Below are 144,179 nucleotides of genomic sequence, written 5' to 3' on the forward strand. Positions count from 1 at the left end.
AGGCACATTTAGAAAAAAAAGCAGTCTGCTCACGTATGTGCCATTAGTAGAAAGACTGGCAAATAAATTATCTACTGTGAATTACGCACTAATACAAGTGCCTATGTGATGTGTGCCAGTGTGAATTCATTTACACATGTCGAGGCATATGTATGCATATGAACATAAGTGTATCTCCTTTCTCTTTACCTCTTTTTCATATTGGTACAGCAAGCATAACAACTGCCATGTTCCTTCTCAGACAGCAAGTCCCATCTTCAGTGGCAGGCCTGGGTATACTTGCTTTTTTCCTCTCTTTTTAATCATTCCAGTGAAGAGGCTATCTCCTTGATATCCACTTCCAAAACTCCCACTCACTGACTTCAGAACACACCCAGCCTTGCTTGTACATGTGCACATGTTGAACAAGCCCTCATAAAGTGCCTATCACATCATTATTTTGTTTAAACATTTTTATTTCTCCAGAGAATTTAAAATACACAAACATGTGATTCCATGAGGAAATGATCCAAAAGAGATTATAAATACAGCTATAAATGTCAAAGTTCTCAAAACATTTCACTGGCTCTATCTTCAGAAGAGACTGTTTGCAGAGAAAACCCACGTCAGTGTGTTTTATTATCGTTATTGTGTGTTAAATGTTACAAATGCAATCTGTTTGCCTTACATGTAAACCATGGTCTCCAAATATCTTTAAGGATCACTTCTAATAGTCGTACTCAGAGGCAAGACTATAATTTAGTAGGCTATTAAGCAATCGCTCCACTGCAGGAAAGGTTTTTGGGTTTCATACAACTCTCATCAGAGGCACATATCTTTCATGCCCCCAGAAATGAGTATTTTGCAGTGGATCATCACTCTGGGCTACGTGTTTGTGAGGCATTAGAACTCAGAAAGCTCAAAATACAAACATTTCAAAACTTCAGTTCTTGCAGACTTGGAACCAAGCCACTTTGGTTTATTAAGAAGAGCCATCAAAGACTCCTTTTTTTACCCCTCTATGTAATTTTAAATTTCTTGCTGCATCTGTCTTCAAAGTGATGTCTAAAAGACCCTTACTGCAAAAGGTTCACACTCCTTTCCTTTTTTGATGGAAGAGGTTATCTCCAAGAATGAATGAGTCTAACTTAAGAATGAAGCAAACAAGCACCAAATGTCTTGTAAAATACAATATGACTAAATTTGACAGCATAAGTTTAAAATCCACAGCATGTAATGAATTCTAATAGAGAGGACTGGAGTAGCACATATCTGAAATTTGTCACAGATAGTTAACTTGTTAGGAAAAATGTTAAGACTGAAAGATCTTTTTCTTTGGTCTACTTGAATGTTGATCACAGCTGTTTGCTGCAATTATGGAAAACAAAGTAATATTTAAATTTCAAAATTTCTTTTTAAAGGCTGCATAGGAATGTTGGACGTAATTTCCCCATAGTCACAGGAACCTCTGGGAGACATTTTGTCTGGCGAGTGGTCACAGAGCACCCATTTTGTGTTTCACAACCTGCAAACTCTTTCCCTATATTCTCTACACTTATTTAAAGACAGCATCCACAAAATTATAATGATCCACAAAGGGAGATCAGGAGAGGACAGAGATATCACCAGTACACTAGCCAGTTGTGAGTGCATTTCTTAAAAGATATACTTCTGGAAAAAGCTGTATCTTACTACCAGGAAAGCAAAATTCCTCCCAATTCTGCAACAATCTTACATAGGGAAAAAAAAAATCCTTCCTGACTGCAGAACAAATTCTAATTCTAAGTTATGTAAAGAGTAAATTATATAAATACAGCCTTCTATGTCCTTTGTCTTCTTAGTGTTATTGTCTTTCACCTTTCTTTTAACAAGAAGAAAGGATTTGAAGCACACGGTATTTCAAAATGCTTCATTCCAATAGTGTCTGGAATGAAACTGGTGCTACCCGACCCTTGAATTTCATCAATAACAAAGAGTGAAGTTTTGCTCTTAAGCATTCTTCCTGAGCATGCTCTAAACTGTCAGGAGCTCGGAGGTGAATAAACAGAATATGAGAACAATCTGACCACAGCCCCCTCTGGATCTGGGGCTCTACAGGAACAGTGCATGGAAAAGAAAAAAATCTGACAGCTCAATAGGGCCAAATAATTTGCCCTTTGTACTTAGTGGCAAAATTTATTTATTGGCTATGGCTCACTGGCTCTACAGTCCAGGATTAGAGGTTTATCTTCTGAAAGTGGAACGTTTAATTCTAGTTTTGATTTTACCCCAAAACAAAGTCTCTGTAATTCTGGTTTTATGATTTATTGGCTGCAGTTTTCCTGAGATGAAAGTAGGAGTTCAGCAATCTGTTCTTGGAAATCCAGCATTTTGCAAGGATTCTCTGTCAGCAAACATGTGATAAGCAAAGACATTTTCTTGAGTTTCAGGCCAGTGGCTTATTCACAAGATATTTTCCTCTTTGAAAACAGGTCTTCGCTCTTACTGTGTTGCTCTATTGATCAATCTGTTTTGAGAGAGAGTGAGAGCTCAGAAAAGGAAGTTTCTTTTTTACCACATTAAATCCAGTGAATTTGCCTGAGCCAGGCATGATTATGCTGCAAATGGAAAGGGTTTTACCCTAAGTATCTTGTAAGCTTTTCTGGATGCTCCTGCAACATACAGGGAAAGGAATCAGCTAAGCTACCAGAGACTAACAACTTTGCAGAACAACTCCCCGTGGCAGAGGGAATGAGCACATTGCCTCCTGACATTTCTTTACCCACATCAATGAATATTTTGTGTCTGTACTGGAAAGGGAAGTAGTGAAAATGATTGGATCTTGCCAAGCCTGAAGTGCAGAGTGTATGTGAAATACATAACCTTCAGAGCAATCCCAATGCTACTGCAGCCTGTGCTGCGTGCATACATAGGCACATTTATTGCCACGGCACTCAAGAAGAAGTGCTTACCCTTCACTGGGGCAAGAAGGAGCCTGGAAAATGTTGTCTTTCTCTATTTTTCCAAAGGAAATGACTTTGTGAAGGATGTCCAAGTCTTTGAGGCCATCCATGGAAAACTGATCTAAATACAGAATTTTTCTTTTGAAACATGAGACACGAGGGTGAAAGAACATGGATCTGTCCTCAGCTTCTTCTGGACTTCCACAAAGTGTCTTGCTTGTCCACACAGAATTAAAGCCACTAATTCATTTTCCATCCTGCTTGTGTTCATTGCTTCTCTGGAGCTGAGAACTTTCAATAAATCTTTTCTTCACTCTAGTTTAAAGAATTGTTTGATAGCTAGTCTGAGAGTGAAATCAAAAGAGTTGTATTTGGTAGCCTCTAACAGTGGTGCATGACATTCTGGTTAAAAAAACCCCCAAACATTCACAATGACATTGCAAACTAAATCTAGTTTCTCACTGTACTGTTTAGTAACTCTGAGGTTTAGTACTAGCAAAAATCTAGCTAGCAGTAGAGAAAAATCAAAAGATTTCAATGCTCACAAAAGCAAGAGGCACATTACCAAAACCTACTTGGTCTTCAAAATGGTAATAGAAGTTTATCAAGAATGGGATGCTTTTATGAGATGAACAGTTCTTTTTAACCTCTGGTCTGGAAACACTAAACCACTGTCCACATTGGACCACAACAGAAATTCCAGGGAACTGGTCAAAGAAAGGGGTGGAGGTATAATCTTTTTTTCCAATCACCATTCATAAACCCTGGAATAACTAAAACTAAAATTATTTTTTCTCCATCCAAAATTAGGTGTTCCATTTCCCCCCACATTTTATCAACCAAAGATTTTTAGAAAAAAAATTGTTTCTCCTAATGCTCAGAAGTAGGACACAATTAAATGCACTTGACTATGTGTTCTTCTGCTTCAGTTTGCAATCCTGAGCAGATTATTCTATTTGCTGTACTTCAACTTTCACTCTTGTGAAAATTGGAAAGAAGAGGTGTTTACAGCACTTATTTCTCTACCTTCCATTCAAGTCTAAAACAGTGACAAAAACATAATGGATCACTTTGCTCATTGAATAAACAACCCACAAATGCAACTTTATAAGGTACATTCCCAGGAAACAGATCTATAAACCTAGTAAATGCACCAAGACCCCATCAGGGATGTTTGAACTAAATCTTAATTTGTCATTCATGAACACTTCACATGCCCTTCTAAATGAGTTATGCACTGCATCATCGATGGGAAATATAACAGACTGTACATTGGAGATACCAAAAAGGGCTTGTGGGAGTGTTTTATTGAGCATTGCACAGGTGTTAAGAATAGAGTGAGTAACAGATCAAAGGACTGTGCAGAACCCACTTGGTAAATTATAAAGTGCTCTTCATCTGTCTTGTCTGGTAATAAATTGTGTGACCACTCTGGCTCCTCTGTCCACCCTGTGATGATACCTCAGTAGAATTGAGGTAAGTAGTAGTGAAATTGCTGCTAACTTGACGCTATAGTTCAGTCCCAGATGGTTTTTATGACAATTTAGAGCAAGTTTCAGGCTGACCTAAATTATGATGGTGGCAGGTCTGGCAAAAAAACTTGGAGTCTTCTCTAAATCAAATTCAATTTCTCACTTTTATCAGGCCTTCTGCACAGTGGAGGCGGCACAGTGCCAGGAGACAGCCCAAATGGACAACATCTCAGCATGATGATGAGACGGTATGCTCAAGTATCTGAAGGACTTCTCAGCAATGCAAACCAGCTCAGAGAGAGGAGTAAGGAGGAAGTCCCTTAGTTCAGCAGGATTGCTTCCAAGCCTCCAGAGAACATCCAGGAAAAAAGCTGGACAGCAGTACATTAGTTTTCAGATATGGGCATTTCTCTGTAACAGGTACTGAACTATGCAAGGATGGAGATTTGAGGTTACTGGGTGATTGACATGACACCATGGTGCCCTAACAGCTGTATGTCTACCTTCCCAATCTTCCCTCCCTCTTTTTCTGTCTGTGCTGGAGCTGTATTATCTATCCTGGTTATAAAATGAGCACATGAAAGACCAAAAGACTGGAGTCATAGCGTCTAACTCACTAAGTTTTGTTAGAACTCCAATTTAATCTGATCTGGATTTTTTGTTTGTTTTTGTTTTTTGTTTTGTTTTGGTTTGTTTTTCATTTTGCAGGTTCTCTCGCCCATTTTCTGTATGCTTGAGAGCATTGTTTCATATCAGTAGTCATGGTGGCAAGTGCTGGGCAGTGGGCTGAAACAATTTTATCTTATGTGCTAAATTGAAAGTGTACTACAAATGGCAGTGACTAGGTTTCAGTATTGGAACCCTTTCTGAAAAAAAAGGATGCAAAAAATGTCTGCCCACTGGGCCCAGAAGTTGTCACGGTACTGACTGTGCTACAGAGGCACTTGTATTTTTGAGACCCAAGAAACAGATGGAGGCAGAAACACTGATTTTCATGTCTACATTCTGTTAAACATCTTCTCAGCTTAAAGTTCGCTTCACATCCTTGAGCCTTCCAAATAGCACAGTAATGAATATGGAAGAAAAGTGCAAGGTTTTGACTCAGCATCAACAGAGTACAACTCAGTACTCTGTGAAAAGTAAGTACAGTGAGAGAGCCCTGCTCCTGAAGGTGGTTATTTCTGTCTGCACAGCAGAGTCACATAGCAGGTATGTCATCTAGCATGCCAGGCCTTGTGCTTACAAACATTAGGAGCAATTCTTACTCTGAAGACCTTACAAACAACTTGGAATTTTTTTTTTCTTGTTTAATAAATGAGCAATATAGGCAAGCAATGTTTTGGGGACTGCATGCCATTCCAGTGCCCAACCACAGGTATTGTCTCTTTCTCATAGCTCCCACTGGTAGGAAATACTATTTGATTGCTGACTTAAAGTATCTGAGCAGGAAACCAAGGTGCTTCAACCAGAAAAGTGCAACCTACTGACACACAGGGCTAGAAAATGAACACACTGCAGCCAGGCACTTGCATTTTGAAGTTTTGAAAGTAGATTTTTTTTCCAGTCTATTAATTTGTTCTTCCAATCAGCCAGTTCCACAAAGGCACAGCTCCCCAGGCACACACCCTGCTAGCAAACCTGCATCTGCAGAAGGTCCCTCCTTATGCTATATGCAAATCCTTCTGGAAGCTGGGAATCATTTGACTTATGAGGTTCCTGTCTCCTATACCCAAGCCATTCATCTAATTTACATGTATTCAGCTGCTTGTTTGTTTGCCTAGCATGCTAAGTATCAGTTTTTAGAGAGATTCACCATCTATATATGCTCTTTACAGGATGTGCTCATGTGTTACACAAAGGCTGTTTTGCTCTTTACCTCCTGGTGACTCCCTGGAGAGGAATGTGATGAGGTCTCCTATGCACCATGTGAAGACTTTGTTTCCATGATGTATAGAGCGTATGATATAGTGTGCTTCTTTTCTACCCTTGCTGTTGGGCTGACCCTCGTCTTGTATGGTTTTCTCTTACTTCTTTTCTTGGCAAAGAGATGCTGACATTGCTTTGCATCCTTTATGTTCACCAAAAAATACTCATTATGTACAGTACACGCACCATAAGGGTGAGGGGGTCAGAGCATTGTCTTTCACATTGCTAGGAGTCGCTGAAATAACAGTTTCGTAAATCCTTGCAGGGAAAACTGTCTGTACTACCACAGCTGTGGTGTAATCTTTGATGACATATAAGTTTAAAACTCAAGTTCAGTTAAACAGAAAGTTGACCTTAAAAAAAAGTGCCCGCCAACTAGGGGAAAATTAAAGAAAAGATAAATTCCACTTTTCTTCCCCCCTAAAGAATATATTATAAATTTTCAGACATGGTACTTGAAGAACATATATTTGTATTTGGTACCTTGAAAAAGGCAACTAGACTTTCAGAGATGATGACTCAACTTTCCACTGATGATAACAGGGTTTGGATCAGGCCCTCTGTTTGTACATGCCTTGTAGGTAAACAGAAACTTTAACATCTACTGCTTGTAATCCTCTCATACATGCCGAGAACAAAATTCACCATGTGAAGTAAAGAAGGAATAAAATAAACATACAGGTCATGCTTGCCAACAAAAGCAAACAGCAGGCCCTCCAAAGCAGCCTAAAAACCTGCCTGTGAACAGTTCTGGAGTCTCAGTGCACTCAGAGCACTGAGTCTCAGTGCTGTTTTAACATAACAAACCCCTTCTGGGACTACCATGGTAATTGCTGCAAGAAAAATAATTTTCATCTGGTAGCTAACTATGCTATATTTCAAACCAGTGCCTAGATTATCCTTAAATACCTTTGACCCCAGGGAAATTTAAATTTAACCTTTCGTAACATTGCATTTGCCAGTTCCAAATTACCATTGTCATTATTTTAAGTCATATGTTTTATAGACTATGTGACCTAGTGTAGATAAGATATAATTGAGACTGATCAAAAGCAGAGGATCGTTTCACAAGATGTTCTGGAAACTGATCAAGGTGCCAATGTCATATTTTGCAGAGCTGATTGACCAAATTAAAGAAAATGAAGAACAAGGAAAGTTTTCATCTGTCTGCTTTAGTAGGACACCATTCCAGCCTGTACTCCACACTTCTCCCTATTTACAGCTGCAGATAACACCTGGCTGACTAGAGAGGTACAAAAGTCTTTCTCTTGTAGAAAACTTACTCTACATATTGGACCATAGCACATTCAGAAAGAAACTATCCATTCACTCTCTCTTGAGATCCAGAAGACAGAAACGAATGGTTCATATGGGATCTCTCTAGCTACTGAGTAGCATCTCTGCTGTAATGTTGTCTACAGGGTAAATTATATTTTTCATGATAATAGTAAGGTATAAACACCAGACTAAGTTCAGTAGCACTCATATTGAAGGCAATGAGAACTGGGAGAAAAAGGCCTACAGCTTATGAAAGCTTGGAGAAAAAGGTAAGTGTTGCGTAAAAAGATGCTAGAATTAATAAGACTCTCCATCTGCCCTTCAGATGTCCTCCCTTTTCTATTAAAGCTTTGGGGGGAAAATGACAATAGTTCATCTATTTTCTTAACATATTTTCTTCCCAGGAGAATTAGATGGGTGCAGACAGCAAGGATAGAGAGGATTATTTTAGTCTAGTACCTAGGGTATTAATTATATACCTAGGGTATAATTAGGGTATAGCTTAGAATCCTGGCATAATTATAGGAAATGGAAAAACAAGGCTGAATTTTGAAAAAGTTCTTTCTGTCTGTACAAATCTGTAGAATTGTTGCCCAAGAGAAATGTTTATTGTTTTGCATATATAAAAAAGTGATGGACTATAAATTGGAAATATACTTTATAAATTTCTTAGCTTTCAAAACATGCTTCTCATTTTTAATTCCAGATGAACCACATCTGTTGGTATCCTCTGGTTTTCACTTGTGTCTTGTTTAAATCAGAAACATGAGATAATGGAATTGAGGTTTAAGAGTTGTTCTTGTGCCTGAAATCCAGAATCATTTGATTTTCCATACATCCTTTCTGCAATCATCCCTTAAAAATATTCAGGAGCTTGCAGGCTCTGATCTGCCCCTGAGTGCGAACAGGTGAAGCAGGGCAAGAACCATCATGTGAAAATATCCTTTCAATGGCCATGGGGCTTTGTTCTGTGCCACTAGTATTGACTAAGACTGGATAATTTATGTCCCTTTTCCTCTGGTGGTACGTGGTAGTGCACACCACTTCCTTTAACTGAGTTTCTTGAGGACAGGGAAAAAGGAAGATTGAAAATCACAGCTAGTATTATAAGAGTGTCCCTCTTTTACTCTCCTTCTTTGCAGGAAGATAATTGCTGTCATCTTTCTAGGAGAAAGTGCCCTTACAATTGAATCTCAGGAGTTTTATAACACATCTTAAAAATGGTTTGTTTATTATTTTGGCTTTTCCTGTTGTTCCTCCTCTCTCTCCACTGATTTGTTTTAGCGAAACTAAATGTGCTATACATACACAGCTAGAGCAAAAACGACTTGCTTTTTTTTTTATTCCGTATTTTTACATATGTTTTTAATGACTTTCAATCAGACACAATCTGTAGTTATAATAAAACAGTGGATGTTTATTATTATTGCTATGACATTATTATTATTATACTCTATTATTATTGAATTGTAAACCTGAACTCTGTGGTGCATTTTTACAATTTTCTGTGATTTGCCAGTGTTTGGGGGGTTCATTTACATAAAACAAAGAACTGATGGAGTTTTCATGCATCCTACAGTGAATTTTACTTTGTAGATTTCTTTTATAAGAGTAATGTTACTCATTCTTGATTACCTTAGTAATTTGCTTTGCCTCTAGTTGATCACAATTTTAATTTAAGGAAAGGATTCAGAGTCTCAGAGACACTGGCAGATCCTGCCAGTGAATCCCACTGCCTGTGGGAAGTGCTGATTGATATTCAGAGCTTTAACACTTCCCATTTTGCTGAAGGAGGAGCTTCATCACAGACATTCTAGCTCTTTGGGCCTTATTTTTCACTTTTTTACATCCCAACCACGTGTCTCATGCCGTGCCACAGCTACAGAGCACTGAATTCCTCATCAGAGAGCTCTCTGAAAGGAAGATAATACTTCCGCAGTCTCAGCAGTTACTGTGTCCTCCAGGACGCAAAAAAATAATCAGTTGGGGGGTTCAACAGGACCTGCATCCTCCTTGCTTTACACCGTTTAACTTGGAGTAACAATCCCCCCAACTTTTCTTGAAGAGGGAATTTGTTTAAGGTTCTACATCTTGCCACGCTCTGAGACAAACACTGGTTAGTGAATAGACAGCCTTCCTAACTGGCTGGGCATCTATGCAGGTTGCTGCATGAAGGACAGCAATGGTTTCTGCTGTGGTCCCAGGCCAGGGATGGCTTTGAAGAGTTTCCAGGCACACCCACATGTCTGTAGAGGACAGCAAGTCACAAGGCACATAGATATAACCCATAGCTGAGCAAAGGCAAAACTCTTCTATGTGTGAAGCTGATGGCCCTTGTTCTTTTACGGTGACAGATATGACAGTTTGGAGATAAGCATTCAGTCAAGGGGATGTTTGAATGGCTGAGATGGTTTGACCTGTGATTTTGCCCCCCTCTTGATGAAGGTTGCCATTCCTAATTTGTCCCCCCTTCTTTTAACTACCACCTCTTTCTCTCCATGTCCTTTTTAGCTGGGTGAAGTTTATATACTTTAATCATATTCAATCAAGCAGTCATTGCTTGCCCTAAAACCTTGCTGCTGAACTGAGCAACAAGCCCAGAAAGCAGTGCACAGACTCTGCTTTTCCCTCCAGTGCCACAGAGAGAGACATTAGAATTGTCTCCTTCATGCTCAGGTTTTCAGCAACTTCTTCCAGCCAAAGCCTTAACCTCATGTCTCCTTCTGAATATGGCTGACATGAGCCATGGTGAATTTCTGATAATCTCTTTGCTTTATCCCCCTCAAGAAAGAAACTGATGCGTGTTTTATCTGCTTTTGGCAAAAAAAAAAGCAAGCAAGCAAACAAACAAACAGCTACAATGGAAAGGTGGGGCCCAAGGCCACAGCACAGCAGCAGTTTCTGGCAAAGAGCTTCAGAAAAAGACACGAGGCCCCATGGGTGGGAGAGCTCTTTCACTGTTTCTTGGAGACTTGAAAAGGAAAGGAAAATGGGTTTAATCTCCAGACAGGTTATTTCTATTAAAGCTCACAGCAGAGGCAAAGGGGGACTCTATGAAAAGCTTGGACACCTTCACTCCCCCTGAGACTCCTAGAGGAGTCCCATCACCACATGTTGAAAGCCCTGGGGAGCAGGGAAGAAAAGGAAGCCCTGAAGTCCAGCTAGAGGGAGATAAAGCAGCGTTGTGAAGAATCATCTCATGACAAACAGGATTTTCAGGGACTTGTGTGGCAGACCTGGCAGTGAGAGTAACAAGTAACAAGGGAAGGTGAGCAGCAGTAGTGGAGGGCAGCACTGAGACCGGGAGTAGTGGTGCTAGACCTTGGCTAAGGTGGTGCAGCCTGACACCCAGAGAGGCAATAGCTGCAGAAATGCTGCACCTCCATGAGGGTAATGGCTGGAGGAGGAAAGCAGCAGCAACTTGTCACCAGTGTTGTCACTCATCCTTGCCCAGGAAAGGCTGGGGCTTTGGTCAGCATGCTCTGGAGCCTGGTAGTTAGACACTGGTAATATGTTAGTAATTTTTCTTTATTTTTTCTTTATTTTTTTTCTTTATTTTTTCCTTTCTTTTTCTTTCTTTTTCTTTCTTTCTTTCTTTTTTTTTTTTTAATAGATACTGTGCCATTGAAATTCATGCACTCAGCTCATGGCATGTGCGTGGGGTAATAAAGAGTGCTCCACATGCACGCAAAGCCATGGGTTTTCTGAGATTTCTGAGCTTGGAGTTTATGTCAGGGTTTAAACATTTCAGGAAGAATTCCCTAGAGGCCCCTCATGGCTGCTGAAAAGCATCCTGGCAGATGAGATGCAACTCCATGACTTGATGCAAGGAGTGGGAGAAGAAGCCTACACAGCATGTCATGGCCCCAGCTCTCACACTGCCCTGCAGCAGCAGCCTCTGTGCTGCTGGCTCACCCTACCCGGCAAGGGAAGCGCACCCAGAGAAACTCTCCTGGCATGTGGCTATTGATCTCACCAAGTGCTGCTGTAAACCATCACTTACAGCATGGTCTGTAAGCAGGATGAAGCTGAGATTTATTGAAGTTCCCCTCCTCAAGAGCCAGGGGTATTTATCTGAATTCAGTGAGTCCCCATTTGCCATGAGACAGGACTGTGCAGGTGCTCAATCACTGCCTTTCTTATTTTTGCAGCAGCAGACACTTTTCTTCTTGAAGACTAGAAGGGTAAAGCCCATTGAAACAAAAACCTATGTCAGAGGTTAAAATAGCCCAAAACACTAATTAAAATAAATAACTAGGGACACAGTGAGACTGTCTGCCCACAAGGCAGGTTCTTGCAAGCTGTATTTTCAACATTCCAGAAAATAACCACTGAAAATGTTGCTTTTTTTTCTTGATTTTTTGCAAGCGTCTACTTGCAAAGTCCTTTCAGCAGTATGGTAGTTTCCCTTAAACATTTAACACGCCGCTGTTTGCAAAAAAGGCAGTGAATATTTTCTTAGCATGTTTTAAATTATTTGAAGCTTTTTGCTAAAATAACAAATTAATGCTCACCTTAGCCAAACCCACAAATATTTGTACAAGTAAACAGCAGGCTTTGTAGTCAGAGTAAGAAAAGCATTCCCTCGTATTTTGTGGCGCCAAACAGATTTTTTTTTGTCCCACTAGATTAAGTTAGATTAACCAATGAGATAAAATGAGCAACACCAAAATGTATTAAACAATAAATTAAAGCCTACTTTTTAAAGAATGTGTAATTCATTAGTTTTGACACTTGGAGAGACCAAAATGCTGTGATGGGCATAAGGTCTTATCTGGGAATTATACCTATGGGGTTTAGAGGATTACAGAGGGCAACCCTAATATGCAGGTGGGTCAAAACCAAGTGAGCAGAAAGCAAACAAGGTGGCATGCTAACTTCAACTATGTCTGGGAGAAATGTCTCTTTTTTAGGTATTATGTATATTATTGTTATGTAAGTGACCTGCAGTCAGCCTTCCTGCCTCCTGTCCGTTGTAGGCAGCTGGGAAGAAGGTAGAGGTGAGAATAAAACAGTGTGAAAAATGAAAGGGGTAAGATGAACTATTTCCTTGAACCAGAGCAGACTCTAGAAGAGCTCCAAAGTTGAGGGCGCTCTGCCACCAGAAAGATTTCAGGAGAAAATCGACTTGCTAAGAAGTGCCTAGTTGGGAGACAGTTTTCTGTGTGAGGAAGAGTCCTGTGTGAGGAGTGTCTGCTGCAGGTACAGGGCAGGGTGTGTGTAGATCCTGCCTAGCCAGGCCTGCGAGACACCCCTTTGGCAAAGACTCTTCTGGCTGGAGCAGGACACTGGTGGGATTTAGGTTGTGTGTCAGTGCCCATGTAATTTACTCTTTCCTGTGGTGACAGAGAGGTAGTAAAGGAGGTCATTGACTATCAGAAATGAATGTGCTATTTTATGTAGGAACACATCATCTTTTTATTGATAGGTATAACTGGTTCAATCTCTCTGTAATTCACTAGGGACAAGTGAAGGCCAAATATTTCAAAAGTCATTTTAAAGTGATGCACATATCTGATAGGAAGGGCATAACCCCTCCCCTCCAACACCATTCCCCCCTTAAAAGAAACACTTCTATTTTGTGGAAAGTGTTGACGTACTAGAAACTATTCCATTGCTTTAATATAGCATTTCAGCCTTTCTGTTTCCAGGGATATTTCCATAAAGACATGGTCTTTATTGCTTGAGAGATCATCTGCTCCTGCTGCTTATTCATCACTTGCAGCCATATAACACACAGTCCTCTGTGACATCATAATCATCTCCAGAGCAACTAATTATGATGCCACAATCACAGGAGTGACTTCAAGTGAGGAATAAGCAGCAGGAGCAAATGAACTTGCTAAGTAACAAATAGTCTGTTTTCAGGCAAATATCCCTGGTAATAAAATAGGAGGAGGGGGGAAACCTACAGAAAACATGACACATGGCCAGAAATGTTCATAAATAGACCATTTAACAAAGTTTTTCACAAACGCCTCTTTGATGTCACATGCTGTAACTAGCTTCTCTGGGCCAAAATCAGAAAAACTGGAATAACTCCAAGGATTTGAGTCACTTGTACTGGTAAAGAAACAAAACGCACCAGATTACTTCAGATTTGCCCCGGTGCAACTGAACCTACTGTGGAAATGGAATTAAAGTGACATGGCAAGAGGCTTTTACGTTCAGATCAAACAAAAGGAATTGATAATTCTCAAATAACAGAGATATTAAACTGATTTAGTTGGAATTTGATTTTGTAGAGTCCATGATTGTGCATACACAAGTATGAAAGGGGAATCATCCTTTTACTAGTGCTACAAAGCTACCATAGTCTTGAATGATGGCCCTGCAACTCTAGCAAGAAAATAGTATAGCAAACCTCAGCTTTTCTCATGAAACTACTTGTTTTCAAATAAAGCAGAAAAAAAAGATACTGAAGAGTGGGTGAAGAAGCAGTGCAGTTGTTGCTGCTTGTTGGGTGTTGTTTTTTTTATTGTTGTTGTTTTTTTTTTTTTAATTTACAGAAAGTATACTCTATATTGAACAACAACAGATGTCCTAGGAGTGAATGCAGGGTCATAATTCATCCTCAAGGCTCTGTGGCTGTTCATAAACTGCTCAGGCACTGTCTGACATCAGCAGAGTCCTGCAAGTGAATTACGGTTCCCTATCCACACTGGGGCTGTACATTACTGGATGCAACGGGCAGCCAAGACACAGTTGGCTCATGTCACCAACTGGTTTGCAGGCTGATGGGTAGTGAAGGAAAATATTTTATTAATCAGAAATATTTTTCCTAAACACTATTTGTTGGGACATGTTCTGAAACAAAGTATGGGATTGTAGCACCAGCTGCATTAACCTGACGATTTGCTGCTAGAGTAGAAGGATCTTTGAGGTCCATGTGAAACCTCCAGGAGAACACGATGTCTGAATTTCATTTATTTCTGCCTGTGCAACACCATGAGAATAGGAAAAGGCATTAGTGCCCACAAAATGGTCTGGGGAACAGGTGTTACAGCCGATGGCAGGTTAAAATAGACCTGGAGGCTCCAAGAAATAGCCATTTCCCAACTACTAGAGAACAGCCCAGATGGTAGATACTCCGATATCAGTGAATCTTTAATACTATCTCATAAAGATTTAAAATGCAGTTCAATTTCAGCACAGTTATAAACCCACATCTTACAGTCATACCAAAAGCTCCCTTAATACAATATGGCGGCTTGCACTAAAAAAAAATTAAGCTAAGGATCAATAGTTAATAATTTGTTTTATGCTCAGTTCCACTGAAAAAGTCTTTCCCAGATGCAGACACTTCATTCTCAGCATTTTTCCTTTGGGATTTAAGTAACCCACAATCCCTTGTCATCTTACTATATACCGAAAATGCTACATAATGAAAGAAAATTTGGCCAGAATTCTTCACTTAAAAGGAATATTCCAGTTATTTTAGAATCCTTAATAACTAGAGAAAACCTCCTCCACCACCCAAAAAAAGCTTTTACTACCCATCCTGTCCCTAAGTCCCATTGCCACATCTCCCATAATTACCAACCCCCAGAGGCTGATTTTGAAGCCATCTATGTGTAACAGACACAGCTGAAAAGAGTGGGAGGAGAACAGTGACTCAGCGCTACAGACTTTAGTTCAATTTGCTTTCTTTTTATTTCCACTTCACCATTAAGAATTTAGCCAGGAAGGTTAAAATGAGGAACATGGCATGAATCAGGAGAAAGGGAAGACTATAAAGAAATGTAATGATTTTTTTTTGTTTGTTTCTTCATTTTGTTGGAGGTTTTGTTTTGATAATCATTGAGAAACAACTGGGCTAGAAAAGACTAGTTTTTAGGTGAATCTATTAATATAGGCCAGGTAGTTGCTGGGAATAAATTAGGGAAATCCTGTGACAGCTTTTATCAACACATTGGAGAGTTATATTTTAACTACTTCTTTGTTTTCAACACAAAGGAGCTGGTTGTTAGGCATCAAATTTGGAAGAGGAAAGAAATAGTTATGCTAATGTAATTCATGGTCAGATGATACAAAGTCAAAAGAAGTTGCAAATCTGAGTGAAGATAGAAAAATTACAATGGACTATAGAGAGGCTAGAATCATCGGCAAAAACAGCATAAAGGGATTCAGTGTGGGGAAAAACAGTAGCTCAGATAGAACAATAGAGGCAAGTGATCCAGAACACTGAAATTCAATGCAAAGCCAAAATATGGAAAGCAATTGCTCTGTAAAAAAGGAAATGTTGTTACTGGGCAGTAATTAGATATGGGTTTGAATTGCAAATACATCAGCCAAACAAATAAACAAATGAAAAAAGGACAAGGGCAAGATCAGGCTGTATATGTCAAAGTGAAACATGAGCAGTTACAATGCTTCTTAAAAACTTATATTGACTCTGAATGTCGCACCAGCAAATTAAAAAACAACAACAACAAAAAAAAAGCAAAGAAACAAACAAAAAAACCCCCAGCAAACCTAGCAAGTCATTAACTTCTTTCATTCTTATGTGAGGAACTTCAGATTTTTTTATCTGTTGTCTTCCAATGCCTTGTAATCAATGAGGGACTATTCACTCTGATTTGAAAAGTGCTCTTGGCCGAATTAAGTCAAATAGAGCCCAATTCACCGGACCAACCCAAGGCCTGGCTGTCCCTATCCTTGTGCAAGAGTTGAGTATACTTCCAGGTATCTATTAAATATGTTATTAAATAGTCCTTTTGCTGATATCCCCTTATCAAACCATTACTGAGGGTGTTTTTCTGACTTGAAGAAATACACTAGTCTCAAACCAGTCATCTGCATGTTAAGCTGTATTTAGAACAAATCATTTTAAAGCAAAACAACAACAGAAACAACAAAAGAGCTGTGCTGATTTTTTTCTAGATTTTTAACAAAATGTTTGATGTTGTAGAGATTTCCAAACAATTAATGTGAAATTGGGGATTGTTGTTCCCATGATTTATTTACCATCTATAGAGAACTCAGCTGTGGTGCTGCTGCTATTGCTACTTTTCCCTCTGCATTTAGGGTTGAAAACTGGTAAGCTCTTTGTTGGGGCACATTTCCATGAATTAAAGTGTGCTGGAACTGCAAGGTTCAAGCTGCAGCAGTGTGAAATGGTTGTTTGAACAAACACATGCAGCAGAGGTTGGCTCGGGGGCTTTTTTATTCTTTCTTTCACTAATACATTGTGGAGCCTTGGGAGGGCCCGAAGAGTCATGTTTTTAACTGTGATTTGCTTTTGTGGCAAGGAAGGTAGTGCTTCATCACATCAGGAACAGGCAGATCACCTGTATCCAAGGGCTGTTGCTTGTGGCCACTGCTCTCCCTGCCTGCTCAACACTTCCCCATTTGCAGTTAAACAGCTCATCTTCAAAACTTGTTACCTCTTGTAAGGCTTCAAGCTCTGCTCCAGAAAATTGAAGCAGTGAACTTGTGACATGCTCCATTTGTGTCTAAAAAGTGCAAAATGAGCAAAGCAAAGCAAGTAGCCAGTTTTTATTGGAGCACTATGGGCTTGCTCTCAAAAAGGTGCTTTTCCAACAGAAGAAAAAAATGGTCAGGTTGCAACAGATGCAAGGAATATCTTGCAGGATGCCCTGAATTCTGTATAGCTTAATTGAAAGAGAGTTGTGCCAGGAATTATTTAAATGATTTAAAATGAGATTTAGTAGTGGGGAATATTTTCACGTCACATCTTTGCTGAACTACTATAATTTTGCTCCAGTATCCCTGTCTCAGTGATGGAGGGAGGAAGGAAGGGAGGGAGAGAGGGATGAAGGAAGGAAGAAAGGAAGGGAGGGAGGGAGGGTGGTTATAGGTCCATGGCAGACCACTGCTGACTCTTCAACCTCACCTCCAGCAGATCCTCTTGGTCCATTTAAGGCAGTAAATCTTTGTCCTGGCTTAAGAGACCTCTTTGGTTACCGGTTTCCTTGCAATTGCTGATCCATATGGAGCTGCAAATGTTGAGCTGTTTTCACTGGGCTTTCCTTTGGAAAAGGCAAATCTCAGCTGGGCACCAGCTGCTTTGTGCTTGCTCCAGCCAGAGTCAGGTCTTCCCCAGCCATGTGCTTCATCAGCACCTAAATTACCAGATTTAGTCCACCATACACTTCACTGGTCCCCCAAGGGGAACTAGTTGATTGCCTGGTTTCTATCTCAATAATAGAGGGAAGCAATGCAGAGATTTTGGCAGAAGTCAGGGAGAAGGAGGATATTTTGTTTATCTGTGATTTCCTCAGCTAGAAAACCATTTTAATTTTTTTTCAACCATTGCTTCTAAGAATCCTATTTCCCTCAACTCTTGTTTTAATACCGTAGGGCTGCTTTTAATGGTGACAATGTAGCCAGAATTAAATCTAATAACAGTGTTTGTATAGAGACTCCTAGATGCAGCATCACATAAATAAACTAGACTGGGTATTCCACAAAATTGTAAAAATGAAATAAGGAAGGTGTGAAGTTAGGGGGTGATTTATATGTGGATGACTAGTGCCAAGAATATTGTTATGGGCCTGGCTCCTAAAGGCAAGATTTGTTAGCAGAATCTGTCTCTAAATATTTATGTTCAGTTAAATAATTGGTAAATAATTCCAGTTCTCAGCTGGAAATTCAGGATCAGGCCTAGCTCGGATGGGTGGCTGAGTAGGATGGTATATTGGTGTTTTATACAGCAGTCCTCTTACTCTGTGACACTTGTAACTTTCAGGATATAATTAATCTTTTATAAAGTGCTCTTCATGGCTTGTCATTAGAACACTTCTTTTAGAACTATTTCTTTAAAATAAATGAAGCACTTAAAAGCAATATATTTGGTATTATTTATTTGGGAATTAGTGAAAAAAGTTGTCCTTTTCTGCTCTGCTTGTGTACCCTGCTTTGCATGAACTCTATTTTTGTCAGTTAACAACTTTGTGTGTGAGAGTGAGATTATGCTATTACTGTCATTATTTAGGCTTCCACAGCTTAGGGACAAGAATTTTTTTAATGTTCTTTTTACCATGTTGGCTAATACTTACTGTGCTCAAGATTAATGGTGGGCTCCCTGTAAAGAGTTTTTTATGGAGAGACTCTAGAAGAAATTACCTCTTATGAACATACAGGGAAGAGAGAGCCTCATCACTCAATGCAGCTGGGAGACAGACATCTACAGTACAATATTCTTCTATTTTTCTCATCTCAGAGCTGTGTTATAGTGATGTGGCAAAGGGGACTATTTTGAGTTTATGATCATGAAACAAAGAAACATTTTAAAGGGACCTTGTCAAGATTGGGAATTTTGATATTGGTACAGACCCTCCAGTGGACTGGTTTTTGGTTACCTCTGTCCTCTCTCCTAGACCATCCCTTCATGTCCACAAGACCATTTGGTGAATCTGTTGAAGTAATTCAATGTTGGGATTTATAAAAATCCCTGATTTTAGCAAAAGGAAGAAGAATTACTTCTGGGCTGTTAGCATGGGGCTGCCAGGACCTGGGCAGGAGCAGTGGACATTGCAGGCTCTACTAAACTTCTGTTGTGTGATCTGAGAGCTGGGAATACCAAATGGGGTGCTCTTGATATCCATGGGTCAATGCCTTAGTGCTTTGAAAAACTGAGCCCTTGTCCTCTGAGGTGAAATTGTATTGTTGTCTCTTGGAAATCAGATACTAGGAAGAAGATATAGTTTTCCAAATAACAGCTGGGGGATTTGTCCAGGCTTTCACTTGCTTTGATCTGTAATTCACTGACACCACTAGACTCCTCGACAAACCTAGCATGGGCTGTCACAGAAGAACCAAAATTTTTCCTTGTCTTCTTATCTCTAAAATCCCTTTTCTAAAGTTCTGGAACTCTCTCCCCACAAGGAGGGAGAAAGAATTCTGTGATATGAACAAATGTCTGGGGGGAAATGCACCCTAAAAACGTAAGACTCTTAATCTTCTGGACTCTAAGACATTATTGGATTTATGGAAGATAGATATCTTGTATTACTTGCATGTACAAAGCATCACCTGTCTCCTGAACCAGATATATTTTGAATATTTATGCAGAAACGGCTCCTTTATGCATTTTCAAATACTCCTGATCTAGTTTAATCAATTAAAACAACATTAAATGCATTTGAATATCTCAGCTCTTTCTCTTATCAATATAATTCTCAAATGTTTTCTTTTCAGAGCCCAAGGTGATGAAAAATAAATTCATTTACTCTATTACTTCTTATAATTGTGGCTCCAAGAATTTTTTCCCCTAATTTTGAAGCCACAAGAAGACTTTATGTAGCTCTAAAACTGCTGTTGGTTTTCATACCACAATACTCAAGGGCATATCTCTCCTTCAGGCTGCTATTGTTTGCAATCTGGAGATAAAGGCACACTTGATAAAACTCTTTTAATGATGTTAATATTAATACTTTGGTGGAATACTTTATCCTCTAGTAATAGCTTTAAAGAGTTTGTTGAGATTTTGTCATCTCATACATTTTAATAGAAAATTAGGTTTGTGATTAACAAGAAAAATATATCTACCTGTTACTTTATTTTACTTACAGTGTCATATAACTGCTGCCAGTGGAATAATGTATACCTTGCACCATATGTAGCTCGGCACTCGTGGTGAATACTTGATGCTTCAGACAGAAAGCAAGGGGCAAACTAGCTATGAGCATTACCATAGGCCATGTTACTCAGTGTCTGTCCCTTGGGAATCTCTGCATGGACGGAAGGGCAGCCTGTGAAGCTCCTTTTTCTGAAGGAGGGAAAGTTCCCAGTCTCATAGGGAACACAGCTGCCCCCATTCTCCCTTTGCAGAAGGAAGGTTATTCTGTGATCTGTAAGCCAGCAGCTCCAATAGGCTCTGGAGCTAAGCCAGGGACTTGTAGTTTGTCCCTCTCTGCTCCTTTGGGAGGCTTTTAATGCTTGAGGATGTAGGAACAGTGGCTTGAGAGCACTTAATTGCTGGGCTGTGGTGAGGAGGAAAGAGGAGTCCCCATCCATAGAGGGCTTTGTCAGCTGGAAATACGACCAGGAGCTGTGTGTATTTGCTGTTGCTGAAGTTGTGCAGTGCCACCCTGGGAAGAAAACTCAGGTTAGTTCCAGGGTAGGGAGATCTTGGACTGGCTTCATCTCCTGAAGACCTTAGAATGCAGTGCATGGGGTACCTGGATCATGGCAGTGAGCATGTCTCTCATAAAACCCAGGATAAAGAAACAGTTTGGGACTGCTCAGCACTTAGGGACAGGCCCTTACTGCTGCACACTCCTTACTAAGAGTCACAAGGTGCAGTTTCCTGGCTCTTTGGGCTCCTATTTCTGGCCCAATTTTGCTGTATTTGTCAAGCGTCTCCTAAGTCTCAGCCAAATGAGCCATCCTCTGGGCTTTAGGTTCAGGTGGTCACAGTCACATTTCACCACACTGCTGGCTTTAGAGGTAGGAATACTGATCCCATTGCCTATTGAATCTGCATCCAGTTCTCCAGCAAGTATACAAGCAGACTAAAGTGAAGGCTTCATTAAAGGCACCTAAGTCCCTACCTGAGAAGTCCTCCTATGGGTTATAGCAGTGGTCACTAATGGGGTTCTCAAAAAAAGATGGAAGCAGTCCTGCTAAAGGGCAGTCTTTTCCGATCAATGCTATCCAGTGTTACTGCTGCCTAACTGGAGGCAGGCAACATTTGCTGAATAGGCCAGATTTACTCATGTCCAGGAAAGTAGGGGATCCACCCCTAGTCCCCTTGGCAGAGGGCAGTGCTGCTCTGCCCAGCTTGGGACTGCAGCAAAGCCACGTGAGAGAGATCACTATCCTTGCACAGGTCAATTGCTTTGCATGCTATTGCGTTCCCAGCTTCATAATTTACTGTGCCTGCCACGTGAGGGATAGTGAAGACAGCCAGAATGAAGTGCCTGTGCCAGTAACAGCCTTGGTAAATTAAGTAGTGATGGGGCTGAGCAGTAAGATTTTGATATGGATCTGAATTTTGAACAGCTCGAGTTCAAGGGAGCTGGGATCCTGATTTTGGGCTCTGTCCCATTTAGAATTACAGTAAATGAACCCATCAACATTTTGAACCCAATGTTTCACACTGTGATAGTGGCTGTGGGAACACTTGATCAGCTGCTGTCAGTCAGGGCAATAAATTGGCCAGCTTTGTGTCAGCCGATGAAAATGCTACAGAAAAAAGTGCAGGCTTTAAATGCTCTTTGGTCTTTTTTTTTTTCTTTTTTTTCCTCAGGCCAAAAAACAAAAGATATTTGCAATAATATAAATAAGAATGAATTCCCCAGATTCCCTTCTCTTTCAAGCTGGTAAAACAATCATCTTCTCTTCTTGCAATGCTCATCAGAGCTCAATTCTTTGTGTCACAGCCAAGTGTAGCAAAGCCACTGCAAATCAGGGAAAACAAACATTCTCTTCTTGCTTGTCATTGGAAGTTATCTTAACCTGATTTCAGCTGAATGACACTTTGCAGGGCCTCATTACATGGCTCAACTATTTCTTCACCTGAAGGAACTTGCTTACTCCAGAAAAAACTTCTCAAAAAGGAAAAAAATTCATCCCTCAGATATGGAAGGATTTAATCATGATACTAGACAGCATGCAGGATTCATGCTTCATAATGAGCTTCCACTGTGAATCAGGATGAGACTTTAAACCTGTTAGGGGTGGTGTAATGTGGTGATGGAAGATAATCTTGCTTGGAATTCCCTAGAAATCTTAATGACTGTTGGGCAAACCAAGAGGATTGACTGGGCTGAAAGTTCATCCAGCTCAGCCTGCAGCAGTCTGTGTCTGGGCTGCTTTGAACGTATCTGTTTATCTTCCAGGTACATTGTCCAGTGTGTAACTTTTGTGCAATGCTTAAGTGGTGTGTTTAGCTTAGGAATAAAACACCAATGCAAAATTCAGTGTATGTTAATTACCTTGCAAGAGCTGCAGAGAAACTCTGTCAGGGAATGCAACGTGACAGGAACTCCTCAACTTGCATTAAGAAAATTCAATATAGGCCACATGGTAGCCTTCTTCTATTTACTGAGAAGCTGGACTATTATTTGCACTAAGCTTGACAATCTCAAATATTAACAATGCCCTTGACCTGTGTTAGAAGTCTTGCAGTTATGTACATGAGTAGTACTAATACAGAGCCAGAAAAAAGAGTGATTTATTGCTGAATGCCCAGCATTCATGACAGTAACTGTCTCCTTCTGCTGCCATGGGACTAATTAACAGTATTTTCTAGACATCTAGGGAAACTATGTATCAATTCATTTATTGTTTGATTTTGCTATTTTAGATGTAATTGTTATTCCCAGGGTTTCACCCTTCTTTTCAAATCTTTTCTTTCGTTTCAATTTTCTTCCATCATCATTTCTCTTTCAGATAGTTCACATTGCCCAGTGTAACCTTGCTATCAAAGATAATAGACTTTTTGAAAGACTCCTTAAGTCCCTTTATCTATGAGTAATCCTAATTGCCCAAACAGCCCATATGGCTTCAATGAGATTACTTATTTAACTAATAGTTTCTCTCTCTTGCCTTACTGTCTCTTTCAATCCATCTGGTAATCCAAGGTTATAACTGGTCACAAATTCTAGGGTAATTTGCTTTTTCAATTAAAAAAGAATAAACAAACATTGCATAAATATCTTTTCCTTGCACATCTTGTAATTCTTTGACTTCAAAAAGTCTAATGAAAATTCTAATTCTAATGACTAGTTCTAGCAAAATTGTGAAATATTTTCATCTTCTTGGCTCTTCTGACTAGTATCTTTAAACTCCAATTTTCCTATTACAAACCTACTGGATTTACCTCATGCATATGCATGATGGTAAGTCTGACAGCATCAGGCTACAAATATGATTTAGTAAACATTGTTATTCTGAGGAGGGCATTTCTTTTTTGACAATACTGTCATGTATTGTGGTCCTTCACTGTCCTACAATGCCTTTTAGGCAGTCCCCATTTTCTAGTCTCAGGAGAACTTTTTGAGTGTGACGAGGTGATAATCTGTAATAGGATTTCTGCCTACAGAGTACTCACAGGGTTTTGAAGCTAAGAACTTTAACTAAAGATATTAAGCATTCTTGAAGGAAGCATGCCCAAAGAAAGAGTAATCTCAATTCCAATGCACAATAGATCACCAACTTAAAGGCTAACTGATGAGTGCAGATGTTCAGAGATCATGGCTAATTACATCACAAGCTGGCAACCACTGGATTCTAAGTACCATATGTTATTTCTCAAAAATAAGTGATGCTTCTCCTATCCAAGAGGCTGCCACCACTGTCAAGAACCTAATAAAAGTTTGGAGTCTCAGTGGACCTGCATTGGAGCCAATGATGTAACTTTGAAGATGCCATTTTGCAGATGCAGTCCAATGCTTGTATGTCCGAGACCTAAACAGTGCTCCAGGCACAAGCGTGAGAGCTGTTGTCTGTTCCTCTTGAAAACAATCTTGTTCTTGTTAGTACTAGATGGGAAATTTGGTGCCTACGGTAATGATAAAATGCTGAAACTTTATTACAGGTGTTCTGCAAATAGTTTACCACTCTGCTGTTTGTTCTGAGAATCACATCAAACCTTGGAAGAGTTGTATCTCTTTGTTCCCTTATACACAAATGTTTATATATGAGACTTCCTCGCTCAGCAGCACAGAATAGATCACCTCTGCTGAGCTCCGTCCTCTGAGCTGTGCCTGTCAGCAGGCAGGAGTTCTTCTCTGTGTGGTCTAAAAGACCTGTCCCACTGCATGACCATGGCTCATGTGGCAGCTGAACCCAATATTCTGTCCTCTCCAGGGGTGGGGTTTCCCCAGGTACAAGGGTGGACTGTCTCGACCACAGATTTAGGCAGGCTGAGCTGCTGGAGAGTCTGAGCTGGAGCACTGAGCTGGCAGGACAGGGTAGGTATGTCCATGTTTACCGAGTTTTCCTTCAGGGAATCTTGGAATGAACTCCTGGAGACCTGTGCAAACAGAGGCTTGTGGGTATTAGCTGTGAAGGAAAGAAAACATTCCACAGTAGTTTTACATTAAATTTTTCAAGTAGCCCAGTTGCAATGATCTGTATTCTGAGAGAATATTTATGCAAGAAAAACTGCACATTTAGTAAAAAACAGTGATGATTTTTACTGTTGGTTGGATGTTCTGCTTATTCATACTCACCTTTTCTGCCTCTTATATGGAAAAGCTGATTACAGAAATTTAACACCTAGGAACTGTAGTGAAAAATACATCAGGAAAAAGAAGGAGTGAATGCTGAGTGCTCTGAAGTTTCAGTTCCTAAATACAAGACCTCATCTTCTGTTTCATTACAGTAAATGGCACCTTGACCAGCAACTTGGGGAATACAGCCATTATGAAAGGCAGTGCTGAACATCCATTTCTAAAAAGTCCATTCTGTGTAGGTTTTATGATACATTATTTTCTCTGGATTTCAAATGTGTCATCTGTCCTATAAAGAAAACACTTTCTTTGAAATAGACCTACATGGAGAATAAAAAGAATAAGGGTTTGGCCAAGACCAGATATTGTAGAAGTAATTATAATTAAGGTAGGAGAAGCTCTAAAAGGGCAACAAAAAAAATTCCATAATAAACACAGTGATGAAACAACATGGAATCTAGTACTTAAAAAGACAACCCTTTATTTGTTATAACTTAGGAGAGTGGTTTCTAGCACATAGCACCTCACATAGTGATTGATATCAAAAAGATCTTCATATGGAGTGAGAGATGGCTCATCAGGTGTGCTGGAGCACTTTCTACACTTGCACCTTTCTGAAACTGCCTATAACCATGACACTTACTATCCTGCTGTTTACTCACATTTAAGATTAAGAAATTATTCATTGTTTAATACAGCATGTAATGCCTCCCCTAGAAAACACCTCCTCTGTGCAAACATACCATGTATTTATTATGAATGAAACTCATTAATAAGTAGTGCAATCAATATTTGAGCTCCTGCAAATATCAAATGCTGTTGCCTTTTGGCTGCTATTCATCTTAATGTCAGGATTTGGAGAACAGGTTGTACTTCAGCAGAGGTATCAATTTCCATAAGTCAGAATCAGAAGTCGTGTCACCTGTTTTGCCATTTATCTACTAAATCATTCATCTGTCTCTAACGCATGTGAACACCCGCTGCAGTCACTACTTATGGCTGCAATACTTACCTACTTTTTCAGCTTTCCCCACCATGCCAAAGGGGTGTCTACGCCAGAGGCAGGAAGATCTTTTTCATCTTAGTTCCCATTCAACCACTTTCTACTCAAAATTTTTACCTCATTCTTAACCAGGCTGTCCTTTCCTACCATTCTTTGTCACATGGGAGGCACTTCAGTCTAGTCCAACTCTGAAAACCTTAGAGAATGTTGAAAATGTAAGTAGAATTGATTGAGATTTTCAGCATAAACCTCTGTGTGTTCTTCTGTTGGCCGTTTTTCTTGCTTTACTTTTCTATTATGAACTCAGAGCATGGGTTTTGCATATCCACATAAATTCAGACCTGGTGAAAAGCAGGGCTGTAATGTGAAAGATGGGTGAAATGAATATGACTAAATGACTAAATCTGTAGGAACTGAGAAATGATCCCACCAGCTCATCTATCTGCAAGGTGTAAGATTTAGCAGAACTAGAGAAGGATTGCCTTTAGACTAGCTCAAGCCATCTCTGCGTGTGGCCCGAGGTCTCATAGAGAAGCAGCTCTTGGGGTCTTCAGACCACACCTGGTCTTTGAAGGTCACTGCAGAGATTTTGGTGCTGGACAGATGACCTGGACTGTAGGACAAGAGACTCCTTTGTGGGAAACCCCCTACTTTCCCCATCCTCTATCTCTGCCTCACCCCAGCAGAAAGGCTCACTGCCCTGCTCTGACACTGCCCCCTTGAAGAGCTCACTCCAATAGAATCACCACAAAGACATCAAGTGCACCTTGCAAGGGCTTTTGCTGCACCCTTTTTTCCCAGTGTAGCCTTTCATGAAGAAATACTTGTCTAAATAAATAAGTTGTACACTTTGCAAAATGTTTCCCAAGCATAGTTCTCTTTATAATGGTCAGGACAAAAATGACTGAATTCATTGCAAAATTAATTCAGCTGTTCTTCTTGCATTTCTCCTGACAGGCCTTTGGATTTTGAGTGATGTCCTTTTGGGACACTAGAAGATTCCTTTTTGTAATGCCTTCTTAATTTTTTTAAGCTCAGCTTTCTTTTCTTGAGCATAAAATTACACATAGTCATTCCTTTTTTGTTCCTTACTCTTACACAAATTCTTTTAAAATGCCTATTCTACATGTCTTATCTATGTCTTTTTTTTTTTTCCCCTGAGTCAAGAAAACCCACTGCAGTGACTTTATTCTGAATAAATCTGGGCTGGAATCATCCTAGTATTTGTTAGGGCTGATCTGTTCAGTATATTTATTTTATTCATTTTATGAGCAATATAATACCTGACCTATTCACATACAGACATCCAGGCTTAGGCTTCATAGCCTCACTACAAGTAAATATATAATACAGTAAAAACTGAGAATGTACCAAAATCAAGAATGTAAGCTGAGTTCATAATGTCCAGCTGAACTCACTGGTCCTGTAAAGACAGATATGCCAAACCATCCCAGCAGTATAGATGCATGCAATTTAATTCTGTTACACAAACTTTTTAAAGTGTCATTGTGTGATACCTTCTAAATTGAAACTTTACTGTTATTAGGGGGCTGTTGAGCAGTAAAATACCTGTTCATATAGCAAACATAGGTACAGATTTCCTGGTTCATTTTCTGATGTAGATTTAAAAAACTTCCTCCCCCCCACCCCCCCCCCCCGCCCCCCATATATTTCCATTTTTTTTCCTGACTTTAGGTATGTAAGAAGCACATTTGCACAGCAGTCCAATACAGCCAGTGTAAATCAGTGTCATTCCCTCCAAACAAGCAGAGCTACACTGATTTACACCACCTGAGACACCAGCTGAAGATGGTCGTAAATTTTATGGTGGTTTTTGACTTCGGACTTCCTCCTTTTTCAAGGATATGTGTGATAACTGCTACTCCTTTTCAGAAGCTGTGTGGGTTTGTGTTATGTGTTACTCCTAAAGGTGTTTTTAACTGTCCTTGATTGTTCTTCTACTAAGTCAGCAGTTAAGCATAGCTCTGAAGAGACAGTTTTCTTACTCTGACTCTAGTTTTCTACACTTCCCTTTCTCTGACTACTGAAAAAAGGAATGCATGAAATGTTAATCAAATAAATACTACTGCAAGCGGTACATAGCTGAACTTAATTTTTAAGGAACAATATTCTCTTCTCTTAAACATCACTGAAAGCTTATACACAGGAAAAAAAACACAGTTATCTGCTGAACTGTATCAGCGTCCTCTGATATAGCCATCTTTAAAGCACTCCTTTGGGTAATAGTACTAATTAAATCCTGCAATGCTTATTCAGTCTTCTGTCCATAAAAACTCCCACTGATGGGATCTGAGAGTCCTCTGAAAAGCAGGCCTAACTTTATTTACGTGTATAGATATGGATTCAAATGCCTAACATTGTACAGTCTGTTGGAAAATGTTGGCCTCCATGCTCAAGGAACACAGGATAAGAGACTTTAGAGACAGATTGGCAATTAAATAGAGTTTTTCTCAGCCTCCCACCAATATAAAGATGCATAATAAGCTACAGTGGATTTCTTTCTTCCAAGTAAAAAAAAGGAATCATTGAAAAGATTGAAAAGAAATACACTGGTTGCACAGAGTCTGTGGGACATGAGTTCAAGGTAATGTGGTTACAAGAATGAACTATTTGAACTATTCATACATACTCGTTTGTTATAAAACATTTGTAACTGTTCTAGGCATAAAGCTTTACACAAAGCCATCAATATCAAAGAGCAGTTTGTTGAAAAAATGTTTTGATTAAAAAAAAAACCACGGAAAAAATTAACTACACATTAACGTGAGCTGGTCCTATAATTCCTTATCATTTTGTCATGTTTGAATGGCATATGACATAATGATGACTCTTCTGTTAGCTGCAGTTTGAGGTCTGGTGTCCTGTCTAGATTTCTGTGGTGTAAGCAGTAGAGATCTTTCCCTTACTGACTTAGATCTTATTGGGAAGGGTTCTGTGATCTACCTGGATCTTACCAGATTTTTGGGGTGAGTCCTATGTTCTACATTGCTGTCCACATGGTAGGCCATTGTGAATGTAAATATCTTCAAAATGTCTTGGCAGTTACACTTGCCCTTGCCAGACCCATGAAAGTGTAATGGAAAATCAGTGGTGCTATTTCCTAAGACAGATTTTCAAAGACGCCTGTTTGCATTTTGACAATTTGGGTTTCTAAGTCCTGAATGTTAAGCATCTAAATCCTTTTGGTTTAGCAAAGCCAAGAGGACTGAAGAGAAATGGGGATGGTGTCTGTATAGCCCTTGAAAGAATATCAGGTAGTTTATTTTTGCCTGTTCATCCAGTTGCTCAGCCATTTCCCATCCTAATAAGTCTAAGTAGGCAACCCTCTGTTTCCCTAAGGAGTCTAGATTGCCTGTAGCTATGCGGGTTGGTCTCTAATAGATAAAATATCTTATATGTACAGGAGGTCATGCTGGTTCATTGACATTTGCTTGGGAAGGGAAATTTGCCATTGCTGTCTATCTTCTCAGCTGTTTTGCATACCATTTCTTTCCTTCTGCAAAGTCTGTGAATCCTGTGCACAAGACCCCCACCACTCACAGTGGTAAGTCTCTACTCTCTGTGGGTGTGTTGACACTGTCCTGCTCTGGGATGCAGGAACTCCGCACCCAGGCATGGGATTGGGGTCATGCAGCTCAGGCATTGCCCTGGAAAGCTGCTTGGCATGCAATGTGCCTGCTCTGCTTGGCAGCCTGGTGTTTCATGGCTAATCAGCATGTGCTGGAACACAGGCAGCACAGTTTAGAGTGGAATTGACCCCCAAATGTCCCCTTCTGGAAAAAAACACGAGTCAGATTTAAGTGAAGCTCATGAATAAGGTAGCTCTCTATTCTTCCTCCTGGCTCCAGGTGACCCCTAGCATGGCAAAGGCCAGCTGCCCAAAAGGAAGGGCAAGACCAGATGTGGATGCCCCTGTCATCCATCCCCCATGGCCATGTCACCCCTGCACACAGCTCCTCTGGGATAGCCAGTGACAAGCCCATGGGATCAACCACACTCACCCCTTGGTCTGCCACAGCTCCCTCTGTGGGGACAGACAGTGATTATCTGATGCCAGCTGTATCAGTTGGATGTTAATATTTCCAGCAATTGATGCTTTTACAAATCAGTCATGAAGTACAATTTTAAACTGATTTTAACAACCAGAGCACACTGCCACTAGGAAATGACAGCAAGTTTTTTTGACAGCAATACTTAAATGAATAGGAAAGAGAAAGAGAATGTACCTGCTGCTGAGTATTGTGTTTTAAAGAAAATGAGAGGGATTTTGCATTTTCTCTTTTCCATTGTTTTTCCTTAGAGGTAGAAGATCAATTTTTCTGTCAGGACTCAACACAGGTGAGAAACTCTCAGGCCTGTAATTTCCTTGAACAGGCAGTGATCTTGCAAAGCAATTATGGGCTTCTGTGGATTAGGATAAATAACCTCTCTGAACTACAGTGTTGTTACATACAGACCCAAAGTATATCATACCCCAATATCTGCTGTGCTTCAGTCTAGCCTGAACCTGCAAAGTCTAACTCAATATATGACTTTCTCATCAGCTTAGCAACAAGCAGACATATTTACAAAATTTCCAAACAACTAAAGCACTTCTTGCTCTTCCTCACTCCTAAGGCACAAGGAAGCTCAGTGGTGGTGTTTTTTTCCTGAAAGGGGATGGTCCAAGGAGATGCTGTTTTAATACGATGTTATGCTCTGCTAAGCACGCAGAAGGAAATGGACTTGTGTGTCTGGGAATGTTGGGAGACCAGCCATAGCAAAGCGAGAGCATGTGAAAGAATTCCTTTTCCCTGTGAGGTTTTGAGGGAATTTTAGGATAACAAAAACCTCTCAGTATTCCTGGGAAGATGGCATTATTATATGTGATTGACTAAAGGTCTGCTTGGATCTTGGTGATGGGTGGGTCCCCAGATTCTTTACCTGTGTATCTATCATGACATTGCTTTTATTCCTGACACAAAAATAGGTGTGTTATTATCCTCTTTCAGGCTTTTGGAGGATCTCAGTGGTAGAAGTAAGAGAAAGGAAAAGTTCCTGTGTTTCAGTAGTCTTCAAGGGCTCCTGGCTCCCAGAGACTAAGAAAAAGGAAAAAGGAGTGTTAAAGAAAGTAGAAATAGGGTACAACAGAGTTCTCCTATATAAGCAGCTTTTTTCCCAGGATAAGTCTCCAGCTGGTGCTGCTGGGATGTTTGGGAATCCCGCTGCGCACCAGGGTGCTTCATCTGAGCCCTTATCCACTTACCATCACTAAAGAAACCACAATCTTTTAAAGGAGACATGACTTTGCCATTACTTTCTGGTTTTGTTCCAAATGAGCAATCATATTTCACACAGGTTGCACGCTCTTCAGGGAGGGTTTCTGATCTATACTTAGGATACTCACTATTAATAATGCGGACCTTTGCTGAGATAGGTGACAGCTCATTAACATTCTTCCCAGGATCTTCCATGCTTAGATGTTATGTTGATAATGCTGTCTTCTGCTACAAGTGCTCAGAAATAAAACTCTAACATAATCAGCAAATTAGCTGCAGAATAATAAGCTTCATTACAGCTAGCCAGCTACTCCAGCCTTCTGCTTTTATCAATGAATTAAAAGCTCTTCATCTGCAGTTATTACTGTAACATGACACGGCAGCAATGCTGAACACTGAGAAGGCGATTTTGCTGCGATAAGCATGGTCCCCCACAGACTGTGGTTCTGTAGCTTGCTTCCCTAGCCATGGGTTTGTTCTCCATAATCAAAGATTTCATTTAAAAATAAGAGTGCATTACATCCAGCATGCCTGTAAAGGCAGCTTTTAGAATAGTCCTCCAGTGTAGGACAGCGTCAGGATGTCAGTCTGAGTCTGCAGACAGATAGGAAATTATTAAGCCTAATTCAGCCAGAGCAATTGTCCATGTATTTTGTGCAGGGAAAGATAAGAAAGTAATCAGGTCCCAACACAAAGAATAACCATAGTGAGTAATGTTTAGAAAATCCTTAGCTTATCTCTGAACTTCTGGATTTCCCAGTTGCTCTTCATGGAATGTGGGGTCTTCACTGTTGCTGGTATCCTTTTCTGAGTTATGTGTATTTGTTCTAGGTAAGGATTGTAAGTTTCAATCCTTCTCCTTTCTGAGATTTAGAGATTTTAGTGTCAAAACTTTCTGGGATACTTTTGCCATGGTGTTTGCTAGAATCATAAACCTTGAAAAGGTTTTCTTTAAAAAATAACTTTAAAATAGCTGTCAGCTCCAATTTTGATTAGAAATCCCTTCTGATTTAATTGTAAGCTACCTCAGACTTACATCTGCAAGGTATCTAACTACTACTTTGCTAATTTTGAAAGGAATCTTCTTAGTCCCCAGGTTTTGCAATAGCCAAACCCTGTATTTTCTGGGTTGGAAGTCCTTTTAATGGTGGTCACCAGACACAAAGACATGAGGAAGTACTGGCAGAGTAGAAGTCTTTGATGGTTGATGCCAAGCCTAAGAGACCCTATTTGAAGCAAGAAGTCTGCAGGAACTTCTACTACATGTCTCCTATAGGATGTCTCCTGGCATTTCTCCTGCTAATGCAATGGAAGGAATGATAAGATATTTTGCTGGCTCTTAAGGCTGGAAATTGCTTTGGGAAATGGGAAGAGAAGGTAAGCCCAAAAGAAGACAGGAGAGATGTTCTGTACAGGCTGGACTACAGTCACCCTCTTCCCACTGAAATATTTCTCAAGTGTAAAAAAAATTGCTAAGCAGTGTAACAGCACATTAAGGAAGTGGACATAGAGCATCTTTTTCTGAGGTGGAATTTCACTTACAAACCTCATTCTCCCATACTATCTCCAATAAATCTAATAACATTTTTTTCTGTTAGTTTTCTCCCCTTTCTCCCTTAAACATTTCTGAAAGTGTTCTTGCATGGAACAGTAGCTGGGAACCTGAAAGCAGCCTGCATTAGTTGAGTACAGCTTAATACTCCCTGCTGGCATAAATGAAGGGTTAACACAAAGGTGCAAATGAATGCAGATGCTCTTTAGGCTGTGTTGCAGTTCCAGGTCCAGAAAAGTTATATGTACTCATACATCATGAATTTAAAACTGTGAAAAAGCCATCCCTCCAATATCTAGAAAGTCCTCCTTCCTTTTGGGAAGTTTCTAGCCCTTAAGCTTCTTTCTGTAAGGATAATCATATGCATTGACACCCTATGGAGTCAAGAACTTGGAACATTTTTTTGCAAAGACCTTAAATCTATTTTAAAGTGAAAAACCTAGAAAAAAATCTCAGCCTGAATATCAGTGGCTTTTGAATGCTCTAGACATGACTACATAGTTCAGTGTCTGGAAAATGATAGCTGCTTTTAAAATTTTTTAACTGAAAATTGTATTTCTAAAAGAAATGTTTTTGCTGAATTTTATTTTGTGTGCATGAGAAAAGCATCATCTTCCAATTAAAATGTTCAGGTGCTGCTCAAGAATGCTCAAAGAAAAGAAACCTTTTGAGTTAGTATAACAGTTTTTGTGCATGTATTTTGAAATAGGAGTACAAAATAAAATTAATTTTTAAATTTCTCCCATACTTGCCATGAGAAAGCAGATTTTCTAATAAAGCAATCATTTTTCCACTGGCTTTGTATTTGTTTGCTTTTTTTTTTCCCCAGAAGAAAACATATGGGGGTTTTGTGTGGTTTGTTTTGCTTTAATCAGATTTAATAATGATTAATACTTGACATTACTCTTACTGGGTTTTTATTGGCTCATGCCACAGTTAGCACATATATTACATACTGGCTCCAGAAATAACCCATCCAATCCAGGTAATATTAACCTTTGCAGGTGTTGATGGAAGATCAGACAGGAAACACTTTGCTCCTCAGACAGCTCAGCTGCTCATTGCCAAGGAGCTGTTGCAGAGGGGGTCTGGCACTGCCAAGTAGCCAAACTTCTCCTCAGCTGAATCAGTAAGGCTGCAGAAATGCCAGCATTTGTGAGCTCCCAGGTTTTTGGTGGCCTTCCTGGTCACTGATACCCATGGTGGGTGAAAGCCAGCTATTTTCATCTGAGGCAGGGCAATAGTTTTCCAAGGGTTGGTCCATCCAAGAGGCAGTTAATGTCTACTGTATTAACTCCTTCAAGAAATTTTTATTCAACTCCATAGGACTTGAATAAATCCTATTCTGATTTCTGCTACATGTTTGTCTCTGTGTAAAGATGAGGCAGGACTATTTCTGCGCCAAGGAGAGGCCCATCATTGCAGGAGACAAGAGAACAAACATTCTCACAGTATAATCAATCTTATAGAGCAGATGGATACAGTAATTAGAGCAAAAACAATTTTGCCAAGAATATTAACATTTCAACAGTTTATCAGAAAGGGGGTGTTGACACCGGTCAATAATTTTCTGATTATTGCAAAAACATCTTAAGTTGTTGACTATTTTGTGCAAAATAGGACAGACTAATTTTGGCCTCCTGACCTTGTTTACAGCGATGGGAGGTAGCATTGCCACCAAAATATTTTTTCAAAACAAACAAACAAATAAACATGTGTTTTCCCATGATTTGAAGGTATTGTAGGCCATAAAGATGTATGGGGTTTCCAAAGACCATATTTATTTATATTTTACTCAGTCTCATGATACTTGGGTGCATGTTGCAAAAAAATTAAACAACTGTTGTCAACAGTTAGCACAAGTCAAGCCTACCCATTCCTCCCCCTCTTCCCATACGTGGATGACATAAACATCATGTGTATGGACCCAAAAGAAAGAATAATAATAAAAAAGAACTTAGAATAATCCAAGTCCATCAAAGTTAAAAACACTCCCTTCACTGGGGAAGAAATAGCTTGTATTTGTTTGTTTTTTTTTTCTGTCAGAGTGTAAAACTAGCAAGTCTATGCAAGACATGGGAGGAAATACTGGAATGACATTAGTATAGATAAGGTGTATATTTATCAGTATACATTTATTTATGTTGTCTGTTTGTCTTTTATTTCTTTATTTTGCCCTCCCATTTCTATTGTTTCTTCCACTTTTTCAGTATAATGGAAATCCTTCCCATTGACATGTTTTCTCCCCTGTGCTGTTTCAGTGCTGGGCCATGGACATGCTGTTACACAGACCCAGCAGACTCATTGGTCTGTGCTGAAGGACCCTCTCATCTGCCTGCTGGAAGGGATGTCCCTGCAGGGCATCAAGGTGCCTTGATGGAACAGCTGATTACACAGCCAGATAGACCATTTGAAAAAAATCAGCACAAATCCACTGAAACAACTTCCTGACCCTACAGCCAGCCCTGTAACTCACTTTGAGGTACTATGAAAGGACTCAGCAAGTGGACATGAATACACTTTGTGTCTTTCTTTCCCTTAATGAATCACATGAACCAGGTTCTGGAAGAACCCAGGAAGGAGAAATCAGCAGAAGGAAGGAATTTCCTTAAAGTCATGAATGCCCTCCTGCCTACCCGGCCAGACGCCAGTGTTGAAGGAGTGGATAAAAGACCACACGTCCAGGCAGAAAACTGCAGTTATAGCTGCTTGACTTGCATGTGGCACATAACTTCTGACTATCAGCAGTAACACTTTGCAGCTACAGCTTTATATCCCTCAACTCTAACAGTACAGATGGTTTGATACTGATGACCAGTGCTTACAGCAAAACCAAGAAGGTGTGGGGTAATATGGCCTTAAATTAAATATTTTTGTCCCTAGTCTTAGTGCTCTGTGACTATAAGGCCAGGAAAAGCTTTCCTGTTGTGTCTCGTGCCTCCCATGCATTTGCTGGCTGGGTACAAGGTAGAAAGAACTACTCCAGATACCCTAACCTGCAGCATGACAATGTCGGGTGGGAGCTGACCACGGCATTTTACCTCATTTATTCCAGCAGCAGTGAACTATGTTGTTACACTGCGATGCCTAGAAAACAAAGTAGTTTTCCCCTTGCCCTAGCAAGGTAGCCAGAGACCATCAGGAGAGCAGCTCAGCAGCTGCAGTAGAAAAGGGGCAGCTGCTACTCAGAGCTCTTGCAGCTGCTCCGTGTTAGACCCTGTGGGTTAAAAGTCTGGACTTGAAAGTCCTTGTGAGAATAATTGTCCCATCTACTGGCTGGCTGGCAGAGGTTGTGATCAACAGCTGACATATTGATTAAAGAGGAGACACAACGGGTAAGCAGATAGACTTTTATTTCCAAAAAAAATAGAGAGTGAAATTGAAGCTAAATCACTGGAAAATGCCCCATTGAATCTTTAAAGGTCAGGAGTGTGGATCAAAGATCAAGTAATCGAGGAAGTGGGAGAGTAATAAATGCCCTGAAGGGCTTGAAACAGCCTGAGTTTTGGCCTGCAAAGTTCGTGCAAAGCATCTCCCAAAAGGAAGTGGAAAGGAGGAGGGCAATCTGAAGCCAAGCCCTAGGGCAGATGGTGGCAGATGCTGCACACTGGAGCAGTGCTCCATGGGACATGATGCCAGCCCAAGGGTCTGCCTGCACTGAAATGATACATTGGATTAGGCAATTCACTCTGGCTTCAGGAATGAGCTGCATCAAATGTGAAATGCAATCACATTGCTTTGATCTGCTTTCCCACGGCGCTCTCTTTGTCCAACAGCGTTTGCAAGCGGTGTCAGGCTCATGAACTGCTTGGTGCCCTGGGGAGGTACCCCCAGCACTGACCATCCCATCACCCAGAGTGTGCTCAGAAAACCCAATAAGAACTGGAGCAGACCTGGACTCAAACCAGTACATTCCTGTGGTCTCTTGGCCATCCTGGAGTGTATCCTTATAAAGCTTGGGAGAGATGGCTTATGAGGTGATGACGTAAATAAATACATTTTTCTTTTTCTTCTTCTTTTTTTTTTTTAATCCTGTGTGAACCTTTCCTCAGGACTTTTGAAGAACAGAAAGGAACAGGTCAGCTAAACCTGAATAGAAGTGGGATGTGCATAGGGAAAGCTGAAAAAATGATGGCAACAACAGAAAAAAAATGGCCCAGTTTTGTAGGCAAATGGGGTCAAAGAAGCCCTACTTTACTCTTGTTACAGTTGGAACACAGTTGTGAACAGCAACTCTACTGGTACCATGGCAATGACCAAAATGATCAGGGTATAAATTTTCATGATGGCATGCGTGGGAGGGAATGTTTTGTAAATAAAAGTTGACCTACTCCTCAATGAAATTATTCAAATCAGTTTTTTAAAAATCTGGTTATGAAGAATATAATGAATAAAGTGCACAAACTGCATTTAGCATACCTGACTAAGAAGACAGCAAATTTCAGCCCACTTGAATTTGTCACATTTGTGACTATGGAGGACTCTAAGTGACTGTCTGGATGCTGGACACTGTCCATATGGATGCCATTACTGGATTGCCAGCTGTCTAGTAAAAGAGTGGAAAATAGTTCTTGGCCTCTTCAAAAGAATATCAACCCTTTTGTCCCCACAATTTCTTTGCACTTTTTTAAAAGCCATTTGTGTTTTTGGTGTGAAGGGGTGTGTATAGCAGTGAGCTCAGCAGTTGGAAGTGCAGAAAAATGCTCCCTTTTATTGATTTTTAATCCTGATAGTTGATAATTTCAAACATTTCTTCTGGTTGTGTTACAAGATGTTTTGAATTTTCTTTTTGTATTCACCTTCCATGCATCACTTATGGCTGTGGAGCAAGCTGAGCTGCCTTTTTACAAGCCTTTTCTACTTAATCATTCCTCTGAAACAACACTGTTGCTGTGTTCACTCTTTTCCCATTTTCAGAGGACGTCCAGTATGTGAACCACAGACTGGTCCTCACTTAATTTTTCTTTGTTGCTAGCTCAGATTTCCTTTAATTTAAACTAGTCTTGTAGTTCTCTAGGCATGACTCCCCCAGTAATATTTTATTTAGCTATTTCTTCTCACGCTCTTTTCCTCCTTTTTCCGTCTTCTTTACTCTTCTTCCAGCTGGTATTAAATAGTTGTTAGGTCAGGGATATAGTATTTTTCCTACTAAGGCAAGCCAACAACAACGCATCTACTTATTTCACAGTGCAAGCTGCCATGCTGTTAATGATAAAGAATCCCTTTTCCTTCCCTTTTGAAAAGACAGCCTAGTTTACCTTTCCCTGCTCTGGTTTGCTTTGAGTTAAGTTGTTTTCTAAATTGCTTTTCCCAGGTGAAAATGTTGACTGCAGATGAAAGGCCATGGTTGATGATGGGAGGGTGAAGAAGACTGAAGCTGTTTTGGGGCATGGCACATTCAGGGGAGCCCCCTGGAGATGGGGCACATACAAGAGACAAATAGCTGAGGCAGTGTTGCTTGTTACCAGGACAGGATCCTGCTTGAGTGTAAATGGGGAAGTGCAACAGGGTTTGTACTGCAAAGAATGTTTATTTTGTAATGCAAATAGCTAAACAGAGCACCCTCTGTTTCAAATACTGTTCTGGCAGAAGGTCCTCTGCAACTACAGTAGGATTGTACATGAACTTTTCTTTGGGATGACTAGAGCAGTATGAAATATCTCTCTGAAGCCTCTTGGGGCAGATTATTTGCTCCGAAACTTCTGAACTGTGTGTGTTTTATATATTCTTGCACCCACAAAAGTAATGTTTTTTCTGTTCTCTTGCACTATGATAAACATCTGAGCTATACAACGTATTTGCTGGGGCACATCTGGTCCAAGGAGAAGGAGACCGCTCTGAAAAGCAGGATTGAGGCTGCAAGCACACTGCTAGTGTTTGGATGTGATCCTGGAAGAAAATGAGAGGGTTTACAGCCTGAATACTACTTTAGCACATTGTATGGTAAGCAAGTAACCTAGAAAGAGAGTACCAGCTGCTTCTGCCATGGTAACATGTCAGCAGTGGGCAAAAAGATCCTGTATAGCTTATGCACAGGGACAGTACCAGAGACAAACTGATAGGGGACCTCTTCAGCCATGGACTGCTGAGGAGGTTTTTGTATTAAACTAGATATTGCCTGACAGTGCAAATCCCACAACTGGAGACAATTGTGTATTTTCCATGGAGTCTTGGCAGTACTCTGTAGTATTTTCAGTATCGCCACAGCGTACCTTGCAAAACAGCTTGATCCCCCATGCAAGGGTAAACTATTGTTACCTTCCTAATTATTTCATCTTTCTCTGGGACCTTTCTTCTTTCTCCCCTCTGGAATGCATATTTCCTTGTCCCCTCTACTCCATCAGTTCAGAAGCAACCTGTCTCCTGTGGGTTTACTCCAGGTGCCACTCCTTCCAATGCAAGTGGCTTATTCAAGCAATTCTGCAAGGGGTCACAGCATGAATGGCAGTGACAAAGGGTGGGTGACATGAGACACACACAGTTCTTGCTGCCTCATATTCACCTGTAGCACATATACCTGAGTAATGGCGTATAACCAGCAGAGATGACATTTGGCCAAGATGACCTGGAGCAGGAAGAGTGCCTGGGTCAGGCCAAAATGAAACAATACAGTGTGAGATAGTGGGAGGGCTGCCAGCAGCAGAACAGGCAGGAAGGCTCCTGTATGAACCTGAAAGCAAACAAACTCACTGCCAAGTAGCACTACTCCTGCTCCAAGGAGGATCACTTATTGCAGTTTGAATTATTAGCTCATTTGTTGTAGTAAAAGAGTGTGTGGATGCAAGGCACTGTGAGGAGACCAACCTAAATTACCTCTGTGTGCAAAAAAAGGCCTGGGAGTATATTTATATCCCTGCTTTGCTATGGGACTGTTATTCAAAGCATAATATAAATCATTATGTAAAAATAAAAATACCTTTGGTCTCTGCAATGTACCTGACTTCAAAGCACAAGTTCAATAAGTTAAGCAGAATTGGTAATACCTGATGTTCTAGTAGAGCCTCTATAATATTGAATTTATACTGCTCTTAACATATGGAGCATTTGCTTTGGCAAATTAACTTAGTAATATTTGGTGCTTTCGCAGCACGCAATCAAAGCACTGACTTTGTAAATCATTGCAGCAAAATCACTGGTTTGGAGGAACCTTCTCCTTTCTCCATTTGCTGTACCTTCCCAGCTTAAAAAAAAAAAAAAAAGTGTAATAATTTACTTTTAAAAACATGGACAGTTTTTGCTGGGTCATCTTATCAATTTAAGTAGTTATACAAAACACAGATCTAAACCCCTGCATCGTAGGGTGGGGAATCTTTTATAATTATAAGCAACTTGCAGATGTGTCTGGGGCTTGAGACCATCCCCAGGCCTCAGAACTCTTGGAATATGGGGCCTATTTGGGTTTCTTTCTGGGTGGAAAAACACACACTGGGGATTCTAGCATATAAACGTAAATCTTGTCAGTTAAATACAGAATAATTGGAATCATCAGGGAGTAAAAATACTCTGCTTTTTATTGTAAACACTATAAAACATGATAAATACTTAAGTTTTATAGTAAAACCTAAGTCCTGCCATCCCCTCCCAGCACACATTTGGCTCTTTTTTTAGGCATTTGGCTTTCTTTGCAGCTTAAATTCTATTCCTAGTAATACTCCTTCCCCATTCTTCCCTAAGTATATATGAAATACTCATTTAATACACTCAGAGAAGCCCTACTCAGTGAGTTACTAACAACTTCCCAATTAATAGCGGTTTTATGTCTCAACTTTTGTGCTTCATTACAGAATTCCAGTCTGATTTCTTAATCTTTGCTGAAGTGGAAATGTGTGTTTGTTTGTTTGTTTGTTTGTATTTTTGGGGGGTTTTTTTGGTAGGTTTCCACCAGATGGTGAGAAAAGGAACTTTAGGAACAGAAAAGGACATAAGGTAATTTTCTAGGTAGTATAACTGGTCATGAGTCAAGGTGGCATATGCTTGTTGTAGCTGAACTCCTAACAGTACAAATCTCTTGCATTCTCAGGAAGCTGGATTCCTTAATACCCGTATCACCTTTGAAAACACTGCCAAAGATTTAACAAAAATGCTTTTGGTCACATAGGCCAAGTGAAAAGAATGTGCTTGCAGCCCACCCACTGGGAGACAAAAAGGCAGTGATTCGAACTCCTGTGCAGGTAATGTGTGACTACAGAGGCCAAACCATTTGGAAGATAACCTCAGCTACAGTAAGAGAAAGAACAACGAAGATAATGGAAAAGAAACAGCTATAATAACCATCTGCAAGCACACATGGCCTCTACTTCAGCACCCATAAAACATAAAATGATAAAAGAAAAGGAAATTGCTTGCGAAATAGCAAAGACTACTTTATAAACATTTCTTCTTATGCTCTTGTAGGGTTGCCCTCTTTCTGGTATTTGGATTGCTGTGTGTATTAGCGTTTAGTGTGGAGAGAAGTATATTCCAGGAAAGTCTTTCCTTCACTTCCCCTTCTGCCTTGTGTATGCAGTGTGTACCATTGTTAGAGTGTACCCAAGGGTGCCAGCAGTATTGTCCTGCCCACCAAAACAGTTTGTATTGCCTGGGCTACATACCCTGCCCCTTGGCTGTGTACTGGGGTCAGCCCTAGCTCAGTCTGCATGGCTGTACAAAGCAACAATGCCATTTGAAATAAGGGAAGAAATCCAACCATGATCACAGTGACTTCCCTTGACTAGGCTCAATTTTCCTTTTAGTGACAAGCATAGCTGTGGGCTATCAATAGTTTTACAGCTACTACAAGTCCCTTAAGCGAGAACATAGTTTTACGACCTTTTTATTGGAATGCAATGCCAAATTACATATATGTGTCCCTCCTAAGGCTTATTTCCCTCCCAGAGTGGTACTAAGGCTTTTCTTCAAACTGGACTGGATCCCAAGCCCAAACCATGGTACAGTCCCAGCGCAGTCCTGGGAGAAGCCAAGAGGTGCTGTAGCTAAGAGCTGCTCAATGGACTCACAAGGACATTGAGACAAAGCACAACCTGAAGCAGTTTTAAATTTCCTTATGAACTTAATGGAACTAAACCAATACATGTGCTGAGTCATTTTTGCCTTTGAAATTCATGTTGTGTTTTGCAAACTTTTAGTTATTTCGGGAAGAACTGAGCTGAATCCCCATCCCGAGCCATACTGCATGTGAGCTATTTCTCTCCTAGAACAGTGAGTACTCCATAACTTTTAGCTTCAGACTGCTCTTAAGCCTAGACACGAGCCTTGCATAAATTCAGAGGTCACCAATTGATATGGTTTTATCAAGAACCTTATTAGTGATCATTAAAAATAATCTTGCTTAGAAGGAGACTGCTATGGGCAAAGCCCATCTTTCCTATTTATTTTATGACTATTAATGTTTTTTTTTAATGTTTATACATTAGTGCAAGGAACAGTGTTAGCATAATTCTAGTGTAAAATAAAACCAGCTGTATCCATTATAAGTGCATTACTGCCAGGAACTGTAAATATGTTTATGCCTGATAGCCTTCTGACTCAATAATATCCTGCTATCTCTGTTGGGCAGGCAAGTTTTTAAACCAAGAAAAGACAGGTTATGATTTTCATAACCAAACTGTGTTTCTTTTTGAAGTATGTTATCTAAATTCAAATTTTAAGAAGGTCATTAAAAAAATCTGCCTGTGATTTTAAAGGAGAACAAAGTGGTGGCAAGAAGGTATGATGTGCACTAAGAACAAGTTATTCCTCCCAGATATACACATACGCAGACAAACCCTGCCATATCATACCATACAAACAATTTTAATTGTGTAGTTACAGTCAATAACCACTCCTAGTCAGAACATTTCTGCATAAAGAAAATTGTGATACACTTATAAAAACAGCCAGCTGTAACAAAATAACTGGTGTTTTCATAGCAATAAACTCATAAAAAAGAAATACACCTTTATACAGAAAATTTATACAGCTGTAGCTTTAAAATTGATTGTAAACCAAAGGAAGACACATTGCAAACATCAATTATTTTCACATTAATTGCATAAGTTTCTAAGGTGATCTATTAGTTTTATTTACCTAAGCTTATTTGCATGATAGTAAAAATTGCATACAACAATAAGAGTGAAGCTTATAGTATGAATTGCTTGGATAACATAGAGCACTTTTTATAGGCAACTGTGTAAAGCACATTTTCTCTATTTAAAACTTTTAAGACACTTTGTTTTACTGCCCATCAAAATACATTTATAAATAGAAAAAAAATCAGTATGGTAACAAGAGAAGCAATATTACATTTAACGGAAACTTCCAAAAAAATTAATTACAACATGATGCTGCAGGATCTACAAATAAATAATGAGGACTAAATTGTGTTTCACATTTTCTTTTTCATTTTCTCTAAAACCATGTAACAATGAGAATGGAAAAAAAAATACAGTGACCTTTATTTCCAAAAGAAAACAAATCTGAATTACGGCAGTGCCATATAATACAAGGCATTTGTTGGCATATGTTATCTTTAAACTGCATTCCACAGTCTATAGTTCTTTTGTAACATACAATAGAACAAGAGTAACAAACTCTTTTTATTTTATTTTTTTAAATAAATGTGATTTTCAAAGATCAAGTGTGGAGTGCTACAGTAATAATTAAAATCAAGAACAAAACAGAAACAAAAAAACAGTAAATCACAAAAGTTGTAATGCTTGTCTGAAGGCTCCAGAATCAAAATCACTGGTATCATGCTTATTGGGTACACTCACAGTGTATCCAGTGAACACAAATTAATATCAAACAATCCTCAACGCTTCATCTGTTGCTGCGAAGCAGTTTGTAAAACAGAGTAAAACATCTAGTGCAGTCTGCATTATCCTTTTTTTCAACTTTTGTGCAAGTTTTGGAAGATTCATTGGCCAAACAATGAATAATAAGGGTTTTTGACACAATGCAATATGGAATTTTCATTTCATTAGTAAATACCAGTGGCACTGTTGAAAGAAAATAATACTTTTAGATCAGTCTTTCAATTCAGCATTAATCTCTGTGTTCCCTTCTACTGATAACTCTTCTTCTAGTTTAACTGAAAAAAGCGTGTTTGCATTTTTGTCTTGGATGCTGTCTTCTAAATCCTTGAGCAGCTCTTCTTCCTTGTATTCTGCAACATCCACCTCCAAACCAGAATTGTCCTTCAGCTTCCCGTGGTGCTTGAGATAATACCGCTGGTTCTGAAAGAACTTGATAATGGTGTACTTGGGCAGGTCAAGCTGAGCGGAGAGAGTCTGGATTGCTTCTTCATCTGGATACAGGCCTACATCTTGTATGAAACTCTGTAGGATCCCTAGGGCCTCAACAGAAATCTTTGTTCGCGGTCGGGGTTTCTGACGATTTTCATCCTCAGATTCAGCTGGTGATGCTACTGTTGGTTGCCTTGGGGGTAGTCTGGGACCTGGTTGTTGTTGCTGTTGCTGTTGCTGTTGTTGCTGTTGCTGCTGCTGCTGCTGCAAGACAAAGAACAGCATTTTTTTGTACATGTATTCTTACTCATATTTTGTTACTGAGAAAATCCTGGGGAGGGAGCAGGGGAAGAAATTGCAGAGCTACAAATAAAGGCCTAGAAATTTTAAAGGACAAAAAAGAAAGAAAGAAAAAAAAGAAATAACAAAAAGAGCACCGTAGGTTTGCCGGACCAAAACACTGAGGACACAACATCGGTGTGGTTTAGCTGACAAATTTTAATGAACATGCTCCATGAGTCAAGTGCAGACAAGACAAAATGCTAAGGAGATGACATAGTATAGGATTAACTTCACCATCTTAGCCAGAACTGTAGCAAGGACAAAGTGAGAAAAGTGCCAGATGAGGGCAAATGTTCCGGAGCTCTGCCAGCAACGGCAGCTGCTGCCCAAAAACAAGGGCTGCAAATCTCTAGCAATAGCTAGACGAAGGGACTGGGGAGTCAGGGGGAAGGAGAGCATTTTAGTTTTGTAAGTACGGACATATATATCTCACTGCTGATCTGACCTCAGCATGCACTGAAGTCTCATCAAACTTGCAAACATTACGACAGAATGTGCTGGCTGGAAGCACCTAACGTGATTCTGTCAAACCCAGCCTCGGCAAGGACAAAAGGATCTGGAGGGAAGAAATATGTATTCCCCCTTCTGGATCTGACCTCTCTTGCCTGTGGTTTCTGAGCAGGCCTGTGCTGCCTGTATCCCAACAAATGAGCAGGGAACAGACTTATTTACCTGCCTCTGTGTTTGTGCTAGGGATTATTTAGTTAATATTTATAAAGCACTAAGATGCAAAGCTCTAAATAAGTTGAACTATTATTATTAGAAGGGAACATGCTGCATTCCAAAAATTCAGGCAATAAAAATGAGCCAATATGCACATCAGAAGAATAAGATAAAGCAAATCATGATGTAAATAATTAACAAGAGCTTAAAATGAAGTTTTGCAAGCATGGATTCAGTAACATTCTTAAAAGGTGAGGCACTGAGCCCAAGGGACAGAAATGGTTTTCTCATCTACCACCAGAGTACAGTACACTATAAGACCATGTTTAAAATAAAAAGTAAATTTATCAGCTACTGTTTGTGTTGACAATTCTTCTGCTGCATAGCACAGGAAGCACTGGTTAGTAAGATATTTTGGATCAGCAAATTTCTTGTCATATGGTACAAACCACCAGTTATTATTAAAAAACAACCACAGCAAAACAAGCAGTTGCTATCACTGCATTTTATTTCCCTTTGAGAGTCTCCCTTCAATAATTTTCTGTGTTTTGGTAGAGGTTTCCAGGCTTCTAGTAGCAGTTCTTTGAGACCCTAAGAAGCACAAAATGCTGTACAAATGGTATAAATACTGGAGGAATTACAATTGTGTCCACTTCACAGGGACTCCTGCAGTTGTAGAGACTTAGCACAGAGCTACACAACTGGTTTAGAAGCACTGCTTTAAGTGATCTTCATATTTTAAAATCTGACACAAATGCCCTGGAATTAGGGCTCCCTCCTCATCCCTATTCAGGTCTTTTCATGTTTTATGGTCTGTGAGCAGTCCCATTCAAGGTTCCAGTCCTGAAGAGATTCAAGACTACTCCCAGCACGTTAAATTCTTATAAGACTGGAGGCTTTGTATAGGCAGTTTGAAAACTTGTGTCTGAGCTACATATTTATGCATCTACAACAATTACCATGTAGAAGAGCGGAGACAAAACTCAGGCCCAATCTCCCAATCCTTACTCATACAAGTACTATTAAGAGATTACAATGCAACTGCTTATGTGAATAATATTTATGAGATCAAACACACAACTTTTATCAACAAGGCAAGAAAATCTAAGTAAGTGGCATAGTGGTTGAATGTTTATACTGTGCATAAGCTTCTCCTTTTATCCCCTTAAGAAGCGATTTTATTAAAAACAATGTACATTTTCAAACAAGTGCTGTTTTATTACTTAATATAGATCTTTCTCTCTCTTTTTGCTAAATCAAACAGCAAGTTTCCAGGCTTTCACAATTATTTTAGTACTTGATATCCTAAGGGATTGTCTTATTCAGTTTGCTTTATCTTTAATATACACTCGTGTTGTTTCTGGCTGCAAGATAACTCTATCCTTCCTAGCTTTGTAAATGTTTTTCTGTATAGGTAATACAAGTGATACACAGGGTTTCAGCTGAGGTTGGGAAAGCATGGGGTAATATCTGCCCTTTAAGAAGGAGCAGTTACAAGGCTGACCTCAGGCCTTTTGTGAGAAGAGATTAAAGAGTCACCAGCTCAGAGAGACAGCAGTCCCCACTGACAACCTGGGCTACACAGCTTAGCACAACAGCCAGCTCCACTCCCGGCCGGCAGTGCCTGTGCCAGCCAAAAGGGTGCCTGCAGCTCCTGGAGGAGCCTGCTGGGGCTGCCCTGAAGCAGAGGGCAGCTTTTCCAAGCCTCATGGTGTGGGTCTTGTGGGTCTCGAGTCCCCTCTTCTCTCTCCCTGACATGGTGCCCTTGTGCCGGCTCACCTGCGGAGCAGCACCCAGCCAAGGTCCAGCGGTCAGCAGGCCTGGTAGGAAAGCGCCTCTATGCTCTCCTTTCCCAAGGGTGGTGGGAGAGGGGCTCTGAAGGAAAAACAAACAAATGTTGACTCTCCCCAGTCTCAGCTGGGGTTAAAATGGGATGAGGAATCCCCTTCCCTTCACTCCTGCCCAGGATGAGCCGCCACTGCTGAGGGTTCTCGCTTAGCTTTTGAACAGCAGCAGCACGAGGTTCTCCTGCTCTGTTGGGAAGACCTTTGACACCGGTGCCACACGGCCCTGCCTTTAGGTCCTGCTGCATGTCCAGCCAGGCACAGCCAGCCCGGGGCTCGCCCTGCCTGGCACACAGCTGCCTCCGTGTTACCACCACTCGGTTTACAAACAACCAGCGAACCGAAACGAGAACTGTGGGTGGTCGCACAGGCTCCTTTGAGCTGCGGTGCTGTTATCTTGCACTGGGAGACCTGCATTTAACCTGACCGGGAGGGAAGAAACACTAATTTCCTTTGCTCCGTTTAAAGCTTTATTTACTTAGCGCTCTGCGGGATTGGCCAAGGTAAACTAACCTGAATCTGTTCTGCTGGCACATGGATAATGTGGGAAGGCCTGTCACCATGGTGATGAACTGCATTGCTTTCTTGTTCATAAATGGCATCGCGTTCAGGCTGAGGAAGACTGAGGAACCTTCGGATCATGGAGAGATTCTCCCAGAGGGTCCTGTTCTCTGGTGATGGATCTTCTTTCCAACGTAACAGCTCACAGAGCCACCCCTTGAAGATAAAACCAGCAAAACGTTAGGTTTTCTTTGGTCACACTGCAAGGGGCAAAATGAGGGTGAAAAGTATACTTCAGAGGTGCTGCATTCTCTCATGCTCTCACCTGATCGAAAGGGCTTTCACTGCACAGGCTAGGCTTAAAGCAAACACCAGTACATGGAGAGGCTGCCCAGCAATTTCACAGACCCTTACCAAGCACAGGTGTTTTGGAAAGCACCTTCCCCCTTGGTCTCACACACAGCACTGCTGCTTGTTTGCTTGGCTGTAGGGCTGCCTAACGTAAAACACAGCAGTAGAGAAAACTCCCTACTATCCTTTCAAAACACAGGAATCCTATGACTAGATGCAGTCAAGCGATAACATCCTAATTTCTACTATAAGAAGAGGTTTCTCTGCAGGTAAACTTATTTCAAGTGATACATAACTATTTCCAGATTGTCCTCATAGACCCAGAAAAAAAACCAAAAACAAAACAGTCTCTTAGTTTTACATACAGACAGGATTATTGGGGGCTGGGGGAAAGGAAGATGTCCTCTAGCTTCTGATACATCCTTTATACATTTCCACAACAAGGACAGCAAGGTGCCTAAGAGTCTTTGGGATACATAATATGAAGCCAGCTACAGAATCCTCTGCAAGAACTGAAGCAGTTGCTAATTTGCTTCCGAAAGAGACATATGAGTTAATCACAAAAATTTAATGTTTCCTTACATCTTCTTAAAATTTAATTGAGGATTTTTTTTCTTAACTGTGCACTGGTAGTTCTAAAAGAGGAATGCAAACCCTCTAGCTAGGATAGTGTGCATCAGCAGAAATTTTCTAATATATTAAAATTTAGGAACAAAATATTACATGTATGAAATATGCATATTTCCTTTATTTTAGCTTCAAGGATTTGTTTTCAAGAATAGGTCCATGCAGTTTTATTTCTTAATGCTGTAGGAAAGATAATGTGACATTTTATTGAATCAACAAATAATATAAATGTACAGAAGCTTTTAGATCCTTTTTATATGTACCAGTAGTAGTGGATTAATGGTTTATCCAGACTGGTTTACCAACAGATACAATAGACATATAGATTCGATATAGATATGTATTTTCTTGAAGATACTTATAGCTAATAGTTAATAAATGCAGTGTAAAAATATTGCCACAACAGGAAGAGTAGAAGTAAACAAATAATGTTAATACATTCATATTGTATATGAAAATATTTAGTGAGGTTTGTATTAAAAATTGAAGTATATTTGCTTGGATGTAAGTGAAAAACTGGACGAATGACATAGAAGAAAATGCCCCCAAGAAACTATCAAAATGACAAATGTTATAGAGAAGGTGGAAGCAGAACTGAAAAAGCAAAAATTTAAATGGGGCCAAAATCTGCCAGGTGTTCATGAGGTGTGCTAGGGACAGGGTGGAGACAGGGGAGAGCAGGGGCAGCAGAAGAGCTCCCCTACACCCTAGGGATGGAGCACACCCCATTCCTTGACCTTGCACTAAGTGGGGATGCTGTGTATGGCCCCAGGGTTTAGGCAGGTGACTTGGAAACACGGCCAAATGCCTTCACACAGAGCACACAACACTCAGCCTGTCCTGGCTGGAATTGTATGGCATGTTTTCAAAACAGTAGCTAGGGTCTCTGGAATCTCACTGGAATGTATTAGCAGGGCAAGCTCTCCCTGCCCCTAACAAAACCAACATGTTGCTCGTAGCTCTCTGCTCACTGTGCATCCACAGGGATACTGAGTGCTGGATTACACTCAACAGCAGCGTTTGTTTATTGCAGTAAGTTAAAAGTGGTGCAGTCAGAAAGCAAAGATAGCTTGTTGGGAATGGAGGAGAGAAGATGATGAAGAGAAACCAATCTAGATATTTTAACTCAAAGGCAGTTACAAAATTCTTAATTAAAGAACCCCAAAGCCACAAACCATCCCATGCCAAAGGGTAAAAATTGTCCTTTGGTTGTGTGGAATCTGCACTGCTTCACACTGAAATTGTTGGCTCTCTTTCTAACAGTGGTGAAACAAAGAGCAGAGCTGCCTATCATGACAGTTTGATGGAAGAAAAAAAAAAGACAAGACAACTTGTCTCCACCCATGACACTTCTCCAAGGCATATACACAGGCTGGGAAAGAAGTTGCACCATGCATTTAGAAGCTGCACATATTTTGTCTGCTGACCACAGGAATCACAGGGTTTGTTTTTCTCTTAAAAATGCAGTAGAAACTCTTTATAATTAAAAAATAGCCAGTAGAAAAAAATAATTCCTAGATAATAACATTTTCTGTTGATTAAACATATTTCACAACCATTTTTGTTAACTAAGAAATACCTTCTGCCCTTACTGTCTTTTCTGTTTCTGTATTTACTAGGTTGGACCTTATTTTTATTAACTGCTGATAGCTAACATTGTATTTCCAATAATTTTCTTTCAATATTTGCACTGAAATAATACTTCTAATTCCTTATCTAAAATCATTTGATAAATTGTAACCTGAAACACGTCTCTGCTAGCCTTTCAGGGATTTTGAGATAATGAAGACAGATACTTCTGACAGGGTACACAGAAAAGATTACTGTTCGACCAAAATGTCTCTATTCCACTTGGCATATTTTTAAAGAAGTAGACACAGACTGATGAAACATTTGGTGGAAAACATGGAAACAAACAACTGAATTCTTTTACAATTACAAGGATAGAAACAATTTTTTGGTCTTCACGGTTTATTTCCGTACATATTTATCAAAGTTGATCTCACCAGTGTTCTCAGAAGAGATAGTGGATGGACAGCAAGAGAGACTGTAGGGGCTTACTTTGCTAAGGGAGTAAGAACTTTATACCAATATGCTTTTTTTTGGTTCTAGATAAACAAATAAAAATAGAAGTATTTCATTTAGTTTCTGGTTCAGAATTCTGTGCATGAAATAACGCTCATTCATAAAAGTCACGTACATGAGAAAGTATGAAATGTTTTTACAAAATTTAGGAAAAGTAATAATCTGGACTTTTCTAATGGTTAATTTAAGTTCTGTAACATTTATAAGTTTTGTTTCCATTTGATCTAAAATAATATGAAATGCTGCAGATAATGCAGTTGAATTTACAAGTGAATGTAATGGGGCTGATTTTTCTCCTTTCATGGTTTTTTAAGTCTAGAGCAATTTCTGCCCAGTTTCCTTTTTTTCTTGTTTTTATAGTTTTACAGGAAGTGGAAATGACCACAAAATAATAAGGAAATATTTATAAAACAGATTAGATCATGACCGTTTTATACAGCATATAGAGTACATTGTTAAGAAAACAGCATTAAAATAATGAAGTTGATACATTTAGGCAGAAACACAAACCCCCCAAAATCTCTGCAATGACATTGGGACCAACCTTGATTTTAAAACAGAGTAAATTTGCCAGGCAACATTGCGCTGAATATAAAGAGAGTACAAAGCAAAATATAAACATTAGCCACATGTAATATGTTTGGAGAACTTTCAGGATGTTACTACTTTTCAAACTGACAAAGTTTAATTTGACACCTTCTGTTCTAAAACCTTTGTTTCTATTCAAAATCACGCCTTTAGCTGCTATCAATCACTATGCTCTCCCTATTACTTAAAATACTGGCATGGGCCCTGGATAAGCTGAAAATGCCATGCAGATGAATTCTGAGATAATATGTTCAAACCTGTTATATACAACACAAATCCTGTAAAGTTATGTATTGTAAACCTACATTTATTGGGAACTAAAAGTCTTAAATCCATCTGCTACAAAGAAAATACTGTTATGCACTTTCAAGTAACCAAGTACCATCTGCAAAGGTCTTGCTACAGTAAGCAAGAAAATGGTGAAAAAAAAAAAGATGCTAAACCTAAGATATTTAAAATAAATAAGAGTCTTCTGTCTGTTTTTCTGATAGGGATTTAGTAAAGAAACCAAGACATTAGAGGAAAAAAACCTGTGAAAGCTGAACTGCCAAACTACCGCAGGAAAAGCGCAAAGAGGATAACTGCCAAAACTTAGGCTCTGCAATACCCATGAGCATGCTTATTTTAAAGAAAGCATCTATGCATTTTATCTATACATTCAAATTCTGTTCTTTTCAGTTAGACTTCTGCTGTGCTTAAATAAAACAGTACCCTTTCACATAGAGTTTCTAATCAAATATTCTTCCATTCTTTATTATAACAAGGAAAAAAAAATACACCTAAGGTATAAATACCTACCCTTATTACATCAAAGAGGGTAAGATTACAATCATGAAAAATGCTCTCTGGTCAAAGCTTTCCAAATCAGAAACAAACACATCTAGTCTGAGAAGGGAAGGCTACAAGGTGAAGCAACTGAACTTTTTTGGTCATTTTGTTACAGTGATAATAATTTGCCAAATGATTAATATTTCTTACAGAATAACAATGATTTCAGCATTTTTTTAGAAAGGCTATAGCTTAAATCTAACAGTGGTAAACATTTAGAGTATCAATGCTAAGACATATTCATTTTTTTTTGGTTATAGTATATTTAAGATTATTTTGTATCATTCTCTGGGGTGCATAGTATAATAAAAATATATGGTGTTAAAAGAAATCAATCTAAATAGGGAGGTATTTGATACAAACATTTTAGCAGAAAGTGTGAATTGCATTTCAGCATCTACCGTGAACAAAGACTAAGTACATAATCCATTAAACAGTACTTCTAACTAAAAAAAATTGAGTATTGTAGACTAAACTGAAGTAGGCATTTTGAATGAGAACATTTTCAGCAACTAACTAGAAAGCTAGCAATTTATCATTCAACAAATAATTTTCTACTTTTAAAAGAATCTGTAAGTGTTACTTATGCTAATGAAGACTGTTTTTAATCTGCCCACAAATATGCTAATAGAGGGCAATTTTTTTTTATTTACAATGTTGAAGGCACTCCAGTTTATAGAACGCAGATATGAAATTACACTTGGTAAAATGGGCTCTTAATTGTCTGAGCAATCCAAATCCTTCACCTTTACCAGGAAAGCTTATAGACAAGACAAAAGAAAAGAACTCATGGACTAAACTTTAAATATTGACTTTTTCCCCTTCAAAAGCCATCCAAATTGCTTTACAATCTCATTATTGTTCCAAACAGCTGCACTCAGATACTTTTAGTTCTTTACACAACAGATTCCACATATACAAGGGAAGAAAAAGGGCCAGCACAACCAATGCCATATATACATATAGTATTAGTCTTTAGCACTAAACTTGTAAGCTGCACATTGCACAGAGAGGTTGCTTTTGGAAAAGTCATAATACTTTGAGCGAGATACATAATGGTAGCAAAGGAGTACTGAAAGCATTTTAAATTATTTACTAGGTTAAAAGGGTGAAATGGTACTTTAAATACATCAAATTTCATCATCTGGGCCATTTTTTGGTGGCAAAGTGGTATTGATCTTTCCAAATGCTTAAAATTAACTATTTCCAGAAGGTCATTATTTGATTAAAGGCATTAAAGTTGAGGGCAAGAAATGATGCACTTTGTCTTCTTTCCCATTCAAATAATCGTGTAATTTAATCAGAACTATCCCTTCATGTCCTGTAATAAAAATGTTTGTCTTAAGATATTGTTCTTTACCTAACATATTAACCTTTAAATGTTATGAAGTTCTTAAGAATAATCTCTGCTTAGAGAAGATTCTTCCATAATGCAATGAAAGGATCTCCAGCATTTAAATTGATAAGGCCAAATTTCCCCTACACATTGATTGGAAAATGCATTAAACCCTTCAACTGAGATTTCTCACAGTGTTCAACAGGATCAGAAATTCAGGGAGTTCTGAATCAGTACACTCATGCATATGGCATTGAGAAACAAAAATAAGCAAATGTCACTTCAACACAAACAAATATGACCAATAAGTAACAATGGACATTGCTTTAATTTCTCTGGCAAATGTTGTTTATGTTACATTTACATTATCTGAAAAAATAAAACAGTGAAAACAGGGAACACCCACTGCAGGGTAAGAACAGAGCATTTAATTAAAAATTAATTTTCATGCTAAGATCCCTGAATCTGTCTTCTTTCTGTGTAAAATACCTGTGGCTTAGATGTGGGAACAAGCCTAGATGACAAGAGCAGTCCTTTTTACCCTTAGATGTTATTCTGGAATTTTCTGCTGCAGGAAAATTTATTCTGACAGCAGGTTTATCTTTCCTAAAGTACATAAAGTGTCCTGGCTAGGTCCTATGCAAAGCTGAATAGACCCAAGTGCTTCACAGAAGAACTGACGTCTATTGAAAGAAAGGCCACTGGGTACTTTTATAAAAATCTGGGAAAACTAATAATGTACCAGACTCAGTAATTTTTGATATTAACCAAAACATTGTTTAGAATTAATTTTAGCTTATTTTTACAGGAAATTTAAAGCACTGACTTCCTTCTGTGAGGTATATAGTTTTGACTAATTTTAACAACTGCATTGAATATTCAATATTTCGGGATTTCCCGTTTTTCTAAGAAAATTGTGCATCCTGAACTTAGGAAGCAAAAGCTCATTTTCAGCTGGTTCCAGAAGATGAGTAAAGATACCAGAATATAAATTATCTTCTTGATACGTGGCCTAAAGTGATAATAAATGTCCCCAGAACAATGGTTGCATTAGTGTTTTATTTATTCTAATCAGCCTTAAGTTTCAGCCTTTGCATTTGAGCATTGAGGAAGTTTGAAACCTGAATTTGTCCTTTATCTCCAGATATTCCTGGTTCATCTATTTTACTGGCTTTCATTACTAGAATATTGAAAAGGGAAGCCAGATGTGGATTTTAAGTAAATCTGCATCCACCATCATCTTAGAGGAGATTTGAAACTGAAAACTGTACAGCCTCATAGGGCTTTTCAGAAGAAAGGCAAACTTCACGGGCAGAAAAAAAACTTTCTCTTGAGAGCACTGAGAAAGATTAAGCCATTCCTCAACTTTCTTGTCCAACCTATTATTCAGCTACACCATCTGTCTGCATGGTACCTCCACATTTTATCTGTGTGGAGAAAAACAAATTACCAAATACCTAGCAGTGGTACACAAATTTTCGGTGATATTTTAGGGGAAAAAGATTCCTAATGTCTCTTCATCCCTCTGACTTTTCCTCTTCCTACTGCAGCATTTCAAAGTTAAATACATATTTCTATTCTTGTAAACATCCAAACAAATAAAAAGGAAAAGAAACTTGCTAAAGCAACCTCTAAAATTCAATGACAAGCATCCAACAAGTACAGAAGCAAAGTGATGTGGATAGCTGCTGTGCTGCTCCCACAGCCTTGTCTGTCACACCACACCTCTGTTTCTACACGGAGCCATGGTGAGTGGCCAAAAGTCAGTGCTTGCAAAAAACTAGCTAGATTAAGGTCTGAGGCTGTGTCAAAACTGGTCTGTGTGTCCCCTGTGTATGAGCACTGCAGACACGACCAGCTCATGGACAGAAAAAACCTAACCTGTAACTCTAAACCTGACTGAAAATATAAGTATCACTACATTTTAGTGGAGTACAGAGAAAATTCAATAATATAAATGAAGGGCTTCTCCTAAGCTTGGTTTCTCTGCTCTCAGCTTCCTTCACCTTTTCTTTCTCCTGCTCAAATGTACCTTTTTTACAGCATTGCCTTCAATTACCTAGCAATGATAGATACCCACGAGCCCTTATCAAAACCACAGTGTATATACCTTTGAAAATCTTATTTAAAATATTGAATCCTATATAAAATGCAACTACATTCATATGCAAAAAGAGAAAAAAGTAATAGGAGCACAAAATAATGGGTGAAGCTTTACTGTGCCTTTCTCTCCTCCAGATCCTTCCTCTTTATCACACACTTTATTCAATTGCCATTGTAACCATGAGAGAACATCTGACAAAAATGGACTTAACAATAATAATAATAATAAAAAAACACCAAAAAGAAAGGAAAACCACCTACTAATTATTGAATAAGCCAGTCTTAGTCTGGTACATTACTTTTTATAGTACAGTCATATAAAATGGGTCAGTGGGTTTCACAGAGGGTGACTGATAATATATAACTCTTTATCTTTTATTTAAGCAGAAAGAAGTACTGATTTCACTGCAATATCAATGTGTCCCTTGAAAGTAAATACAACCCTAAATTCAACCATGAACCTTAACAGCCCACTTTTATTTATTCTTAAACATGCAATCAATTTTGTATGGCAGCTATATCTGTAGTTTAGATAGAGAAGAATCTTTAATAGAAAGAGTCCAACAATTTTAAAAATCTTTTTTACTACTATCAATTTAGAATGAACAGCAACTGTTTACTCTTACAGTGCTTAAAGAGATTTAACCTTTGCTTTGGGGGAAAAGACTTTCAGTAAAAGAGCCATTGGGCCAAGGTGTCACTTTTGTAATTACTTATATGTTTACCCATCATTGTTGCTGTATATTTTTAAAAAATATTATAAATTCCCAGATGGAACGATTTAATTTAATGGATTCTTTTCATATGTTTTTTTTTTCTTTCCAGAATTCATTTTGGATCAGGGGAAGATCTACCACACATTGAGGTTTCACAGGCTCACAGATATTTGGACTTCATTGTAAATGCAGTTCAGCTGACAAGATATTCCAAAAGTGACATCATTCCAAAACATACACAACTCAAATCCATTCTCAGACATCCCTTCAGATTTTCACAGCCTAACTAAAAGCTTTTGTACAGATTTGAATTAAACATTCAAATATTCTGAGAAAATGTCTTGTCTCTTGCAGTTAAGCTGGATTCTGTGGCTCTCAGTTTCACAGTGAAGAACATTTAATGTCCTGATCAAGACAAGGGTGAGGGAAGTCTTAAGGAAATTGAAAAGAAACTTTTCTCTGACTTTCCTCCAGATTTTGTTAACCATGGTAACAGTCAGAAAATAAATAATGTAATAATGTTCATTATCTCAAAGCAGTTTAAAAAAAAATCTTTAAAATTCACACCTGTGAGAGTTCGATGCCCCCCAGCAAATGCTAAGGGTGCAGCCAGAAGCATGTATCTCACCCATGGAAAAAGAAAGGCAGTGAAATCCTCAGAAAGCTAAAACACCCGTCCTTGGAGCACAATTACTTGTGGCAGAAACTTAAAACAATAAGAAAGCTGGATCAAAAGGGAAGCTGGAGAGATCAGGTTTCTCTCTCCTGGGTGGGAACACAAGAGTGCTTCCAGGTAGTTTGCCATGAGGATGAGGTCAAGAACAGCCACAAGGGAGAAGTTCCTAGAGAGAGCAGTTCTTAGTGTTACAGTTTTCCTCACTGGCCAAGAAGAGTGCCAGCCCAGCTGAGTCCCAGTCCCAGCTTATTTCTAGACAGGAGTTTCAGCAGTACCTTCTGCCCTTAAGTCAGGGACTGCATGGAGCAGCACATGTCTTCCTGCTCTGATCCCTCCCATCCTGTTCCTCAGTGAAAAAGATCAATCCTTTTAGACTCTCTCTCTATACAAAATAGGAGTAGCAAATGATTTATTGGAAGTGAAGCGAACTGCCTCCCTTAAAGCAAAAATACAAACAAACAAACAAACAAACAAACAAACAAACAAAATAACAAACACCCCCCCCCCCCCAAATTTAAACCCTTCACAGCTTTTTATTTCTTTTTTTTTAATAACTGGTCTTACATAAAGAATGGAAAGTTCCTGTATCAGTAGAGCTTTCTCTTGCACATGCTATAGGTACTAAAGATGCTAAGCACCAGGCTCAGCAAAATAACCAGAAACCTGAGTAAACCCACAGATGTTAACTGATATGTGTGCAAATCTTGCTAAGCTGGAATCCAAAACTTCAGGGAGGTCTGCTAAGGACTTCTCAGTCCAAACATCTTTGCTTTACAAAGATTTGGAAAACTACATTTATATGCTTCTAAAATTCCATCCTGAAGTAAGGAAACATAACACTGCACAGGAATAAAAATGAGATGCCCCCCGAATAACAATGTGCTTTCAGATAGAATCTACCAGATTTGAAATTAGATAAATATTTGCAAAGAGGAATTTTCCCCACTTAGCTAGCTGCATGCCTGCTCTAGCCTATTCAATAGATGCCAACAGTTCGGGCTAATGCATAACCAAAAATCTGAAGTTTGAGTTAGAGGTTAAATTTGAAGAAAAAAAAAAAAGATGCAAAGAGGAATTATTAGTAACAGCAAAATAAGAAGTTATCTGGAACAAAATATCGCCTGGTTTCTCATTTTGCACCTAGAAATCCTGCAATATTCTTTCAGGTGTAATGTGTTTTGAATTACACAGTTTAACATTAAGGGAGAAAACATACATCTGTTATTTCTTACTCCTGACTTTGCCCAGCAGCCCTTCACCTGATCTGTAATTGGTCACTCCTTTAACAAATTACTTTTTGGACTGTTACTGTATATTTGTGTTTGCACAAGATGCCTTTACTCTTTGCAGTTACATATTTAGCAGCTCTCAGTTTTCAGCAGGAATACTACCCTGTCATTTCCTGTTTAGTTACGGGTTGAGCTCGCTTTTGTTTTCTGTGCTGTTTACTTGGTACCCTGCTTCCCCCACAGCCAGGAACCACAGGCTGCTTGCTATCTCCGCAGCCTCCTCCTCGCCTCTGCAACCACAGCTTTGTTTTCTTTTATGCCCCTAGTTAACTCTCAAACAGCTTACTCAAATTTTTCCCCTTTTTATTAATAGTTAAAACACTGATATACTCAATCTTCAAAAGCCTCCTGAATCAGTGATCTGCTCACAGAAGGCACAAGCAACCTGAGAAATCAAGAGTATGGCTCTTTTCCTGGCTAAATCCGTGTCACCACGCAGAGAAAGGAATGATGCTTCACCCTCAAAGCCAGTAGTGCTGGTGACTAGTCCAGCAAAGGCCAAGGGCATGGAGTGTTCACACTGTGCCCTACGAACAAAGGAATATGAGTACAAAATTGTGGCGTGTGGGGTGGGATTCCAGCAGGCAGGGAACAAGGGTAGGACAGGATAAAGAGGCAGATGGAGCAAGAGTAGGTGGTGAGGGTGTTTAAGGGACAGGAAGGGGTGGGAAGAGTCCAAGGAGAACTAAGAGCCATACTGAGAGGAATAAGAGAAGGTGGTGAGATAAAAACAAAACAGAAGGTGAGAGTATAGAAAGTAGGAAGAGAGATTAAGAAAATCCATCCTGCCAGAAACGGCACCTCTTGTCAGGCAGACAGCAGGTGCTGCCTGGGGAAGAGCTGATTCACACATCTGGAGTGTAGGAACCAGAACACCTCTACCTAGGAAAGAAAGACTAAAAATAAAAGATTCAGTGGAAGTGGGAGAGGGTGCCATACTTTATTCTTCTGGCAATTCAGTGCTTCCCAACTGCATGACATTTTTTGAATAGCTTTCTGGAGAAATGAGTGCTGTATTTCCAGATCTTTGCAAGAATCTTGATGGTTCATTTCATCATTGCCTTGTCCAATATGAGCCCTTCCTGTCCTCCTCTTCAACTTACTTCGAAATTTCTGTGACATCTGCAGCCACAGCACTCCCATGGCTTTGGCTGCACCTCCAGAATAGGATTTCCACTCTTTTTGGGGCCTGCACAGATCCTGGGGGAGTCACTAATGGAGATGGCACTGCCATGCAGTGAGGGACATTGATGGCACACCTGCACTGACCATCTCAGCTCTGGGGAACTAGTAATGCAGTCAGCAATGCAGTCAGTAGCTGCTGGTTAACTGGTATGAGCATGGGTCTTTAACCTTGTCTGCAGCAGCCCGGGGGGCCATCTACATAGCCAAATTTCCTGCCACAAACTGCACCTTCAGTGGCTTTCAAAATCTGTCCTGTTCACCTTCATGCGACTGACTTCGAACACTGAGTCTTAGCTCCCTGGCTCTTGCACTTTCAATATTGCCATTGCATCACAAATCACTGCCAATGAAAAAACAACCTCTTACTAAAGCTACTTGGTTTTTTTTTTAAACCTCTACTGGAAGCCTTATTACAGATTAGATTTGATTAATTTCTACCCAATGCACTGCACCACTTCTCCTGCCTGACAATACCTGGAACAGCTTTCGGAGAATCTGCTCAGTTTCATTCTGCACACTTACATTTTTTTCCTTGCTGCAAAAACTGTTTTAGAGTCTTATAATTAAAACTTTCTATCAAAACAGCATAATTTTTTTCTCTGTGCAGGAAAACTAGCCAACTGTGATCTACTAAAGAATAGATAGTTTAAAAAAAAACACCTTACTGATGGCTGTTTAATTAGGGAAAGCTGAAAAATTTACCTGAAAAAATAAATTTATGAAAAAAAGGCAAAATAATTTACAGAAATTTCTAGTTTCCTAAAAAGTGTTTTCATAAGAAAATATTTAATTTTTCATGAGAAATTTTTCAAAATAAATATGGGAATATTTTAATAATAAATATTTTAATTATCCAGTTGCCAAAATTTCTAAACACTTTGAGGATTCTTTTTCAAAAAGAATCTTCTCCCCAAAAGAAGAAGTACAGTGAAGGGTTAGCAAGGAGACAAAATCCATGGTGAAAAACTTTGGCAGAAAATTTTATTTCTGCTAAATTTGGGTAGCAGTGAGGACTATATTTTTTGGTTAGAAGCTCTTCTTAAAGCGAGGTGTTTGCTGGCTTGTTATTTTGAAAACCGGCACAGTAGGATGACTTCTTTAAAAAATGGGCATAAACCCCAAAGATTAGAAAGTCTGAGTGAGTGAAACCCCTGTGCAGTATATGATTTCTTTGCCAAAACAGGGAAGGTTTTACTAATGGTCAGGGAGAAATAATCTCCAAAGACAGAATTGTCTCTTCCCCCTGTATGTTTACTCTTTTATTTCACCCCTTTACAGCTAAGGGCAGACCTTAAAACACACACACACACACACACACACACACACAAAAGGAAACAACAACCCAAAGAGGAGGGGAAAAAAAAAAAAGCTTGAAATTTTAGTTACACCACATGTGGTTTTCATTTGTGAAAAATGAACAAGCTGTTTGTGGTTAAACTGTCTAATCTGCTGTTATCAATCTAGCACTGCATTCAAGATTTACAGGATACATCAGCTTCTGTGCCACATTAGCTGTAAAAGGGAGAGGGGGTGGGAGGAAAAAGGAGGAGGAGAGAGTTTATCCTGAGGAATAATATTTCCAATGCAGCCACACTCACACTACATCTGGTTGTGCTGGTAGCGGCAGTTAAATTGAAATATTTCACAGCGTGTGTCAGAAACATGCAGAATGGTAATTATGACAGATCTGATTAAGCCTGAGTGCCACTAGCTCCCTGGCCAGCTCCGGTTGTGCAGGTGTGACCTTGTGCGTGCCTGCGTGTGTAAATAAAATTAATTACAAGCGAGAGGGCGAAGGCTTCGGTGACATCACAAAGCGGAGAAACTCCCAAGGGGGAGACCTAATGGAATATTTTCCCTCAGTCTAATAATACAGTTCATATTGACTTGAGGTAATTAGTGGGATCATTAAAGCAGTTTTCCCGGCGTATTTGGCTGCCTGATCAGATTAGTGAAAATGTTCTTCAGAACAAGCCCTGTGTGGTCTGCCAGAGAAGGAGGAAATAAAAAGCAACAAAGCATATTTTGGAATGATAAGCAGCGCTGGACTTTTTGCACGGCATTTTGCAGGGCCAGTCCCGGGAGCCTGGGTGCCAGTCTCTCCTGACCTTTTCAATCTTTCATCCCAGGTGCACATGCTCCTGCTGCACTGAGGAGTCACCCGAGACTTTTTAATTTTTGTTCCTCTATACTTCAAAACTCAGCCATCCCTACCCCTCAATGCTTAAAAAAATCAGATAAAAGGCTTGTGGGAATGCAAGCCCTAGAAGAGATACATTAAGATAACTGGGGGAAGGAAGAAGAATAAATACATGATCAGCTCCTTCCCACCTCTCCCCAAAAGCCTAACAGAAGACTGAAGGACTGGTTTGAGAATCAGTAATGTTTTCATTTCCTAACAAGCTTACCCCAGCAGAAGAAAAAGGGGGTAAAAAAAGCAAAAAGTTTAACTATGATATAAAGTCTTCCACAGTAACAGAACACAGAGCCCTAATCAAGAAATGGACCATTTGTTTAAAAACAGTCTATTGAGCATGCTCTACCTTGCAAATGGAATATGCCAAGCTCTGTCACAGATGGCAAGCTTTGACAGTTCCCATCCGTAGCGTCGATACTCGACAGTTCAGCACAAGATCAGTGACATTCTGTCTCATTAGAGCCACGCTAATTATCACAGCTAGTTTCAGGGGAAACCATGTGTTGCAATGGTCAATTTGAAGGAGTCTGTGCATCAACAAACTGGTAATAAGGATCAGACACCTTATTATATGACAGCATGCTGCCTATGATCTGATTTACTGAATCAGAGGTACTGAGGCAACACTGAAGCCTGATGGGTTATGGAATTGCATGTACACAATGTGTAGCTGAAATATGCTTTAAAAATAAAAGGGAGGTATATAGAAATAATACAAATGAAAGATTTAAAATTGTGAAGTTATAATACGGAGTTTTTTCATTTGACATTAAGACATGCAGAGATGTTAGAGATCTTGTCAGCCAGTTTTATCTTTAATCAAATCATATAAAATAAATAATTCAAAATGAAAACTGTAAAATTATGGATTATGCTAAATTATAATTCATTCTATACTCTGATTTTTCAGTTTCAATAACATGTACCAAACATTCCTTATGTTGTGCCGTCTTGCTGCTTTAACATAATTTTATATTTTGTAAAGAGCTTTCTCTTCTTGGCTCTCTTTTCTCATTTGTACATTTAATAACTTAAACTTGTACTTCTCCTAGCTTCTCTCATTCATTTATGCTCTTTCCACCAGACAGAAACCATCCAACCAAAACCCCCCACTCTGCTGCTTCTGGACACCTGCGGGCCGCATCCTGCCAGGCACTCAGCGGTCCCAGCACCTCCCAGGGATGCGCCACAGGCTGCGGCCGTGAGAGCATTAAGCATTAACTCTCCCAACCAGATCAGGGCAGGTGTGCACCGTATCCCCCCAGGGAGGCTCTCCTCAGGGCTCAAATACACTTTGTCTCCTGAAGCTCCTACCAGTCCTTCAAACGGCAGCATTTGAACAGCTCCTGCTGCCACCCACCTGGCTAGGAACCTCCAGCCTCAGCAGATTTGACCCCATGTGTAAAGCATGCTCAGGAAGCACACTTTTTCATCGGTGTGTCAACAAATCTAGCCTCTGCCTTATGTGTTGAAAGGGCTACCTGGCTCCAAGGAGCTGTTTGAAGAGGTCATTATAATCCTCTTGCCAATTAAGTATCTTCCATTCTGTGCCTATTTCCTTTTTCTTATTTCAGGTTTCAATGTCTTTTTCTCCCTCCTCTACGTAGATTTACGTGGGCAATTTCATGCTGATGTGAACCACCTTGAGGATTTTAAGGTTGTTTCTCTTCAATGCATCTTTGTTGATTCATGAAGTTGCTGTCTACCCTTTATTAGGGGGAACCCAAGGCTCGCTGAAGCCAAGCCACTCCACCAAAGCCATATTAATAACGTGGGATATAGTCAGGATCAATGTCAGCCCTTTCTTAGGTCTACCATGATCAAGAGATAAAATAGTCAACTAAACTCAATTTTTCTACCCTCTTTCTGAGAAGTAATTTTTTTAAAAAAAAGTTAAGGAAATTTTCTGAAATTTCCTTATTTCTGAGAGGAGATGCTGTAAAAGAGACTAGGACATGGGTCAGAGGAAGGACATGGAACATTAATTTTTTCCCCCACCAGAAACATTTTTCCTCCGACCTGGGCAAGACAGAACATACTATGACTGTGTAACTCGGTATTTTGTGAAAGAAACAAATCAGCTCTATCTGCCAAGTTTCACAGTTTCACTGAATGACACGCCGCTTTATGGGGCAATTCTTGATCACATGCAAAAGCCCATCTTGCTTTCTCAGTTCACACTCTTCCTCTTGCATCCCTGCTGACACCCGATCCCACCCCGACTCCTGCTGCTCATGGCACCTCTTCAACTGCCAGAGCAATCGCCCCCAGGCAATGAGGGGGGAGGAAAATAACATTAAAAAATAATAAAAAATAGATGCCATTGTGTGTTTTGCAGCTAATGTTTTCTAACTGCTACCTTTGCACCAGGGTGAGGGGTTTATTTCCAGGTGGACCTGTGAAACAGCAGACCTCAGAGTACATTGTGCTTCCACCTCGCGTCTCCCTGAACAGCATCCCTCTCTGCTCCACAGAGAATCCATTGTACACTGAGGTTTGGGGAGGGGCGGGGGGGGGGGGGGGGGGGAGAAAAGAAGGTTTTTAAGCCAAGATTTAAACCCAGGAAGTGACTCAGCTGCTCTGAGGGAGACAAAGGCAGGAGAGAACTTGATGGAGAACAGGGTGATGGGCGAAGGACCGAGCCCCCTCCTGCCCTGCAGGTTGCACCCGTCTGGGCAGCCTGAGGGGCAGTGCCCTGAGGAAACAGCTTTGGAAATAAATTTCAAGATCCCCTCCTAAAGCCACATTGTTACCAGAGGGTTACTCCTGGTGATAAAAAGGTTTCTTTTCCTCCAGCTGGAAAATAGTTGAATAGATTGTTCTATATCTGCGGTAATGGCATGTTACATCTCTGTGCCAGATCCACAATACCGTGCTTGTTCAGTGTGGGAAGCTGTTTAAAAATTACTTTCCTATTAGAGTATATAGCTTAGTCTCTAGATGGAAAAAGCCAGATCAAAGATATAGCATTTATAAAACTGCTGGTTAAAAAGATAAAAGTGAGATAACAGACATCAATTTTTCACTGTAAATCTCTAGGTTTACTACAACATTAAAATTTCCAGTAAAAGCAGGGTTTTATATACCTGAACTCTAATGGCCTATTCTGAAAATATTTATGTCAGGAAAAGCATGGTATTTGCATGCCAAAAGCATTTTTAGTGCCAATGTTTAGCATTCCCTTCCCATTTAACTCTTTCCCATCTATTCATGAGTGCTAGATGCTCTGCCTAGTGCCTACCCATCAGATCTCCTCACACAGGTTCCTGGAGGAGAACACTCCGGAACTGTAAAATGGCAAAAAGTCAAACGCTTCTAATTAAATAGCACTGCATAAAATACTTGCCTGATGGCTCAGGATGGAGTCTCTAACACGGTCTGAAACCCATGATTTTGCTTCCACACTTTGTACATGAAACTACTGCTAACCAAAGCGATGGTAGGACAGGAAACTGGGCAACACAACACAACAGCTCAGAAGTAACAGGTCAGAACTCTACGTCATTAGATGAGGTTTCTGCATGCATGAGTAACACTCCATTAGATCTATATTAAAATCAAAGCATGATTCTGCGAGAACCAAGTGTCTCACCTTCCTCATACAGACATTTTCACCGGGTGAGAAAGGAGGGCATTTGGCATCTATGGGGCCATAAAAAGCTATCAGCAGGATCCACGCTGCAGAAGAGTATTGATTTCACCTGTTTATTTTACTACAAATTGAACTTCTTTAAGCAAATAATGCAGGCTAGCAGCCTTAAACTGTAGTGCATGGGACTCTCAGAGGTACAGAGCTTGATATTACTTCAGTTTTTGCAAACTGTAATTTCCTCAATTTAAGAAAGCTTTAGCAATTTAACCTGATTTTCAGTGAAGTATTGCTTTCTTCCCTGCTTCATACTAGCATGTGCTAGCCACAGCTTTTCAGGATAAGCCATAACATAAATCTAACTTTTCAAAACATAACAAACATACAGAAACACTACAAGTCTCTACCTGCCTTATCTCTCAGGGCTCTTAAGTCTGGGGGTTTTGTTTTGCTTGTTTATCTGTTTTTATGGAATAAAATTAGTTTTCAGCATCTGTCACCATCAAGAAAACTCATCCCTGGCTCCCACATGAGAACACTGTAACCACTGCACAGTTACTGAACCATGATACCTCAATGATCATTACACAAATCAACTTTTTTTCTTCTTTTTTTTTTTTTAATAACGAAATTAAGAATGTGCTTTCATAATTACTCGAATCAGACTTTCAGGTTATAAATTTGGTAAAAATTCAATATGACAAAATTGAAAAAGTAAAGTATGCCACACAATTTTATGTGTGGATTCTTTTAACTTAGAATTATTCAGGTGTGCTGATTAAATTTTAGCAAATAATACTGTTGGCATTGCCACTCTATCATTAAGAACCAACAACCTGCGAGAAGAGACAAAACACTTCGTAAATCCTTCTGTCTTTCTTTTGTGTGCCCTTTTGCAAAGTTCTCTTTTCAACATAATCTAACAAAAAACCCATGAAGGACAGACAATCTACAATAAAACCACAAGATTTTAAACATGGACATTAGGTGCTTTGCCAATTAAAGTCCTAGAACTCCCCAAAGATATGATGTGTTTCAGGAATTTGAATTATATTATCTTCCTTAGCTCCTCAGTATAATCATATTAACTTCTAAAGTTTATATTTTGAATTTAACAGATTTTCGATGCATTCTGTAGATAGTATATCAATCTTTAAAAACACAGAAACTTAAAATGTATAAGGAAGGTATGCATTCCTGCATGGGAAAAGAATTCAGCATTTGAAGGAATGCCCTAGCTGTGTCCCCAAACACATTCACACCCATGTACCAGATAGGCCCTTTCCTTTGGGAAAGGCAACAAGCTGCCAGCGAAGTGCACTGTGAAACTTCAAGAAGACAAATCATCCCTCACCTGAGTCAGCACATGATCTCTCTAACAGCCCTGCAACCTCTGCCTGATTCCACGACCTCTGCCCCACCAGGCTCCAGAACTCAGCTGCTTTCTTGAGCATCAGGTCCACACGCGGTTGGTCCTTCACCACTCAGGAGGATTTTAAAATAAAACTGTTAATCAACACGTTATTTTCTAATGTGTTTCCTCCGGACTTTTTCACTGCAATGAAAGTATTATCCCAGGATTCCCAGTTCCACTTTTGCCAAAGGCAATAATACAGCACAAGGGAAGATGCTCATTTTTTACCTTGGTGTTACCCAAATAGAAACTCCTGTAGCCCATCATTTAATAGCAATTCTGTAAAAAGTGCTCTACTCAGCAGAACATTATCTGCAGTCTCCTGGCTCAGGCAAGCCCAGCCACCTTGCAGATGCTGACTGCATAGACATCCAATCTAATGTAGCCCCAAAACAGTTTATTGAGGAAAAAAAACATGGCAAGGCCTTCCAGCAAGCAACTACCTTTGTACCCTCGCAGAGCTGGTTTAGGTCGTAGACGGTTTTATGCCACAGCTCCAGACTGCACTCAGAAATTAATCAAGTTTTAATACCCCAAATAATATAAAACCAGCAATGTTCCATTTTAACGATTTAAAAAACGAAACTGTTAATCAACACATCATTTTCTAATATGTGTCCTTCAGACTTTTCACTATAACTTGGGTTATCTCAGGATTTCCAGTTCTGAGTATGGAACCATGAGTATGAAATTAAGAAAATATTAGTAAGATATCTCTCTCAAGAGAGGTTCTCTTAGAGAGTATGTTTGAACAAGCCTCTTTTTTGTGCAAGGGAGACTTTTTTGCCCCAAGAAATATTTACTCGAACCACTGAAGAGCTTCAATGAAGAATCTTTTACAATACATGTAAAAGACTGGAAATATATAATCTTTATATCATTATAACCACCATCATAATCTTTAATATATATGGCAATGCTACATATTTGAAGATTATTAATTGGATTACTAGCAGTCAGCTATCTTGAGAAGACCCAACACATCCTAGTCTACCTTGGAAGTTACTTCTGCAAAGCAGCTTTCTGGTACACTTTATCTAACTACAGACCTGAAAGCTTGCTAGACAAATAAATTAATATTGCATTGCTGAAACTGGGGAGAAAAATAACCCCTGAGAACACAGGTATGATCATCAGAGTAAAATGGAAGAGAACTATGTGTTTGGTGTTGTTTTCTGTACTTAGTAGCAGTTTGTACCAGAATCTAAATTTTATATGAATGTTCAAATAAACCTGCACGGTATCCTCTGGAAGCTTTCAGGCTTCATAGATTGCCTGTCTTTTTAAAAGTCAGCACTGGAAGAGCTGACCCACCTAGAAATTTTAAGGCTTTGAAATTAAATAAATATACTATTGCACAAATCAGATCAGAACAAAATTATGTGGACTGATAGACTGGCTTCATACCTTAGCTTTACAGAAGACTGCAGTGGAAAGGGGAAGGTGCAGAAAATGGACAGTTCTCTAATCTCAAGTTTTGACATGTAAATAAAGACATCTGAGGAGCACACAGGTTGGGAGCTGCTGTAACATTCTATCATAATTAGAAACATTTCAAGAGCTCTGTAATTTCCAATCAAAATTACAGTAATTTCCGATATACAAGCCATGATTCATGACAGAATTTTTACATTCCATGGGAGATTATAGTGGCCTGATGTATGACACACTGAGTACAGCACTAACATAAACAATTCAGTTTAATGTTTAAACAGCACTTGGTGTTTAGAATCCCACAATAAAAGAAACATATTATTGTTGAAATTATCACTTTGACAGTGATTGAAGGGTAGGCAGGCATGTGGCCTATAAAGCTATAATTTTTACAGTCCACAGCTTGAGTTTAATCATTTTGATACAACATTTCCAAAATATCCCTTTAAATGCTCCTTACACCATATAACTTAAGAGACAACATTCTTTCTGTACAATGAAGTGAACTCCAAAATGTGAACAGCACAGACATCAAAAGTTAATGCCTTGTTAAAAAGAAAACCAGCACTAAAATGCTGATAGCCCAAGAAACATCAGTCTAACTGAGCTTCACCAGCTTCCCTTGGAAGGTGCTGAATTTTTCCATGAAGTAATTTTAGAAAAGCAAAGAAGTAGTGATTAAGTGGATTTAACACTTGATCTAATATGAAAATTCAACATTGCAACCATTGGTGCCTTTGGATTTGTTTCAAGCATTTATATAATCATAGTCTTTCTCATTTTTCTATATGTTTTTCCTTTACTTCTTGAGTACATACTCACTTAAATCAATGCTTTCGCATACTCCAGTGATCTTTCTCAGAAGACATGTCATTTATGATAATCACACCCAATAAGTGCCTGCTGATTTCCCTCTTGCCACTAAACTTGACAGAAAATCTTCAGTTAAAGAAAACAGAATAGGAAACCACAAAACAAAGGCTTAAAACGGAATATGCAACACATATGTATGCACACAAGCAGATAACCAAACAGACATTGTGTTCCACAAAAGTATGCATTTTTTCTCAGCTATAATTTGAACAACTGTAATTTTTGTGGGTATTTTCTTTTATTTTTGTCTTTTTTTTTTTTTGACAGTCCACCTCATGCACAGTCTCACCAGTGGGTCTGACTAAATATTTTTATGCAAAAAACCAGCACCCCATCATTCCTCATTGCAGCACATGTGATTGCAAAACACCAAAGCCTCGAGATTAATTTGGCAGCAATACCCAGATCTGGACCACAGCTCTTGCCACATCCACACCAGCTAAGAACTGATGAACCTGATCCCTTCTGGGACATGCCAAGACCCATGGGCACACAGGGAAGGTGTCTGGCTGGTGGGGAAAAGGGAGAGAGAGATCTCAGGAAGCTGCTTCTCTACCCTGCCTGGTCCAGGGCAACCAAAGGCTGCCTCCAGACTCGGCAAGAAGCTCTGAGTTGTTGTACTGGGCTGGTACACTGACCCAGCTACCCATGTTAATGCACATGGAAACTGATCTGGGGGAATAATTGCACAGGACATAGAGCTCTTTGAGCCCTGGGGGTTTTACCTGGCTTTTGGTTGCCGCAACCTTCGCAAACAGTGCTTGGGACACCTTAGCTCTCTTCATTTCCTGCTGAATCTCATCATAAATGGAAGCATTAATGTTCATGGAATTGTTTTCCGGTTTTCCATTCCTCTCTGTAGCAATAGTAGCAGTTTTGACCTAGAAAATATGAGACATTTTTCATTAGGAAAATGTTATTTTTCTCTCTTTTGCCCTCCCTAAGTAGCTCCCCTTTGCATTTTATTCCTTTGCCCAATCTTTCTCTGATATTCCTTCAGCATTTTGCAGAATAAACATTCTAAGTTATCAATGGTTCAAGCAACTGGGAAATGGGAAAATTCAGTGCATTGTAAAAGGTGAATGCATCTGAAATAGGAGTTACCATTAACAGACCACTGACAATTTCAATGTCATAAATTAGATGGAAACCTGTCAAGCAGTTTTGTGGAGACTTGTGAATCCTTGCATGATTTCTTTGCCCCACACAAATTAACTAAAAATTGTAACTGCAAGATAAAATAATCTCTAATGAAATAGAAATCTGACAGATATATCTTGATTCATGGCTTAGACCCAGTACACTCAAATGCATGATAATGTTGAAAAGTTGTGGCTTTAGATTGAATTTTTAAAAACTTATTTTATCAGTTTAGTTCTTAAGATGTTTATAAGAGAAAGTTTAGAATAATGCATACTTTGACCACTCCTTCATGAAACCAAGACAGGACTTTCTTAAAGCTACTGATTCTAGTTGTATTTCACTTACATACATCAAATATTTATTCTTCTTGCAGTCCAGATTAAATAAACACCAAACATGTAAACAAGATAGAATGATTACAGTACCACCTTTATGCTGCATCTGCAGCATTAAGGAAAACAACAAAAAAAACATCAGTAGTGTCATGATGTGCAGGAGACTATCCTTTCCTTCATCCTCTGGAAATGATGGAAGTGATGTTTCAACACCAAGCATCATCCCACCAAGGTTAGACTGCAGTTTCTGCAATATCAGTTGAGAGGTACAAAAAATCAGCAGGTACTCAGCTTATCCTTCAATATTCTCAGTACTTAAGGATAATGTCTGTCTTTAGCAGTTACTCTTGCAAGGCTTGCTCAAGATTAGTGGACCTAATGGGCCACTAATCCTAAAGTGGATGAGAGGAAAGGAAAACTGAATTTCTGCCAAGAACCCACAAGGTGATGAGGCAAACAAAATCAAACCTTAAGATTTCAATTCAAACCTACTGATTCATACTGAGGTTATTGAGAGCTGAATTAATTTAGTTATTCTGAAGTTACACAGCTAGTTTAAGACAGTCATTCAGCCTAATACTAAATCTAAAGCACAAAGCCTGGCACATCCAGAAGGTGATTCAGCCTACTCTTAAGTACGTGTCTAAACCCACACTTTCACTATCAGTTTGATCCAGTGCAAGTCAGCATCTTCCTGTGCTCTAAAGTCCCTTGAGGTTCAAAAGGAAATCATGACAACATGATAATTGATTTTTTTAATCTCACTCTCTACAAGCTTCATGTCACAGAATCACAGGATATGGGAGTCCAAGGCTTTGGATCAGAGATGTGCTTAGGAAAATCAGCAGCCCATTTTTTTCCTATAAATGCCATGCTCAGTTTGTGTTAGCTATCATCCATAGTGCTTTTAATATAAAATAATCTAGCCCAGAAACTGGGAGTACATGCCACTTTTGCTGAGCCTGATTTGTCCATCAGGCTTTTCAGGAACTGTGCTAACACATGCCCATTAACTACAAGGGGCAAAACTCCAACAAGAATAAGGTGTCCAACAAGCACTTCCCTTCTGGCAGGCATTAGCACTATCTGGTGTCTGAAAACAAGGGTCATGAGTAAAAACAGAAATGAAGAAAAATCCAAGAATGTGGCATCCAGTTAATAATGTGATTTTTTTTTCATCTGAAAACAATTAGTACTTTGCAGTCATGCCCTTTTCTGCAGCGTGACATTTTACCAGTGACATTGCAGCAGAGGACGGCCAAGCCTGGACCAAAGATTGCTCAGAAACATTTGAGACACCTGGCAGCAGGCAGTGAGGAGCAGCACCATGAAAGTCTCTCCTTCCCACTGCAGAGCAGGAAAAGGTATGCCTCACACCAGACAAATCAGTACAGGGCTGCAAAAGCAGGTGCATTTCCTGAACATCATACAGTGAAATAATTTAAAAATACAAAACTAGTGGCAATTTTAGAACCTTTAAATATGAAGGACTTTCCAGAAGATAACCGACAAGCGATGGGTATGTCAGGCGTACAACTGAAGACAGACTTATCTGTGTGCACGTAAAAATCAGCCTAAGCTAAATTAGAGAATGAAAAAGTGATGGCTTTGTCAACATGCCTTCTTGAACCTTGGGTTTAAATTTTGGGAAACAAATTTCAGTCCTTCCCCCCAAAAATAATTTTAACTTGTAACTAATCTTTGGAGGACCCAAGGAGAAGATGAGAAGATGAAGGTATTCAGCTAGCATACACGAGTCTTTTGGGAAGGAAATACTTTGCTCTTGTGATCTTGATCAAAATGTGTCTCTTCTGTAAGCACACTGCCTTTTTGATTGCTACTGTGCTTCAAAAGACAGCTTCATGTTGTAGCAGTACTTCATAGATCACTTAACAGAGCAGTGAACACCCAAATCATCAAAAACCATCACACACCATGCTGCAGACATATTTTAAACTATGCTACTCAGTCACATTTTTTAATGTCCAATTTAATAAGGATATGCATTTAACCCAAGGGAATTACTGAAAATCCTCATTCTGGTTTGCAAATCACATCTATCTTTATACAGGTACAATAAATTCAACAGCATCTAATATGTCACCAAAGTTAAAACAAACAAACAAACTCCTATTGCCTTCTGTTGATATTTAATTAAGGAACACTAATTGAATTCTGAAAACACTAATATCTGCATCAAAAAGAAGTATTAGCCCAAAGATCTTCTGGGTAATAAAGTCTTAAATTTAAAACATGATGGGTTTGGGGATTACCAGGAGTTGTGGTTCTCAGTCATACCCTTTCCCTCTCCAATTCACTCCATTGGCCAAGTATAAAAATTCTTCTCCTGTCTCTTAATAATTTCTCTTCAAAGATCAGGTGTAGACTCTGGCTGGTCTAGATGGGACTATTGGTCTACTCTGGTCTGATGAATCTCATGCAATAATGTCAGTTAACCTCTTGGACAATATCCATACATAAAACTGTTTCATAATTTATACATAAGCAAGCATCTAGGCTGTCATGTTGAATTTAGAACTGAGTTCAAGACAGAGGCTGTTTGAAGCTGGGCTGAAAAAACACCTTCCTCCTCAAAAAAAAACAACAGAAAACAAAAAAGCTCTCAACAGTGCAACTTCAGGACTTGGGTGAGGAGGTGGAAAAAGTATTCACTTGGGAGCGAAAAACAAAACAAAACATAATCTCTCATCTCATCCACACTTAAGCACAACCTCCCACCCCACCCACAGCTACAGCCACATTTTCTGTTTAGGAAAGAAATGATAGATCAGCTGTTTTTTTTGGTTTTTTTTTTTTTGACAGTAACCAAATTTTGCAAATACCAACTGAAGAGGGAAGCATTATTTTACAAATGTAACACACTGAGAATCAGGAATTCATTTGGCTATATTCCTATCACCAATCAATCTAGTCTTCTAAGAATACTTGAAAAAAAAATAACACATCCATCTCCTCCTGGCCTACCCAGATATATCTTCTCATCAAATAAGACTGATTGCAGCAGCAAGAAGTTCTGGATTAATTCAATTTTCCTAAAAAAAGGGTAAGTTGTCGTAAAAGGAATAACCAGTATGAAGAGGTTTTCACAAACATGGAAGCTCATTCCTTCCCCATTGAAACTGAAACAAAAAAATCTTATATAACACATTCTCATAAGTACTGTTTTAGCTTGGGAACAAAAATCTTCTTTAATCCTGGTTTAGCTTTTAATATTACATTGTACATTAAAATTCATAAAGTAGTTCATTCCAGGCAAAACAAACTACTTTTCAGTTCTGCTCTGCAAATAGCAGAGGAGGTACAATAAATGCTGTTGCTTTCAGAACAGCTTTTATCAGGACAAGGTTTACTACTCCATTATTACAGTGGCGCCTGGAAGTGCAGCTATAGTTAAGTGTCAGGGTTTCCATTAACTCTCCTCCATGGTGGTTTTTGTGGGGGTGGGAGGAGAGGATTGCATTTATTATTTTGTTCATTTTACTTTCATTAAAGTGCAACTTGGCACAAAGATTATCAACCTAAATCTCAAATTTTGCCAACTTTAAAATTTTGCTGGTGGTGACATATGGCACATGAGTATGAGGCTAGAACTCCACCATAAAGTTTCATGGAAGCTGGTGTTACCCAGAACTCCCTGCAATGGAGATTCACCAGTCCTCAAACACCATCAAAGCAGTGCTCTCCTAGATGCCAGTCTTTCAAGAGTAACATCCTATCTCTGAGACCCAACTCACGATTATTTTAACATGAAGGAACTGTAATTTATCTGCAGTCAGAGGGAGGCCAGGATTGTATTTATGAGATGAAGGTTTTGGTCAATGAGTACCTAGAACCATGACTCATGCAAGATTTGTAGCTACTTCTTAAAACATTGCCTTGTAAAATAAAATAATATTCTGCTCTTGATGTTACACGTAATCTATTTTTACAGAGGATGATGATGGACCCATGGGTTAACACAAATTTTCTTTGGGGAATATGAATGGCAAGAAAGATTTCTTCCTTGGTTCTGCTGAAATGGAGACTTCTTGTCCTGAGAAAGAAGTGTTTATAACTGCAGTATAGCTAAAAACCTTTAAGCAGAATATTTTGGAAAAGAAAATCTGTGACTTGGCCACCTGTCTCCATCCTCCCCCACAAACTGTACAGAGGAGGGGGGAATCATCTTCCCTCCACATCCCAAACTGCCCTGATGAGACATAAAGACCACCCCTAGCACCTCAGCATCCTCTAAAGTATCCCCAGATTCTCTCATTTCCACATAGTATGCAATAGACTCATTCTCTCAACTTGATCTAGGAATACCTCAAAAGGGCATCTGTGGAGTGATCTGCAAGACTAAGGTGTTGGAAGAGTGGCAGGGGGAATTATTACAAGAAATAGAACATGAAATGAACTTTTCCCTTCCTTCTAGATTGCAGAGGTTAAATGATGTCTCCATGCAGTACCTACCTGATGGAGATGCTAACACTTATAAACTCCAGTGCCCCAGGAAATAGCCTGACAGACAGGCTTCTGCCCAGGGGTGGCAACTCGAACAATGTCCAAGGGAAAAATCCTTGTGTACGCCGTCTCCTTGTGCTCAGTCCACCAGTGTGGAAGATAGTAGCAGACTTTTACAACTTGACCAGCTTAGAGGGCTATACACACATCCCAAAAGCTCATGCATTAGAGGCTAATGATTTCAATTAAAAAAAAAAAAAGAGTAAGATTTTGCATTTTGTTTAAGTCAGAGAGAAAGGGAGAACTAAGGGGGACAAAGAACTTCTTAAAGGATTTCAAAAAAGAATTGGAAACAATCCAGATACATTAGTTGAAGTAGCAACTAGTAAGAATGCTGTAAAAATGAGATAAATTCAATACTGTTCCTTCTAACTCAGGCACCAGGGTTTATGCTGAGTGAATTCCTACTATCCAATCAGACCTCCAAGGTCACACTTTTTGTTTTTGCATACAACAATACAAAATTTACACAGAACAAGCTCAGCTGCTAAATGGTTAAGTCTGCTCTACTGTCTGGCCACCAGTTGGCAACACAAAAATGCAAAATAGATCCTTTTCAGGATGTTTATTTTCACATCCTTCCGAAACTGATAACTTGCAATTGCAAAATAAACCTTCATGTGTGGCATATTAGCTCCCATTTTTCATGGTTTCATAGTTTAATTGTTTCAAATGTTACACTGGTCTAAAAATTTAATATTAAATATGTTGGCTCTTGCGTAAATTCTGTTGTCAGGATAAACGGTCTGTTTTCTCTTTCAACGGTTATCCGAGAAGCTCATAGCCAAGCTGGAAAAATATTATGCTATATTCCTGCAAAGTAATCCTTAAATAATTGCTTATAATAAATTTAGTAGTAAGGATGATCATAGTTTTATTTCCTTAGTATCAAATATTCAATAAACTGTGGACATTTTGGGGGAGGTACCACAGTAGCAGTTTGCATTAAAAATTTTGCAGTATCCTGACTGTAATTTATTTCTACTGTGATTTGCAAAGTTATACTTGCCAGTGTTACAACTACAATTTCACTATTATTTCAAGCATCAAGTATTGTAGTTATCTTACCAATACAGATATTTCAATTTTCAAACTTAGGACTCTGAACACTTAGCAGCAGGTGAAAAGTGCTTCTGATGTTTATAGTGGGGAATTCTGGAAACATGTAAGAAGGTCACAAAGAATCACAACTCAGAGGTTTCTACATTCTCAATTCATTCACAAGGGAAAAGGTGTGTGTTTTGCTGAATGACAGAGAACAGCACAACAACAGAAAAAATAAGTGCTTTGCTCTGTAGACCTCAAGTACTAGTCTACAAGGTTTCCTTGTAAACTTGTTTCCCTTTTGAAAAGGATTAAAACAAACGTATGCTGTTTCTACTTTGAACTGTCGCAATTAGGTTAACTATACTCCTGACTCACGCTAAAAAAAATGAAATGTAATTATGAACAAGAGCACAGTAGAGACAGATAGATTCAGTCTCCCCTTTCCCACTGAATTTGGACTTACAGTATGTTTTGTCAGTTTAGAAAACCCCTAAGTCTCACTTTCTTTCTGGCTGCAAGGGATTTATACAGTTTAAAGTGTGAATTAAAACCAGCACAAGGACTACCTCTGACTTGACACCCTTCAGGAAGGTCCTCTAATTAACTCTGTTCTTTAGCTGTGAAATTGCCCAAGACCACTTGAGACAGAATGAGACATTACCTTGGCAGAAAGGGATAAGTTAAGAAGGAGGGTTAGCCTTGGCTCTGAATTACCTGGGCTGTGGGAGCAGGTATAGATATTAAAACAAACTCAAATGTTATTTTAAACACAGTTATCTCTATTTAACTATATCCCACTAAAGCAATACTATGTAAATAGATTCTTGTCCTTTATCATGAAGAATATCTATAGTGGATTTTACAGACTAAACTCAAGTTAATGATAATGAAACTACACCATTAGTACAACCTGCTTTTTTCTGCTAAAAATTTCTTCTCTTGTGAAAAGTACTGCAACAGGCGATCTTCTGTCCTCCCTCCTACAATTTCGTTATTCGTTACTTTAGTGTGGTCCTTAGTATCCATTAACTGAAGGAAAATTAGGAAAATAACCTCGAGAGGAATTTATAGCATTCTGAACGGGTATAGAACATAGTCACAGTCACAAGCCTATGACTGGTTAAAAAAATCCTGCTGTTTTTGTCAAAAACTCACCCGACGCAAAATTCCCACAATCCCAAATCCTTGCTTCGTTTAGCAAAACTGGACTATACATGTATACAGCATGATTCCCACATATCTGCAGATCAGTTTGGTTTTTCCCTGCATAGGTACAACCTTGAGCCACAGCAATGCAGAGTATTTCTGAAAATATACAGGTTTTGGAGTGAACCATGTTTCTTTGTGGAAATCCTGTGCATTCCTACGGCTCACATGTATTTCTCCTGCACCTTAAAACAAGCATCAGAGTTTTCTTGATTGACACAAGGACTGCACCATTGAATCTCTCAGTCCCACTCTATCAAACTTTGCAATTTTTGAAGAATTGAATAAATCTTAGAGAAATCAATAGGAGTTTCATTTTAACAAATACTACATGAAGCTTTAACAAACATATCCAAGTCATTCAGAGCAATGGATATAGCAAGCCTGTTAATTTTACACAGTTGTCAGTAGCTCAAGCTGGTGAAAGCATGCCCAGCATTTTGGGATGGGATCTTCTTCCCCCCATCACTTTAGTTTTTCCTGTTTGCTTTCTGGAAGAATAATTTTTAAGGCACTACACAAGGTACTCACACTTCTGCTTTCACTCCTTCTCAGTTTAATGGTTCATAGTCTCCAAAATCCCTATCTGAAGCTATAACATTAAGAACCTAAGAATTGTAAGAAAAGATGACAGCTAAAAGCCATCATCTTCCATGCCCAGTAAAGGTTGTACCTCAATAAAATGAGCAAAAAATTCTGTAGGAAGCATAATGGATAGAATTAATCTTAAAATTAGAAAATAGGTAGTAATAAACTGCTACTATCATCCATTATATTTCTTAAATTTAATTTGTGATATGCACTGCAAGTAATGACTCTACGAGTGTTTAAAAAGTGCGACAGCACAAGATTTCTTCTTTTTCAGAAAGGTCTCACCCAGTGGGACAGTGAGAGAACACAACAAGCAAATAAATCCCAAGGCAGAGAGAGGGGTTTACTTGTGGAGGCCGGCTGGGCGGTGTGCTTATGAGAGGCGCCGGGCCCATCGCAGAGGCGGCGTTCAAGCTCCTTTCCCTTTCGTCCTGGTAAATTCGATCTCGTTCTGCTTCTGGCAGCTGCAAGAAGTTCTGCATAGCCCGAAGGTTTACCAGCAAGGACTGCGAGGCAGTCTTGGGATCCTCTTCTTTTCGGAGGATTTCTGAAAGCAAGCCCTGTAGGGAAGGAAGAAAAAAATAGGTTGGAGAGTTAGCCTATGTGAGTGTCTGTAAAACCCTGCTCTGCAAAGCCACTGCTCATCAGTCCTCATACTTCTTCCCACTGGGCTGGGAATGAGAACAGCAAATGCACTATTTGCTCCACATAGGATTATGTTAATGGCATTTTAGGTAGCAGAGAAGAGAGCCTCAACTGTACCCTTAATTTTATTAAGCACCTGTTTTAAATACAACATGAACGGAATCTTCCTAATAGGTCTTCCTCCTTTTCCTGGCTTAACTTGCCATGATATCTTTCACAGTCAACAGACAATCATGAGACATTAAGGATAAGTGAGATACACTGGGGGGTTCTCAGGCTTCACAGGCAAAATGCATACCCAACCTTATAAAAAAGGTTTTCCACATTTCTAGCAACTTAAATAGATCTTTGAAAGTAAGTTGTACTTCACAACTAATCTGAGACTATAAACTTGCAACGTTCCTAAAGTACTGCTTCACTGACTCAGGGCCATACTTTTTATAAGTCAATATTTCTTTCTAAGGGTTGCATACTGGAGTTTAACAACAAGTTAGGAAACTCTTTGGATGCCCTCATGTTCTTCCTTCTTACACCTTCCTCTCTCGTCATCAGGAGAACCCCAATCCTCAAACAGTCCATGGCCTGGGATATTTATATTTAATGTCAACAGGCTCTTGACATCTCCTCTCCACACTAGATTCTCCTTTTAAATATGTCAGGCATTCAAAATGCTCTACTGTCTTGGAGTAACAAGATGGTGATAAGAAAGGTAACTTGCAAAAGCAGATGTCAACTACTACTTAGAATAAATGCTGTTGCTGTACTGGGAAAGAGAGGATTGGTATGGGAGGCTCTTATAGTGTAACAAGGGAACGCAGATGTGAATTTCAATAAATAACATAACCCAATGTTTCTTTTCCTATATAACTGTTGTAAGTTATTCAGGATAACGGAGGGGCAAATAGAGAGGGAAGCAGACAATAAACAAGCCAAAACCAAGATAGGTAATGCTGAATATATCAATTCCTAAGGGGGTACAGGAGAATGATATGGCCAAGGGAATCTTTTGGGCAGATCTGATGCTCACAGAACCTGTGGAGTTGTCACCTGTCTCAAAGGTCTTATTCTACTAGGCAAAAGACCCTTAGGGAGGTGTTCTGGGCAAATCTGGAAGGAAAAAATCATTTCCTTGGGTTATCTTTAGTGCCAAACCAGCACAGGAGGTGCTGCTGAAAAGCCATTGCTCTCAAGCAGCTGTGCTTAGGTAGGACCAGGGCGCACCCAGTGTGGGTGTGAGCTCTGCACTTCGCCTTTTGGGCGATGAGGACAGAGGTATCAACCACTACACCCCAGCCAGTGTGGTCCTCATGGCCCTGTCTGTGCTTGCATGCATAACAGGGAAATGGGATGGAAAAGACCAATCTTTCCAGCATTAAGCAGGAAAAATATTTCAGAGGAGAATAAAAAAAAAATCTTGGGGGATACTTTCTTACCACTTTTCTTGTTCCCTCCTGTTTTCTGGTATCCAGGCAGAAATTACTCAGAAGGTAAATAAACAAGTTACTGAAAAAAGTAGCATTTTGGCAATGTTTTAATTTTTTTTTCTTAAAGGTTAGTCTAATAATAAATTTACTTATTAGCAAACATGGAAAATAAATTTGTGTCTATAATTTTTTCTACTTTTAAGTAACAAACCCACAGTTACCAATGTTTGTTAGTGGTAGGGTTACACAGTCTACCTCAAGAGGAGGTACAAAATGATTTTGTTCTACTGGAGACAGTCATCTGTCTGCAGTGCACAGGATTCAGAGAACAGAAGAGAAAGATTTAGTTTGGAAGGGACCTTTACGATCATTGCATCCATCCATTAACCGTGCACTGCCAAGTCCACCACTAAATCCTGTCCCCAAGTGTCACATGTGTTTTAAATACTTCCAGGGATTCCACCACTTCTCTGTCTGCCTGTTCCAGTGCTGAATAACATTTTTGAGGAAGAAATTTCTCCTAATATCCAATCTAAATATCCCCTGACATAACCTGAGAACATTCTCTCTCACCCTGTTACTTGTTACTTGGCAGAAGAGACCAAAGCCCACATTGTTCATCTCCTTATAGGTAGTTGTAAACATGTGTCATTTCTGACTGTTTCTGTGATGGAGACACCTCTCCAAGAAAAAATGAGCAAGAAAAACTAAACTCAAGTGGACTGATCATTGTCAGGAGGGAAGGCTCCTAACAAACAGCCACCCCACTGTCAGCCACAGGAAAGGTCCTTAAAAAATAAATACTTTAGCCCATAATAGAAAATATTTGCTGGTAAAAGCCTTAGCCACATAGTGGACAGCTAAAAAAGGTAGAAAAAGCTGTTTCTCATGTATTACTTTTCCCTCTTCAGTGAAATAAGTAAATAAAGAAAATGCTGCTGGTTTCTTTGTTCGTTTTTTTTTTTTTTTTTTTTGTGTTTGTTTTTTTTTTGTTTGTTTGTTTGTTGGTTTTTTTTTGGTTTTTTTTTTAACTTCTGCCTGCATTTCCACTGCTGTGGGACACCTCTTGGTGATTAGAAATGCCACTGAGTATTCATTCTCCTCTCTTACCCAGTCACTGCCATGACTCTTTGAGTTGGGAGCAGAGGAGAGGACAGGGATGCAGAGAGAGGAGGGGAGATGACAGAGCATGGAGAAGACAACGAGGAGTTTGTTTCTAGGCTCTAAACCTAAAGGTCATAATATGTGAGGAAAAATCATGAAAATGAAGAGGTAATACCAAGAGAAGGCAGTCCCAGGTTCACATATTACTTAATTTGTACTCCTTCAATTTTTGAGCACAAAACTTCAGCTAAAAGTTGTTAGACAGGATGTACAATGGGAAAAATCCTAGAAAGAAAATACTGGCTCTCACATTCTGGCCTGTGCTTATGTGCACAGATTAAGTGTACATTTTACCAGGCTTGATATCAGTCTTGGTACGATCTCCTGATATTGTACCTCAAGCTGCATAAAAACTGAGCATGTTTTGCAAAGAGATTATAAGCACTGTTAGGCTCAGAGCCCTCTGCACTGTTCCTCCTTTGTATTCTTTTTGCACTGCAAATGTATTTTTTTTAAATATTCCCAGGTTTCATAGGTTAAAAAAAAAAAAATTTACATGTCATCACAAGTATAATTCATTACTAATGGCACAAAAATGTTCAGTAAATATTATCAAGGCTTTCAAAAGCTCATTACAAATTCTTTAAAAATGGAGATAAAGTGTCTGCCAATATGAACAAAAACACTGCCTGTCTGGCCCCCAGTTTGTCTCCTCTTTGAACGTAATCACTGATTCAAATTGATTTTTATCAGTGTGATAGAACTTCAAAGCTTACAGAAGAAACATGCAATTCGCCCAAACCTTCCCAAAGCATGCAGAACATCCCTGAACACTATCCCTCTTGGTTGCAGGGTGCTCCTATCCCATGTCCAGGTGGAAGATTATTCCCAAACTCCACCCCCAAGCCTGGATCCTAGCCAAGTAAGTTATAAGCAGACACATTTATCTATGTCGCTTAGTAGCAAGAGGAGAGCTGTCATGATAGTGTAATAGCACCTTTTTACCTTTTATTCAATAGTGATATGGATAGTGTACTTTTTCTTAAATTACACTATGAAGAATTATATGAATACAGTGGCAATTTCTGTTATACTTAAGCAGGCAAATTTCTCTCTACCACATAATTTACAGAACTCAAATTCAATAAAACATTACATGATGGTCCATTACTGTTATCAATTTTAAATAATCCATCTTCATTTTTCATTTTACTGGAAAATAAAGTGTGCCAAAGACAAAGTGGAAGGAAAAAAAAAAGTAGTGTCTGAGAAGGTGGTTTGTGTAAACTAAGATTTTGTTTTACAATTACACAGAGCCGTTTAGTGCATCCAAGCATTCTCCTTCGAAATAGCAATTGCCCAGAATTAGCATGATCAGAGTCCTAAATACACAGAGGTTTTCACATATGAGAAAAGGCATTATACATGAATGAAAGGCAGTACGTCCTGGCAGCTAATATTTTAAACAAGCATGGGGCTCAAGCAGAAATGAGGGAGAGAGAAAAGTAGGAAACACTGAGAAATATTTGAAAAACTTCAGATCAAATGTTGTCACTTATGGGGAAAAGTATCAAGATTCAGACATGGAAAAGGAGCAAAAAGCACTCTTCCTTCTTTCCTGGAGACAGAGCCATAAGGTCACTATAACAGCACCTGAGTCCCTGCAGCAAACCTTACAGCTTAAAGTGTACACAAATGGAGGCAGGCAGCCCCCAGTTCCAGTTCCAACCACAACCATGACTAACACAATTCCCGGCTCGCACAGCGCGGGCTCGTCACCCCGCCATGCACCAGGCCAAGCTACACCTTCGAGTCAAATGTCAGACTGGCTGTGGGAACCCAAGCCTTTCACTTCCTGACTCATGCTAACATTTAAAAACATGCAACAGAAACAGGAGAGGAGCTTATTTATTTGTTTAGGGCTCTGAGGGTACTTCAACCCAACAAATGTTGATGCTGCATTTCAGCTCTAAGAACAAAACAGAGTAGAGGAACTCCCAGTTTAACTTAACATTTGAAACAGCAGGCAGAGTCTCTCTGCTGATGGGGGGTGGTGGCACCACACCTTGGGGTCTACCCCAGTGTATCATCACTATCACCCCTATGGTTGCTTGGGGCTACCCAGGAGAGCAAACTGTCACGGATCACAAATACCATTTTCTATCCTGCAAAGCACAAGAAAATACTGAACTTGCTCTTTCAAGACATTAGAGGTATCTGCACAATGCACTGAAAAAACAAAATATTATGTTTATTAATTTGATGAACTGGCAACTGAAACATAAGCATCTCAATTTACCAAAATTATCCTGGCAGACTGGTAGTCACCTTTGGACATCTTGCTTGAGGTGAAACTCAGATCTGCCAGCACAAGTACTAACTCAACAAAGTTTTCCACAGTGCACTGAAAGGAGGTGCTAACAGGATTCAACCTGTTTCTCTGCATCTAGTGAGCTGGAATCACAACTGCTGAAGGACAAGCAAAACTTCAGATCCCACTGTACTTTGAAGACTTCCTAGAAGGACCATAGAGAAATTCCTCCTACCAAAACTGCTTCTCCCTGCAACAGTTGTCCTGTTGTGCCTGTATAGATGTGAAGCTTCATTCAAGTTACAGGTATCTGGATTTTGATTAAAGTTTACAAGGCACATTCTTGAGGATTCAGTTTTGAAATTACCATTTAGAACTTAAGGGTAGGGGGGAAATAAGTCAAGAACACATCAAAGTCACAATTTTTCTTAAGAACTAACTTCTAAGGTATAGCTAAGGGTTGTTTTTTTTTTTTTCCTGCTTTATAGATAATTAGGAATAGTAAAAAAAGACATCTAGTTTTCAGAAGTATTTTTGTTAAATCCTTGGATCATGGAAAGATAGAAATATTTGTAGTTGACATTTTTGCAGCCAAATTAAAAAATCTTGAAAATTAGGATCAAGTGTTGAATTATGACACTACACTGGTAGAAACTTCCCACCCAAAAACCATCACCAAATTCTGTATTGATATTGTGGAGCATAAGTCTGAAAAAAAAAGCATCCTCAGCCAATTTCAAAGTCCATTTTATTGCCTAAACATTAAGCTAAATCTCTCTTAATTTATAGATCGCTTCCTTCCTTAACTTCTACACTGAAAGCAAATCTCTCCCCTCATCTGAGACTGTATCTTGACACCAGGGTTTTCTTGCACAGAACTCCTAACTGATTTCAGTGAGTTCTTATGCCTTTTGAAACTGATGGCACGATATGGTCCCTGGAGACGGCTCAAATATGCTTATGACAGTTTCAAAAATGTCAGTGGTAAGCCTGAGTTAGCTTTCTATCTCAGAAAGCAGAACATGAATTTAAAGAAGTGTTTTCACTTTTCTAGCCAAAAAAAACAACCAAAAAACAAAAAACAAAACCAGAAAGACAACTTAGGATATTACATCACTATTAGAAAATAACTCCTCAACAGCATCAGTTATTAAAGCACTATCCTAATTTTAGCTCAATGTGATGTATCCTTGAATAAGCCATGAAGAATTCAGAAATACAGCAAGCAGAACAAATTTTAAAAGTTTTCATGTAAGAATTGTTGTTACCTGCATTTACCCTTGGATATAAGCTGTCACTGTGGGTAAAATTAACAATTTCCAGATTTGCAAAGGTAAAATGCACCTTCAAAAAAACTCCTCTGTATTTCAGTGGGGTTTTGCTTAATATGAAAAGTCTGCTGAGATATTTATTGGTCAAACTGAGACTGACACTCTCTAGGCTCCTAATATTTTTCCTTTTTTCTCCTTATATTTGCCACAAAACATAACATATACTGCAAAACCTTAGCTAGTTAACTGCAAATACTAACTTAATTAGAAAAAACAATTTGTAGGATGTAGGGATACTACTTTGTGTTCTTTTAAATAGATGCATTTGAAAATTGCAAAAATATATAGGTGTATTTCATATCTCTTTGGGGCATTGTTTTCAGTGTTCCAGAACTGGAGTTTCCCCCCAGTTCTGGGTCATTCTCACACATTTTACCAAGCTGGTTAACCAGAAAGTGTGGGGGAAAATTGAACTTTAAACAAATATTTAATAACATTTGTAGTAAGAAAAATACATAGCAATACATATTTTAATATATATTTAGTGTAATAATACTAATATTAAAGTAAAGAATCAGTATTTGCACTAGAAATCTTGTTCTACAGTTGCATTCATCACATCAAAAAATCATTTTCTCCTATTGTGTCATATAAATTCAGTGTCCAGTCAGAACCAATTAACCTTGTATTTCAGGTAACAAATGCTGCTTATGCACAAAGGACATAGCAAAAGCTGTATGCAAAACTAGCTGACAAAAACTGAACACTTCAGAGGGAAGAAAGTTTAGCTAAAACAATGTGCTTTTAGGCAAACCTGAGAAAGAACTAAATATAAAATAAACTTTATTTTCTGAATTACTTGCTTGGCTTTTTGTCCTGGTAAGATGGCAGCTGCAAACCACTGCAACATGAAGCTACTACTATTGCTTTAATACTTTAGTGTATTAATAATTAAATGTTTAAACACTGTATTAAGCAAGACTCATTTATTTGCAAATATAACAACTCACACTGCCTAGACCTAACTTAATGTAAATAGTCCCTGCATGAGTTCATGTAATCCATGAAATTTGGTATGAAAGGCCCAGATCTTGAAAACCTCCTCTGCTCTAAAGAGGAAAGACACATTTACACACAGAGACCTACAGAGAATTCACACAATGACTCTACTTTCTTTTAGCTAAAGGAGGATGTAAAATATTGTAAGGCAATAGTAATTCAGAACAATTATAAATGACATGTTGATTCAAACGTACTACCAGAGCATTTGAAGCAGAATTTTTTATTCTCCAACAAAAATGTTTCAAGAGAAGCTCAAATTATGATCTTTTTTGTTGTACTATAATCTATAATGGGCAAATTGCTCCCTAAGTATGTGTTTTCATTTAAAAATGTGGAACTCAAAGCAAATTTACCTATGTCTTTTTAAAACATTACTAATTTTTGAAAAGTCCTATTAAAAATATTTTATTTTGTGATATACTTCTAAAATCTTGAGATCTTTTTATTTGTATCCAGTATACTGACATTTCTTCCATAATTTCAGCTTGATTAAATTCCATGCAACATGGCATTAAGTTAAATTCATAGAGCAGAATAAATTATAACAGGGTTAGCTTCTAAAACAGGTGTAAAAAATAACACATTTTAGTGTTACTTATCAGCTTTGCTAGGGCTGGCTTTTTCTGCATTGAAGAGCTGAAGTATATGTTCTGATGTGGACACCGGCAAGTTCAACAGCTACTGTTATTGCAACAAACTGCAAAAATACATGAAGATAGTAGATGATCTAGAGATAAAGCTTTTAATTTTTAATCTTTTCAGAAGCCTTAAAAGATGATATTAGGACTTTCACTGGAAAATAATAAAAATAAATGCAAGTATGGCTAAAAGACCATCTCCAGTAAACCTGTGAAAGAAGATAGTTTGTTCAGTGCGTGCAGGTGGTCGGAGCAGGCACAACTCTACAACACAAAAGGCAACCTGTTGGGTGACTTGGTGAATGGTTCTGCATTGAGCTAGTCATTTCCTTTCCTGGGAAATTCAGCTATTCATAAGCCATCACAACTGGAGAGGAACCATGCTTCCTGTAAGAACAGCAGATATTTCCATCAGTAATGTATCAACATGGACAGAGATCCTGCAAGGAAGCATGGTTCCTTCAGAGGAGCTAAGTGACGAGGTAGAAATGTGAAGACAGACTTAGAAGATGGTGATTACTAATTAGCGAGAGAAAGAAGGGACTCAGACTTCACAAAGAAATAAGAAAGAAGAGGACTGACCTGAGTTCGGTTAAAAGCCACACGTGCAAATACTGCCTGTGAGATTCCTGCTCGTTTCAATTCATCACGGACCCACTGGTAGATTTCGGAAGACACCTCTGTGTTCGTTGAGACCTGCTGCTCCAACGGCTTGTTCATGGATCTACTGACAGGAGGAGGGTGGTTCAAGTACTGTTGGTTTAAGGACTGCTGGGCTAGAAGTCTGTTCACTGCATACTGCTGGTTCAACAACTGGGCCATTACCAGCTGCTGATTTACCAGCTGAGGGCTAATGGGAGTAGATACAAGTCCAGGGTGCAGGTTTGGAAGTGGGGTCCGAACTGATGGTTGACTACCATGAGAAAGCTGAACAGGAGATGGAGGCTGTTCGGCTGTGTTCCCTGGGACTGGCTGCTGACCGAAGTTGACATGGTTGGCACCTTGCTGGGATAGTTCAGAAAGGCTATCCATCTCAACTACAGCAGAAAAGAAACATTGAAAAGGCCAACATCAGACTGAAAATCACAAACTTGACTGTCCTCACAAGAAATGCTAATAAAAATAAACAAATGTAAAATGGCGCAATGCAACCTAACCATGAGAGGGTCACTGCATCCCACAGTGACAGACACAGGGGACTTCAGACAAAGCAGTAACCAACTAGAGATGGGGCAAAAACAAGAGACAAAAACCCACTCTGTGCTGCAGATGATGCAGGTGAAACAGCAAGTGCATCTGTGCAAAGGGTAAGGAGGGCTGTTGTGGGAAAACATGTCCCAGCCAGAGAGAGAGAAGCCCCCAGTGACTGGTTTTGCTCCTCCCATGAGGTCCCTGCCGTGACATCTGCAGTTCACAGCCACTGGAAATCTGTAACAAGCAGGGTGAGGTACAGATCTCCCCATGCTCTGCTAATTTCTAGATGCTGCATCAATTGTATGGGACTGCTAGGAACTAGTATAATTTATGTAAATTACACAGATGGGCTGCTTTATCTTGCAACCATGTATGCATGGTTTTTTTCAGTGACTTGCAACATGGTTGAATTTTTTTCTTATATTAACTCATCTGTCTTTGACACACCCTCCTTTTTAAATAACAGCACAGTTTTTTCAACTACAAGAGTTCTTCCAGTTCCCCTCTTGTACAAGATTAAACAATATAAAATAACTCTAGGTTGATATAAAGGAGTCTCTTTTTTATCAGCATTTGTAACTTTTTTTTTATTCTAAAGCTCTGGTCTGGAAATAGGCTTAAGAAAATAAGATTTGTTTAAAACCAAAAGTCCAGTATTTTCACAAAAGTCTTGTAGCAATTTTTTTCCTTATATTAGTATGGCTTTTTTTTTTTTTAAATTTTTTAAGGCAGTGTCTGAGCTTGTCATACTAATTATGATCTTCACTAACAGTTAGTTATCAGTGCAAGGCAACCCTTTCCTCCACAAGGATCGAAGCTGGATAGAGAAATCAGAAGATACATCCCTATCTTCCTGCCCTCTCTTATCACCAGCAGAAATTTGATAAATAAAAAACAAGCCAGTTGTTCTGCAGAGAGTTCTGGTGTCCATAGCCTGGATCAATACCCAAGCAGAGGGCCTGCTATTCCTCACACAGGTGGCTTTGGGGGCAATGCTGCCTCTTCTGCCAGCATTAGTTTACACAAGAATACACAAACACACATTTTCTATTCGCTGGCTTCACTGACTCTAAGTGAATGGAAGATGAACCTGTCTTGGCAGACCGTATAAGTAAAATTTTTCATGACTTGCCCCATGCAGGAGCACTGCTGCAAAGGACGTGGGGGAGGCTGCTGTGGAAAGGTCACTCTCCCCATATGGCCACTCTGCTGCCTCACACGTGGACCACCTGAAACCAAATGAAGTCTTACCACTAAATTTGGAGGTTTCAGAAGAAGGGCTCCATGTTGCACAGAAGGTACAAAGTAGATTAAGGAAAGAAGCTGCCTTTTTTCACTCAGGGAAAGTAGAGATCAACCCAAGTGGGCCATTCACTCGGAACAGTAATTCAAGCAATTATCACAAAAGTGATGCATTGTCTTCATTACAGCCTTAAGCTATAAAAGGCAAGGAACCCGTTTTGGTAGATGAATGGTTTTGATTCAAATACTGAAAGCTAAGTCAAGCTCAAAATTCAATCCAAATTGAGGTTCTATTTCTCCATTCTGTTGAAATCTGTGTAGAAATTTTCTGACATAAAGTGTTCAAAATTATGTGAACAGGTTAAGAAAAATAAAAGCTATCACAGAATTGATAGATTTTTTTTTCTCCAATAATTTACTTGTGCTTACTACAGGAAGCAAACAATTGTCACAACAACTATTTGTTAAAATTAATTGAAATTAGGGTCTCAAGGTTAGATAAAGTTATGCATTTATGAAATTACTGAATTCCTACTGGAAGGTAGTGATAGCTATAGAAGATTGTTTCTTTAAATATACATTAGCCAGAGCGAGAAAAATACATACATTAAAAAATCAGTTCATCACAGTTCCAGGAACAGGTTTTCTAAACAATTATTCTGGGTGGTAGAAGATCTCTAGATTTACAGAATGACAGCTTTACATCTCTGGCAACCCAAGTCAGCTTGGCTGTTTCAATAGCAAATATTTATTTAAATGAATTCTTTCACTATATATGTACTTTCTACATCGACTCATCAAAAGCATCCTAAACTTATCATGAAGGGAACTGGCTTCTTATATGACTGTGACAGACCTCAATGTGACACATAATGGTATGTAACCACCATCAAGGCAATTTTTTTTTTTTGCTTACCCATCATATCTTTTGCCTTCTTGAAATGTTTATACCACCTTCCAAATTCCTGACATTTTGCTGCTGAGACATTTGCATAGTAAGTGCTGTTCACAATGGAAGAAATCATACTCTGTGTGAAAAGGGGAGAAGAAAAAAAAATCTGTAATAGAGAGTAGTACGAGTCAAAGCAGAAATTATTTCAGTTGTTGAACCATTATATTTTTAAAGTTTGAGAAACATATTGCATTTAAAATCCTATCATCCAAAGCCCTTTAAAAAACTCATTAACTGAGCATGAAAACAAACCAAGGTATATTGTAAATGGGAGCAAAAATAGCAGATATACTAAGGGAAGAACAAAGTTATTGACCAAGAAACATCATGCAATGGGATGGGCTCTGGACAGAAGATGCTAATCTTGAAAGTGAATTTTGCTCATCCTATTTCTGCTTTTAAATTTTTTTGATTGACCCTTCACATACCCACACAGGCATACAATTCCTACACTGCCTTTACAAATGCAAGCAGTGACCCATGTTACCCACGTCCAGTTCCTCTGTGCCACCTATCACAGAGTAGACCCCAAAAAATCATAGGATAAAACTTCATCTGAATGACCTATGAACAGGATAAAATATGGGGTTTATGGTAGAATAAAATATGTGTCTAATAACCCAAAATGAACCCAGCCTTGTTTTTCCTAAACAGGGTATTTTAAGTGATATGCAAAAACAGGCTTATGAAAAGCTTATTGTCATGTCTAATTCTGTAACTGAATATTAGCTGTAAAATAGACCAAAGGAAAATCAAGATGATTTTTTTCTCAAAGGTTCTCGAGATATCAGATAGCTACAGTGAGAAATTTACCTTCTGCTCAGTTATGACCAATTTTAAAATAGTAGAATTTACAGTGCATAAAACTTTCAGTTCCAGTACATTCTTTTACAAATCAATTAAAACTAAGCCTTGCAAAATGAGATAATGCTCCAATTTGAAAATTACACTCAGTGTATGATGTATAAACAACAAAATTAGCAAATATAATTTCAACAGACTGAACTTTGCCACTCTTTAAATTTCTATGTGGAAAGAAGTTACTTTTGGCTTAACTACAAGAATTGTCCACTGTATCAAAACAGCAATGGCAGTCAAGAAGACAAAGCCTTGATTACTACATTTCTTCACTATTCAGCATGTAACATTTAGATACATTTGTGCTGTCTTAAGAATCATTTAGAGCATCAACCCTTTGTTACATCAACTGCAACAGCCACAGGAAGGAAGAGTCTGGAGTAAAAATACAATAAATGTTACTCTAAGTCTTCTTTTAAAAGCCTAGTTCAGTTTCTGACTACATGTACCTTCATTATTGATCTTACTGAAGTTCATTATAACCATTTTCAAAGGTATTACTCAGTAGCAAGCTGTTTGTGGAAGCTCACAACTGCTAGAGTGAGGCAGCATTATTTATTCCAAATGTGGATATCCCCTACTCACCAAGCAGGTATTTTAATGTTTCTCCAAATCACCAAAATTCTTGCAATTTCTGAAACTAGCTAGAAGCCTTTTGTCAGTGGTTTAAAAGGAGAGCTAAATTTTTTTATGGACTACCACAAATCTAGCCTGAATGACCAGAAACAAGCTCAGCCGAACCCAGTTTCAACTTCCAGTATAAAAGCAGTATACTTAATGTCTAATATGTACAAAATTATCTTTTGAGACCTTTTACAGGTTAAACCATTTTGAACATGGGCACACGGTACCTAAGACATAATTTTAAAAGTCCTATGGATCTGAACTAGCAAATTATATGACTGCACAGACTACTTGCAGAAACTGCAGAACTGTATGTGCAAAATGGGGAACTGCACCTGTCAGAGGCCATCATCCCCCACTCATGTGTATTTTGCAGATGTCATTTAGGCTTCAAGGTGGGTTTCTCTTACTTTGCCCCTTTCAGATGTGTTCTTCTGCCCAACTAACTTACAGTATGAAAACATGCATATTAATTTTAGTAAATTACCTATTATTGAAGATGTTTGTTCAAGATTTTCTAGTGCTCCCTTCCATCTCATTTTACAAAAAACAATACACAAATGACATGGCAGTTTGCAACACATCCCCTGCTTCTTCAGGAATAAATTTAATGCAGTTACTTTACAACCAAATAGGGGACTGGTCTGTTTAAGAAACACTGCTGGGAATTTTAGCTTCTATGACACAATGTGAATTTTGAGCTTTGATGGCTAACACTGTGATGCTACTCCTGCTCTTCAAAGTAGGTTTAAAAAAAAACAAAAAACACAGACATTATAAACACATTTAAAAATGAAAATTATCCTGCATTTTCTTTGAGAACACTTCATGCAAACATTCAAGTGATATTACCTACGCTAAGAATCCTCATCAGGAGGAATCAATGATTTATTTACTAATTCACTGAAGGCAAAATTTTACAAGCCAGATAAAATATTATTACCTTGTTAACTCAGAAAATATCTTGACAACACTGAATTTCATTGTTTCTATGTGTTATTTATTATCATCAAACATGCAGTCACATCAGTGCAGAGAGATACACTTGGCTATAGAAATTTCCTATTGCTACAGAATTCCTGTACATTTTAATGCCAATCTACATATATAAATGTCTGGTACGCTTATGGCCTAAAACTTAAGATTAACCCAATGAGTCGGTGGTCTTCAGAGATTCACTAGCTAGATTTAAGGCATACTGAAGCTTTTCATATTACCTGGGTCATTACACTTGAGGAGTTCCCCATGTCTTGAATTATCAATAAAAATTATTGTATTTGAAGCACATCATATCCTGGTACTACTGCACATATCCTCTTTATCTGTGAGGCACAGAGGCAGACGCCTTCCACACGCAAGGATGAATATAAATACATCATACAAATACTCAAGTGCATCACATGCACCACTCATAATCAGATTTCTTTTTCACATGTTGCAAAGAAAATTGAGAGAATTCAAAAACTGGTCACAGATACAGAATCTTATCTCCCTGTAGTTTACCCATTAAAGCAAGTTGTGAGCCTTCAAGATCTCAAATTTCCCTCTTTCCCCTCTCCCATGTTTCCCTCCCCCCAACCACATCACTTACAGTCACGTTCTGAGAATCGAGAGATCTCATCTGAAATGGTGCCACCTTCACAGAAATCCCACTATTCTGGAATGATACCATCTGCTGCAGCCCAAGTGCTCTTTTTTTAGCCAAATAAGTTAATTATAATTAGGCATCCAACAACTGTGTGAAGGTAGGGGTAGAATTTGTTCTGAGGTTCAGCTGAGGTTCACCCAGCATAGATTGAACCAAATCCCATTTTCTCTGGAAGATTAAATACCAGAGATTAAATACCAGACACCATCTTTTTCTCAAAGAAGTTGGGGAACTCCCTGGGGAAATATCATAGATCTCAAGCAGGAATCGTTTCATATGCCCATCAAACAAAACCCAATAAAATGGTAGCATCAGACACCTTTTGTTTTGTGCCAGAATCTAACGCAAGGTGCATCCTGCAAGATACGGGAAGGACCCGAGCCTTTCATGCCGGCTCGTTGCTGCAGCCACCGCTGCAGGTGCTTCAAGGGAGGCATTTCTGAGTCATTGCCTCTAACACTGCTCTTCAACCAGGTGAAGTGTTGCTCGATCATCGCTAAAAGTATACTGTTGTCCTTTTTGCAAAACAACAAAAACAATGTTAATCAGGTTAATTCAATCATCTAAACCAAAACTGTTCATGCTTTTCTGCCAAATCAACCAACCACAGCAAAATCTGTTATCAGTGATTGCTCAGCTTCCAGTCAAAAAAGCTTTTAACCCCCACAGTCCCAAAACTTCCCCTAAAAAAACCTTAAAATTATTTTTATATGGGCAGAATAAGGTTGTTTTCATGCCTCATGAAGGGGTACTTGGGCAGCAGTATTTACACAGAGCAAATAGATGCTAACAGACTTAGCAGAGAGTAACAGACACAGCAGCTTCCTAGAACAACTCGGCTGAATTAGATATCAGGGATTCCTTTGCAAATTAAACATTTTTCTCAAAAGAAGCACTGTAACCAAAACTTATTTAGGCCTTCCAGGTTGTTTAACAAGGAAAAAAAAAAATCTGAGCTTTTTTGCAACTCATTCATTGGTGTTTAAAGCTTCAAGCCTGCTCAGTGGAAGGGGCAAGGGCTGCAACAACTTATTTACACAATTATCTAAATACGATTAAACAGCTGATGGACAAATATTAAACTGGAAAATGTATAGTCATTTCAGCTTAATGTAATCCCCTTTCTGTAAACACCCAAGACGATTTTTTTTCAACCAGAACAGTCCTGACATCTCATAAGCCTAAGGGTGAATAGCAAGAGATTGTTTTTGATAGTTATAAATATTCAAAAGACATGCAGACCATCTGCTTTCATAATACAGGTAAAGCAAGACTGAAATGGTGACTGCTGTATAAAAATGGTTCTTTTAACAAAGTCTTCCTCTCCTCGAAAACTATAAAGACAGATGTCAAAAACTGTTTACACAGGGTAATCAGGAGCGTGCAAAATGTAATATTCCTTTTACACACAGTGCTTGCTAAAGAGATTTTTTTTCTTTTTCTTCCCATCTGTGTGTTGCAACACATTTCTACAAGTTAAAAACATTTTTTCAAACAGAGATCTCATGAATACCCAAAAACATGCTATCTGGTTTCTGAATGCTAATTAATTTCAACTAAGGAATCAGATTTTTTTTTTCTGTGGAAAGGAATGCATGCTTTTGAAATGGAGTACTTCAACAATGACAGACACTGAAAACAGAACACCCCACAAGTTTAATTTTGCACTAGTTTGACACTGGCTATTTTCACAACTGTTTTACATTCAAACCCGCATCTGCTAAATCTGGCTATAAGACAGGCAGCAACTGTCCTCTCACTTTTCAAATGAGATTTTATTTACGTTTTACTATTTATCAAGTTTTTCAGAATAAAGCCTTGTAACAACATAATGGTTTTGTGAAGTGATAAGTAGAAGACACCTCATCATACAAGCAGAGTATGAACAGTGCTGCCCATAAACCCTACAGTCAATTTTCAGAGCTGAAACACTAATCTTGACAGTACCCTTTTAATGTATTATATTAATGGTACAGAGGCGTTAAGCACCTTTTTTATAATTCTCAATAAAATGAACATTTACTGAACAATCTGTCAAACCACTGGCTTCATTTTTTAAAGCCAAACTTTTAAGGCTTTATTCTATTTTGTCTCCCATAAATCCTCTGCTTTACATCCCTAGACACCAGCAGGGAAGCATGTTCCAATGCTGCAAACTTAACATGGCTTTTTAAAAAAAAATAAAAGAGAAAAGCCATGAGCCTTTGTCTCTAGACCTAGTTTGAATAGTGATAAAGTTGCAGAGCAGAACTTAAAGATTTGGGGGCAGCTGGGGGGGGGATCTTTTCATAAAGGACAGAGGAACTTTGTTTCCCCTACTCCAGCCACTATCAGGGGCTTTTGTTTGCGTGGAAATAGCATGCATCAGTTCTAACAGAAGCCGAACTCTTATGAGTGCTTATTTCTCAGGAGGCTCCACGTTAACATTTTTCAAAAAAGAATGGAACATTCAAGCCCCAACCAGATAACACAAGATTATCCCCAAATCAAAAGATTTTAGCCTGCCTGAGCCTATGCCAGCCCATGTACCGCAAAAACCCAACCAGGGCAAAATGTCGTTCCTAGTGTTCTAGCATGGCAGAGAAATATCATCTGCCATTCTGAATAAAAGCAGACCAAATATATCCAGCCATTAGCTGCTTTTTGGGCAAGACACGGACAGTTTAACTGCATATAAAGAATTATGTTAAATTCCTTGGTCCATTAGCTTGAACTATAGCAAATAATGCAATGGAATTTGTTGTCATATGCCCTATAACATGTGGGATAAGGGAAAAACCCACAGATGGGCAGAGAAGAAAAAAACTTTTGTTTGTGCCTTTGGCATTGCACTTGGATGGCTATCTGACCTCCATACTGCTGCCAGGGTCAGGAGAATAAGGATCAGCATAGCAAATGCTGGTCATATAAGTTAGAACCGAGTAAAAGGCAGATTTACAGTGATGGCGCAGGCTTTTCTTCCAATACATTAGTATGCCTTTCATTCTTCCTCCTATCTTTGAAAAACTGAAATTATCTCCTCCTCATTTTCGGTCTTATGTTGTCTTTAAGTATTATAAATATATGTATTAATGTAAACATAGAACTACATTGGTATAATGAGGAGAGATGTAAAACTAAAAGAACCCAAATTATATATACATACATACACATATATTTATATATGGATAGAAATATACCCACACATGGGAAGATTTCGAAAATCAGAAATGAGGATTCAGCATCTGAAGGAACGGATCCTTGCACTATTTTTACCATTCTGTAATGTAAATTCCCAGTTGATGCATGACAGAGCAGCATTCTCCCAATGTTTTCTGAGCATCTCCCACTGATAGATATATATAAAGCTCAAATAAAAGCTGCTTCCCAAGATACTACTCTTATATCTACAAAGGTTAAAAGCTTAAAAGAGAGAAGGATAGGTAGGTGGGAAATGTTAATTCAGATTTGAAGAACTTCATAACTGCGTTACAAGCTTCATGGCACAGTGCCTTAGACTTTAAAAAAAAAAGAAAGCAAATGAAGTCACAACCCCAACCTATAAAAGATAAGGAGACATAACACATTTTTGTCTTTATTGTCAGATATCCAACACAAATCTTTTTAAGAATCCTGATTTTACCGCACATGATTTGTAAATGGCAGATACTTAGTAGTAAAAGTCCTGGATAAACCCTTCCTAAAAACAACTTGGATAAAATATAGAATACAAAATAACTGGTATTTAATAAGTTAATTCTTGGTTTATGTCACAGAATGAAAATGAAATTGAGGGGTGAGTTATTACATCCTAAGATTTTGATTATGCAAGTCCCTTGGCCAGCATAGCTCTGAAATGTGAGAGTTCCATGGGTAAGAAATGTGCTATCCATTTCAGCCAGGAATCCATTTGAAAGAGCTGTTATGAAATGAATAGATTGCTTTAAATTTCTCTTTCAGCTTGAGCTGGATGTTTTCAGGAGCTCTCCACACTGGCACCCACCACAATACCATCTTGGGGTGTACAAGGCAGAATTTCTGGTGGATGAAGATAAACCCAGAAGCCGTGTTCCAACCCAGGCTTCTGGGTCCCCAGAATCAGAATTAAGCTACTCCAGGGTAAAATCCATCCTTCCTTACCAGTTCCGTATGATGACAGCCTCAGCCTGTCTCCAGAAGGCTCCTGTTCCTACACTAGGATATTCACTACATGAACCCTGTGCAGCTGCAATCACCTCTTCTTGGGATGCAACGAATGGGACTAGGGGAAACTAGAAATCAAGAGGACAATTCAAAGAATCCAAGATACAACCAGCCTTTCTTGTATGGGAATAAATAGGTAGGTGGGTTCTTGCAGATCTCACAGACTGGTTTGGTGAAAAGATGAGACACCCTCAGCATTCCTTTCTTGTGGATTGCTTTTCTTTCCAATCACTCAGTTCCGGACAGGTCAGAGTGCTTCTGCCTTGTTTCCTATCTGAGATGCTTGTCCTTAATGAAAGTGCTTTCTAATACTAGCCTAATGCAAATGCTTTGTGTGATACAAGACATTTTAGACCTATTAATGCATTAAAGTCGGCTTTGTGTATGCTAAAATTTTCTACAAAACTGCAGTATATACATTCTCCTGATAGAGATGTTGATAATTACTCTATCTTTACCCAGCCACAATGTTCATTTTCATTTCAGTTTTTTCTTAATATTACCCACCACGTTAAGGAAGATTTCCTAGCTGGGAAATAGGACATGATTTTCAGCAAGTCTCTTCTCGGATTCCACTGTTCTGCTAAGCAAAGCATCAGATGTCTGGCATGAAGCTGAGCCCTAAGGCACAATGTCCAGACAAGAAGTCATCAGACTCAGTAGCACTAACAGTTGTCTTGCTGAATTTCTTTTGGTGTTAAGAATAAGCCTTTCCTTTGATCTCTTTTCCATTTTCTACATAAGTTTTTGCAGATTTTTAAAGTCAAAAGAGGTCATTTTCAGCATCCATTTTGGAATTTACGTAAAATGAGACCCTAGAACTTCATCTAACAATTTCTGCGTTCAGCCAAGTTACCGGTGGCTGAACTAGAGAAATCATCAAGTATTTGTCTACAGACTTATTGTGCTGCATCTTTCACCACATCCATTGTAATCTCTTTCTGTAACCTCTAAATGTACCTTTTATGTACCTTTTTTTATTTTTTTAAATGTATGACTAGCTTTTTGAACTTCATTGATTTCTGCTCCTAGTGAGTGCATTTTTCGTGCCTCCAATTGCTTGCTTAAATACCCCTCCAGTGCCAAATGTAAGATACCTAATCTATCCTTTGTTTAAATGGTTAAGTCTCAGTTTTACTGTTTCAGGTCACATGCCTCTTTATGAACCACACGTACATCTGATTATTCTTAATCATATAAACCCAAATTCTATGAGGGATGTGCTACTAAAAGCACATGAACACACTTCTTTCTGTACTGAGAAAAACATAAAAATTTTTCAGGAGAAAAGTAATTTATAGTATGAAATTCGCTATGGGTTCTTAACCTTCGCTACGTAAGATCGTAAAGGTGACATTGTAAGCAGCTGTTTTAACCAAGGTATTAGTTTTGCCTCTGTGTTGCTATCTTTCATAGCAAGAGTTTGTAAAAAGTATAAATGCTCTGAAGAACTCGTAAAAAGATCCAGGATTCAATGAAGGTATCTCAAAAGAGAAATGTTCCAGCTACCTTTCCATGAGGAATACATATGTACCCTTTCAAGTTCTGTTTACTAAATTTTTCTTGAGTAGTTGTTGCATTAAAATATATAAATTTAAAAAAAGAAAACAAACAAAAAAAAATCAAAGCCAAAAAATTAGCTGAATTAGATTTAGTGCACAAAGAGCCTTCTTACAAAAAGTGCAGAGTAAGGAACACACCTTTAGGAACTTGGAGATGTGCAAGCTGGCACATAGATCTTGGTGGAATTTTATTGTGATATATATATATGTAAATATATAAATACACAACCCTTAAAATTCAAAGAAAGTCCCAATATACTGATTCAAATACAAACACCCTAAGTAAACTTATGGAGCTGAAATCTCTCTGGCTCCAGAAAGGCCATTGATACCAATGTCCTTTGCATGTGTCTCAGTTCTTCATCATCACAAAACCCATCCTTCTCCCTGACCATTTACTGTAAATTATCAAATCCCTTGGAACAGTGGCACAGCCAAGCACACTTTCCCCTCTTCTGGTGCAAGCTTACAGAACTGCAGTTCTGAGTGTAGGAAATCTTAGTACTTAAAAAACAAAATAAAAATAAAAGAGACAGGTATATATGAGGAGAACGTTTCACCCTTTCCCACCTCTGGGGAACAGAACTTTTCCCTTTTGAGCAGTTTATTCCATGGCTTCAAGTGAGGCACAACTGATGTTGCTACTGTCCTGAAAAACCTGTCCTCTGATCACTGCTGTAAGGCACCAGTGGAATCTGATATCATTTGTGCTGCTCTTAAGGAAGTGTCCAAGGAAAAAGAGTCAAAGCTCACCCTTGCCTTAGGGTTCTCCTACCATGGTTCTTGGATACAAAAAGGAAGAATTTAATTACTAATTAAAAAAGAAAAAATGGTGATGGTGGGGGAATAAGCTTTCAGAGTTTTTCTCAGTCTGAGAAACTCTTCTAAGTTATGATTATATTGAAGCCATGAGTCCGGTCTGACAAGGTGAGAGTTGCATGTCTCTGAACACTGCCTCTCAACAAGTGGGTCCTGTTTGCTTCAGCTCCTGCCAGGTAAAAATTATTACCAAGGCAAGTGATTTTTCCTCTGGTGCATCTTTATGCCTACACCCCTGCGTCCCCTAACACAGATGTACCTCATCTTCAAATCTGCTGACAGTGACGCTACAGCACCTACAGAATTTGCTCAGCTTTTGGGTAGGTTTTATAACCATGCTGATCCCTGTGCCTCCCACCACTGCTAGTAATAACTGAACCACTCAGAGAAGGTCTCTGCAAACCAGTCACAGCAGTGATTAAGATGCAGACATACGTATCTCCTCGCCCTTTAAATAGAAGGCTTAATTGGCGATGTGGATAGCAGCTTTCTAATGGACAGAAATTAAACTCCATTTAATTCCTGAGGAGACACTTCCAATGCACAAGGTTTACCACACATTTGGAGTGGGGAGGGAGGGGGGAAGGAAAGAGCCGCATGCACAACTCTCTCTACCTCTGACAATCACTGAGGAAAAGCAACATGAGGACCAGAATGGCATAAGTGTGGCAGGTGTGAATTGACCTGCACTGGCAAAGCTGCGAGCTGGGAAAGTTGCAAATCACATGATTGTGCAATACTTGGCTCCAGTCAGTGCTATCGTGTTTTTTATTAAAAAAAAAAAAAAAAAAAAAAAAGAAGAAAAAATCTTAAAGATATGTACATCAAGTTAAGGGATTAACTGTCAAGTGACATTACTGAAAATAGAGTCAATATATTTCTTTATTGTTAATGAAATTCAGTTAAAAGTGAAGGAAGTGATAAAGAATGTACTGTTTTGTAATGTATTTTACATAAGAACGTAATATAGAAAGGGAAGTGCAATTAAATCTTAATGTGGACTTTTTTATTTTTAGTTTATCATCTGGTTTACATTTTGAGCCCCTTTGCAGCAGTAAATTATGCTGGCATTTCTTAGGGAATAACTGCCATGTTAATTTAGTTTAATAAAATAACTGACAGAAAAGGGGGAAAAGAAGCAAGAAAAGACAGAACCCTCCCCCCCACACACACACTCCTTATCTTTAGCTAAGTATTCAAATGCTTTCTATATGAATTGTCCGTGGTCCAACTCCAGTACCATGTAATAATACAATGCATTACAATGCAGTACAATACAATCTTGGGTTTCTGTAGCGCCCTTCATGCAAGCATCCCAGGGTGCTTTACAATCATTATGAGTTAAAATTAAAACTGAAGCACATACAATTCCTAATAGAATCATTTTAAAAATGCTAAACAGAACAAATAACTTTTAAGTCTAGATTTAAAAGTCCCAACAGCCAAGCTTTCCTTACTTCAATTGGCAATGAGCTCCAAAGCTAGGGAGCAAAGCGACTAAAGGCTCTCTCATGTTATGTTAAAGGATCTCTCATGTTGTTTATACTTGTGCAGTATTCCACAGCCAAAATTTTGCCATTAAGAAGAAAAATATATATATATATTTATTTGCAATTTTGCTTTAAAGAATACTGGAGAAGTGGTTTGTTAACTCTCTAATAAAGTTATGGAAAAAATAAATGAATCAGGGTTTGCACTTGGCCGTGACTGTGTTAAGAGGTAAGCAGGAAACATGAACAAGTATGAATGAATACAAAATTCTGTAGAAGTGCATTACTTGACTGCCTCTTAACCCACTAAGTGTACCCAGAAGGAAAAAAAAAAGCGTGGTTATGTATATATATGTATCTACAAAGAAAAAAAAAAGAACGTCACTGCAAATATTTTAAATGCAAGTTACTCTATATACCATTCTCAGGAACACTGAGTGAAAAGAGAAGTCAAGTAGAGCTCCGTTCTACAACACATGCCTGCTTTAGGAGAAAAACGAATCAGAAGAAAACATGCTGTGTTCCTTTTTCATTCTGTAACTTCCCTAAAACTTGAAGTCCATATGATGCAGATAATCATTCACATGACACAGTTCTCAAAATTGCCAAGATACAATCAGAAATGGTTAGTACTCAAAGTGGGATGCACAGTCCCAAAAATGCTTTAATTTTGTACTTTTCACAAGAAAGCCTGGTGGAGGACAGGTGTTATAACTCCTGACTTTAGGAGTGTAGAAACAAAATAAAAAAAAAAATCAAACAACAGCAAGAACAACAACAACAACAAAAAACCCTGTCAACACTAACACCATTCCTCTCTTGGACTCCTCCACTATTCAGAAGCAGAAACAGAAGACGTCATTACAGCACAGATACCAAGGGGCATGCTGACACCTTAGAGACACCCCTGAAGTAAGATACTGCATTTATTTGAAGAACAAAGCATGTTTTCCCCCTCCTCCCACAATGATTTCGGGCCTCATAACTGTTTTGGAAAGTGACTTTACATCCTCATTATACTTAATTCTAATGAAGATGCCAAAAAAAAAAAAAACCTATAAATTTTCACCTTTAATAGGGTGCTATGCAGATAAAACAGTTGCAGGTAGACTGGCGTAACTCTAACACTGAGAGTGTTTAGGTGCATCTAAAGAACGTAAATCAATGAACAAACGATCAGTCAAGGCAAAGGTTGAGTACCCTGTGAATGTCCTCACACAGCTCTACTCAAACACCTATTACATACATCTTGCTCATCCCATCAGCAATAGGCTCGACATTGCCCATGCTGTCAGGATGACTAAAAATTATGGGTCCAAATTCTAATTTTAATAGTTAATTGCAAATGCTTTAAAAATCCAGATACTATGTCAGCTTGAAGAGACATCACAGTGAACACTCTTGAGCAACTGAGGGGTGGGTTGAAAAGCCCTGCCTGCCAAAAGCTGAGCCCAGGCCCTCAAGGATTTACTTTCCCGAAATAATTAATGACATCTTTAAAATCTAAAGTACAGTAACTTCTAAAGCAGAAAAAAGAGCTGCATTCCTTACTCAGGTTATTAATTATTGGGGGAGGGGAGGAAGACAGAAGAGACTTACAAGCAACAAAGAAATCCAAAGACTTGATCTCAGGTCTAGGCAGGTAAAATTGAAAGGGGAGGGGGCACCTTTTGGTTTCATAAAGCATGAATCAAAACCTGCTCATAAAAAAGTATATATTTTGGCAACTCTTAATAGCTCATTCCATGATTGTCTATAGGTATGGCAATTTTAATTTAGCAAACACATCTTCTTTTGGTTAGGATTTTGGAGGGGTGGATCAGAACAGTGGTGTGGAAATGTGAGAGGATTTCTGTTGAGCTGCCTATTTGCAGCTATGAAGGCCAGGTGCCTTCACATCAGGCGAACTGATAAACACTGATGTACCAAGAAAGCTTTCTGTCTGTTGTCTCCACCAGACACATAAAGTCTGAACAAAACACCATGCAAATTCAGGGTAGGGTATCTGAACAGAAAGGAAAGTTATTATTATATATGTATAATATTATATATTATTATATATATATATATTATTTATACCATGCCCATGTCAGATGAAGAGAATCATTCACTACGGCATGAAAGCTTGTTAAAAATGCAGTCAGGATAATTATATTTGTTACAAGTGCAAAACTATGCAGACTTGGGTATCATACCAGCACTTGTACTGTGTATGTATAGGTTTCACGGAATGCAAGCATATATCCCTCTGACTGAAATAATGCTATTCCCTCATCACCAAGAGCAAAATTATGTAAATGGCTTTATAGGTAGAGGGGAATACACAAATACCTTCCAAAAATTTTAAAATAGTGCGTAAATTACTATGTCCCCAAGTATCGCAGCTTCTGGGTATATTTTTTTTAAATATTGCATGTCCCCTACAAAATATTGAACAAAAAGACACTGGGATTTGAGATTCTACCATATATCAGGCCTGGAATTTCTCATCTATAATGCACTGATTCATGGCTGTCCTGAGAGTCAGATTAGATACAAACAGTCTCAAAGGATGAGCAAAAGGGAGGGGAAAAAACCCCAACCAAATACCTTCACATTTCAGGATACTATGGGATAAGAAAAATAATACCTTGCTTCAGAATTGCTTTTGCAGTGCTTTGATAGTGCCTGTTTGTGAATAGTAGCAACAACCGTTTAGAATATCTTTTTTTAGAAAGAAATCAGGCAAGATAATACCAGTAGAAAAGTCAATGTCATTTGATCACTGCCATATTTTTAAAACAGTGCCCAGATACTAATTAATCTCTACAATCTCTTCTTTTGGTAGGTGACTTGTTATCGCCTTTTCATGGAAAAGGTTACAGGAATTCAAGATAAGGGATACATCTAAATGTTCAAAAGCACATGGTGAGTTTGTGCCAGAATTATCAAAAGGATTTCCTGTCCTTTTCTTAGACCAATACCCCATGTTGCTCTCCTCTTCTTCATAAAAGTTGATTGATCTATATATATAATACTTATATATATAAATACACAGAGAAACAGAGAAAGATGCAGTAATTCAATAGCAGCAAAAGAGGAAAAAAAAAACTTAATTAATATCAGAATAAATAGAGTGTAGTATTTCAGTTATTAACTGTGAAAGTAAGAAGAAACCTCTGCAGTAAAAAAATCAAAACAGAGCAAAACTGTGAAAGTGAAGTATGAAAATGCTAAGACTAAGGCGAGACATTGAAGGACTAACATTAAATAAGTAAATGCAACAGAGCTGCCTGCCTGCTTGATCACTTTAGAGCAGCTCCCAGAAGACTGAAGTAGAGTAGAGCTTCTGTGCAAGGGTTTGGAAATAAGAATTGATGGTAGAACAATTTCTTTACAACCCTTTGGAGACTGAAGAGCCAAAACAGGAGGGAAATGAGATCTAGGCCACTCGCGAGATAGACCAATTTAATGGAACGCACAAGACAGCCCAAAATTGAGCCCTAGATTAAATTCCAAGTTACCTTCCCCATCAAGAGAGGTCTGGAGAGGAAACAGAAATGAAGCAAGCTGTGCGTATCAAACGCAAAAAGTCAGTCGGCATCTGCACATGCTGCCAGCCTCTAGCAATAAAATCTGCAAACCCGATGTAAAGCATGAAAATATGCACTTTAGTGCATAATTCAGAACAGGCTTGGGTTTTCCATGCAAAATTTGAAGCGTCCTTTTACGTTGACTGCTTGATACCAAAAATTTGAGGTTAAATATTTGAATGGCTATTTGCAATTGCACAGCAATTCAGAGGCATGCATTTGCTCCGGTCCGTCCTAAGCACTCCAAGTCATCTTGCCAGGGATTCTGCCTTATGTGGGCTCATATACTGAGCAGTAAAACTGACCTTGAGGGGTGGCCACACCATCACAAAGTGAGAATTACAGCAGCTTCAAAAGGGACCATGTATTCAAGTCTCCTAATGAGAGCAAGAGTCACAGTGGTATTTTATCAAGAAAGCCATGAAGAATTTGTACCTTTACCTAAGATTTTAGTTGGACAAGAAAATAAATGCATAAAAATTTTAAAAGAAAATAAATAAAAAACACTCTAGCAAATAATGCTGTTAATTTTTCAAGACTATAATTGAAACAGACTGGTTCTCAAAGTTTTGTTCACATATTTTCATGTTATTAAGTTTATCTGCACTACAAAATAGTTTGCTTGTTTGTTTTTAGGTTTTTTTCAGTACATTGAATGCCAGTATTTTGAACAAATATGAGCAATTTTTTAAATATTCAAAATGAAAGATTGCTTCAGAAAATACAGGAGACTCTCAAGTGAAAATGAGGCTTCAGAGATGCCATGAATTGAGCACAGCGGCTTAATTACTTTAAAGCAAGTCCTTCCATACCTACACAAAACAGAGTATTGCTAATGGCAGTGACAGAAAACGATAACTACTCTCATTTCCACTTTGAGTCATTTTTCTGTGGTTAATAAATTATATCCATAACAGTGTTAATAAGTTATGGTACAGTGTCACAGCATTAGTTTGCATTTATGATGAAGCATTTCATATGGCATTACCTACAACCGTGGAAGAACATAACAGGAGAGAGCCCTTCTCTGCTCTCAAAAGAATCTCCTGTTCTGGCACTTTGATGGATCCCCTAAGGAAAAGCTGTCTCCTGACCTCTGCCTTACTCTTACTTCTCACCTCTGCTGCAGGAGCATGACATGGCAGGACAATTCAAAAACTTTAATACCTTTAATGAAACACTGACACTCTTAAATCAGTGCCCTTTCCATAGGAATGATCTACAAGGAGTTAGAGGTAAGGCAAATACGGGAAGTATTCAGATCAATTTACTCAAGTGAAAAGCACACTGTCAGATCAACTCATCTTCCCTCAAGCTCCCAGAGGGAAACAGGAGGACTTAGACTGGCTGATGGGCTCTTGATCAACTACTGGAAAAACTTGTTTTTCCAAATGTTAAGAATAAATAAATGTACTTTAAGCCTAATATGATTTGGTTTTTAAAGAAAAAAGAAAAGCAGAAGCTATTTAAATTCTTGCAACCCAGCTATGGCAGCACTGGTGAAGATAGAGAAGACAAAAGTAATACGCACATTTTTAACAACAGAAAGAAGCTTTAAGAAAATTCTTTTTAAAATAAAGAAATACAAACCAGTAAACAAACAGTCCCAAATCAGAGTTCTGTAGTGTGGAGTTTTAGTCATCGCAAGCATTATCTTGAAGAGCTGCTATTAAGCAAGATGGCTTTTTGTCCATTAAAGTTATTACATAAAAATTCAGTATAGTTCAAAAGAATTATTTTCAGAAAAATGTAATTATTGAATTGTCTCCAGTACCATGATACTTTCTGTAGTCAAGCATTCCTTTTAAAAAGCGTTTTTCTGCTTTACATATACACATATACAGAAACTCCTCTGTGAAACACGTCTAAATAGAAATGAGATATTACATCTCAATAAAAATTATTTGCTTTCTATCAGTATCAAGTAAAAAGTAGCTCTATTAGATTAAAATGGAGAAAAATCCCAAATTATCTGCAGCCTCCATAAACCAGCAGTGCAAAAGCTCACATGCTTTTACAGTAGGTACATACAAGATAACTTTGTAGACATATTACTAGAATGGTTTACAACCAGTGAAGATAATTTTGATTATTTCCACTTCAAAAGTTCCTATATTGGAGCCACACCACTGAAAACAATCTAACCGTAGGGGGAAAAAAGTGATGGGAAACAAGCTTGCTAATCTCTACACTAAAATTAGACAGAGGAGCAGAGTAGTCTCCTGTAGATTAACTGAAGTCTTTCAGAGACAAAGACTCCAGTATTCTAAGCAAGAGAAATAAAAACCACATAAAAATACCTTCACTTCCTTAATTTCTCTTTTTCCCTCCCTGCCACAACTAGCATCATTTATTTGTATACTGAATTCATCTCCAGTGTGCCACAATGAAATACATTTTAAAATTTAAAAGGTAAAAAACATACCATGTTCCCACCACAGTATCATTGGACACCATACTGCATAGAAAAATGAGTCGTGCCTTTGCAGTAATTTGACAAGAGAAGAACAAAAAGAATGGCAAAAATAGAACAATACGACTAAGGCTTGAGGAACGCATCAGTTCAATATTTAGCAATGCATAAATTGAGGTTTCATTTTTGCTCAGGTATATTTTGATTAGAACTAATAAATGACTGATTTTCCTTTGGTTCTTTGCAACAACAACATATCACCCAAAGAGCTTTATTCTTTATTCCCTTCTCATATAGCATGCCAAAGACTGTCTCAGTTTACGAATTAGCATTTAAAACTACTGTAGGTTATCTAACAAGCATTCAGATTCAATAGTACTTTTGACAGCAGTAAGTAAAGAGCCTTTTAACATCTTGAATACATGTGCTTGAAAAAAGTAGTTGCATCAAAGCAGTTCAAAGACTGCAGACAAAAACCAGTTAAAATCCAGTTTGCTGTGAGATGATTTTAGTGTGGTGTAAACAACCTTTCACGACTCCCCATGGGAAATGTTGTAAGACTATGTTCAAAATGAATCAGGCATATTTATAAAGATCATGAAGTGGTCAAAGGCATTTGCATTTTTGGCAGATCCATTCCACGGGTACTACTTGCTACAGTCTGCAGAAATCTCAAATCTCACATCAGCGTTGCCTACAGTGCTTTATTATTTATTACATGTTATGCTAAGTACCTGCGAAAGGGGACATTCCTTGGCCAATGAACTCTGGTTCATATCCTTCAGTAAGTCCTTCAGAGCATTTCTTACTGTTGTGTGAGACCATTGTTCAGGAGGCAAGTCTTCTAGTTTAGGGCAACTATTTGAAACACAGATTAGAAAAGGGATTATTACAAGATTGCATCCTGCTGCAGAACATTCCTTTAAGACAGACAGATTTCATTTTGCGCATCAAGCAGATGCATCTGGAGATTGCTCTCGGTCTCCTGATTGTTCCGATTAGTTAATTACTTTATACAACACATCTGCTGTATTGATGCATGAATTATACATCAGCTGCATGTGGCGACTATTTTTTCATGTTACTTCTACCTTCCTGCTCTGATGCGCTTGGTAAAACAATTTAAGGTGTAATGCTTTCTCACGACTGATCATGAAAAGCATTAATAGATTAACCGTTTTTTCTTTTTTGTTGCCATGAAATTTAAGAACCTAGACAGCAACAATAAGTGTGAGCAAGTCATTCTTTTACAAAATGCACACAGATGGTACTGTTCATGATATGCAAAAATATTTTTCTCTTAAGTAAACTTTATGTAAAATGCCTTCTTGTAATGCATCATTTAATTGACTAAAATGCAATATAGTTTTAATGAGATATCCAAAGAAAACCTATGTATCAGAACTATAAAAGTTTTCTGCAATAGTACACTGTAAGTTAAAGAAGAATTAGAGTAACTAAAAAGGAATTTAGGCAAGCCTTTGTACTTTGAGCACAAAGCACAGTGGGAATTAAATACAAGCAATATTAACAGTTAAGAGCAGACAAGTAACAGTTCATGTCCCAGAACTGGTACATGACTTACCTGTGTAACTGGATTTTCAGTGTGACTACATGATACACGTCCTGCAGCATGTCTGCTACTGTAGCATCAGGGGCATCTGTCACATAGGAGAGTGGAACTGGATTCCACTTCCCAACCTGGATAAGCCCTGCAGGATTGTAATTTTCAGAGGGGAGAGGGAGTGGGCAAGAAGGGCAGGAAAAAATTGAAAGAAAGTGATTTACCTAGGGGCAAAAGAAATACCTGATTTTAACAAGATCACCACCTTTGTTTCTAAACTCTTAAATCTGGGAAAACAAAAGAACACCCCCATCCCCTCCAAAAACTCCCACCCACACACCACCAAGGATAGGCCTTATCTATATTATGAAAGTATACAAACGCAATAGAGACTTTTTGAATATGTATAGAAGTATATTTTCCTAAGTTCCCATGAATTCAATAGGACATGATAAAATAGTTAGCATTCCTCTTAATAAATTAGAAAGGATTTTGCAATGCAAGAATTGAGCACAAAAAAAATTGCTTTGCAGTCTATAAAACCATCAGGAACAAAATAAAAGAAACAGAGCTGGATATTCAGTCATAAATGCAAGTTGACTCTCAACAGTCCATCTGCTCAAATATGCTTTACACTTTCTTGTGGATCCTCAGTGGAGCAGATTATTAAGGTCAATAAGCATACTAATGATTCAGTTGAAGTCTTTTTTTCTTCTTAAAAAAAAAAAAGAAAAAAAAGGAATTTACCTCCACATTCCCCACTAACAAAATGTGCACTAACTAAATAAAAACACATCAAGGAAAAAAAATACAGACACAGAATGTGCAAGAAGTTTAAGAAGCAAAACCTGCATTGCATTCCTGAAAGAAATCCTGCCCCTCCCCCAAGACCCCACAAACAAACACAATTCATTGTACAATTTCATAATCTTATTTACCTTTTGCTTGGGCAGCAGAGCTATGAGAATATCCAAGAGATAGCAATGCCATTTCAATCAGCTGGTTGAAAAGCATATCCTTCCTCACCAACACAAATTCTGCATGCTCCTCCTTTGAATCATACTCAATGGCATTTTCATAATGTTCCACTACACAGAAAACTGGAAGCATACTTCCTATTAGAAAAAAATAAATTTAACATATTAAACTTGAGTTATAGTAGAGTAGGTAGGTCTATACAGAGTTATGTAAATAAAACCTGTACGAACAGGCAGAGGAGGAATCAAGAATCATCACAAATATTTGATCAACATATTCCCCGAGTCCTTTCCCCTCACCCTCCCCAAAATAGAGAAAGTGCTACAAAACATACATCTCCCTGAAAGGCAGAAATGCAAATTTATCTCTCTTGATCAGATACAGATTTACCTTCTATAGAAATAACAGGGTTGACTGAAGAGAAGTTGATTCTCTCTGTCCTGACTGATTTGTTGTGAGTAGCAGGCAGCATGAGAACCTAAATACATACTGCAGATGTCTTCACTGTAAGCCATTTTAGTACCAGCCACATAATTTTGTTTGTTAACATTAAAACTTTCTTAGTCCTGCCAAAAATACTTAATTGCTTTCTACATCAACAACAAATCACCTTGTGTGTTATATATTCACTTTGAAAGAGCACACAAGGAAACAAGGCAAAAGTTGACACTAATTCGTGCTTCATTCACTGAGTGCACTTGAGCACTACTTTCACTCGCATCTTTAAGGAACAAATCATGATTTCGATGCTGCTTTAAGAAGTGTACCTGCAGTTCAGGCTTATTTTTGTTGTTGCTCTTGTTGTTGTTGTCTCCCGCACTTTACATCCCACAACACTATTTTGGTATGCCTGAAAGTTAATTACTAATTTCCAGTTTTGTAGCATCCTATGGCAAACCATTCTATACACTGCACAGAATATTAAGCAAATGACCTTTTTTCTTTCCTTTTGCTTTTAAAACAAAATATTTTATTTTATTTTTTTCCTCCCTTTTGATGACAGAGAGAGAAGTAACAAACAACCCAAGCTGTTTAAGGGACGAAGTCTCTCCCAGAAGTCAGATTCCTGGACTTTATGAAAATCCTTCTCAGCCACCCAGATGGACATGGATGACACACTGACCCATGGTTTTAAACTCCAATCCTGTTCCGCTGTCCCCAGCAGCACAGGTTAGGATCTTTTAATGGCAGAAAGCAGAAGGGTTAAAAGGAGATGTACAGAACTGTCTTATGGCAGCCTGCCAGAGGGGTATCATCTTTAGCATAAATGATGACAAGGGTTATTTTAACAGGGCACCCAGGAACTCCAATTAGTCCTACAATGTTAATGCCTCTATAACCACTGCCCTCTAGACTTACAGAAACCTCCTAACTTGCTAAGGTGCACCAGACATGCTGTAGTCTAAAAGAAAGCTTTACTCTTGACAATAGAGTAAGACCACATCTGCTGATTTGTGCTCCAACGTATAAGCAAGAAATCAGGATAAAAAGATACCTCTTAAGCACGTATATTTAAACTACATCTGTTCACCAGAGAGCCAATCTCTGGCAAACAAACCCCTTCAGGCTTGCAAGGAAAAGCTCGAAAATTCACTCCAGTTTGCCCAATAGGATCAGCATAAAAGACTGAAAGACAAGAGCTAAAGCCTGCCAATATTTACGTAGTGCAGGAAGGAGCTTTTTTTTTTTTTTTAAATCTGAGTGAGACTGGCCAGGAAGAGAGAGAAGACCAAAGCAAAAGCAGTACATCCAAAGCAGTATTTACTTCACTGGTCTCAAATAACCTGTGGACATATACGATTCATCTGCAAAAAGGTGGCGATTTGTTTTTTGGGTTTTTTATTCCCTTCCAGGCTCTCACAGTTGATATTTCACCTACTGCCATCTGACTCGGAGTAAGGGCTCAAAATTCTTAAGTAGTTTCACCAGTAATTCCTGAAGATAAAGCGCAAGCAAAGCTTCATTCTAACAAACAGTGCAGATACATCCAAAATCTGCTAAAACATATTTGTTTTTCCCCTTATCAGCCCCTACAAATTAAGCTATGAGCAGACACAACACACAGGTACTCTGCTGCTTACCAGCACCCTTTATGCCAGGTACATGGTTTCTTCAGTTGCAGGATTTTGGGAAATGTGGTATTTTAAACAACACAGGAGAGCCTCCTGGCCAAATTTTGAGGCACAGCATAGATTAACAGAGGTGGATCCCGGTAGTGCGACACAGGTATCATCTGACTACAAATCAAGCCACTAAATCTTCTAGCAAACTGTCACTAGTGTCCTTCTGTTAATGTGAAAAATGTTATACAGGAGAGCACAATCTCAGCTGGCTGATCACTCCTGCTAGTACTTGGCAAGACCTCCAAGTGCAGCAACTTCATAACCTTCTAGTATTAAAGGGGAGAGCACTGGTCAGTGCTCCCTGCTAAAAATACAGCATGATTTAAACCTGAAGGCAGTGTTAGAGCTTTTGCTGAAGGTTTACGAGTCTGTGTAAACAGCATGTCTGCCATAAGGAGCAGTGAAGTCTGTAGAATCCTTGTCTAAAACTGTCCTGGCATTAAAGTTTGCTGTGCAAATATCACATAATACCAGAGACAGCTGAAATCTCCTATTTAGGAATTTATGGAACTTATATGTTTGCAGGCGTCAGAAAGTCCTTTTTATACAGCCCCACTGCTTCACTGTACAATGTTAATGCACTCTGCTTGAAAAGCCGTAATAAATTATATTTTTAATGCTCTTACCCTGGCTTTCTTAAGATGCATACATTCTTGGCAAACAATCAATAAATAGGGTAATCATGAGCAGAGGCCAAAGAATTTGCTGAAGTGCTGTTTTTCCATTTTTAATAGATAAAGATCTAACAATACGGACTGCTGTGTCTGTTCATTTCAGGATCAATATATTCTTTGTTTTCACCAAACCGAGGAAAAAATAAATGATTGTACGATAAATGTTATGCATCAGAAACAATGAAATTCCTCTGCCTTCTAACTTTGTGCGTTTAATAGTTTTGGTTGCATTTTGCACTTTGCTTAGCAAATACAAGAAAAATCTGGATTATAAACATAACTGATTATACTAGGAAAAGTAGAGACTATTTTAAGATACATGCCAAATTACATGCAGCATATTTTGATTTAAATTAGCAAGCCTTCAGGACATGGTCAAAAAGACTTACAAATTTTGGTAAGTAAAATTTGTATATTATTATCCATTAAAAGTATTTTCAATGCAAACAAAAGCCATCCATATACAAACATCAGTGATTCTAAATGTGCCTTTTCCTTGTGTAAATGTCTAATTACAGCAAACCAGCCACTGAAAAATATGACACCCAAGTTGTTCATTGTTCAATAATGAATTGTACTTAAGAAAATAAACTGCGAAGATTGACATCATAAATGACTTTTCCAATGTGATACCTAAAGATTTACACTCTCTCCTTTAAACCAACTTGCAACTGCTATGGAAATTTTGCTGCACTTCCAATCTTAGGACCATCATTAGGAGGAAAGGCGAGAATTTGTTTTGGGGTTCAGTATATACTCTTACATATTTTTACATTTCTTCACTCAATGCTTACTCAAAGAATTAATGCACCAAATTACTTACATTTCAATGTAAGAATTTGCTTTAATCAGAGCAGCTAGCCTTTACCTTAACAAAAATCAGACTCCACCCTGAAAAGCAAGATGCTCCACCCAAGAATGAACATTACATTTCCCAAATGTGATTTATATCAGAATTGGGAATATATAGTATTTTAGAACGGAGATTTTAATCTTGAAATATAAATGAAGTAGCGTCTGCAAAAGTATGCTTCCCCCCCAAATATTATAAATCATATTTTTCTAAAGCAGAATTATCAAAAGTGTTACCTTTTCTAATATTAGTTTTCATCAGGTGTCCAGAGTGTTTTAAAGGCACTCCTTGCATTTTAGTTCCTGTACTTCCAAGTCTTCCTCTTCCTAATGGGCTCCCATTCTGTTCCAAGCGCGCAATTTTGGCTGGTGGACCCTTCGGATCGCTTACATTGTTAGACATTTCTGAATGTTCTTTCCCCTGAGTTGCCTCGTTCAAATGATCCATACTCAGTCCCGCCTCTAAAGATCACCTGCCATGATTAAAAAAAAAAAATATATATGTTGTACACGTGTGCGCATATGTATACGTACACAGCCTGCACATGTACAGAGACAGATATATATGCATCATAAGCTCATAAAGAAGAACAGATAACTATTTTAACTAGAAAGAAATGCCATTTTTAAAAGAAACAAACTTATTCTTCAGAAATTACCTCATACCCCAGTTTACAGAGAGATTGTATCATAATCTACTGGAATGGTTTTCTTAAAAGCCAACCAGAGTACCTCTTAAAAAAAAATAATTATAAAAATCTTTGGAGATATTCTACTAAAACCGAGAGAGTCTAAAACTCATGTAAGTGATGATGATTGTCAAGGTGTGTGCTCCAAGACAGCTGTTGTTACAAATCTCACAGAAAGGTTTCTTATTAATTGCGGATATTTTTATTGTGGAGAGAGAGAAAGATTCTAATGAAAAATTTCTTCATCTATTTCATTATAAAATGGACTAACAACAATAGAGAGATTGTTAAAACTTTAGTTGAAGGAGCAACAGATTTATTAGAGATGTGGACTATTGTCCCTTTACAATTCCTCTCCCCTTTAAGACTAGAAGGTAGAAAATAATTTGACATTTAACTTCAGAAACCAGTGGCGGGAGATGGTTGCTTTTGAGTTTCCTAACCAGTGTTATACAGAATTTGTCAACTTTTGCAAGGTTCAAAATATGTAATTTTTCAGATATTAAGCTTCAAGTGTTAAACAGAGTAGTTTATTCAATTAAGATAAATAACTGAATTATTTCTCAACAAACATAAACCTGGGGAAAAATCCTCTACAATTCTACAGTAATTTTTATGCCCTTAAATACAAAAAACCCCAAAACCTGGGTGATGCTGACACACCTATTTGAAACCAAAAAAACCAGTATTTCAATAGCAAATTAAGAAAAGGTGTATCTATAAGCATGCTTGTACTCCCCTTTTCATAAACTTTTGAAAGCTCTATCCATGAATAACAATTGCAGTTAAATCTCTAAAAATCTCTCAAGCCTGAAAGGTTAACAGAGCAAGTTCTAAGGACTTCTGCCACTCATCAGAAACTGTTTTGCCAACTATATTAAAAAACCTTGCTGACAGCAAAGGCATCTTTCTGGTTAGGATTTCACTAATCAATACAGTTGTGATTGTTAGGTATTTTACCTGCCTTTCCCTGACAGGGAAAGGTATAACTACACAGACAATTAAATATATAGAAAAATAATATAAGCACTAAGGACAGGTCAACAGACATTAATCTTTGAACTAGTATTTACATTAGCAAATACAAATACTAATACTGGGGAAGTCATATTTAGAAAGACTGGTGTGAATCGGATAATTGCTACTTTCTTTCAGTTGCCTAGTAATTCAATATATTTTCTTCACATTTCATAGCAAAGTTATTAGAGTCTAAATATCTTGGAATCTTTATATATATACACTTCTATGTTATCAGTATACATGCCAATGATAATTTTGTAGAATTTTTTTTTCCTTGTTTGAACATCACGCTGTTTTTCCCGATACGGTTCAAGACAGAGGCAGGGTATTAATTCAAACCTTCACAAGCAACCTCAAGAATGCAACCAAATAGATGAAGTTCAGACAATCGTTATTTTTCCCTATGCTATTAGGTGACAGGCTAAGGTTCACCATTCATCTTTATCCCATCTCTTTTAGGTCATGCATCTCATTAGCAGAAAACATGCCTATTTTAGCCACTTTTCAAAAAGACTTTTTTAAACTGTGCTAAGTGTAGCCTAAGCAAAGAATTATAACTGAAACTGTTAACATCTTCCGATGTTTCTAACAATGCTAACATACCGCAGGGCTGCTATTCTGAGAGTGGTCTATCTCAAGAAAAAGAGGATTAATCAAAAAAAAAAAAAGGAAAGGAAAGGAAAAAAAAGGAAAGAAAAAAAGAGAAAAAAAGGGAGGGGGGGGAAGAGTAAAAGAAAATACACACACAAAAAAGCTTCGAACAAGAAATTTCTCATCACTTTTTGCAACTTCAGAAGTACTCTAAGGCACAAAGGTTCTTTGCTACAAAAAGTATCTAGTCATCATGAGTCAGAATAGCACTACATCATGTACACTGAATAAAAGTGATAGATCGGCACTTAGTTAATACACTGACTGCAACCAAAACACCAAATGGGTCATTTTCGCTTGGCCTGAGAATACCCACCCATCGGCATCCTTTCACCGCTTAGTCATCTTGTAAAAAGCTTTATGTTACAAAGCAAAATTACATGCACATAAAACACCTAATTTACTCATTTAAACTCCATGCCCAAGGCTAAAGTTCACTGAAACCTCAGTTTGGAATAGTGATGAGCAACAACCAGCATGGCCTGCCCAGGGAGAGGGTGGCAGGAAAGACCTGTCATCTCCGCCGGTTCCAGGCCAAGAGTTTCCCCGGGTTTCGCATTTAGGCATCTTTCACAACTACAAGTTTTCATCACAGATCAGTGAGAGAAGAGCACGATTTCAAGGCACAGCTTCCCGGAGCCAGTGTACACGTACAGGCACACCGCGCAATTTCTGAATGAGAGCCGGTGCCGTATCTCCTTTTGTCGCGATGTAACGCTGCCGGTATTATATTATTTCTTTCTCTCCTCCTGAATCAGCCCCCTCCCCATGCCTTTCCCCTCCTCTTCCCTCCCTCCCCCATAAAAACCCATAATCACATTTGAGAGAGGCTCCGCACTTATCCGTTCCATATGGCTCTCACAATCCAGGCCAAGCTTTCCCTGTGACCTTTTAAAGAGACAAAGAAGCAAAGTACTTATCTAGAAACAGAAACACTGCAGTTTTCGGAGTGAAATTAGCAAAACCGACCCGAAACTCACCACTTCAAAACTTGACAGCATATAAATAACAAAAACAAAGGAGGTTTCCTTTGCAGCCCGAGCTCTTGAAGAGGAAGAAGTTCAAGACTGATGTTTTTAGGTCCCCCCCCCCTTTCTGAAGGGGGGCGGGGGGGGGGGGGGGGGCAGCAGACCTGAGGACTACTTCCCCTAATATTCTCTATTTTTTTTTCCTATTTTTTTTTTCTTGTTGCTATTTTCCTCTAGGCGGGGAGGGGCAAAAACAGATAGCGAGAAACAGAGTAGCCATGAGCAAAAATGGCAATGGACAAAAAAAATAGAGATTAAATATCTTTTGAGAGAGCCAGTTTTCGAGGTTTAGCAACGAAAGACAGAGCTGCAGATCAAATTGATCAGACAAGTGTAACGCTCAAAACGAGGAATTAATAATAATAATTTAAAAATAAGTAGCAGGTTTAAATTAAGGTGGAGGGTGATTTAAATCTAGCTATCCTTTCCAAAAATTAAACAAATGCATAAAGGATCAAGTAAGAAAAGGGGTTATTAAAAAAAAAAAGCAAAGGAAAAAAAAAAAAAGCAGCTTTTCTATCCAGTGTGAAGAGCAGAAAGTCTACTTCTAGGTTGTCACTTACACTATTATTCTCCAATAGGCACCCAGAGGAGCAGCACACACAGAAGGAGCCCGCTCCCCTCCCCCTCCGCAAAAATATACACCGTAACAGCCCCCAAACTTTGTGCGGAAACCTCAGCCCCAGAGATCGCTACTGGAGATAAAAAGGGGAAAAAAAGTGGAGAGAAAATTGTAGGAAAAGGCACTAAAATGCCACTTTTAATCTCGCCTTTGCGGTCCGGGGAGGGGAAAAAAAAAAAGGGGAAAAAAAAAAAAAAAAGGCAGAGAGGACCTGTCTCCTCTCATTTACCGGGGGCTGTTATGCGAGTGACAGGGGGGAGAGAGAGAGCGAGGAGGGGAGAGAGAAAAAGAACAGAGGGGAGGAAGGAAACACACAACAAGGCACACCACCACCACTACAAAAAAAGTGACGAGGTTTCACTCCCTCCGAGTCCAACACCGGGAGAAATTATAATTAAAAAAAAAAAAATCCTATTAGAGGAAAAAAAGATGGAAAAAACCCAAAACCAACAACAAAAAACTGGTTCTGCTTCTGCAAAGAAAAAAAAAAAAAAAAAAGAAAATCTGGGAACTCCGAGAAGAGTTACTCGCAAGAAGGGATAAAAAATATAAAATAGAAAGGCTGCAAAAAGCCAACAACAACAAAAACCAAGCCAGCAAAAAAAAAAAAAAAAACAAAAAAACAAAAAACCCCAACAGTAACAATTGAAAAATAATAATAATGGTAGGCTTTGTATTTTGTCTTTTTTGTTGCTTTTTTTTTTTTTTTTTTTTTTTTTTAATTCTCGTTTCCCCTGGCTGGCTGGGTATGGTTGTTATTTAGGCCGGTTTGGTGGTTGTTGCTGGATGTTACATGGATATGTGTGTGTATGTGTGTGTGTCCCCGGACGGAGCTGCCTCGCTCTGCTCTGCTCCCCCCCTCCTCTCTCTCCCTCTCTGTTTCTGTCCCCATTAAATTATTAGTTGACTCATCACTACTCCTCCTCCTCCTGCTGCTGCCGCCGCCGTCCCCTGCTCACAGCCTCCTCTCCTCCTCTCCGCTACCGCTCGCTGCCGCTGCTGCCGCTGCTCCTTCTTCCTCCTCCTCATTTTAATACAAAATAACACCGAGGCCACCGGCTTGCTTTTTTTTTTTTTTTTTTTTTTTTTCCTTTTTTTTTTCCCCACAGCCAGAGACGGGAGGAGGACGCAGCCTCCCTGCTGCTGCCCGGAGCCCTTCCCCAGCGGCCCCGGATCATCCGACGCGTCCTGGGAGAGAGAGAGAAAGTGGCAGAGGAGGAGGAGGAGGATGAGGAGGCGGAGGTGGTGGTGGTGGTGAAGGAGAGAGGCGTGGGGGAGGGGAGGCCGGGCAAGGGGGAGGGGGGTGGGCAGAAGTGCGGTGGCAGAGGGGGACCGCAGCGAGGAGCGGGGAGGGGGCGCCGGGCCGGGCCGGGCCGGGCCGGGCCGGGGGGGGCGGCCGGCGGTGGCGGTAGGTGAGCGGGGGGGCCGGGGGAAGAGGGCGTGCGGCTTCCGGGCGCGCACGAATTTGCAGCTCGCTGGGTGCGGGTGAGGCGGCCCTGCCTGCGCCGCGCACAATGCCCGCTCCGCGCCGCGCCGCGCCGCCCCGCTCCGCGCCCCCCCCCCGGCAGATGGGGCCTGCGGCGGAGGGGGCGAGCCGGGGGGCACGGGCACGGGGGCACAGCAGCAGCAGCAGCAGGAGGAGGAGGAAGAGGGGCGGGGGTGAAGGCTGAACAATATCCTGCCGGCGCTGCCGGGTGCGCCGCGCTAGCGCAGCCCCCGCCCCTCGGCGCGGAGCCTGCGCGGGCCGTGCCGGGCAGGTGCACGACGGGGGCCGCCCCGGGGAGCCAGCGGCCCACGTGGGGGAAAGAAGTTTCTCCTTCCCTCCCCTTGCCGTCGATACCGACGGGGGTGAAAGAAAAGCACCGGCCGCGGATCTGAAAGGCGGCCGAGGCTGAGCGAAACCGGCCCCGTTCCGCGGAGGGCCCCGTCCGCCGCGGCTCCGGTGGGCGCCGCGGCCAGCCCAGAGCAAGCTGCAACACACGGGGGGTGAGAGCGATACGTCGCTCCGGGCTCAGGACGGCGAGGTGCCGCATCCCCACGCCACAAAACTGCCCCCGTGTCGAGTCCGCAGCGCGAAACCGAAAGCCACCCCTGAAAGGTGAAAGCTAAAAGGTGGTAAAGTATTGACAAAATAAGTAACTGCGAGACAGACATGGCTTTTTCCCATCATGCACTTGGAAGAAAGTAACCCAACTAGCCAAACTTGAAAGCAACAAGTTTGTACAAGCTGCGAGATAAGAGAAAAATTAAACTTCTTTATTGATAAAATGCGTAATGTTGGAATAGACTATGTCTAAAGGGAAAGTTGCATCATCGACCAAAGAAAACATGAATTACTGCACAGACAGGTATATAACCAAAATGTCTAGGGCAGTAACTTTAAAACAACCGACAACAACAACAAAAACGATACAAACGTGAGCCAGCAGCAAAAGTAGGTGAGTGAGAAGGCTAATACCAGTCCTGTAATAGACAAAATAGCCTCTGAACACAGAAAGGGCAAATCATTAAATCTATAAAGAGAAAATTTTGCACTATGCATATATTACTTACTAAAGAAGAGGAATACATCAAGACAAGGTAAAAAAATCACATTGATGTTTACTAAAATAGGCACAAAAAGCATATAGGACATGCAGGAAAAAGAAAATGGTAATAGGGCAAAATGCATAAAATATTTATCATATTCTGCAGTGCATAAAATAGATTATAATCTCAGAAGCAAAGAAATGCAAGGCTGGAAATGAATACCCTGTTACATAATACTATTATTCAAAGCAGAGCAAGTGGAGGTGGCATATGTATGAAACATGAAAAGTTGTACCTATGTTGTGTATCTTGAAAAGGGCTACTAAGATCATTACTGAGACTGATGAAAAGGAAAAATAAAAACCAAACCCCAAAACAAAGGAAACATGTTTCACAAAGAAAAACAAGGGAAAATGTAGATGGTATCTTCCATAACAGATGATCAAGTGTAACTGTCTAGTGGGTTGTTTGTTTAGAAACTAGTCCTTTTTCAACAAGATACAGTATCAATCAGCCCCTCTTAAAAAAAAATTATTTTTTTTCCCCCAATACATTTGAATACTTGGAGGAAAACTAGTAACAAGTTGAATTCAAACTTTGTGGGCACGATGGAAAATGTAAATGTCTTATTTTTTCAACATTTTCAGAAAGGCCTGATAAGGTAAATTTAAACTTCAGTAGCAAGCAAGACTGGCCACTAAAGTAGAAAATCATGAAGGATGTGAGAGTTTCAGCTGGCAGTATGCTGCCTGCAGCATGATGGAGGAAAAGGACATTGAAGATAATTTAAGAGATGCAGAGCTGATTAGAATAGAGCAAATACGATCTGGAACGAGATTTGGGACTAAAATACCACCTTATAAAAATGATTACCAGATATGACAATAACGAAAACAAATAACAACAACAAAAGATTAAAATCTTCTAAAATAACTTTTGCTTTGGTGTTCACAAATAATTCTGTTCATGGTAGAAAAAAAAAATAAAAAAACCCCAAAAAGCAACAAAATGTTTGGATTAAAACAAAGTGATTAATCTAAAAAGCAGAGATGGTGAATTAAAGGAGCAGGGAGATAACAATCTGATAATACAGGAGCACAGAAGGCCTAATAATGATATTATTACGTACACTAACCAAACACTGACAAACAAATATTCTGTTAATTATATAATCATGCATATGCTTCCTATGCTTGAGATAAATGATTATGGAAAATAACTCTCTTCTTGAAATTGCATATATGCACTAAACCTTATAAACTCCCTACCACATGGATTAATCTAATTCCCATACACCACTTATGCCTGGTAAAGTATTTACTACAGACTTGGAAAGCTGAGCGTGAAACCCTTGCTTTGACTAGAAAGCACGAATTACTGAAGGCTGCTACGTCTTGACAGACAACAATCAGATATCTCTTATCAATACCAAACTACTTGGAAATAATTCAAGATACAGATATCTGATTTTCATTTGACCTATTCCAATTTGCACTTCACTGTGTCAACTTTGATATTAAAATGTTCAGCTAGAATAAAGATATTTATAATAAAAACATATATAAAGAACAGAAGATGAATAGATATTGTCATGGATACATATGCAGGCAATCATTTAAACTTGCAGCAATAGTAACATCACATTTTTCATAATTCTAGTCAACATACAGTACGCAAATATACGCTTAATAAAGGTTATTAATCCTTAATAAAGTTGTTGCACTGTTTTTATTATATATAAATGCATTTTGCCCTATCTTATGTGAAATAAGACAAATATTTAAAAAGTTGGGCTGCGTGTTTTCAACCCCATGGTGAATTAACTCTCGAGCATCAGTCTCAGTAGCTGCAAAGCAAAACAAATTCTCCAGTGTGGCATGCTGCCTCCGTGCCTCCTAAGATCTCTATTCCAATATTTTCTTGTTCAAAATAAATTAGGAAATATGGGCCCAAATCTTGAGGCTTGGCTCTTGTGCAATGCAAACAAAAATGACCTGGCAACAGAGCAAAACCAGCATGGCTGTGTATTCTCTTTTATCAGATTTCTTTTGGGAGATCAGGCTGATTGGCTTTTATACACATGTACTTCTGACAATGCTGCAGCCCTTTGGGCAACCCATAAGCACCATCCTGTGCTGGAGGTGATGCAGAGCTGTGCAGCCGCAGTGGAACGGCTGGGAAATTCTCTTCAGCGGGGATTTGAGTGCATTTCCCCCGCTGTGAGGTTTGATGGATGCACGCACATCTGTGGGTAGTGGTAACTGCTGGACAGCAAGGCAATGGCAGTACCATTCCTTGCCTTTCTGAAGGTAAACATCTGTGGCCAGAAGATGGGTGATGCCCCGGAGGACTTGTGCCTCCTTGCCATGTGGGTTAGATAGAAGTGTGGGTGAAGGGGAAGGACGCACCCCACAGTCCTTTCCCACGTCCACTTGTGCAAACCTCAGCACATCACTGCTGTTGTGACAACGCAGTCCCATAGCCCTACAAGTTTCACACCTTGGACTGAAGTTGTTTTTCAGTCTCCTCAAACTGATTTCCCCTTCGCTTTGCCCTGAACAACAGTAGTTGCCTGACACCGTTCAAATGCTTCAACCAACCTGACTGCGGCAATCGCGATTTACATACGACCCAAGAATCCAATGCACACCAATGTGAATCACAGCATTCTGCGACATCCCCCACGCTGAACTCAAAAGTTACATACCAACCTAGATTTTTTTGACTGCAACCTGCCCCAGCCTGGATAGGATGCCTGTCAAAAAGCAAAAGTGCTATGAAATGAAATTCATAGCACTGAAAGGCATCGCACACAAGCTGTCGTCCCCTCTCACATTTTGCATGAGCAATTTCTGCTCGTTTGTGTTCTCTCACACACCATGTCCTGAAACAGTTACGTAAAATGAATATTTAACTTACGATAGTCAGCTGTATTGAACTGCACTTAATTGGATATTAAGTGAAGTAAATTATCCTTACCATATTCGTCAGAGGTGAAAAACCTACATATATGGCTACATGTAATGCATTCATTAGTTTACAGACCCCAAGGCCCCTGGGAAGTATCAGATATCTACACAGTGTCCCATGGTGCAGCATTTTTTAGCTGGATGTCTCAGCTAGCTTGCAGATATGTAAAATCATATACAAACAGACATCTCCCTATTGATTGCCTCTGTGACGAGGCTCGTTTACTCCTGCAAATATCTGCAATGTACTTCAATCACAGAATCTTTTTTTAAAATGGAGTTGAGTAAGAATATGCAAAATGTGATTTTGGATAAAATAAGTTACTTTTAGTCAAACTACTGCACCATTTTGTGCAAGTAATTTCATAGCTGTATGTCTATTTTGACTAAGATGCTTGTGAAACTGAAGGAAATACATACTTCTGCAGATGTGGCCCCTGCAGTTATTTCAGTTCACCCCTTGGTGAGTCATGGAGATGTACAATGCTGGAAGAAAATTATGGAGTAAAATCCAACAAATCTGCTTGGCCTTGTGTAGGGAAGGGTGAACAAGAGCACTAATGAAAATAGTGAGTCTTTCACCCCTGGTTGCCACAAGAAATCTTAGCTGTTTAAAATTGTAATAGAGAGTTGCCCACTTTCCATAAAAGATCACATCAATCAATATTAATAGTTAATCACATAAATCTTACTCTGTAGTTCCACAGTCTCTTGCCTGCTCTGTGGACAAACTGAGTTCACTTTTTGCTCTCTATAGTAGGACATCAACTCCCACAAACACCATCTATATGTTATTTAATATAAGCCAGTATGTTTTATGACTTTGGACTTCAGAACTTCAACTTTAAAAAAAAGCATTTTGAAGACCATATTCTCTTCCATCCTTAACACTAGACTAGGACCTTGATGAGTCATGCTCGTAATTTCCATGTGGCAACTACAGCCAACTACTTCCACAAAAAAGAGCAAACAAAAAAAAATGCAATAGAGCTTTATATAATAATATTTTATGCAATTAGGCAGCTGGAAGAAAGGAGGAAAAGTTGGCATCTCAGGATCAGCCAAGTTTCCCATATCATAAATTTATGTTCAGCAGGTCACTAATTTCACAGCTTTCTCCCCAGAGGTACAATTTTTAGGTCTTTCATGTGAAGATGCTTAATGTGGGACACTGAGAGATGAAAAAAGAGTGGTTCCTGTTAAAGCCCTCATCATCACAGCACTAGATAACTCCTAGGCATGAGATGGGTATATAATTGTTACCTAAAAGAGTCAGTGGTTTAGTGGTTATTTTAGGGATGTGTCTGAATAGACCTCTATTAATTTAACAGTATGTAAATCATGATCCCTGGACATAGAAAGCCATAGTTCCTGCTATTTTTACTTTAAAAGGAAAGTTACACCAAGTTATCTCCAAAGTGTTTTTTCAATGTTGTTTGCAATTTTTTGACTGGTTCTACTTTTTTTTTTTTTTCCATTTTGTGACTCATTTTCCCTCACTTCCAACCACTATGCTTCTATCCCAGTTAGTATGCTTTTACGAATACAGAAATTTCATCCAACAATTCAGGGTAAGGAGGAATTTCACACAGCCTGAGCAAAGCTGTGCATTATGGTAGAAAATATCTGAACTGTTGCACTTAGCTCTACAGAGGATTATTCAAGTATTATTATCTAGAGCTTAGATGTTTGTTGAGCTCAAACCATAGTGAGTTATTACATAGGGATTCTTCATCAACAGGAGAATCATCTCTGTCATTGATCTGATAGTACAAATAAAAATCTACTGACACAAACTGAAAACATGGAAGAGTTTTAAGTCAAAGGAAATGGTTTGAACTGATTGATGAATTGAACTATGTCAAACTTTCATTATGAAACACAAAACCACATGAAATGTCCTGTTTCCAGTTTCATTATTAACTCAGAACTCTGCACATGTTCTGCCACACTTTGTCTAAGGTTCAAAACCTTTTAAGCAAAACTGTGCATCTAATTATGGCCAAACTTGACAGGAGTCAATATTCACTGTACATGAAATACATGCAAAATGTGTGGTTTTGGTGTAAAACAAATTGAAAGTTGGTGGTTTTGGCCAAATTAGCATTTTCTGCTAGGGCTCCTTCCAATCTCAAACTCAGATGATTCCACAGTAACAAAGATGAAATGAATGAGTTTTTCAGTTCTTTTCAGGAGCAATTAGCTGTCGATATTCACAGCTCTTTTAAGGAACAAGATACCTGTTAATATTACCAGGTGCTAACTAAAATAGGTTTAGCATATGAAGTATTGCTAAGATAAAGGTAATTTATACATGTGTCAGAGTATGCTTAGCTTAATTCAAACAACATAAACCAAAACCAAATAACTTCAAAATGTTAAACATACTTGTTCTGATTTAGAAAAAAAAAACAAAACAACAAAAACACCAAAAACCAAAAACATAAACACAAGAGAGAAATTAACAAAAATATATTTAAGTGTTTGATTAATTTATTTGTTTGAAGCAACTATGTTACTAGATTTCCTGCTAAGTGGCTACAATGGAAACAAACTGAGATGCAGAGCAGCAATTGCAAAACCACTAGAATACAGTAGGCAAAATCAGGTTAATGTTTATGATAGTGATTTATACCCAGAAAACACTTGAAGGAAATGCTGTAACAGGTGTGCAAAAAGTTGGTTCCTGTGTTAAATACAAAAATTTGTGGGGAAAAATGCCTTCTTTGTAATTTGCTTCTGGTTTATACTACAAACTCCTTCCTGTATTAGATTTTTCCTTTACAAATGTTGGTAAAATGAGAAGTTTTGGAATATTCTGCTCATGAAAGATGCAGTGCATTCTCTCAATTCATTTTTCCTTTATAGGTATACAGATGGAAAATCTCTCTGCACCACATCTGCACATGTGCCACTTCCAAAGTGGATGGGGCCAGGTGAGATGCTCCAAATTATTACAGTTATAGGAAAATAATGTCCAATCAGCTTACCCCCATATTTTTCAAACACGGGACACCTTCAAATACGGTAATTGCTCAATACGCTGCCATGAATGAACTACACAGAAACACATCTCACATCTAAACCTGTGCTCAAGACTCTTTTAGATACTTTTGTATAAAAAGAAAAACAAAACATATTCAGATCTTCATTTACTTAATACCAAGTGGTCAGTGCTGTGGGCATATCACAAGGAGTTATTCTCATTTTTACTTGATTTAGTTCTGCAAAAATCTTTCCATGACAAAAAGAAGTATTGCACTCAGTCCATACATACTGAACTTCTAAATAAAAAGCAGTAAAGCAATCTACTTCATTGTCAAATGACTGAAAGAAATTTAATTAATGCCTTTGGAGGGAACGCCTATATAAGTATCACAATCACAAGAATGTGCATATATGCATATATGAATACATATGCCCAGCCGCAGTCTACCCTGTTGCTTTAATGTCATAACACTATGGTCCATGAGCAGCTGAAGGCAAAAATGAAATCCTATAATTTAAAATATCGTGCTGGCACAATTTTAAGGTCAAATTACATTGTGTACTTTACTAGAAGATTAAATGCTTGCTTCATCACAGGACACTTCAACCCTAGAAAAGGAAGGCAGTATAGAAATGCTCACAGACAAACAAATTAAAAACAGTAAGTTATAAACAGGGGAAAATAAGTTTATGCCACACCAACAAAACCAAAAAGAAACAAAAAACCCCAAACCCAAAAAGCAAAAAACACAAAGACGCATGAAAAGCAGTATGCTATGTTAGATGTTTATCTATACATAAGAGACAGGTGTCACAAAAACAAAACAAAAAAATCACGAAGCTAAAGAGAAACTTTAACTCACCAGTTTCCATCTGTTATATCTGAATTCATGCATAATTGATTATCCATGACTGGTAAGTTCTTTTTTTTCACTAGCCTAACACAGTTTTCTAAACATTATGTGTTAAATCACCACCAAAGTAAAGGGTGTTTGAGAAACCGTAAGGGCAGAATAAAAATTTTTTAATGAAAAATAACATGTCAGTTAATAATAGAGCTGACCTATGTTTAAGAGAGAAATTTTAATCATGTGCATATTAAATATTAATAACCTATTCTGTTATTGTTATAATAAGGTTAAGTAAGCTTCTCCATGCTTAAGGAAAGAGAAAAAGTAGGAATATGTAACAGTGAAAAAAAAGCGCTGAGAAGCAGAGACATAAGGAAAATGTGTCAACAATAAACAAGAGGAAATGAGAAAGAAGGAAAAGATGAAGGTGGAAACTAATCTCTATGTGTCATTATGACTGCCAGAGTACTGGCAAAGCAGCAGCATCCTTTTATTTCAATTTTAATCATTTCTGAATTTTAATACCCTGCTCCTTTTGTAATTCTCCTGGCATTCCCTATATGCATCCATCCCAGCCAAAACACCAGTGTAAATTAAATGGCACGCAACCACACCACTGATGTAGTTCTCCCAGTAGAACCAATTGAGTGACCAAAAAGCAGAGAAGGTATGACTACTTTGTATCCCCATAGACTACTGGCCAATTAAGTGACTTAATATTCTTCAATTCCTTTAATTTTGAAAAGAAGGGCAGTGGTTAGGTAACCCAGCAATATAGAGCCATTAAAAAAAAATAAAGCAAGCCAGTAGTAATACAATAATCAGTGACCATCAGGGCCTGGAAAAATGAGTTTGCTCTCACTGGCACTAAGGAGCATCACATGATTATTTAATTACAGCTCTAATTTTTGTCTCGTGGATGGCAACATATCAACAATTAATAGGGCAAATAGAGGAGACTGCATTTTTAAAGAGACAGAACCTATATGAAATAGTGCTTGGTAATGCAATTTATCAGACAGTATAATGCTTCTTACGGCATATCTGTCATCCTGCCAAACATATAAAGAAATTCTACTGGTTCAATTCTCTTGCATGGTATCCATAAAATTCTTCTGGAATGCTTAGAAAACAATAACTACATCTATGAGTATCCTAATTGTCATTTTAAGCGGCAGTGCAGAAGTCGGTTACTTGTAGGGCTCACAGCCCAAATGAAGTAGTGGAATCACAAGTTTCAAATGTAAACATGCTATGAAATTGTCTTGAAAAGATTATAATGAAATTCATCAGTAATGGCAAAAAATTATTATGGTATTCAGTGAGTCAAGTGAAGACAAAAAAAGAAAAAAAGTCAATAAAATACAGTCAATGGGACAGAGATTGATTTCGACCGATTGACTTTATGGTGAGATTTTCTTACAAAGCATACTGAAACCAGGGGCTCAAAACCTATATTGTACTGTCCCTACACAGGACTGCTAGATAAGAAATGAAAAAAGCAAGACCTGAAAGAAGATGTATGATACATATTATTGACTGAAAAGCTCTGCTTTAAAACAGCTGGATGCGGTTTCCCTTGTGCCCCATCCTGCAACGACAGCATTGCGGAACCTAGGAACTGTGGGAAGTTCACTGTGTCAAGAAGCACTTTTCACATTTAGGGGAATCTGGAAACATATCAAAAGAAAAACTAATTTTATGCACCTTTTTTTTTCCACAGCAATGGGTGGACCAAGCTACGAACCCCATAAATTTGTATCATCTAATGTATGTTTCAGACAATAGTCAATACCTGACATAGCAAAAGCAAGCTCCAAATTTCCTCTCAGCAATAAACTGTACCTGTGAAAAACCTAGCATGCTAAGCTTAGAAGGTTTTTTTAATCCTACTCCTCAATATAAAAATTAAACATGCTTTTTCATTTGATATTCTAAAATCTACCCTTTGAACAAGCAAAGAAACTTGAGTTTGGGCCCTTACATAGAAAAAAAAACCTGCTAAACAGCAGTTCAAATATCATTGCAAAAAGTGTGACTAGAGAAGCAGTACTATTACAATAAATGCTCCGTTCCTCCCCAAAATTGTCAAATTAAGTTGTTTTCATTGAAGTAATGAACATTCTGGATTGGAGATCTTAATCTATAATCTTAGAAAGAAAGCTGGCAAGCAAGAGCTTGTATGTAAAAGTAAATATCATTCTTTTTATGCACTGGTTACTATACAGATAACATGTCTCACAAAGACTGTAATTAAATGTCTAGTGCAGAAGTAACACTAAAAAGCATACAGTATTATTACATTACAATGAATCCTTAGAAGCTGAAACTGTCATTTTTAAGATGCCTTTAATTAGTCTTGAGACTTCTTACATTTATCAAGGAAGCCCACCTATGATGAAAAGCACTAATGATTTAAAATCTTTCTAATACTGCTCTCTACAAAAATATTAATTTAATCTTTGATTATAAACATTTTAAAACTCAGTCTGGAATTCCTCTCCACTTCATTTTTTGCCTTTGGTCCCTCTGAGAGTCTGCATGCATGCAGACTCTCTCCCACTCTCTTTCCTGTCCTCTCTTTTCTGTCTTTTATTTAATGTAAGAGAAGTAGGAACATAGGGTGTGTATGGTATTTAGAACTTTCCTCCTTTTCATTTAAAATGTTTTTAATTACCTGGCTATTATGACCAGACACATATTCTAAGTGCACTTACTGAAAAGGAAATACCTTCCTCATACCTTTGCATGTGGGTTTGAATTCCGAGCAGCAATTCTTGACACTTCTGAAAATGTTTTCCACTCTAGGACTGATTTACAAATATAAAGAATTACTTAATCCTTCAGTGTTCTATGAAACACATATATTAATAATTTTATAGCTGGGTAAATAAATCAGGAGCATATTAAGGCCACATTTATAAAAGGATAGTGTGCTGCAGCTTCCTTTTCCTTCATACAAAGTTATGTGCTGAGCATTTTCAAAATCAGGGTTACAGCATCAAGGATGGCAAACATGGCATGGACCCATTATTAACCCAAAATTACACTTTTTTTTCGGGGCTGAAACCAGTCCAGACAACAGGAAAGATAACAAGACAGTCCTCCAAGCATAGGTGGTCTGAGTGCATCACCACTTTGCCTAGCAAGCAGCAAGTGTAACGACCCACAAATGATTGCTGCTGGCCAAATAAATCCTGCCAGAGCAGGATCCTGGGAAGACGAGATGCACCTGAGGTTTTAAAGCACCTCCCTCATCTCCTCAGGTCATATCATGTCATAATGTGCCACGGGAAAGAGATAGAGCAGATAGTCACTGGAAGTTATGTAAGGCCAACGCAGCTGACAGACTTGGCCCATCCTGATGTTCTGCACCCAGGTGCAGCTGGGGTGACCGGGGCCCATCCGCAGGCCAGCAGGCTCCTCTGCCTCTCTAACCCGCAGTTCACAGCAGTGAAGCACAAGGCAGCCGGAGCTAACTCTTGTGAACCCACAGCAGTGCAGAGGTGTCACCAGCAATGCTTTACAACAGCTCAGAGACAGCAGCTAGCCTGCACTCCGGTGAAGGCAAATCTTACAGTCCTAACCCTAGCAAACACAAATACACAGTGTTTCACAGGGGAATCAGTCTCCAAAGAGATTGCTGTGAGTTAGTGTCCTAAACAAATAGCTAAAAGGTGGACCTTAGCACAAATACTAAGTGTTAGTGTATCCCTCAGCCCATCCAAACACCTAACACAGGAACAGTGAAAACTAAGCTTTGCAGTGACACACAAGTGTGCACGGGAGCAAAGTCAGGCTCGGCAAGTTTAAAAGGAAATATTTAGAATTCAGACCGTGCCTGAGGTATGTTACTACACTCTGCTACTGTACTCTACTATTACTATGCCATTCCTAGTACACTGGACCAGATAGAGCAGATTAAGAGTAGATTACAACAGGTAGAGAGAACAAGGACCAGATCAGAACACGTGTACAAGGTCAGTGCTGGCAAGTCTCCTTAAAATTAATCTCTATCAAGACTTAAACTTACTGAGAGCATCAGTGCACATCATTATATGCAGAAACCATTAGAAAGCTGACATTTGCAAAGCAATAGAATGGATATCCATTATGTAATGAAGTGTTGGTGATAACTGTGGTAAACTTAGATGCCACACGATGGCAAATGTTCGAAACCACCAGCATTTCTGAAGGGAACATCATAGTATATCCTCTTGGAAGTAACAGTCACAAGTTGTGGTCAGGGCTGTTGAGAGTTTATGATACTGCAGCCAAGGGAACTGACCAACAAGCCAACTTAGTGTGAAGTATAATACTTTCAGAATCTGAGGAAGAAATGAACCTCTCAGGTGAAAGTTATTAATGGAACCCTTCAACAGAGAATTTAGAGAAACTTTTTGCAAACTGGGGGTTATTCTGTCTGCAGTTGCGTTCAGTTCAAACACCAAACACCGGTTACTTGGACTCATTACTCCAAGACTAAAAGTAACGTCAACAGGGCTTTCTGACACTGACTTTATAAAGTTGCAAAATTTCGGTATAACAGGCAGTAAGAACTGTAAGTTACTCTTTAACCGTCAAACAGTTTTACTTCTTTCTGCCTTTTTTTTTTTTTTTTTTTTTTTAGAATCAGTAGCAACTTTGTGACAACTAAAGTTTAAAAAATGCACTTGATTGCATAGTGACAGATTTGCAGAACATTTTTCATCACACACACATATGTGCTTTCAGTTATTAATAAAATGCTTCTGCCCTTAATCTGCCATTGCCTGAATATACAATTTCAGTGTCTTGGATAGACAAATACTGTTAAGGAATTCTGTTTTCCCTGTTTGAGATGCAATTCAATTACACCAAGTAAAACTGAATACTATGCCTTTAAAACTGGCTTCGGCTTGCCACAGAAAGGAATACCAAATCATTTTTCTATTAAGATCCTCTTAGAGTGGAATGATAACAAAACTTTTTTCTCTTCCTCACCCCCCCCCCCCCCCCCCTTTCCTTTTCCCCTTGTTTTAAACAAGGAAGAGGAGCCAGCTGCCCTGGGTAACACCACAGGTAGATATTAAAATGGAGACAGCCATTATTTAGTGGCGACAAGAATATAAATACAGGCACTAACCTATAAACTGGTGTTTACTTCAGGAAAGTAAGTCATATTTTTTCCTCTGATTGCCGTGCTGTCAGTTTAATGCAGCGTAAATAAACAGTAGGTGCATGATAGCTTTAAGTAGAAAGTGTTCATTCCACAAGAGGAGCAGATTACTGAAGCCTGATGCCTATAACGGCAAAAACAGAACTTCCATTTTACCTGGCTAAGAGACTTGTGGCTTTTCTATTAAATTAATTTGTCAGAATTCTATGAAAAATATTATGCACTCAAAGAACTTTACCAAAAACATTCGTTTTTGCAGCCCTCAACTTGAACCATTTGAAAAAAACAAAAGCCAATCACTCCTCTGTAATTTCATCATCCCATCGCTCTAAATGAAAGCTTTATATAATCAACCTAATATAACAGAAAATAAAAAGATATATAGAATTGCCTATACTTTGAGTTATTTTGTTCTTATAAATATATTCCCTGACTGAAAGTAAAAAAATTCCCCTATGGAAAAAGCAATGATGTCTGAGAAGATTGTATATGCACTCTACATCTATTAACATAAATTATAAGAAAGTAAAATGTTCCAGATGTGTTTAAACTGTTGTAGAAGGAAAGTTTGTGGCTTCACTGGATATATATTAAATATATCTAGAGAGAGCAGTGGCAGTTATATACAAGAAGGCAATAAAATGCTTCACTAGAGTCTATGTTAAAATACCATAGTTCCTAGAAATATGACTAAAACATTTTAGAAGTCGTATTTCCTCCAGTTTTAATTCAGAAATCTACTTTAATGTATTTTTGTATATATTACAAACTGCTTTATTAATAAAGTAATCTCCTTATTTTTTCTTTTTTTTCAAATACAGCTGGAAACCTAAGGAATTAGTTCAAATTCCTCTGACAATACTTAGATTTTAAAAAAAAATGGTGACACTAAAATGGTGACAACACTTTGAAAAATCAAGTAGCTGATACATTTAAAAGATTTGGTGGGTTTTTTTGTTGGTCTTTTTTTTTAGGAAGAACACCAGACTTCACCAGATTATCTTCTAAATGGCAGCTGCACACATGTAAACCCCTCCGAATCCCAAACTCTCTATCTAATGTGGGAGAAACCTCTCTAAAGAGGTTTTAGTGTTGCAGGGGTGGATGTGCCCATGTCCCCAGCAGGGCTGAACGTGGTGGTACCTGTGGGATGCTGGCAGGGCTGCAGGCAGGGCTGGAGCTGCCTTGGGAAGCACAGCCACAGAGGGCAGGTGCTCATCCTCTGACCTGCTGGGCCTATGCTGCAACCCAAAGAGGTGCCCCGCTCCTGTACAAGCTGGGGCTGGTGTGGCAGCTTCTCTCTGCTCCTGACACTGCCAGAGCACTGTGTCCCATCAGTGAGTTACAGATCGACTCTGCTTCACACTGCTTTCTTGGGAGCACAGCAGCAGGTTAGGATTCACACGAGTCGCTAAAATAGCATGAGAGGGGAAACTGCGAGAGTTACTTTGCTATTTAAAGTATCAAAAACAAAGAATATAAAAAGGAAATGGCCAGTTTTTCAAAATTCATGCACAAAATAGCATTTCATTTGAATATTTTTTTGTTCCAGTAAACTATTTTACATACAAAGAACTTATTTATTACATATTTGAACTTGTGGGAAAAAGGGAAGGAATGCACTGATTCCTGAAATAACTCTACAGCCTTTTTGGCGGCTTCACTCTTCTGTGTTCTTGTTCTGCTCTGAACAGTTTTATTACAGGGACAGAGGAATTCCTTGGAGTCAGTTGTTTCTTTGCCACTAGCTGTATTGAAGAGTGGGCATACATAGCACACTAGCCAAGGATTTTAATTTCTCTTCTATTGCCTTATTATGTATGTGCACTATCTATTCCGACACATGCTTATATGTGAACACACTGCCTTTTCTGCCTGCTCATTTTTTTACCTAGTCTATGTTATTTTACATTTCCTTGCAAAACCATTGCTTTGACTTGAAAAGCAAAGCAATACCAATAACAATCTCAAATAGAAAGTGAATTAGAAAATGAGTGCGTGTATGTACAAACATATTAAAGAGCATATAGGAGTATGGGACTGGAAAGAGCATTCTCAAATTCTACAAATAGTGCTGAAGAGTAATTAGAAGGTAGAAATTGCAGAGAACATGTTATATTCATGTCTATACACTCTACGCTTACAGTTTCAAGTTGTTTTTGAATAGTGCGCCTGATTTGACACATTTCTATCTGGTGATTGTGTTAAATGCTGACGAGATAGTGAAATATCCAAGCATTCCTTGTGCTAACTACAGCTGAAATTTTACACTTATTGTAACCTTTCCTAACAATGTGAGAAAAACAGAGTAAATATATTAAATTTGTTTCACAACAGATGCTTAGGTTGTTAATATTTAAGATGCCTATTCATGCTATTCCTGTCTGCACATTTGTCAAAAATGTAAGCTTGAATGCTAATGTTTGCCAGCAGACTACAGCAGACAAATATATGAACGCGCGGTATCAAAATAATATAAAGTAGAAATAAGGGGACGGTGCTAACTCCCACCCAAGCAGCATGGACCAGAATGAAAGGGCACCTCCAGATCACTAAACCCTGGAGTTTCTGCATCTGAATTTGTGAATTATTTTCGCAGAAGCGCTGTGCTCCCTTGCACGGACTAAAACCAGTGGAGAGCTCTCCTCAGTTTAAACTCATTTCGTCTTAGGAGCTGTTGCAAAGCGTTTCAGAAAACTTAGATTGTAGCGAAGTTTCTCCCGCAGTCAAAAAAAGCCGGAGACTGGCAGAGGGAAACTCCGGGTCGGGCAGGTGCCTGTCAGGAGCGCTCCACACGGCAGCCGGCGGAGACGGCGACAAAGGGGCGAGGATTTAGCAAAACCTCGTGTGGCGGGTTCGGAGACGGAGCGGAAAAATCAAAAATAAAATCCTGGAGCACACAGACGAGCTCCCGGCGCGGCTCCCCGTGACAGCGGCAGCGCCGGGTCGTGCCGCGGGCGGGGGGGACGTGCCACCCACCGCCACGGGCGCGCCCCCGGCTGGGCCAGCAGCGGCCGCCGCCGCTCGGCCGCCGCGCAACCCCCGCGCAACCCCCGCGGAAGCGCCACCCCGCGACCCCCTCCCCATCCCCCCTTCGCCCGCGACCCCCCGGCCCCGCCGCTTCGCCCCGCGCCGTCGGGGGCGCCGCGCCCGCCGCTGCCGGAAGGCGCGCGGGGCTGGGGAAGAACTTTGCCAAACTTCTGTGTTTTTGTTTTTTTTTTTTCTTCCCTCTGCCCCCACCCCCACCTCCCGCCGCTCCCCCCGTGCCGGCGGCGGGTGAAGCGGCAGTGGGCAAGGGAGCGGAGAGGAGCGGAGCGGGGCCGGCGACCGGCAGCGGCGCGGCGGCAGGTGTGAGCCCGTGCCGGCCGGGAGGCTCCGGCAGCGGCAGCGCCGAGCGCAGCCACCCGCCCCGCGCCTCCCTCTGCCCGCCTCCCGGGCCGGAACAGCCGGCCTCGGTAAATCGCCGCGGCGGGTGCCCCCTGCACGGCTCTGTCCCCCCACCCCCGGCCCCCACGTCCCCGAGGAGAGACGCCGAAGGAGCGGGACCGACTCACTCATGGGAGCGCGGCGGGCGAGGCCGGCGACACCTCCGGCTTCCGAGGCGCCGGCGAAGTTAATTGCACTGAAGTTCAAGTTGTCTTTTCACCCATCAGGAGTGGGCGTTTAAAGGAAGGAGAGCGAGGAGGAGGAGGGGGAGGGGGGAGAGTCTCTCTCGCTCGCTCGCTCTCGCACACACACACATACACACACACTCACACAGGCACACGCATGCACGCACGCACACACACACACACGCACACGCACCCGCCCGCTCGGCTCCGCTCCCGAGCTGCCTCAGCAAGGAGGAGCCCGGACGGAAAACACCAGGGCAGCAAGGTACCGGCGTGGGGCAGCCCTGCCTCTGCCTGCGTGTGTCTTTGCGGGTGTGCCTGCGTGTGTATGTGTTTGTGTGTGAGAGCGAGTGCGTGCGTGTGTGTGTGTGTGTCTTGTGTGTGTGTCTGTGTGTGTGTGCCCGCGCCCCCCGCCCGCTGCCTCGCACGGCCCCTCCAGGCGGGGAGGTGCGCGCTGCCCCCGGGGAGGGGGCGGCGGGGCCGTCGGGGCAGCGCGGCCGCTGGAGGCCGGTCCGACCGGGGCCGGGGCACTCCGAGCCCTGTGCCGCCCGCTCGGCTCCGCGCCCGCTGCCTCCTGCCTGCGCGGCGGAGGTGGGAAGGAGGGAGAACCGAGCGGCGGCTGGAGCGCAGCGGCGGCGTGTGTCTGTGTGTCTGTGCGAGTGTGTGTGTGTGTGTGTGTGTGTGTGTGTGCGCGGCGGTTCCTTCCCTCCGGCGACTCCCGGCTCCGCGGGGCGGTGGGGCTGACTTGGTGGAAGTGCGGGGGGATGGTGCGGTGGTGTGTCCGTGCCTGCCGTGCCCTCCTTCCCCCCGCAACTCGGCTTCAAACCCTCCACCGTCCCCGCACTGCCCGCGTCCCCCGGCACCGCGCCCCCGCCCCCCTCTTCCCCCTTCTCTCCATCCTTCCTTTGCTCCTTTATTTCCACTGCTGTCCCCGCGCCCTCTGGCCGCCCCCCGCCGCTACTCCCGGAGCCCCGGAGCAGCCCCTTTCGGGCAGGCAGCGCCCCACGGCCACCCGCGATTTGAGGTGGCTGGCGGCCTCCGCGGGCTGGGGATGCCCGGGTGCGGGCAGGCGTCCCCCGGAGGCCTCTGCCTGCCGGCAGCTCCTCTGCCACGTCGGGCCGGGAGCGGGGCCGAGTCCCACCGCGCATCTCTCTGGTGCTCCTGCCTGGGGTTTCACCTGGCACCACGTGCTCCTCCGTAACGCTGTTTGAGAATTGCCTTTATTCGTGAAACTTCTCCTCGGGGAAGTACCTTTCTCTCCTTTTTTTTTTTTTTTTTTTTTTTTGTGCTTTTAAGACCTTTTTTTCCCCTCTTCGCTGATGCAGGATTTGGAAGTGGAGTTCCTGGAGAATGACCCTGGCAATGAGAGCAGGTTTCCTTGAAAGCCGATGCTGTTCCTTATTTCCTAGGAGACTGATGAGAGAGGGGATCCCGGATGTCAGCCCAATCTCCGTTTTTTATTTGTCTCAACTTTGAGGCAGATTTTCAGCTCTGGGAACTGGCAGGTACAGTTCCTGTACACCTTTGCATGAAACAAGACCAAGGCCAAGAAGTTGATAAATCATTGCTTTTCCTAGTTAGCCTGCAGTATGTCCTTCTATTAATTGCTATTAGTAAGTTAACCTTGTAGCTCAGTTATTGAATAATCATTAATCCATGGAGGATACACAAGCCCAAAGGTTAGTAATAGGAATAGCAATTAATAATACTGACCTTGCCAGTGGGGAGAGTATTTTTGTCACAGTTATTAAAAGGCATTACTATTTATAATAGGTACAGTGGTGCAAATTTGGACTCAATATGTTGGTACCAAATTACTGCAACACCAGAAATTAATTCACCCCTTTATCTCCATGTTATCAGTCCTCTGACTTTTTCTCAGTTTAAAATGTATCATCCCCTACTCTCTCATTTTAAATAGAAATGCTGGGTCTTTAATCAATTCTGACATTTCCACTAGAAAATAACACTGAGCTCACTTACACAGATAAAAATTTATTTGCCTGCAGCTGATTTGTTGTAGTGGTTTGGACCTATTCATTTCTCTGAGAGGACTTCGCTTTTTATGGTCTTTTGATACCATGGGGTAATAAATGGGAAAACAGTACAAAGGGGATATTCTCATAGGTCCAGCTCTCCACTCCCTAGAGTTGCCTGCTTGCAGAGTACTCTGACTGACTGACTGACTGAATAACCTATATCCTTCTACTGTCAAAGACCCATCTCCTTTATTTGTATCACATTTCTGACTGGCTGGTCAGTAAGCCCTAATAATAATCGTGTTTCATGTCTCAGAAATCTAATAATCAAGTTACTCATTGCTACAAATTGCAGCTAAGCTATTTGGGTTAGTCACGTTATCCCCACTTTAAAGGCAGGGAAACTGAAACAGGAAAATTAACACATTTGCCTGAGGCTACACATGGATTTAAGACCAGATCCAGAACTGGAACTGAATTTCGACCAAGCTCCCTCTTAAAGATCCTGAAGTGCACTATGGAAAATCCTTCCTTAAAATAGAAATGTAACATAAACCATATTTTTCATCAACTTTAGTCAAAATACACACACTTTTTTTAAGGTCACATTTTGTTTTTAAAATATAAGGTTTTCCAGCTTTAAAAAAATAGTGTGGTAATACTTTTCAACTACATCAGGCAGTTTACTTTGGAAACAAATATTTAATATCAGACTGTGAGCAGTAATGGGAATAGAATTGCTTGTTATTAGGCTACTGTAAACAATATTAGCTGAATGTTACAGTATTGTTAGAAACCAACCAAGTATTATGGGAAGTCCAGCATTAGTATAGCTAAGGTGCTATTGCTTACCTAGTGTGCATTGGTTTCCACCATAATGCTTCTTCAGTGCTTTCAGTATCAAAATACCTAGCATGTGTCTAAACACTGAAAAACATACAGGACAACCATATACAGAGTTTGAGAGGTATATATCATTAAGCAGTGAGTTTTACCAAGTTGTGTCATTCATGTCACTGAAGCAAGACATACGTTGCCTGCCCTTTAGCTGTGGCATGTCATCAAAGCTATATGGTATGACTGAGCACAGATGGCATGCTTAAAAACCAGGTGTACAGTATAACTTTCCTGTTACTGACACGTAGATATTTCCTCTTCCTCAGTTCCTCCCCCCCCCCCCCCCCCCCCCAAGATGTTTGACTGCCCAGCCTTCTATAGGAACTATTGAAAGTCCTCTGCACTCTGCTCATCCCCGATGCCTGGAATTTTGCAGTTGAAACCCGATACAGAATAAGTGTTTGCATTCTTTTTTCTTTAATTTTTATTTTTTTTTTTTTATTTATGCTGACAGCTCCTTTCTGAGCATTTTTAGAGTCCTGATTTGAGGGAAGTGGGTGCAGATCTCATTCAAATAGTCATTCTCCAATACCATTAGCATTACCTGCCAAAAATGAAAGTGGCATATGAATCACAATAAGCCACTCATGAATTTGTGGATTTAGAACCTGCCAAGGAACAACAGATACACACACAATTTCAAAGACCCATCAGTTTTAGGTACTTCCAACAGTGCATAAAAGTACATTTATCCAAAGACCGTCTTATTGATGGCATATTCTATAAGGCTACAGACATAACTGATTCCAGGGAAGGATAATACTAACTGAAAATATTTCTGTTCCAGTCATTCTTTTACAAGTAAAGTAGTCAAAGTGATGAATCTGCTAATCATAACCATGTCAGAGGCCCTTCCTGAGGTGCCCCTTATTGAAGTGCTACTGTGACATAATGATGCGTTGCTTTTGTGTGAGAAGAGTTTTAAAATCCTCTGGGAAATATCACAGTTGCTTTCCAGTTCCTTTCAGACATGTAAATACCTTTATGTTTAGACATGAGTACAGAGGGGTGGAAAGTGAAGTTCAGCGAGGAGTAGAGTGGGGTTAAAAGCATCCACATGGATCCAGGAAACAAATACATACGTATGTGGGTTTTTTTCTCTATCCGATATTACCTGGGGCTTTAAATGAGATGCTCATTATCAAGAAGAAATGCTGCAGAAACATGTGCTTACTTGAGAGTTATGTTGACCCATGGTTGACAGAGAAAGCCATCTTCTTCCTGAAATTACAGATGAGCAACAGAACTCCAAGTAGTGCTCAGATTCTTAGGTCATTCTCAAGTAATATGTACATTATCAAGTATGGTTTATTTCCAGCTTTTAGTGTGTGGATAATGCTATATCAGTAAAAACTACTACATGCCACCTAGCATTCTTTATAATTGCTTGCTTTCATAATGGTTTGCTTAAGCTGAGCACATCAGAAACTGAAAATAACATTTGGGACTTTCTCCTTCTTAACATACAAAAACTCCGGCCTATGTTTTGAAAACTATTTATATGTTATTATTTGTGAAACAGCAAAGAAACCTTCATATTGGCATGGTCTATACATGGCTGTCTCAGCAGCTTGATGAAATGTTAAAACTTAGTTTGAGTAACTGTGTTCCAACCAGTTATAAATGTTGTAGATGGAAATGGTAGTCAACAGATACAACCATGGTGAAGTAGCCTTCTGTGCATATTTTAATTGGAAGTGGCCATTATCAGCTGTACCACAACCTTTTCTGATGTTTCACCTTGCTAGTGGCTCAGTGGAAGGTAGTCAGATGTCTTTTTCTGAATGTATCTTCAGTGCATTGCTGCAGTCTCTTGGTTATTCTACTCTTTGTTGGTTAGACACCAGTGTCTCCAGCTGAGGCCTATATCACCTTGCTACTTGAATATCTGTTCTGAAAATTTTTTACCTGAAGTGGGCATCATGTCAATAATAACATACTCATCTGTCTGTCTCCAGACTGGCTTAAGTTCTCTCCAGTCTTAAAGTGAAGGCCTATGTTTCTTGGCCCTTATGCTACACAGTACCTCAGCCTGCTCAGCCTCTCTCCAGGTTGGTAACTATTTCTGCTCCACATCTCTGCTACAGGAGATCATCGGATAACCTAAAAAAGTAAAGTGCATACTGTAGATTTCCTCGTAGAACTCTGCTTTTTGGAAAAGATCAGCTTTTTGCAGGTGCATCAGTGGTGTCAGGCTCACTTTTGTTTTGCCTGGCTGCTGTCTCCTTCTTCCAACAGTCTAAAAGTATCATTTTTTAAAGGATTGAAGGAGATATATTAATATTTGTGTGAACCACTTTTTCTGCACATTGTTTGTTCTTTTCTCCTTCCGCTTGGTGTCTGGTTTGTCTTGGCTGCTTTTAAAAATTCTGTTGCCTCTAGTGAGGGACTGCCAGATTAAACCAGTGAAGAGAAACCAGGTGACTGTCTAGTTTTATGAATATAGGTTGTGTATAATAAATTCCAGTTTTACATCTATGCAAATTAAATCATCATATGATTCTGACTACATGCATTTTTTATCAAATTCGGCATATATTTCACAAATTATATTTAACTTGTAGTCATGTTGCAATTTTGAATACCTAACTAGGAGTTACAAGGTGTGCCACTAGATCTTAGTAGGTAGGTTTACAAACCCAGAAGAAATAGGAGAAATTTAGCATTTTTCTTGAATTTTTGATAAGTCCAGTGAAAAACTTTTTCCTGCTATAGGTGATAATATAAATGCCTCACTACTGTGCTGTTTGGAGACAAAAGTACACTTGGTTTCTAGAAATGTAGAGATTTTTTAAGGGCCTAAACAGAGTGTGCCCAGAATAAGGAAGTTACAGAGAAACATGTCTTTGGTTTGGAGTTTACAGCGTCAAGTTAGTGAAGCCTTTTATTAATGTTTCTTGTCATAGAGTAGAAGACATCAGTCACAATGTCAAAATAAACATTTTACTTCTGCAAAATTGTATTTTCACCTCAGGAATATTCTGAAGCGAAAACTGGATTTAGCATAGTTCTTCCTGTGGACAGACAGGGCAGTTTTAGTGTCAAGCCCTAAGCCTTGCGATACAATTCCCAACCATAGGTGCACCAGACTTTGAATAATCAGTCTGTCAGATGAGCTATGACAGGCATTATGCTGTGAAGGTAACCACTTAATGCTTTTAATGTTAATGATCTTCAGTAACTGCTGCTGGTTTTTTTCCTAAATAAAAAGATATTTTGGTGAGGACAAAGATGTCTCTGTCAATGTTTGTGTTTTGGTCAATAAGAGGATCTGGATGGGTTGAAATGTGGGAATCGGGTGGAATTTAAACACATGGGCAAACAGCTGTGATTCACAAAACCTCTTGTAAGAAGTTGCCTAAACCTCAAAGCACTAGGTTTGCCTTAGAGTTAGTTCCTTTTCCACCTAGGACTCCTAAGTGGTCATTCAGGACTGTTCATGCCCACGCAAGTCCTCTAGACCTGCAATATCCTTCTGCTCGAGTGTCTTGGTCAGCTTGGCCTCCTGGTTACTCGTGGAGTGTGCCCAGACTCCCTGACATGACTGCATTCTTGACAAAATGCAGCAGGGTCACTGTGGTAATAATGGGACTTATTCCCAGACTATTTTTATTTTTACTCATACTCTTATTTTTGTTTTTATTTTTTTTAGGAGGATGTTGTATGTATTCCACAACAATTTAACATAGTGAAGACAAAAATAATCCGGAGAAAACTCAGTGTATGTGCCCCAGCCCTGGGAATAACCTAAACATAAGATTATGATCTAAGGAATCTTGAATTCGTTTGTGCTCAAGGGCACTGTTTCAGCAGAAGGGTCGAGACTGCCTCTTCTAAAATAACCATCAGCCTAGTGGTCAGAGTCCTCCCTGGGGTGAGAGGAGTTGTAAATTGGGGCCTTTCAGGGCAGCAGAGATGAATCCCATGATTGCATTAGTGCTCTAATCACGGAGTTGTTATATAGAGGAAGATGGGAAGCCAGCTTCTCCTCCAGCTATGTTTTAATAAAACATAAGTTTTGAAGGAAAGATCACAGGAACCTATTTTCATAAAAAGAACGAGGGTGTAGATATTGAGTGGATGGAGGCATCTCTCAGACAGCCCTGGGTAGAGCCCTGTCTTTAGAGGTAACCCTCAGGTAGTGCCTTGGCTTTAGAAGGAGGCAGGACCGTAGATTTGGGACAAACTCATTTTTCCCCTGGTTAACTCCAGTTGTCTTATGTTGAGGTCAAGACACGCTGGGCTGGCTGTTTTCCAGGCAACCCAGGTGTCTCTCCTGGTGCACCACAGGAAAGTGATGCTTTAAAAACATGATTCTGGATGCCTGTTAGGGAACCATGGGACAAAATATTCAGTGTTGGAGCACCAGGATCCTTTATAGGATTAGGCCATAAACTATATAAATCAGTATCTAATTATTCATAACAGTTTATTTCATATTAACGCAATACTTGGTATCTGCTGGGAACTGTTCTCTCGGTACAGTTTCTGGTCCATTTTTATTTTGCACCACAAAGGACAGCACAGGAAACTGTTGGATTGCATATTACTTATAATGAAAATTCTCGCTGTAAGTGTTTCCCATTAGAAGCTCTAATGGCTAACATGGCTAGACACTCATATTTGTTTTGAGTCCTGTGGGATGCAAGGTTACAATTATATTTTTAAGGAATTTATCTAAATTAAAATGGAAATATGCACTAAAATTTTGGCCTTTTCTAGGAAAAGTGTAATAATATTTAAAGATGCATATTTATTCTTTAAAAATAATTTCATTTTGCCTATTTGAAAACTTCCAAAATCAGGGAACAATATATTCCTCCAAAAAAAAGTAACTACTCAGCATCAGTCCACTGCATGGATTTCCTCTACCATGGCATAACTGACTGCTTTTGACACATATAGGATGTAGGGGCACAGTTCAGACAGTCTGCCCCATCTTTGTTTCCTTCCCCAAACCTGCTTGATACGACTGAAGAGTAGGTTACAAAGCTGCCCTGGAACCCTTCCACTTGTGATCTACATCCTACAATATGGAATATTCTAAATATCTTGGGCTTTCCCTAGCTAACAAGCTGGTTATTCTGGCTATGCATGAAGATACAGATTTGGGTTTTAATTAACATCTGCAGTTTAATCAAACCATTTATGATCCTGAGAAATCTGAACTGTAGACTTTCTGGTTTTTCTGATGACAGACAAATACCGTGAACTAAAATAATAGTTTAGTACATAAAGCATTTGCACCATCTCTATGGCCGTGGTAACTTTTGTGGAAGCGTGAGAAGTCTGAAGATGATATTTTTCAATGTCTGATGAAGAATTCAAAGATAATAGATATGAGATCAAATACACTTTAACAAAAGTTTTTGGTGTTTAAATTTAAACACCATTCTATGCCATTTTCTGTGGGCTAATTCTCCTGCAGTGACAGTCCTATAAATCTTCAGCTAGGCCAAATTTTATTATAAAAGAAGTCGGGCCAAAAGAGAAAATATGGAATAAATTGCGGTGAAAGTGGATTGGCCTGTTTAGTCTGGTGACCCAGTGAAACAGTGGAGGACTTTATAATCTGCAGTGCAGACAGGTCTTCATTGCTGAAGGAAGCAGGAAGTGCTAAGAGGTCTGTAATTGCTTATTCTTTAATAAGAAATATAATTGTTGCTTTTGCCAAACAGATCTCAGACAGATTTTAATAGTGTGCACACATTCAGAAGCCTCTGGAACACACCTTTTTACCCTAATTTGTTCATATACATTGATATATTCTAATGTATTTACACCCTCAAAAAATGTAGTCCATGTAGAGCATTTCTGAATTGCAGGGTTACTTACTCTTTTTTTTCTTTCCTTTTTAGATTGATGATGATGATTCAGTAAGGCAAAAGAAGATCCAGTAGATGTGTTTCTTTTAATCCTTTGAAGTTTCTGTCCTAGAATAAAGGCTTATGTTTGCCATGTTTGTAGTGGTCAGTATTCGCTGCACTGTCAAGGCCTTGTCATCTTTCATTGTGCAGCATGTTTTTAAAAAACTCACAAACTCCACTGTATAGTTGGTTTTTTTTCAAAATCTTCAAATTAGGAAACTACATTTATTATGTAGTATGGTTTTCTTGGTTGAATCTGAAGGCATAAAATCTTGTTTTACACCAGTGTCAACTTAAGTCATGGTCGATAGGAGGGAAAGCAGTGCTGTGCAAAGCCTATCATAACTACTGAAGGTGAAATTAGCGAAAGGAGACATGATCTTCTAAAACTGCTTCAGGTGGTTGAAATTCAGTTGTTTTTCTTATTTCACGTTCTATAATCTTGTTGTAGTCATTGCTAAACCAATAGTTTTCTTAACTGGCATTAGGTGTATGGCTTCCTGTGAACCATGGTAACCGAGGCTTGAGATTTATGAACGATTGTTTAGGTTTTATCAAACTCCCTCAATCTATAGATATAAGCGATAATCACACCATATGTTGAAAATGAGTTCAGTAGTGACTGTCTTTCAGCAGCTGTGCTAAATTTGTATTGTTCTGCAGTGTTATGGACAGCTTTTTTTCAAAACAATTGAGATCAGTTGAGTATCACATTTTAAAAGGCTTGAAATCTTCTTTCTGTGAAAGGTGAAGCTAGGAAAACATTTGCTTTTTGAAAAGGTAAATCATGGATAGATAGATGCTCCATGATGACCAAATTCTAGAATAATCAGC

At 39.2% G+C, this 144,179-nt stretch overlaps 1 protein-coding gene across 1 annotated transcript; it reads right to left on the reverse strand.

Annotated features, from left to right (window-relative positions):
* Positions 1 to 42,545: 42,545 nt before the first annotated feature.
* SATB1 (SATB homeobox 1) lies at positions 42,546 to 115,902 on the reverse strand. Its single transcript, XM_062496201.1, has 13 exons — positions 115,827 to 115,902; positions 115,665 to 115,734; positions 112,724 to 112,959; positions 108,798 to 108,974; positions 107,881 to 108,007; positions 107,030 to 107,153; positions 89,092 to 89,203; positions 86,322 to 86,776; positions 77,632 to 77,844; positions 69,164 to 69,319; positions 47,160 to 47,363; positions 46,582 to 46,677; positions 42,546 to 44,061 (listed from the first exon to the last, which is right to left on the reverse strand). Exons 3-13 carry the CDS (start codon positions 112,932 to 112,934, stop codon positions 43,579 to 43,581), a joined length of 2,358 nt encoding a protein of 785 aa, XP_062352185.1. The 5' UTR covers positions 112,935 to 112,959; positions 115,665 to 115,734; positions 115,827 to 115,902; the 3' UTR covers positions 42,546 to 43,578.
* Between the last annotated feature and the right edge of the window lie 28,277 nt (positions 115,903 to 144,179).

The sequence above is a fragment of the Cinclus cinclus genome, chromosome 1 (assembly GCF_963662255.1).
Source record: "Cinclus cinclus chromosome 1, bCinCin1.1, whole genome shotgun sequence".
In the NCBI taxonomy this organism is placed as follows: Eukaryota; Metazoa; Chordata; class Aves; order Passeriformes; family Cinclidae; genus Cinclus; species Cinclus cinclus.

What these genes read in the sequence shown, in the direction of transcription:
- SATB1 (XM_062496201.1), bottom strand. Translation starts at nt 112,934, where the DNA reads ATGGATCATTTGAACGAGGCAACTCAGGGGAAAGAACATTCAGAAATG. An exon ending in GAAAACTAATATTAGAAAAG is followed by an intron (nt 108,975 to 112,723) that starts GTAACACTTTTG and finishes TTTTTCTAATAG; the next exon opens with GAAGTATGCTTCCAGTTTTC. An exon ending in CGCCCAGCCGGCCTCCACAA is followed by an intron (nt 69,320 to 77,631) that starts GTAAACCCCTCT and finishes CATATTTTCTAG; the next exon opens with GTCAAAACTGCTACTATTGC.